At 43.6% G+C, this 109,430-nt stretch overlaps 9 protein-coding genes and 1 long non-coding RNA gene across 17 annotated transcripts; 8 read left to right on the forward strand and 2 right to left on the reverse strand.

Moving 5' to 3' along the window:
• Nucleotides 1-4,341: 4,341 nt before the first annotated feature.
• nobox (NOBOX oogenesis homeobox) lies at nucleotides 4,342-19,158 on the forward strand. Its single transcript, XM_085148617.1, has 9 exons — nucleotides 4,342-5,758; nucleotides 9,630-10,357; nucleotides 13,450-13,612; nucleotides 13,712-13,818; nucleotides 14,015-14,148; nucleotides 15,411-15,547; nucleotides 16,611-16,872; nucleotides 17,364-17,668; nucleotides 18,225-19,158. The coding sequence occupies exons 1-9, from the start codon at nucleotides 5,725-5,727 to the stop codon at nucleotides 18,677-18,679; spliced, it is 2,325 nt and encodes a 774-aa protein (XP_085004743.1). The 5' UTR covers nucleotides 4,342-5,724; the 3' UTR covers nucleotides 18,680-19,158.
• Nucleotides 19,159-25,532: 6,374 nt separating this feature from the next.
• LOC146493354 (uncharacterized) lies at nucleotides 25,533-32,978 on the reverse strand. Its single transcript, XR_014871941.1, has 3 exons — nucleotides 32,819-32,978; nucleotides 28,143-29,579; nucleotides 25,533-28,036 (listed from the first exon to the last, which is right to left on the reverse strand). It is a non-coding gene; the product is annotated as an uncharacterized LOC146493354 (long non-coding RNA).
• matn1 (matrilin 1) lies at nucleotides 25,782-30,838 on the forward strand. Its single transcript, XM_085148636.1, has 9 exons — nucleotides 25,782-25,898; nucleotides 27,284-27,468; nucleotides 27,560-27,724; nucleotides 27,822-28,044; nucleotides 28,864-28,995; nucleotides 29,113-29,285; nucleotides 29,372-29,603; nucleotides 29,693-29,845; nucleotides 29,927-30,838. The coding sequence occupies exons 1-9, from the start codon at nucleotides 25,811-25,813 to the stop codon at nucleotides 30,022-30,024; spliced, it is 1,449 nt and encodes a 482-aa protein (XP_085004762.1). The 5' UTR covers nucleotides 25,782-25,810; the 3' UTR covers nucleotides 30,025-30,838.
• Nucleotides 31,808-41,478, forward strand: sesn2 (sestrin 2). 2 transcript variants are annotated; one of them, XM_085148630.1, is made up of 11 exons: nucleotides 31,808-32,617; nucleotides 33,499-33,564; nucleotides 34,178-34,366; nucleotides 37,810-37,992; nucleotides 38,856-39,077; nucleotides 39,254-39,389; nucleotides 39,466-39,581; nucleotides 39,712-39,795; nucleotides 40,285-40,391; nucleotides 40,484-40,628; nucleotides 40,870-41,478. In XM_085148630.1, exons 1-11 carry the CDS (start codon nucleotides 32,282-32,284, stop codon nucleotides 40,954-40,956), a joined length of 1,671 nt encoding a protein of 556 aa, XP_085004756.1. In that variant the 5' UTR covers nucleotides 31,808-32,281; the 3' UTR covers nucleotides 40,957-41,478. The 2 variants fall into 2 exon arrangements, with proteins under 2 accessions (XP_085004756.1, XP_085004757.1); XM_085148631.1 differs by lacking the exon at nucleotides 31,808-32,617 and adding an exon at nucleotides 33,085-33,105.
• A 708-nt stretch (nucleotides 41,479-42,186) lies between these two features.
• yrk (Yes-related kinase) lies at nucleotides 42,187-58,676 on the forward strand. Of its 5 annotated transcripts, none has more exons than XM_085148624.1 (14): nucleotides 42,187-42,390; nucleotides 48,717-48,760; nucleotides 50,040-50,279; nucleotides 50,448-50,550; nucleotides 52,050-52,148; nucleotides 52,289-52,392; nucleotides 52,527-52,676; nucleotides 53,582-53,746; nucleotides 54,300-54,455; nucleotides 55,102-55,281; nucleotides 56,114-56,190; nucleotides 56,281-56,434; nucleotides 56,595-56,726; nucleotides 57,404-58,676. In XM_085148624.1, exons 3-14 carry the CDS (start codon nucleotides 50,063-50,065, stop codon nucleotides 57,610-57,612), a joined length of 1,746 nt encoding a protein of 581 aa, XP_085004750.1. In that variant the 5' UTR covers nucleotides 42,187-42,390; nucleotides 48,717-48,760; nucleotides 50,040-50,062; the 3' UTR covers nucleotides 57,613-58,676. The 5 variants fall into 5 exon arrangements, with proteins under 5 accessions (XP_085004750.1, XP_085004753.1, XP_085004754.1 ...); XM_085148625.1 differs by lacking the exon at nucleotides 42,187-42,390 and adding an exon at nucleotides 42,413-47,351; XM_085148627.1 differs by lacking the exon at nucleotides 53,582-53,746 and having other exon boundaries at nucleotides 42,189-42,390.
• A 1,290-nt stretch (nucleotides 58,677-59,966) lies between these two features.
• On the forward strand, nucleotides 59,967-79,573 carry ahdc1 (AT hook, DNA binding motif, containing 1). 3 transcript variants are annotated; one of them, XM_085148608.1, is made up of 7 exons: nucleotides 59,967-60,540; nucleotides 62,141-62,225; nucleotides 71,937-72,131; nucleotides 72,433-73,765; nucleotides 73,901-75,618; nucleotides 76,088-77,834; nucleotides 78,732-79,573. In XM_085148608.1, exons 4-6 carry the CDS (start codon nucleotides 72,554-72,556, stop codon nucleotides 77,826-77,828), a joined length of 4,671 nt encoding a protein of 1,556 aa, XP_085004734.1. In that variant the 5' UTR covers nucleotides 59,967-60,540; nucleotides 62,141-62,225; nucleotides 71,937-72,131; nucleotides 72,433-72,553; the 3' UTR covers nucleotides 77,829-77,834; nucleotides 78,732-79,573. The 3 variants fall into 3 exon arrangements, with proteins under 3 accessions (XP_085004734.1, XP_085004733.1, XP_085004735.1); XM_085148607.1 differs by lacking the exon at nucleotides 62,141-62,225 and having other exon boundaries at nucleotides 59,968-60,540; XM_085148609.1 differs by lacking the exon at nucleotides 59,967-60,540 and having other exon boundaries at nucleotides 60,548-62,225; nucleotides 71,937-72,050.
• Nucleotides 79,574-79,600: 27 nt separating this feature from the next.
• On the forward strand, nucleotides 79,601-88,197 carry LOC146493359 (putative methyltransferase-like protein 24). The gene is made up of 5 exons (XM_085148643.1): nucleotides 79,601-82,113; nucleotides 82,978-83,076; nucleotides 84,657-84,793; nucleotides 84,971-85,238; nucleotides 87,082-88,197. The coding sequence occupies exons 1-5, from the start codon at nucleotides 81,790-81,792 to the stop codon at nucleotides 87,385-87,387; spliced, it is 1,134 nt and encodes a 377-aa protein (XP_085004769.1). The 5' UTR covers nucleotides 79,601-81,789; the 3' UTR covers nucleotides 87,388-88,197.
• A 1,407-nt stretch (nucleotides 88,198-89,604) lies between these two features.
• On the forward strand, nucleotides 89,605-98,683 carry wasf2 (WASP family member 2). The gene is made up of 9 exons (XM_085148635.1): nucleotides 89,605-89,746; nucleotides 90,905-91,070; nucleotides 91,276-91,410; nucleotides 91,548-91,701; nucleotides 92,869-92,986; nucleotides 93,129-93,250; nucleotides 94,239-94,394; nucleotides 94,687-95,156; nucleotides 97,244-98,683. The coding sequence occupies exons 2-9, from the start codon at nucleotides 90,938-90,940 to the stop codon at nucleotides 97,402-97,404; spliced, it is 1,449 nt and encodes a 482-aa protein (XP_085004761.1). The 5' UTR covers nucleotides 89,605-89,746; nucleotides 90,905-90,937; the 3' UTR covers nucleotides 97,405-98,683.
• On the reverse strand, nucleotides 98,310-102,105 carry gpr3 (G protein-coupled receptor 3). The gene is made up of 2 exons (XM_085148646.1): nucleotides 101,852-102,105; nucleotides 98,310-100,757 (listed from the first exon to the last, which is right to left on the reverse strand). The coding sequence occupies exon 2, from the start codon at nucleotides 100,725-100,727 to the stop codon at nucleotides 99,732-99,734; it is 996 nt and encodes a 331-aa protein (XP_085004772.1). The 5' UTR covers nucleotides 100,728-100,757; nucleotides 101,852-102,105; the 3' UTR covers nucleotides 98,310-99,731.
• Nucleotides 102,106-105,532: 3,427 nt separating this feature from the next.
• cd164l2 (CD164 sialomucin-like 2) lies at nucleotides 105,533-107,673 on the forward strand. Its single transcript, XM_085148653.1, has 6 exons — nucleotides 105,533-105,948; nucleotides 106,347-106,433; nucleotides 106,652-106,744; nucleotides 106,834-106,875; nucleotides 107,042-107,201; nucleotides 107,420-107,673. The coding sequence occupies exons 1-6, from the start codon at nucleotides 105,870-105,872 to the stop codon at nucleotides 107,433-107,435; spliced, it is 477 nt and encodes a 158-aa protein (XP_085004779.1). The 5' UTR covers nucleotides 105,533-105,869; the 3' UTR covers nucleotides 107,436-107,673.
• The last annotated feature ends 1,757 nt before the right edge of the window (nucleotides 107,674-109,430 follow it).

Raw genomic sequence — 109,430 nt, forward strand, 5'->3', positions numbered from 1 at the left:
CGTCCCTCAGTGGCTATCACACACACTGACCGTGTCTTTTCACCGTCTGTCTGACTTGTCTACCTGTCTGTCTGCCGCAGGACAGATGGACAGACAACACGCCACTTTCTCACAGGCAGGAATGATATAAACACGTACTGTCTTTTCTAAAAGTGACTGTCAAAGTGTAAACGTGTGCGTTTGTAGCCATTTAAGCCTGCGTAGCCAAATAAGACGTGTGTGCGTGTCTGAGAGAAAGAGGGTAAATTTGTATGTGTGTGTGTGAGTGTTAGTGTGCATGTTTGAGAGTGTGTGTGTGCGTGTGAGTGTGTGTGAAGCCCAGTGGAGGCTACACTACTCTATGTTTGCTGTTCCCATTCCTGTTTTTATACATTTGCATTTTTTAAGGCTGAGTTTCTGTCATTGGCTGAGTGAGCGAAAGGAGGCGGATCCTCCACGCCACCGCCCTGTCACTAATCTGCCACTCTGTTCCAAATAAAAAACCTGATTGGGTAAATCTGTCCTCTCCTGTCTTCTTTTAGACTGAAATAGATTAAAAAACTCTATTTTCCTCTCAAGAATTTGTGACTAATGACACAAACAAAGGAACTACATAACTGTGTGACATTAAAATTGTACAATTATTTCTTTGCTGTCTTTTTGGTGGCTAATGATCTATAATCTCACAACAGCAGTGGTTCTCAACCTGAGGTTTAATTAAGGTCACTGACCCATAGTCAAGAGACACAAAAATAACTTGCTATAAATGGATAAAACTATGCTGTAATAATAAAAAATGCAGATGGGACAAAACTACTACATGTATACACTCGCTGATTGATTCATGAGGTACATTTTGCTAGTACCAGGTTGGACCTCCTTCTGCCTTCAGAGATGCTTGAAGTCTTTGTGACATAGATTCTACAAAGTCATCAGCTCATACTGACAAAATAGCATCACACAGCACATCCATGATGTGTCCTGTTCCACCACTACCCAAAGGTGCTCTCTGCATTGAGATTTGGTGACTATGGAGGTCGTTTGATTATAGTCGTGTCCAAGAAACCAATTTGAGACTTGTGACATTGTGTGTTATCCTGCTGGAAGCAGATGGTACACCATGGTTATAACGTTATAAAGAACATGGTGTTGCTGTATTGTTGCTCTTTACTGTAGATAAATGTAGGTTATAGGTTATCCAATGCTCATTTAGTACTGAAGAGGTCCAAAATGTTCCAAGAAAACATCCCCCACCCCATTACACCACCTGAACCGCTAATGCAAGGCAGGATGGATTCGTGCTTTCATGTTGTTTACGTCCTTGACCCCCTGCCTTCAGATCTTATTAAAATATGCATGAGGGTCAATTTAAGATTAGGAAGAAACCACGTCAGTTAGCGGAGAAGATTGAGAACGCTCTCATACAGTAAATAGGAAACTATAGGCCACTGCTTAGCTTAACATGTGACTGGAAATGGTGAAACAGCTAGCCTTAATGTTTGCACACCAGCACCTGTAAAGTTCACAAACTATTACATTGTGTATATGTATTAAACATACAAGTTACAGAGTGTAAAAACAACCAGTAGTAGTTTCAGGGGTACTCTTCTTGGTCAGGTTTGTTAGTTTTAAAGGTGCATGTAGGTGAACTTTCTTATCTTTAGACCAAACTTCTTGACTGTATTGCAAGAAACCAATATTTCTTTAATACATACATACCAAAGCACACAGCACTGTCTCATTATTTCACCAGACACCATCACCGTCGTATATTCTGCAAATTATTACCTACCCCCCAGATATTAGTTTGATGCATACTTCCCTGCTTAAAAGGCCCGAAACACTCACAAAACAATACCACCCCCCACTTTCTTACGTATTGTACTTTAGCTGTGCTAATTTGCTAACAAATGCGCCATTAATCAAATCAGCAAAACTAATTAACATTCAATGAACCAGGGAATTTCCGAGTCCCTCGGGGTCAAGGTAATCCAGCCTTGGTTTTATATGTAATAATGCATCTTCCCTCATAAGCAAACACTGCACATTCTACAATCAGCAAGTCTGCTTTCAGTTAATGAAGTATTTTAAATGCACATCACAGTAAAATGTGATCGGCTCTTCCAGGAAGGGTTGAATCGGCTCTTCCAGTGAAGCGTTTGTGACACTTTGGGGCAGTTTGTGACTGTATGGCTTCCCTCCATTCGTCCAGTTTTCTTTCACCACCTGTAAAAGTGGCCGCAGGTTTGTTGATGGGCGTGCCACGCCTCTCGCTCATTGTAGGCTAGGACAGGCTGGATGAAGGGGTGCCATCAAATGTACCTGCTACTTGGAAAAGTCTTTCAGAAGATGTAATTATAAACTTTAACTGTTCGGCACACCTAATTTTGATTCTACCGGAGTAATGTTTAAGTGTTTTGACCTCATTATTAGTGCCCTCTCCTCCTCCTAATCAAAGCTGCAGTTTGTAAAATTTCTTCAAGGATAAACAGGACTTCACTCAGACTACAAAAACCTGATGTTGCTATGCAGACCATTTTTTTTCTTTCTTTTTGTCTAGGTTTATAGATTTCTCAACCCTTCACTTCCATCTTAATGCAGTCTGCAGCTTGTAGCGCTCACAGCGGTTATAAACTGCCTTTTCTTCTGGTTACAGTGAACACTGTCACTGTAGTCCCACCAAGACAATGTTGCTCGAAAGACAGGCTACCGTTGAATTATTTAGATGTAATTCTTTTCTACATTGTGGGCAGGGCACATGAAGTTCCATTTGTATCCGTTTTGCTGCAGGAGATGCATAAAAATCCCAAATAATCCCCTCAAACTGGGAAGCTTAAATGAGTTTATTGTGATCACATGCAGTGTTGTAATGTGGGTGAACTTTTCCTTTAATATCTCGGTCTTAAATGTGACTCAGCTCCCTTGGCGGCGGAAGATTGTTCAAACTTGAGGTCCAGGCTTTATTCTTGGGTCCACTCATGACTCACCAGCGAAGCACTTGAAACAGGAGATGAATACATTTCAGTAACATGCATTTAAAGGCGCTTGCGTGCAGACACAAAGTCTGCCTCCATGTTCTCACACACCAACCAGCATTAGCTCGGCCTGCGTGCCATTCTGTTCGACCCGCTGACACTAGAGGCAGCTCTCCTCTCTTCTGTGCTTCATCTAAGAGAGATGCTGTATTTGTATTTGCGTGATCACAGCTTCTTAGCACCTCATTTACACTTGTTTAACTCTGTGGCCCTCGAGGGAGAAACGGACAGAAATGTTATTTTTCTTAAGTCAACAAAAATATCTTTTTTTCCCTCTTCCCTCCTCACTGAAAGTTAGATAAACTGTCTGTGGGGATTTGTGAGTACAAACACAGACACACAGGAAAGGAGATTATTCCTGCTCTTCAAGCATGAGACCAGATGAGACCAAGGTCACCCGAGTAGTGGGTTTGCAGCTGGCCATCATCCAGCAAAGCTAACAAGCTGTCCTGGCCTTGGAGAGCGGGCTGCTGATGAGGAAATATGCCTCTGCACAGAGGCTGAGTGCTCCTTGTGTGTGAGCCTCCTGTGGGAGGGGTGGAACAGCCGAGCCAAAGCTGCACAGTAGAGTTGGGATAGAATGAAGCAGGCCTGGGGTCCAACCAGTACCCCATCTGCTGGGTAACAGAGGAACAACCGTGGCAGAGACAACCTGATTTACTACCCAGTTTTAACCTGGTTATTTTCAGCTGTAATTTTACATACTACAAAAATACCAATAGCAGGCTGTGGTGCGTTTGTGTCTGATTTTACAATGGCTTATTTTTTTAGACCTTTGTGGAATAAGAAGCTCAAGGGATCAGCGCTGTTTATCCTCAGCTGACAGTCTGTAGGGTTGGGTTAACCATGAGGAGTCCCAGCGTAGATTTCACGGATTACATGATTATTAATTTAAGCTGAAAGAAAATAAAACATCTTTCAGATACATTTGCAAATGCCGACAATGTGTAGCAGCGACACGTGTCTTTATTTCACGGGATCTCAAACTAAAAACTACATGTAGTTCCCCCGCAAAGCCATGGCTTTAGTTTTCCTGCATTTAGAGTTTAGTATGTTAAGAGATGTAACAAATCTGCATCTAAACTACAGCGCCTTGGTGATTATATTAAAACATTCATTTTGTCTTTATGATCTAGTTTAAATAAGCTACACGATTCACAGAATGATTTTGTTTTAGACGTCCCATCTCACCTACTACAGCAAAAATGCTTCAAGTAATCCCAGAATCCACGTTTATCAACATACTATACATATAATAATAATTACCTATTTCATATTGAGGGTTATACATTTTAAATATTCGCATTCATTTTTTCCAACAAACAGTTTTGTTTTAAATATAAAAAAAGTCATTTAAACACCTATGAGCAAGTTAGAAACCAACAATAAAGGCATAGTTTGTGATCTGAGGAATTAGGTTCATAAAAAAGAAAATGGGAAAAACATTGTACAGCTGTTAGCTGTGCAGTAACCTCAAGCTGCTTAAGGTGCAGTGATTTATTTAGATGCAATACAGTATATAAGGGAAAAACAGAGTTTGTACGATACTAATGAGCTTGAAAGTCGGTATTTGCTCAGACCGCTATCATTCTTCAACACAACCTGAACTCCTGATAGTGTTGCATTGTGTGTTTTTCTATCCAGGTTTGATTTTACAGCATTGACAGTGTGTTTGGCATCATTGTCACGGTGAAAAATGAAGCTGCTGCCATTCAGATGCTTTTCAGATGGTATTGCACGGTGGATCAAATTCTGACAGCACTTTTCTGTGTTCATAATTACATTAATTTTGAAAAGAGCTCCTACACCACTCGCCTGATTCATCATTCATCGTTAGAGTAGCACAACGGAGCTGGTTAGCAAGAAAGTCCTGATTTCTGATTGCTTGAGAACTTGACTTTCAGATACTGTTCATTTTTTGTATAGTTGCTTTAGGTATGTCACTTCTTCTTTTGTCCTCCACTTTTCCAGTTTCCTTAAATTTCTTTAAGTATACGCTGCACCCGATGCTGACATATGCCAGGTTTTCCATGAGCAGCTCTTCGGGATCATCTTGATGATGCAGAAACAGAATGTTATGCCTGTCAAACTGTGTTATCTTTGACATTTTTCATATTTTAAAATAAAGAAATGGGACCAAACGATTTGTTTTATCGACAGGCTGCTAGTAACAAAGTGCCTAAATTGGTTATTCACTAAGTTCAATGGCACATGCCTTGAGTTAGATGCCTTTTTTATGCTTTAATGATTCACAAGTAAATTCCCTGTACTGTAAAATAAAAAAGTATAAACATAAAACTTGTCCCAGAAAGAAATGAATAAATGGGATAAAATCGATAGATGGCAATATCTTAACCTTCTCAGACCCGAGCCCTCAGAGGCCATTTTTATTTAAGCATTTTTTTTTAGCTGTTTGCGATGAGCGAGACTAGATAAGGATAAAACTCAGGCTTCTTGTTTGAACAGGAAGTTGTTACCTGGTTTTGAGACACCTTTTTTCCTTGTAAAAGCAGAGTTATGGTGCATCTGTTCTGTTCTGTGATTGGCTGCTTCTGTTTCACCCTTCACGTGATAATTCTCCGTCACACAGCAGAGAGAGGTAATCAATCAATCAAGGCCATTAACCTGCGGTCATGAAGACATTCGCTTCGTTGTCTGCTCGACTTAATTGATTATTAGCACAAGTTTATTGGTTTTGACGGTGGCGTTCATGGACGAAGACGGTGACGCAGGTGAAGACTTGGGTAAGGATACTCAGGCTGCCCTTTAATTGTTTTATTGGCTTGTTTTAGCCTTTTCAATTGATGCACGCGGACAAACTTTTAACGCCATTTTTTAACAAACTTTTGAAAGACGTCTTATTTAAAGCTTTTATCCCCCCCCCGTGAGTGAAGCTCCCAGTGCAGCTCTGCTCCGCGGAGACGACTTAAGACACGGTTATTAACATTCACGACCCGGTGTTTGGAGATGGGGACAGCTTGGCTAGTTTAGCAGCACCTAGCCGCTCAGAGTTAATTAACGGTCAGGTGAGGTGGTGGCACGAGGCGGCGCACGGCTGGGACACTAATTAAGCCACCGCAGGCTGCTGCTCCTCCCGAGACCAACGCGCGTTTTATTTGACCTGCAGGTCACCACGTGACCCCGGAGATGTGAAAGAAATCCTCAAACATCATCGGGTTATTTCTCCAAATACTGGTACCTTATCTGACTCCAGCTCAGTGAGTGACAGAGGAAAATGCACCAATGTAGCTGAGCGGCGTGAGAGTACACCATGAATGCATATACACCTGCTTTCTGGCATTTTCAGAGTTGAGATGTGCTTTTCATTAATATAGGTTGCTTCAGTTTGAATAACTTAAAAAGAGAAAAGAAAAGAAGCTGGACTGAATCAAAATTACCCAAATAAAGATGGAAATTATTGAGTTTAGTGATTCCAATATTGATCAATAGGTGATTGATTTGATTCCTTATCACCACCATGACTAAGCAGATCACATTCAATCCAGTTCTCTTTATACAGCGCCAAATCACAATAACAGTCGCCTCAAGGCACTTTATATTGTAAGGTAGACCCTACAATAATACCTACACACAAAAATCCAACAATTATATGACCTCTATGAGCAAGCACTTTGGCGACAGTGGGAAGGAAAAACTCCTGAAGACATTACATTCATGCAAATTAATTGCATGTTGTGTGGTCAAATGTTTGTGTATGTTGGAGGCATTTTCCCTCTTTTTTTTGTGATCAGTGTGTGTTACTTTCTCTTTGGAGTAATTAAGTAATTTGTTACACTGCTCATTGCACTATCATGTTACTCTATAAAATAGCTGAAACGCATTGTCTCAAAACTACCATTTAACAATATAAACATGAGGTTACAGTCTTACACACAGCACAAATCCCTATCCTAACGAGGGTGACACAAATGATCTTTCTCTTAGTATTTAGTTGTGAACACAAAGTAAAGATGAAAACCAGCACGAAAACACTTAAAAGTGATTCTACTTTAGAAACATTAAGGGGTAGAAATGGAGGCTGCAACCCAACTGCTTATGTTTGTTACCTGTTAAAGTTCAGGGTCTGGCTGCTGGGCTGGGGCCCGCATTCACTCAGCTTTCACTCTGGGTTCTTGGCTAGCTTGGTTTTAGCATGCTGTGTGTGTGAAGAGTCAAAGTAGTGTTAGCAGCATAATGCAGTTGTTTCTGAGCTGGATGTAGTTTCCACTTTACCATCACGTGCTCGTCCTTTTGTGAAATAAGAGTAACATCCATATCCACGCTGCAGACTGTGCCACTGTTTTAACACGGGACCACAAGTGCAACTGAAACAGAAACAGGATGATAGGCAGGCTGACTAACAACAAGGAATTGGACTACTGGGAACCGATTCCACACAAGAACTGGTTCTCGATTCCTATCCCTATTACCAAAGGCAGAAATATAGTTTGGTTAACTACAGCAATTTTAAAACCTAGCAATGACCCACTTGACAGTGGACATGTAATGAAATTATTGCACAGTGTCATAAGAAATTAAGTCAACCCAGCAAAAGTGCCACTCAGTTAAGTTTATATTATAAGCGTAAACTCAAAAGCCAACAACAATAAATAAAATATAGGGAACGCGTCACCTGTCTGGTCAGATGCCAAGCAGTGGAGCTAGGCTGTGAGCCACTAACGACTCAATTATTCATAGTACTGATACCATCACTGGTATTGGTATCGGATTGATACTAGCACAATAGGATCAATATGTTAACCCTATTAAAATGTGTTCAGATTTTGCAGATTGGTGATGATTCATCTCATAAGTCATGAAACGCTGATCTCCCCCACATAAGCTGCCTTTATAAGTTAAAAGTATCACTATTGGTTTTGGTATCAGTAATACTGGCCCTGTGTTTACTTGGTATGGTATTAAATAATAATAAATGGCAGGAATCACCCGCATATGCAGAAAGGTTGCATCTCACCTTTCTCTTTAAGGTCTTCCTTTTTTCCCTCCCATCTTCAACATCCTTTGTCCAGTATATCCACTACTTCCCCTACAGATGTCCAAACCGTCTCAGCCTTCCTGCTCTAACTTTGTCTGCAGAGTGCTCAACCTGGGAACTGGTTGGGAAATAAAAAGAATGACATTGAACAACAACTTTCCTTTTGGTGAAGGAAGCATTTGTAGTTTTACTAGTTAACACACAAAAAAAGGTGTTAGTTCACTTTTCCCAACACTGCAGAGGCCTGATGATGGAGTGGGATTTCATCTTGTTTGGTTATCAGGGTTTTTCTGTGCTATTAAGATGGTTCACTTCTTACCAGGGTGCTTCACCATGATAACTTGTTCCCTAGATTAGAGATCATTAGGTCTGAAATCAGCGTCTACTGACCTGTCAGTTCTCGGGGAAATGATGACACCATTTCTGGAAGATTCCTCTGACTTCCTGTGTGAATAGTAGGAGAGTCTAGTGTCTTCACACTTCCCAGATGATCAATAAGAGAGATATATTTTTAGATAAACATTTTTTTTCCCTTATTTTTTCCCTTCCACTGTTGGCTGGTTTGTATTTAATTTGCACATAGACTAAGCCTGTCTTTGAATTCTGTTTGTTGCATTTACTCTTCACTTGCTCTCAGATCATCAACCAACAGTGAAGCTGCAGCTGAAAGAATGAGAACTAACATTGCTTTCTAAACATTAATTTAGTCATTTACTCATTATAATCCATGAGATTCTGATAAACAGTGGGCATTTTTGCTGTCTTTCTCTCCTGGCTTTAAATAGGCTAAACTTTATTACCCTCTATTTTCCTGTCTTACAAAGCGCTGAGTGTCCATGCATTCACTCAGTGCTTTCAGTATTTATCTACTTTTCCTTCACCACCGCTGCTTTGTCTGGAGCAGCTGTGTTTCTCTCAGTCTGTATTATGTATTCAACCATTTCGTGGTTTTCTAATATTATAGATTCATCTTTTGAACAATCAGCTGCTCTGTTACTAACATCTGTTTTCTGTTGATAATGCCACAGATGCCACCCAGTTTAATGTGAATGTGCAGGTTAAAATCTAGGTTAACTTAGTGAGTTGATAAAAGCTTGATGTGTTCCTGACTAAATATGTTCGGATAAGGGAATCCAGATAACACAAAGACAACCTGGGTATGTTGAACTCGCTTTATAATACTTAGCTCCAGCTTATAATGACTTGAGGTGAGAAACCTTCAGTTTTCAGGAGCTTGTTAGGAAAAACATGCATATTTGGGCATATTTTTGCAATATCTGACCAAATAAACTGGGTAAAATGATCCATAATGAAAACATAGTGCAGTAGGCTGGAACTTAAAGATCAAAGACTTCTCCTAACTGCCACAAAATGATTTCTGGCTTTGAAGTTCTTGAGCTTGTAATCATTTTTCAGACTGGCCTGATCCAAAAATGTATTTCTGTTATTATTGTATTCTTGTAGAAGTCAAGATGTAATATGTTGATGATAATTATGAACTCATTAATGTCCAGAGTACTATATTACCAGAAGGTAGGATGCTGAAGTAAAACCAGATGAGTGATTTTTAGTCTAAGTTTTTAAGTTAAAAAACAAATTCTTGCTTTACTCTGTTGCAGACTGTCCAAGCCTTCTGTGTGAGGAACTGGAGGATTTGTCAAAAAACAGCAACCGAGGGAACATGAGCAGGAGGAGAAGGAGGAGGAGGAGGAAGAGGAGGGAAATGGAGGAGGAAGTGTTTAGTCAGTGGGAGGATGAAGAGGCAGCAGAGGAGACATGGCGAGAAGAGAAGGATGGGGAGGGGGGAAAAGAAGAGAAAGTTGTGACAGAGGAAGAAGAGGAGGAGCAGGTGAAGCCTGAGAGTGGGCTGAAAGTGGGGGCGGCACAGGAGGTGCAGATGGAAGACAACAAGATTGAGAAGGCCAAGGAAACAATTGCTGATGAACAAGAGAGTACAGTGACAAAGCGCTTGGCACAAAAAGATGAGCAGAAGAAGAGTAAGAAGAAGCGAGGGAGGAAGCAAAGTGAGCAGGTGAGAAGTAAGAGAGGAGTAAAGGATGTTGGTGAGAGGTCTGAGGAGGAGAAGAAAAGTGCGACACAGGAGGTGCCAGCGATGAGCTCAGAGGAGACCTCAGCTCTGACGAACAGCTGTGACCTCTCTGACCCACTCTACTTGGGGTTTGGGGGGACGGGGCTGTGTTGTCCCCCAGTTCCCATCCCCCTGCTGTACTCCTCGCAGCCTCCTGTCTCCATCCAGCCCACGTGTCCTCAGCCACAGGGTAACAAAAGACCTCATAGCCCCCTTCTGCCTCACAGTGTCCCCCAGCAGGGCCCACAACCACTTGAGGTGAGAGGAGACCATTCATGTGCTCATACCTGATGATTTGTGAACTACTTGAAATGTATTTTCCCTTTCATTTCTTCTTGAGTGCTCAAGATTCATTGCACGCTGAACCTGAGTGACACATTCACACCAAACTCTGTTTGTATGCTGCTGTATTTCAGACACACAGATTTAAGATCTTTCTCAAACTTAAGCCAGTTTCACACATGAACCCCAACAATGTTAGGAAATCATGTCAGTACATTCCCTCGGATGGTTCTTTTTCACATGTAAGAACTTTGGATGCATTCTCCCCACTAATATTTTGCTGGGTTTTGTCAAGGATGCTCTCTGAGTGTCCTTGAAAGGTTCTCGCCTACCCACGTCAAAATAGCCCTAATTACTTGAACTGAAGGTAACTGGACTTACATTTTTTGGGGTTTATAAAGGTGTGTCTCCACTCACCCAAGAAGCTTCTTTACTTCTTAAATGTCTTAAGGCCCAGGTATTTAACCTCTGATGGGGTTGTCACTTTAAATGTGGTCCTAAAAGATGTGGACAAGCCTGTTCTGTCCAATTTAGACTTCTGCTGGGAATCTTTGTAGTGCCTGCAATGTAACCTATGTAAATGGTCAACGTCATTGCTGGCATTTATGGTGCATTGTGTTAATTACAATGTGCTAATGTCCTGGTCTTTTATATGTAGTGCCAGCCAATAGAAAAAAAAAAAAAATTTTGGGACTAGGGATTGAAATCTGCCCCTCAAGATTTTTCACTTGTTTATACATTCCCTTACATCCATTCCAATAGTTTACACAGTCTCCCTCCAGAAATTTGCTGACATTTGTGAGTACTTATATTGATACTACGTTCCTTATATTGAAGAGATGATCGTTACTTTCACTGATAAATTTTAAAACTGCAGTGAAAAAGGTGGGGAAGAAAAAAAGAAGCACAAAACTGCAATCGATGGTGCTGAAATGGCCAATCACAACAATCGCGGGCTACGTTGAGCTAACATGTAGTCGCATTGCTAGGGTGATGCACAAGAGGTTTCCCCATAGGTTTTCAGAGGGGTTTGAGGTTAAGACCTATATGTTTATATTTATATAAACATTTGCAGACACGTTGGAAGTTGGTGCGTTCCAGAAACAGTGAGGAAAAACTGGATTTGTTTTGGTTATTAGCGATAAAAACACATTCATGGATGGAACCTGACCAGTGCTCTGTGTATAGCTTATTTAGCGAGTCAAAAATACACAACAGTGGCAGTACAGTTTAAAAACACTTATTCTATTTATTCAGGTACACACTAATAGCTACAGCATAGATTTCTTGCTGAAGCATAGTCAGTCTTTAAGGGTCATATGAGTCAAGATGTGACTCCTCTGTGAGACATTGCCCTGCCATATTGTTGTGAGCTATTAAGGTCACATGGGTCAAGCTGTGGGGGTTGGGAAGAGGATTTCAGGACTGCATTATAGGTGGCTGATAGTTAGCGTCACTACCTCCACTCAGTGGTGGTTGTTCACAGTGCCTATAGATGTCTGTATTCTTGATCGAAGATCTCTGCTCTCCTATGTAAAGGTCCGAGCACTCCTCACTGCATTGCATGGTGAACTATGCATTCTTTAGCATGTGTCAGAGTATTTTGATGGGGTAGTTTTTTGCGAGGGTGTTGCTGTGTCTGAAGTGCACTGGGATGTTGTGCTTGGAGAAATTTCTCCAACAAACTTGCCAGATGCTGTCTGAGTAAAACATGGAGGATGCAGGATACATAACGCCCACTCGCTTGTTGTGAATACTCTCGATAATTACCTGTAGCATCCTCATAGGGGTTCAGGTGGAAATGATTCTGTATTAAGCAGCGCAAAGACAGTTTATCTGAATGATTTGGACATTTGTGTCGGGAGAATTTCAGGGTTACAGTGTGTGAAAAGACAAAAATAAACACATTATACTTGGCTGCTGATCATGAAGTTTAACCTTTAACCCAACAGTTTTGCATTTTCGAGTAAATCTCAACAGGTTTCTAATAATGGCTCATTCAGTGTGTAATTACAGTCTAATGTGTATGAAATATGCACACCTACAGTCCTCTGAATTATTAATGATGCAGCTGTGAAAATGGCATCCTGGATTTGAATGTTTGGCTCAGTGTGTAATGTAGTGTGATATCTGTAGGTGACAGATTCTTTGAAGCCATTAACAAGCTCATTCAGCGTGTGGAGAAAGATCTCATCCCACTGAAAAGCTATGTAAGGTGATAATAGTAAATTAGTTGTTCTTTACTGTTATTTGCCAGGATGACACTCTTGGACCCACAGCATGCACTGTGCTAGTAATCGGTACTTTAATGTTTACCACTCAGACGTAGATCTCAGATAATGTCACGGGTTCTACAACAGCAAGACGTTTCAGACCAGATCAAATCAGAAATGATTGTTTGTTTTTGAACTACGCTAACCTGAAGACAAATTTTTACAGAGACTGACAACTGAAATGTGAGTTTGGTAGAGCTGGAACAGCCAGTTACCAGTTTGGCAGGAGAAGAACTGTTTATTTTCATAACTGATCAATCTTTAAGACTACTTTACTTGTTCTTGTCTCTGGACAGTTTTGATATGTTTGGTTATTGTCTGTCATCAGAAAAAGTAAGCAGTTTGAAGACATTACATCAGGTCCTGGATAACTGCGGTGGGCATTTTTATATTCACTAGATTTAATGAACCAAGCAATTAACAGAAAATGAGAAAAATCATTACCTGCTGGCTGCAGCCCTGGAACAGACGTGTTAATATCACATATGGGAAAGAACAATGGAAATTAATTACTTGGTCGTGGAAGTCCTAAATGAACTTTTATTTTTGGGAAATGATTGCTGCATTGCTTTGTGTGGGCTGAAACATTCAGCTCTGCACTGCACTCAAAGGTCCCCCCCCCCCCCCCCCCCAAAAAAAAAAAAAAAACAACTCTCCGAAATTATATTTAGCTTTTAAAAATGTGGTAATTGATACCTGACTAAATCCTTGTTTTAAAGGGGGGAAAAAACATTGGGACATTTTACAGAATTTGACTGAAAACATCTGTGCTGAGGTAGTGTTTCTTCATGGCAGATGGAGATAACGCAGGTATACTCCACCCGACGCTCCATCCGCTACAGCACCAGGGGCCGAGGTCGAGCCCTCAGCTTCCCACTGCTGCCAGGGATAGAGTCTGTGGACAGCTGCCTGCTGCCACCTGCACCGAAGAAGAAAACACGGACGCTCTACAGCACAGGTGAGGGGAAACGTCTCTGTGTGTGCTCACATTTGACTGCTGTGCAAATTATTGCCCTGTAATTTGTGTGTGTGTACACTAACGTACTCTTGCGTACAGATCAGTTAGAGCATCTAGAGGCCCTTTTCCAAGAGGATCACTATCCGGACGCGGAAAAAAGGAAAGTGATTGCTGCTTCAGTCGGCGTCACACCTCAGAGAATTATGGTTAGACTCTTACTCTGTTCATCTTCTGTGAAATTTTACTGAAGACTTGTGATGTTTTCCTTATGAAGATGTGTTACTGGCATTTTTTTCTTTGTGTTCCTGAAAATCCCATCTCATCGTCTGTAAAGCAGTTTCTACATTTTGTTGGCCTCCTCAGTCTTTTATTTGTTTCCCCCTGAATGTTTCTGGGTCCCAGGTCTGGTTTCAGAACCGGAGGGCAAAGTGGAGGAAAGTACGTGCTGTTACAGCAAAGGTGGAACATGGACAGAGTAGAGCCGAATACAGTCCACATCACCAAATCAATCCCATCCCCACACTGGCTCACAACAGGTATTTCTGTTTCTTTTATTTCTGTGTGTCTGTGTAGGTTTGCAGTCATCCAGGTCATGGTAGTCTAGAGAGACTGAAGAAAATAAGGTAGATGAACTTCTTTAGGTTTGAAGGCTGTACACTTAAAGAATAAAGGTCACTCTTTTGAGGATGCCAGTGCTCACAATTTAGACTAAGAAGACAAGATGGTTTGAGAGAGAAGTAAAGGAGGTCATTTGTTCTTGCAAAGGTTTCTTCGGTTAAAAGGGAGTTTTTTTGTTTTTTTTCCTTCTTGCTGTTTCTCACTCCTAGGGTGTCGTCTGATTGCTTTCTCTGCATTATTGTAGGGCCTTTACCTTACAATGCAAAGTGCCTTGAGGCAACTGCTGTGATTTGGCACTATATAAATAAACCAGAATTGAATCCACATCCACTGTGAACGACCATCGTTGATGTGACGTCATTTGTATGCGACACAACAATGGAGAACGTCGAGACGATGGTGTACCTGCTGCTCTGTGTGGCTTTTTTTTTTTTTAAGGGGGGGGGGGGCGAGAAATTTCCCTCGTTGTCGGCTTTCAGAAATGGTAGTTTTGTTTTTTGTGATTAAGTCGCTCTCATGAATGAGTTACATCTGTTGAAATCACATTTTTGGATAGGCTAGATCACTTCGAACCGGAGCCAAGTAGGTACTGAAAGTGTTATTGCGGTGTCTTTACTCAGTGTAGTCTGGTACTTTAGTGCTGATTCAAACCCTGCCTCAACTGAACTATTAAGGTCACATGATGAGGTTGGGCAAGCCCTCACAGTGACTTTACCCTTAACCCACCCCCCCCCCCCCACCCCCCCGGTGATAGTAATACAGTCTTTTTTTTTTCTTTCTCACACCTTGGCTCATGTGAAGAAGCTCTGGGTTAATAATGGGTCAATGACCCTCAGGACCACTTCCAAAGCCCCCCACTAGGCGTTAAATACCTGGGACACTCCGTCTTTTGTTTTTAGAACTGAAGAAGACTCTTGGATAAGAGGTGAATTATCTTCACAAAACGCTACGTCCAGATGAACAGAATCAACTTTTGGACATTTACTTACCTGGATGATTGAGCATGCATCAAGATATCTTCACAAACCTAAAGAAGTCCAGTTGACCCCCCCCCCCCCCCCCCACACACACACACACCTCTCTAGATTTTTTTTTTTTTTTTTTTTTTTTTTTTTTTTTATCTCTGTACTTTGATTTGATTCATGCTTAAGTGCATTTTTGTTCTTTGTCTTTGTTTTAGCAAGGGAGCCGCTTCTTTGTCTCGTTATTATGCTCCCAAGCTACCCCAGCTTGCCCCTGTGCCACCTTCATTCCCCACCATAACCACTCAGAGCCCACCCTCCCACAGCAGCCTGTTGTCCAGCCTCAGCAGCCCAGGTGTGAAAATCCACACATGCACATTTTATGACACTCTGCTTTTAATGCATTAGCTTGATGAGCATTCAGTCTGTCTGTGAGGAATTCTGTTTATCTTATTAAAATAAACGACTCAACCTAAATTGCATACAAAGGTGTTAAAGATCGCATCACCCTTCAGCTGAGCTATGATGTTAGCAAGCTCTGTGCCCTTTTGTTTTGCACATTACACATTTGCCTAATAAGCGACATCCAGTGCAAAAATAAATATACATAATCATTAAAAAGAAATCAAACATGCAGACCTTCCCACTGTGGTGAGCCCTTGTGTATAAGTGAACAGCTGAAAGTAGCATTGGAAAGAAAATAGGTCCTACATAAAACTGCTCATAACAAGGTTTTTGAATTTTTATTTTAGTTTTGTTTGATTAAACAGACAAAGCTGTTAAGTTTTTTTTGCAACGTGAAGACCATCTCGTTCCATTGATGAAAAGGGAAACATCACAACAAAACAATCTAGATGGATACATAAGTCTAAAGGTCAGAGGAAAATATGTAAACTTGGATTTGGGATTAAGTTTCCCTTCAACCTGAATTATCATTCCTTTGTGAGGTGCTGATGAATGATTACAATCAGAATACTTTATTAATCCCAAAGGAAATGATCTCAAACCGGACCAGCTTAAATTCTTTGATGTCTGGATGATCAAGCAGCGATGCAGTCACCCCACCTCCACCATGGCTGAAAATTTTTTACATTTTCTTAGGACCCTCTGTTAACATTAGTTATTTTTACTGGAAGAAAAGACAAAGCTTGTCCACCAAAACTCTTTCAGTTGTAGGGTCGGTTATGTAAAGTAGCAGCAAATTTGACCTCGATAAAATTTGTGGCTTTTATGGCATTACAAACATAGCTTTTTAACGGATTTTCCTACATATGAGGAAGTGTTTATAGAAGAATGACATCTTTGTTCAGCTCAGCGAACCTTCACACTACAGGGTGAGATAGTAAAATTACACAGAAACCAAACTACAGTATCTCTGTCTAATCTTACTTTGTAATTGCTTGGTTTTTATCTGTTAGGTGAAAGCAGAGTGAGGGATACAGGCCAGCAACAGCTTTCATCTCAGGAGGGTTTGGTGGAGTATCTCCCCCGTCCCATGCAGAGCCCTCCCCCTCTGCGGCGAGCCAGCCTTCCTCTTTTCACCTCGACCTTTAACTCTGCAAACCCCACTCCCCCTCTCCTCAACACACCAGCCCACACCCCACCCCTCTTCCTGGATGCTCTGGAGGGTGGCTCTACCTTGGCCCACCGTGAGACCCAGTCTCTGCCGACTGACACCAGGTCAGCTCCACTCACAGCAAACTGTGACATGAATACTAGAGGATGCTTCAAATATGGATGAGTATAAGAGCTGACAGCAGGACAGAGTAGGCAGAGAGGGAATCTGTGAAATACTGATGTAGTGATGGCTCACACAGTGTCTGTAGTAGCAGGGAGTCAGTTTTAGCTAAAATATGCTGTGAGAGATTGCACTTAGTCACTTTGTTCTTATGCAATTATGGTTGTATGACTATAGATGTGTGACAGCACTAAAACTTCTACTTTGGAGATACGGTTGGCAGTATCTGTGCATGTTCAGTAACGCAGATGCACTGCATAGAGATAGTGGCAGAAACCTCATAAATAATGTGACACCTGAGAATAAAACTCTGATTGTGTCTGTCTGGTTCGATATCACTAGAAGTAATCATAAGTGCAACCACAACCTACAGAGGAGCAATAATCAAAGATGTTCATGTTTGTCACTAAATTCTTGTTTGTGTTGTCCTCAGTTTGCTCTTTGACTTGGACTACCTGACGTCTAGCCAGCAGAGCAACACTCTGTCTTACCAGCTCCAGACCTCCTACCCCACCAGCCAGCCTCAGCTCCAACCTCAAGCATCTCTGCCCCGCATGACCTACCTCACACCATCCCCCTACCTCACCCCTAACCCTCCAGAGTCTAATCCTACTTCCTACCTGACTTTTGGCCCTGGAGGAAACTCGACAGGAGTGGTGACCTATTCCACCACGGGTCATGCCTACTTTCAGTCCCAGAGTTCAGGTCAAATCCTACTGCAGTCATCTGGTCACCACGGTGAGTCACTGGGGTAAAATGAGATTGCATTAATTTATGTATTGGAAAAAATATGAAATTTTACTCTGACAAAAGATCCTATAGGATCAAATGGAAAGTAAAAACTATACACCCTACATCAGTGTAAACTAACCCAGAAGTCAAAAGAAAGTTTGACTTGCTGCTTTCTATGTAAACTGATGTTTGCACCATCATTGAACAAGGATTCAGTTTTTCAATAATTATTTTTAATCTTGTATTATACATTGCTCTCATCACTGTCATATCATCAGCTTTAGTCACCATTCAGTCGGTGGTGCAAATTAGAAAGATCAGAAGCTTTGTAGTTGGATGTTTAAATTACATGGTGATTTAATAAGGAAATGTATAGGTCAGCATTGATTAATAAGACAAAAGGGAGTCATGTTGAGGGCACAGGAAAAACATTAGAATTAAATGGTATGCAGATACTCTTGGCATTCTTAGTCTTATGACGGGTGAAGTGTTTGAGGTTTCAATTACTGCCACTGAAGCTGAATTTTCAGTCTGTTTGGATCTGTGTGTGTTTTCCATCCAGCTGGGATTACAGCGTACCAGTCTTACCCATGGGGCAACATGTGCAGTCAGCCAGCCATGCACCAGCGTACTCAGTGCCCTCCTGCTTACCCTGGCAGCTTGGGACCCGGTCGAGAGCACCAGCCTACCTCTTCCACCACCCTCCCTCTTCCTTCGTTCTTCCCTGGGGAGGACCAGGAGTCGTTGCATGCAAATTCCCAGAATCCTTCACTCAACCAGACTTTCACAAGCAGCACCACCAGCACCACCACCGTCCTGCCACCTGTGTCAACGCTGCGGCACTCTTGCCTCAGGGTGGAGGATACTCCAGCCAGGGAGTCATTGCTAATGCCCTCGCAGGTCAACACGGCCTCTCCAGAAAGCCCTGCAGTGCCCTCTTGTGTCAAACTTGAGTATGACAGTCCTAGAGAGATCCACAGCCACTTCCACTGCGACTTTTCTCCCATACATTTTTGACTTTAAGTGTGTGTGAGCGTGTGTGCATGTGTTTCAACTGTCTATGTAAATATAATATGTGTGAATTTCTAAATTTCCTGTTTTTGTTACTATTAGGATGTTCTCAGCTGAAATGTGAAAGCCACCAGGCTTTAGTTTGCTGGCTGCAATAAATGCTCATTGCGCTGTTAATAATTTATTTCTGCCTTTAACTTGCTTTTATAATATAAAACAACAATTGAAGCATATTTTGTTTTTGTCTTAGGACAGTTTGTTTTTGCTCAAATTGTAGCTTATTTCAGGCACCTCAGAAAAGATATCTTGGTACCAGTTTAGAAATCAGAACGAGATGTAAAGAAACACTACACTGAAAAATAACATCACTGAGTCTGTATTTTTTAAATTGGCTAAAGAATTAATCAGGGACATTCAAGTCTGGCTTCAGTCACATGTTCTGCTAAAATATGGTGATAGAAATGTTGCACAAATGTAACCTGCTACATTTCAGAGGAACAACCCCCCCCCCACCCCACTGTTCAATAAAGACACAAATATACTATAATATCCTTAGAAGAAGTTATAAATATATATGTAGTCCTGTTGCTTTTTTGTTTTTGAATGTTAGGGCTTTAAAATGTTTCTGGTTCCAATGTCTCTGTGATTCGGTTAAACTGGATAAAGAATTTGTTAACATTTGTCAGTCCTGCTGTGGTCACCCATAAGTAGAAGCTGATTTATAAACTGATAATATGAGGTGTGATCATAATGATCCACAACTCTGGCCATCAAGATGAAGGTCATGGCCTTTTTTTTTTTTTTTTTAAGACTGGTGGATCTCCCCTTCAAGGTTTTCTTCCTGTGCACTTCTAAACTGTTCCCAGTGTTGCTGCTAATTTTAGATCAATCCTGCTTTGCACGCTGGATTTTATCCACTGTGTCAAAGCTGTGAGATTTTGATCTAAAGTTTCATATCAGAAGAGGACTGGTGGTGAAAGCAGATTCTGTCCGTGTGGTCCAGGTAGTTCACATCCCTCGTTTTGGGATCCTCTGATTTAAATGAGGGGTTTTTGTCCGGTTTGATTCATGCTTGATTTAATCCCATGTTGGTGGTTTTTAGTGTGAGACAACCATGTGCCAGTATCTGTAGCATTAAAGATGCAGTTTTTCAAATGTTCCTCTGCTGGGGAGGAGAGTGGGTTTGACTGACAGTCTGTAATCTGATGGAGGAAGATCACGACAGTGGATTTTAGAGCAGAGTTACTCCAGACAATTACTAATACAGCCCAAAGCCTTAATCTGTGTTGCCATCTGCTGTGTTCTCACACTTACTGCACTCGCACACCGTTTATCTTTAGTATGCAAGTGAGTAACCGAGGCTTGTGGAAACCAAATCCCTATATGAAATCACACCTCTGAAAGAGCTGAAGGCTTTTTCCTAAGACTAAAAAAGACGTTTGGGAGCAATGTGACATTTTCTTGTTCTCTGTAAAATCAAAGGTTTCCTGTTTTAACTCTAGTTAATATTCCTGGTTCGTACTCCTGCTGTTTGTAAAGTTTGAAGTACAGCTTGGAATGGTGTGGGAGTAAGAGAAGGAGATATGATGAGAGCAAAGAGGAGGTGGCAGGGACTGAGGGAGCAGATAAAGGACGGGGGAGATGGAGGGACTGAGGCAATCTGCTGGTCTGGGAACAAGGGAGGAGAGCTGAGATGAGCTGTTGCTATGGGAGGAGAAGAGGATGATGGGTGGGCTCTGCCAGTAGACGTGGGAGGGAAAGAAGATGGGGATGAAGGAGAAGTGTGTTTGTAGCACGGGGAGGGGGTTCTGGGATGAACAGAACTGTTGGTTATGTAAGCTCTGTATTTGGTTTTTAATGAACCTCTCTCTTCCTGCTCACTGGCTACTGAGCTGTTACTGTTGGCAGGAGACAAGCAGCATAAACACACACGCACTCGCGCACATACACAAAAACTTCATTTGCAGTGCAGAAATTTCTTGCATAAGAAGGCACGCACAGAACTTTATTTTGTGAAGAAGTGAGGGCTCTCTTCAAACTGAAGAAGTCTGATACTGATTGGCTCTTTTTTTGAATAGTACTCGTGCTATTTACATAATTTCAGAGTCCTTCATGTATCACTGAGCTTACACATGTGACTGAGGAGCGCTTCATGTCGGGTTACTCTGTAGTTATTTTTTCCAGGACTTCCCTCGTGTGAACAGAGAGCGCTCAGAGCACAGCTGGAGGGGCACGACTGTGTGTGTGTGTGTGTGTGCAGATATGTGCATACGTGTGTGAGCACAGGTTTGGGATGCTTCTCTCCAGCCCGATCCCACCGTGTCAATATTTACTCAGTATTCTGAGATTTGAAGAAAGGCAACTTGTTTCAATATTTATGGATGTGGTCAAACATTAAATCCTCCCACTCTTTCCAAAAGCCGTGACAGTATGCGTGCACACGCACCGACTGACGGTTAAAAGTAAAAGAAAACCCCACACTGCTCGGTCAGATCAAGTAATGGAGTTTATTGATATTGGTGGATAAAGTTTATTGATATAACAGATTGAAAGTAATGATGTTGGTTGTAGAACAAAACCGAGACACAGTTTGGAGTTCCTCCAGTCGCCTGGTTCAAATAGCATTAAACTGTTGATTTTTTCGTTTGTTTTTAGAAGATATGACAAACAGACTTTGTTGGGATTGGAAGAAGATGGGACACGAGGGAGAGTTGCTCAGGAAAACAACACCCTATTGGATAAAATAAATGGATTTGTGTGTTCAAGCGTGGCTTTAAAAACGAGGACAAACAGTGGAAGGTCCAGATTTGACAGCGATAAAATATCTCAGCTAACCTTGTTGATAGTAAATATTTCCACTAAAAGTGGCATTATTTGTATGCTGCCTTATGAAAACGTTTAATGGCACGCAGTGAGGCTGAGACGGAGGAATGTGTTTGTTTTACACTTCTTTCCATGCACTCCCCGGGTCTGGCAGTACTATTGTGATGATAGTTTTCTAAACCGAGCACCTTGAAATGGTTGGCAGAGAAAAAAATAAACTTACAGGAACGTTTCCCTTTTTGGGAAAAAAGCAAATACATCGTGTCTTAATATTAGATTTCTATTTTGCTACAAGAAGGTAAACGGATGGGTTGGAAAAAGGAAAACCTTATATAACTGTGTAGTTTGAGCTGATTGTGGGTGTCCAATGAATGAATACTGATCATTATTATTTTTATTTTTTTATGGATTAGTGCTTAAAAAGACTATTTTTCCAAAGGTTTCATAATCTCATAGAGCAGCTTTGACTTGGGTGGTAAAGGGGAACTTCTACTAATCGGAAGGTGAGTGGTTGATCCCGGCTTTTCCTGTCCACATCCCGAAATGTCCTTGTGCAAGACACTGAACCCGAACACCTCTGTAATGCCAACAAAACCAGGCTGTTTACCATAAATATCAGGCAATAACTCCAGGACTCCAGGGCTCATTCGGCTGAAGGACTGATGAGCTCATGCCATGGTGAGGCATCAGACATCCATCTGTCTTTCTGCAGTTTTTCCTGCAGTATTGGTCAGAATCAAACTTACCAACAATGATTGACCAATGGGTCTTCACCCAAATGAAGCTCAAGGTCACATGTCACACACTTTCCCAGTATTGGTTTGCTTGTGTCCCCCTTTGATGGCATTTTTACCATAATTAATGACTTTAGGGTTGGTCGAGAGCTAAGGCTAAGGTGTAGGTGTAGTATTGAGTCCTGGCAATACTGACTGTAACAGGGCAACGAGCTGGTTTGTCAATCCGTTATGACCAGTGTAACTTCAGGTTTCAGTGTTCACAGTATGATGGTGACAGATTTTCCCCACCCTCTGCATTTTAGATGATAAACCTACTAAATAATCAGGCAGTCCTTGTGTTTTGTACACAGGTCATTAAATAACACTGAACAATCCAGCAGCCAATGAAATTAAATGTGCTGGTGGAGCTGTACCATAATTTCCAGTTCTAATGATGGTTAATGGCCTAATTGCAGGTATCTGGCATAGATGCTCACTGCTGACTGGATCTTCTGTAATTGTACTAAAGTGGAAAGTACAGTGTTTAAATGCATAGCAACTACTACACATGCTTCAAACCCCTCCATTCTCTCTAATTCAATAAGATCTAAAGGCCTCTATATACCGGATGTGTTAAAAACTTTTGCCGTTCACTCCCTGATTCACACCTCAGGGAGTACATCTGTACACTCAATTAAGACTCCTGACCTCAAAACACTCTGATTCACTTGATAAACCAGATTAACTGTGTTGTTGCTTAATAAGAAGGACCCACAGGTAGAGTGCTCAGCTCTAAACCAAAAAAGGTGTGTGATTAAAAAAAACAACAACTGATAACTCAGCTCAGTCTCAATCTTTTGCTGGGGTGTTTTCCTCCAGTAGGCCGGCAGCGAATGACACAGGCAGGTAAGTTTTCTAGGATAAAGAAGGAGAAGGCAGGTGAGTATAGATGCAAGGATTGGTAACACCTAAGCACCTCTACCACACTATATTACTTCTACCACAGTATGTTAACAATCTGATGACAAGTGCAGAGAAGAGCCAGGAGGAGGAAGCGCAGTTAGTGAAACAATCACACACCCACACGATAAAGAGAAGCTAGACCAAAGGGCGGAGAACAGACAGAAATCAGGCCAACACCTAAAGGCACAGGAGACCACAACAAATTTGCCCTGGATATAAAATTGGATTAAAATATGTATCCTAAATTGTTGTTGAACGACTTTTTTCTCAGTCAAGCAAACCACCTTTTTAAAGGTGGCACTTAAAATTTTTCTAAACTAATGATTAGCCAAAGATTAGGGAAAAAGTAACCTAGTTAACTGGTATTCACAGTCCCTCTCTACTGTCATTAAGTAAGATATGCTCTGCAGTCTTTTAAATCAATTTTCCGTATTTGAGCTGTTCTGCTCGATATCTGTGTGACTAAAGCCATGCGTCAACACAGGATGATAAGGGTTACACAAGGATAACTGAACAGCGCTGTTGAAGGACATCAACCCAGCAGCAGGACTACTATCTGCTCCTTTGTTTGTGGAGCAACAGGAGGAGAAGCACTGCCTGAGCCCTGCAAAATGACCTCCAGCAGGGTACCCGTGCATGTCTCTGACCAAACCTAAGCTAACCTAGTCAGGTTAACTTTGATGGATCTCTCTGTAGAACGTCTGTGGGATATGTCTCCTCAGATGATCATTGAGCCACTCCCAAACTGGTCATGATGTTGCAGATTTGTTCACACCTGTCACAGGTGCTCAGTGTAAACATGTGAAGAGAACAGGGTGCCAGTGGTGGACCTGCCAGTTCAATTGCACAGTGCTGGGATGCGAGCAACATAATCGTTGTGCCCTTGTGACACCTTCATGGACTCTTTCAGAATGGTTTCTTTCAGTGCTCCTCCAGTTTATTGCTCAAAGGAGCAGACACTGGTGCTACTGCTGGGTTTATATCCTTCTACCCTCCCTGTCCATTTCTTCTCCTCTATCTGTCTTATTCTTACCCCTGTTAGCACTTTAATTTGCACCAAAACAAGCGAAATAGATTCACAGTGGTTTTCACTTCCTTAAATGAACAGACTGATATCCCTGAAGTTTCGCTGACTTTGTGTTTTACTGCGATGACTGAATATTCCTGTAATGTTTTTGAGCAGAGTAGTTCTCAAATGCAGGTCCGGTTCTTTCAGCTACCTGCTTATGTTTGCCCAGCCTGCCGGTAGACAGTGTTACATAACCTGTGTGTGTGTGTGTGTGTGTGTGTGTTAGTACATAATGCTATGCATGTGTGATGTATCTTCTCTTATGAGCCAAACTGACCATTTCCAGAGATGACACACTGTCCAGGAATAACATCTCTTCTCTTTTTAATCGCTAACGTTTCACCACCATTACACACACACACACACACACACACACCCTGTTCAGTTGGTTTTGCAGCATGTTCACTTGGAAATCTGACTAACTGGTTACTGTACAGCCAGAGCCCCGACTCCTCTTCCTCTCACAGACTGCCTCCTCAATTGCGGCTTGTTCAGTGAGTTTGTGTGGAGGAGGAAGGGGGTGGGTGGGGGTTCAGAGGAATGTCTGCTTGTGTGTGGGGAAAAGAGGGGTCTCTGTTGAGTGTGTTTGTGTGGACTCTATAGCAAGATTAAAGATGTGTACGTGAACTTATTGATGAAAGTGTGTTTTGCTGCTGTGTTTACACCAATGGGGCCCTGCTGCCTGTCATACAGTGGAGAGTATATACCAGAGAAGTTCAGGAGAAGATGATGAAAAAAGGAAATCTGATTTACCTTTACTTTCATTGTGTGTTTGTGTGTGTGTGTGTGTGTTTGATCTGTCTTATTATAAAACTGATTTTAAGGTAAAAAAAAGCTTCAGAAGGTTTTTTTTTAAATGTGAAGCAAGGAGATTGAGAATGACACTGAATACTGAAACTCAGAAACCAGAAAATGGATTGTATACCTACAATTTAAAATTTATAGACAAATGCGCACACACACGCAGCTCAACGTGTAGAGCAGCAGGAACACTGTAGGCTGTGTATGGCGGCTCTGCTTCACTTCCGCACCATAAATGTGTGTTTGCTATACGAGGGAACACGGATAGAAAAGAGGAATTCATGTCGGTGTTTATTTGAGCTTTGGCCAAATCCAACCTGGGGCAGCAGCACTGGCACGAGCTCTGCACCAAACCCCAGCCGCTCCTGTACCCCCAGCCAGACACGTACATACTGTAACCCACTGGGGGACCGGTGCGCACACACAACAAAAATTTACCACCTTCACATACACACTTACCTGTCCATCCTAACCATATCAAGGTGTGTTTGTCTTTCCCTGCCCACCGTTTTAGGTCCTCCCAGAGCAGGTATTTCCTTCTCTTTCCCACAGACGCACACTCATCCGTGCACACACTGCAGCTTTAGAGGGGGGTTGTCTGTGGGCTGAGTGTGTGAAGCTCGTGCATTGATAACCTGCAGCTCAGAGTCGCTTGGTCTCACTTTGTGGCGGTGCCCATCGTTTGGAGCTGCGCTTCGCTTTCTTTTCTGCTTCCCAACTCTAGGACCGTCTGCGGCCGCGCTCGGACCCCCCGCCTTTGTCACCATGACGCCCATCCAGCCGTTGTTCCTCCTGTTGCTTGGCCTAATAGGAGCCCAAGCTAACTTAGACCTTCGCACAGCCGCCGCCATGGGTAAGAATAATGACCTTTAACCCCTAAAGCCTGAGTCTTAACTCCTGTTGATTGCGTGATGCTTTGCTTCTAACACCCGTTTGCCTTTTATCATCATAAAAGTGAACTCATAGAGCAGAAAAACCTCACACAGCTTTTAAAAAGCGAGCATTAGTCTGGTCTCAACAGGTGAGAAATATTGCTCTGATCATCAGTTTGCCTTTTAGGTGAAGGACATAACTTTTTATCTTTGAGTGGTTAGAATCTTTTTGTGTGTTGTGTGTGAATAGGTTGGATGAGATGCTGTACCATCATATATTTTTTGGGGAAAAAGATTCATATTTTCTTTGTGGACACTAACTTTCTGTATATATCAGAGCCATTTAAGAATGATAAGTAAGGGACTGGGAGAAAAGGTAAATGGACTGGTTCTTATAGCACTTCTTTTTTACATGCTTCCTATTCAACGTTCACACACATTCACACTCTGATGGATACATCGGAGAGCAACTTGGGGTTGGTATTGTGCCCATTGACATTTGGCATGCAGACTGGAGCAGTCTAGGATCAAAAGACCAACCTCACAAGTAGAAGATGACCTGCTCTACCTCCTGATTAGTAGATGACGTGCTCTGCCACCTAAAAAAAAAGGGGTTATGATGTTCTTTCAAGTCGTTAATTTGTATAAGCACATTTTGGATGATTGTTTTGTTTAGGATGGAGTGTGGCCGTTGCTGTTTCTTGCATGTCAAAGATTGAGAGGAGGTGTACAGAAGGAGAAGGGGGAGGAGGGAGGGAGAGAGGTGAAGGGTGAGGAGGGAGATCAGTGATATGCAGTAGACGCTGGCTGCAGTTTGCTTAATGATGCCAAAATGCCCGCGTTTACACTGAAAATGCTACGGGTCACCAGCCGTATCACTGTAGCAAAGCTTAATTTCATCACACCTTTTCTAAAAAAAATCTGTCAAAGTCCATGTTTTTTTTGTGAAAATGTAACCACATCTCACGCCTTTTCTTGGTGGAATCTAATTATGGATTAATTATTGATATATTCATGCAAGAGATACCCAACAAGCTTTCTGAAAATACTCAAAGCGGGTCAGTGGCTCTTTTTGTGTCCTCTCTCCATCGCAGTACTTTCACCTTTCCCTCTCTCCACCCTTGCTGCCTCTGTGCGTCCTGTTTCCAGCCCTTCCTCTCATATACATCTCACCACTTTCCATCACCTCTGCCCTCCCCTTTTCCTCTCAACAGCCCTTCTCTCCATGCTCCACCCACATCTCCTCTGACTTTCATGATCTCCATCCATCATCATGAGGAATGATGGAATAAGGAAAAATTTATAACTCTATGAAATGAATATGAGATTATGGTGACATCTGAGTTGTTTTTCTCTTCACGTGTAGCGGCAGGTTTGTGCAAAGCCCGTCCCACCGACCTCGTGTTCATCATCGACAGCAGTCGCAGTGTTCGCCCCTCAGAGTTTGAGCAAGTTAAAGTCTTCCTGGCAAAAGTCATCGAGGGGCTGAATGTTGGACCCAGCGCCACTCGTGTGGGAGTTGTCAACTATGCCAGCCGCGTTAAGAATGAGGTTTGGATGAAGTTCAAAAAACGATTTCCGACATTTCTGATTTGTTTTCTCTCATTTCGATCTCACTCACTGCGCTGTTGTGGAACTGTAGGTGTCTCTGAAGACCCACCGCACCAAAGCCGGGCTGATCAAGGCTGTGACCAAAATTGAGCCGCTGTCCACCGGAACCATGACTGGCCTGGCTATCCAGTTTGCAATGAATGTTGCCTTCAGTGAGGCCGAGGGCGCTCGTGCAAAATCTTCTGACGTAGGCAAGGTCTGCCACACGTTTAGATGCGTTTGCACGTGAAATTCACCTCTTCCATAACCGCAATGGTAACTTTATAATCTATTTTGAACCCTCACTGTCACAGGTTGCCATTATTGTGACAGATGGGCGTCCCCAGGACAATGTAAAGGATATAGCTCAACGTGCACGAGACGCCGGCATTGAGATTTTTGCCATCGGTGTGGGACGCGTGGACATGAACACTCTGAGGCAGATGGCCAGCGATCCTCTGGATGACCATGTGGACTATGTGGAGAGCTACAGCGTTATCGAGAAGCTCACCAAGAAGTTCCAGGAGGCCTTTTGTGGTAAGAGGGGGAGAAGGAAGAGATGAGAGAAGGATTAGAGATGTACTGTAGGAGGTATAGATACAGCAGCAAGACAGAGGGATTCATTATATGCACACCTTCATTCCTGTGGAGAGAGCTGTCTGCTGCTCCCCTGTACTGAGGGTAAGGTGTCTGGACTGTCATCCTTTTCATTCCAATTTATTCTTCTCTCCCTTTTGTCCTCTGCTCGTCCTCGACAAGATTACAATGTATTCATTCAGTCCTTCAAACTCATTTAAAATTCCCCACAGCACGAGGGCATTAGGGTAGAAACAACCTTTTGGAATGAGATTTAGTCCTGTTCTTCAGTCAACTCTCACATAACCGAGAGGCGAGACTGATCTATCTGTAATTACCAATCCATTAGTGCCAATCATTAAGCCTCTAATTAGTGATGCCCTTCGGCGCTCCCAGTCTGCGGCAGCTTCGACTGCTGTTTGCTTCTCGCTTTGCGGCAGCCAGCATCGCTGCACGTGCAGATGATGAGAGCAGCATTATCATAGTGTTGAGGAGGAGCCTGTGCATCACGTTGAAAATCCTCCAGAAAACTGGATTTTATTAGCTTAAGGCTGCTCCGATCTTTTCCTCCTTTTGCTTTAAGGCTCCACTGGATTTTTGCATCATCTACATATATTCAAACCTGTTCAGGTCAACTGCAGGTCACAGTGGATCATTAAAAAAAAATCAATGCTAGAATTTCCCATTTTCAAACTGACATAGTTTTATTTCCCCCTCTAACCCTACCTGCCTGCCCCCTCTTATGTGTGTGTGTGTGTGTGTGTGTGTTGTGCATGTAAGAAGACCTAGTGTCTGACCTGTGTGCCACTGGGGATCATGACTGTGAGCAGGTATGCATCAGCACCCCAGGATCATACAAGTGTGCCTGCAGAGAAGGTTTTACCCTCATGGACAATGGTCGTAGCTGCAGTGGTGAGTGGGTGTTTGTCTCTGAAGGTATGTGTCCAATTATGATAAATATCCTCTGACATTAACATGCCCTCTGTGTGTCCGTGTGTGTCCGTGTGTGTATGTTTTGTTTTTCACCAGCTTGCAGCAACTCCGCAACAGACGTTGTGTTTCTGATCGATGGCTCTAAGAGCGTGCGTCCCGAGAACTTTGAGCTGGTCAAGAAATGGATCAACCAGATCATCGACAAACTGGACGTCAGTGAAACCAAGGCTCATGTTGGACTGGTGCAGTACTCCAGCACAGTCAAACCGGTATGAGTCAGTTTTTTCTTTTTTTATATTAGAGTAAGCATTTTCACTTCCACCCTCATCATCATCCTAATTCTGCTCCACCGCAGGAGTTTCCCTTGGGCCGCTACAACAACAAGAAGGACCTCAAAGAAGCTGTGAAAAAGATGGACTACCTGGAGAGGGGAACCATGACAGGCCAGGCTCTCCGTTATCTGGTAGAAAACAGTTTCAGCTTTGGTCAGGGTGCCCGGCCTGGAGTCACAAAGGTGGGAATCGTCTTCACCGATGGGCGTAGTCAGGACTACATTGGAGAGGCTGCCAAGAAGGCCAAGGAAAATGGTTAGAGGGAGTGGGAAGGTTACGTCTAAAGCAGACTAAAAATATATACTTATGTGAATCAGATGAAGGAACGAGCGCGTTCATTGCAGGCTTTAAGATGTATGCTGTCGGAGTGGGCAATGCAGTTGAGGACGAGCTGAAAGAGATTGCCTCTGAGCCAACCGGAGAGCACTACTTCTACACCGCCGATTTCAAGGCCATGAGCCAGATTGCCAAGAAGCTACAGATTAACGTCTGTGATGGTGAGAAGTTTAAAACAAATGTGTTGTTATACTTCACAAATCACACAAATCTTTAACCTGTCTGTGTTCTCGGCTCCACAGATGACCCTTGTGAATGCGACTCCCTTGTAAAGTTCCAAAAGAAAGTTGAAGCTGCCCTACAGGCACTAACAAAAAAACATATCCTTTATGACAGGTGACACTGTCTGAGGATATTATTTTGGGAGGGAGTGTGTTAAAGTTGTTTTCGCACTGTGTGATTTATTGACTGCCTTCACAGTTTCTCTCCTTGACAGAATCTTACTAGAGAGCATGTCGAAGAGGATCGCTTTGCTGGAGAACAAAATCGTCTAAGGACTCGTATCCCATTACTCACATGCACCCATGTACAAATACAAACACACACACACAAAATTTACTTCCTGTAAAATATTGAAGACACACCCCTCTCCATATCAATGTGTGTGCGTGTGATAATCCAGACCTTGGCTCTCTCCTACCCCTCCAAACCACCTCTTGTTTTTCTACACTTCTGCTCTTGTCTCTTCTACCCTTGGGACACAAACGTTGGTTACCACATGAACATGCCTCTGTGTGTGTGTTTGTGTGTCTGTTTGTGTGTGTATGTGCCCTGAAGGTCATCCTCCAAAGCCAGCCTGTGTGTTTGCTAATAAAAGTCTTCCCTCATAGGGAAACGGTGATGGAACGCTGAAGGGTTTTTCTTTGTTGCTGCCACAGTGTTGACATTCCTGAAACCCCAGAGAGTGTGTGTCTTGTCATGTCAAACGAAGCAGCACATCACCTTCACTTGTTTGTCTGTTTATATGTCACTGTCATATTTCCCTATTCCTTCATCTTCTTCATTTTTTTCTCCTATCATCCTCACAAAAGTTATCTTGCATTGTATGTGATATATACAGGTAAATTAATATAAGATATGTCTGATACTAAGGACACATCATTGATTTCTTTTTATTTTCCTAAATAAAGGTGATTCAGGAAGTAAACAGAAAATTGTGAAACCATTATATCCCACTTTAGAATTACACATGCACATGTGGAAAAACCCAGAGGTTCCACAACATGGTTTCCAGAGGACCAGAATGACTGGGTTGATATTTCCAGCAGGTCTTCCACACATTAGCTCAGTGACCTGATTCAGCACACAGACATTTTAGGTACTTCCCAGGTGGCAATGTCCAATACAAAGTCTGAGCTGTTTGCGGTAAAGTGCTGGGTTCTTGTATAATTAAAGGATTGCTGCAGTTGTGAAGGTAACAGAATGACATCAGTTAATCTACTATCTAATTTCAGTGATTTTGACTAAATGATAAAAGTAATTATATCATCATCATGCATATTAACACTGACTGGTGTCTGTTTCACATTAAATATTAAACTTAAGCTTTTTCATTTTTGTAATATCAGTAATTTTATGACCTTGCTCAAGGCTTTGGTAATTGATGGGAAATGTGTAAGTTTACAGCTTGCATAATTACTAAACACAAAATACTATCCAGGTAAAAAGACTAATTGGGATCAATAATGTCTTTTTCAAGAGAGATCTAGCCAAGAAGCCAGCAGAAATTGCAGAAAAGTATAATATAATAGTTCTACAGATATACTATGTGTCCAAAAAAAGACTGGAGTGATTACAGTGTAGAACACAGAGTGGGTACAATAAAGCAGAGTTATAAGAATACTTTCAAAACAGGTTATTTCTTTATTTTATATATATCCCTTCATGTATCATCTTGACTACAACCTGTTTATCAGTATGAGCAAAGGCATTAGGAATAAAATTAAAAAAAACCCAAAAACGCCTAAAACGAACACATGCTCACTTTGTAAAGAAAAGAGAAAACGGACACTTATGGATACACTGTTACTGTTGGTAACATTTAAAGAGACAACAGCCGCCTGCTGTTTATCACAGGAAAGTTGCGCATACGTCACGATGACGTTGCACGGGGGAAGCTCGCCAAGATCTGAGCTGAAGGAGCGTGTGAAAACTCTACATTATTCCCGGTGCCTTACGCAAGATAGTTTTAAGTTTAACTCGGCATTGTGTCCACGATGCCCAGTCCAAATATAAATCAGCGGCTCGCGTTGTTTTCATTACCGGAAATCGTCATAGCTGCGGCTGAAAGAGTCTGCAGCATCTGCTAACAGCAGTGAGCTAGCTTAGCGAGCTAACCGCCGGCGTTCACGGTCAGGAAGCCGAGTGGGGAAAAAAGGTGGCGCTCTCTGAAGGTGGTTCGTCGGTGTTAATGATTTGCGAAGCAGACGATTACGCAGTAAAAATAAGAAGACCGGCGGCAGATACCTCGAGGTTGTGTCAGTGAAGAAGAATAAATGTTTTCAGCTAACGTTAAGGGTTAGCGTTAAGTTAATACTTTAGGCTAACTGCTGCTCGGTAACGACAGGCAGCTCAGCTCTACCAAGGTGCTCCGGGACATGGCCAGTAATCCCGCGGCTACCTGCCAGGCTAATGGAGACAGCAAGCCGGGAGGAGTGCCCGCCGCTCGGCGTTCGTGTGGCCACCGGTCCGAGTCTGAATCCGATGCTGGACCGACTTCGAAGAGCTTAGCGCGACTGTGCAGCAGGGATGACGGGGAGCGGAGAGCGGCTCTGGAGGAGTTAAGCCAGGGGGTTCTCCAGTGTTTAGACCTGGACCGGCACGGCTCGGAGCGACTGCGTAAACAAACTCTTCTGCATCTGCTCCGGCTGTCCAGGTCGTGTCCGCTGCAGGAAGTACGGGAGAGAGCCGTCGAGCTCCTGCGGACCGCACAGGTAATGCATGCACAATTCACCGACAGGCTTCCCCTTCTTCTGTGAGGTTTGCAGGCCGCATTAACTGACAGATAGGGGAAAAATCTTACTCCAATAGCGCTCAGGCACCGTTTGTACCATTAAAGGACTTTTAGGTACTCTCAGGAGGACTGCTTTTGCTTTGCATGATGACGTTATAAGGTTAGGTAAGGGTAGGTTTACCTCTCTCATCAGCTGATGGTGATTTTTATTGCTACTGGGCTACTGCTGGTTTCATCAGACTGTAGGTGATGCAAGACTCTGCAGCAGTGTGCACAAACAACCGGACCGGACACGCCCCCTCCCGGTGCCTGAAAAACACACCACCAGCAGACACACCCCCGACTGCTTTCACGGCCCAGTGTAGCTTCTAGAAATTAAAAAGGCAGGCTGCTTTAGACGCCTTTCATTTGTGTTTGTGTTGAAAATAACAAACAGGGCAACGTTTAGCGTCCGAGCTTCCGATGTCAGTGAGTTTTAACGCGTGTTTTGCTTAAACGTGGAAGTTTGAAGCGTGCTAGTTACGAAACGGGTGTCCTGTTACGGTTCAAAGAAGGTCTAGGCAAGCTAAATGAGGCTGAGGCGTTGTTAAGCTGAACATATTTCATATAACCATATCAGCGATTTGGATAAATGTAAATATTTAAAATGGTAAACTTTTTTTGTGCATGGAAAAAGTCTGAAAAGGTATTTTTTCGCGTGTCAGTCACAGAAATGAACTGCGTTTGAGGTTGATTTCCGTAGACAAGATGAATCCTTTAGGGTTGATTGGAATCTTGACTGAAATTTTGACAAACCAGAGCAATAATCAAGTACAAACTGAATGATAATTACGTGTTGTTTTTGTCTTCTTTTGTTGCCAGGAGCAAGGAGTCCAGGTACCTCGGGCTCTGGCCTCAGGTCCAAGTGCCTTTATCCCTGCAAAAGAGGTGTGTATGCAACTTAATAAAAAAGAATGTGTTTCCGAAATACTAAAGTATGTTTTTGCTATTCCCATTGTTTGTGTGTCAGACTTGCACCCTGTCCAGATGCCAGATTGCTTTTTCCCCCCTCAGGTTGATGTCAGAGTGGCACACAGCTGGCCTTCATGTCTAATCCTGTGATTTTACAGGGCTTGTTTCAGGCTGCTAACATAATGAACTAACAGCTGTTACTTTGAACTTAATCTTTTCATATAAATATAATTGAAATGTTCTAAACTTAAATATATTTGATTCTCCATTGGCCTACATTTTTTTCCCACAGGGTTTTTTATGTAAGTTTATTTTTAAATTATTTTCCGTTTTAGAAACGGACATATGTAATGACTTAACAAACATGCTCATTAAAATGATGCTATTTATTCTGCTGCAATACTACACTGCCTGTTGCATTCAACAGATGCAACACCCGAGCTGAGTTGCCAAAGCTAGTGGCTAATAATGTCTTAGCTCATAATGTGACTCATTCAGATTTCTTTTTCTTTTCTTTTTCATAAAGAAGAAGAAACCTTAATTAAGTTTACTCAGGATTCAGTTATGTTTTGTTTTCTTTCCTCTTTAGATTTTAAAAGAAGGGCCAAACCAGGATGTCCTGATTGAGTCTTTTCTTTCACTGGGGCGTGTGGATCACATCTCCATGGTCATGGCGATGCACCCAGCCTACCTCTGCTGCTTCCTAAAGACCCAGCATGCTTTGTTGGAGATGGATGGCCCCTTGCCCCGTCACTGGAGACACTATATTGCTGTCATGGTAAGAAAAATGTTTTTTAGCCGGTGACATCCTGATCCTGATGTATCCTCCAACTTTAATTACCTTTCAGCAGAAAGCTGACAAATTGCTTCGAATAGGGTTTTGTCATAATTTGAACTGTTTGTAAAACACTATTCAGCCTCCTTTAAGGTCTTTTGTAGGAGAAATGTGAAATAGTATATGTAGTTCCGTAAAAAGAAATCATATGTAGTGTGTGCTGCAGCCATGTGCATGGTGAACCAAATAAAGAAATAACAATTGTGAACATCAAAGTAAATTCTCACTCTCAAACAGACGAGATTGCTGTTTTAGATTTTTTTTCCCGTCGGAGTAGTTCTGACACTTGAGGTTAAATCGTTTTGTCAAAGACGATTATTGATACAAAATGATTATAGTTCTTTGGTCTCCATTTAATCTTTTCTACTGTTCAAACAAAATCTTAGAGTAGATATTATTTGAGTAACATCCCAACTGTTCAAGTAACAGACTGTGGGTGAGTTTGGGTTTGTTTTTTGTTTTTTTTGGGGGGGGGGGGGGGTTGTGCTTAAATTTAAGGGGGTACTTGTGTCTATTCTTCTGTCGTCCGTGGTCTTAAGTATTGCTGTAATAAAGTTATATATATATAGTTTTTAAACACCAGAACCTTTAATTGGCCTGATGTACTAGTTAGACAGAGCAGTGGGTAATATTGGTGGACTTGATGTGTGATGTTTGGTACGAGTTCTGAGCATTGATGAGTGCAAATGCTATGGAAACACACTTATGTGTTGTCTGACGGCAATGCCTGTGTGTGCAGGTAGAAGGCTCAGGTCCTTTGTTGTCCTCTGTCTTCTCGCCGGGACCTTAGAAGTCTGACTTAGAGCATTACAATAGCAAGCACTGATGTTAATGGTCCGTTTTCAGTAGGGATCGAATGAAATATAAACACAGCAATAAAAACTGTATTGTTCCTCCTGCTACAGCAATAAACTGGTGCTAAATACTGACATTGTTATTAAATGCTGCAGGCGTTCTAAACAGTTCTAAACCACCACATGTTTGACTTTCCAGAATTCCTGCTTCATGGCTTCTTGTCGTGACACGTAGTAATGTGTAGAGAAAAGCGAAACAAAAACAAATGAGAATGTTAACTAAGTCAAAATACCAGATTAAAGTGGATTATCACATAATTCCTGCTTTTTTGCTTTTTACCCCTCAGTCATAAAAGGCTGATGGGGGTATTGTCGTCACCCCACTGAACGGGCAGCTATGTGGACACCCAAGATTGTAAACGTTAAGAACGAAGTGACGAAGGAGTTTCAAATTGATACCATAGGTGTGTCTAAACATCTCTGAAGAGTTTGAATCTGTGACCTCCACCTCGAGGTCAAGGTCGGAGCTCAGGTTTTCTGAAAGTCTTGTGAATGTGAAAACTTGAGAAGGAAGACGCCAAGGATTTTGAAGTTGATACCGTACGTGCTTCTATTAACAATCTCCGAAGAGTTTGACTCTCAGTGACTTTGACCTCAAGGTGAGAGGTCAGGTTTTCTGAAAATCTTGTAAATGACTAAACAACTTGAGAATAAGGCGACATAGGAGTTTGAAATTGATACCATAGGTGTGTCTGCTAGGACGCTGAGGGGTAGCACCGGCTGTTGCCAGTATTTTCCAGCATTTTTCATTGTTATGTATTTACGTATTTTGGATGCTTGTCTTGCCTATGATCAGAATGTTGTGAATATGTTTTTCTCATATTAGCTTCTAACTGGCTCCATGTTAACGCCAGAACTGAATTTAAAATTCTTCTCCTCAACATAAAATTTGGATTAATCGAACTCCGTCATATTTGAAGCCCTTCTGGTGTCATGCTATCTCAACAGAGCACTGTTCTGTCAGACTACGGGCTTACTTGTGACTCCTAGTTCTACTTTTAGAAATTCTAAAATTGGAATAAAGATATGGGGCTCATCCCTAACACCAGCTCCCAGTTTGGATCCTGGAGACAGACCCCCTCTCTTCTTTTAAGATTAGTCTGAAACTTTCTTTTTTGATAAAACTTATTTGTAGTTTTCACCTGATGTCAGAGCTACTGGGACACAGCCACCTGGAGGGCAAAACAGAACTCTGGTCCATTGTCCTCCAGTCCGTACTTTGAAAGCTTTCATCCTGGTAGCAGTATAAGCTGAGGGATTCTTTACAAGATATAGGTAGATGTCACAAAACTGGAGCCCTGGGAGAGACGTCACCACTATCAGGGACTTTTTGAAAAAGCTGCAGAGGCAGAATATGCATCACAAGTCCCCAAAATTCACAATTCTCTTTATATCTTAGTTTTTCCGCCATGGATGGATGATCAAAGTGGTCTTAGCTTGAGACAGGTGAAGAAAAAAAACAACACTTTTGTCCTGCAGTACTACTAACTGTCTCTTATTGGTTGTGATGGCAAGGGTAGTGAGTTGGCTAGTTGTTGACTAAAAACTATGAATAGTTATGGCTGGATTATGACCCCGAAGATTCCTTATTAATGCAGCTGTAGGCTCAGGCTGCTCTGGACTTCATTTCCCACTCTCCTCTTTTCACTCCTGATGCAATCTCACCAACTTTTGTCCCAGCTGGTCATGGTAGATTGCTCCCCTGGCCTTAGCTTGGTGCTAGAGGAGATTTCTTCCTGTTAAAAGGAAGTTCTTTTTTCCCCCACTGTTGCTGAGTGTAGATCTTTATATTGTAAAATAAAGCACTTTGGAGCAGCTGTTGTTGTGAATTGCAGTTGTATTAAATTGCAGTTCCCTTTATTACTGATGGAAATGCATTATTATAATATTACGAGAGAGAGAAAATATGCTTGTTTATAGAATTTTGAATTAATGTTAAGACATTTTGTAGTATAACCTGGTAATGTAGCTTCAGTTAATGTTAATACTGTAATATTATGATGCTGTGCCTTGGACTTCTGTTTTTTCAATTTGAAAAATGTTTATACAGTTTTTTGCTATACTGACTGAACTCAGATTTGAGATGTGGTCATATATTTGTATAATAGAGTATTTAGAAGGTCGCATTCTTAATGCTTAAACATCTGCATTCAGTTGGCAAATAACACACATTTTGGTAATGGCCACTGAACAGTAATGGCAATGAAACCTTCAGGGACATTCAGAAATTGTTTCATAGCGAAACAGTAGGACATCCAAAGACTGTTAGTGCCTTTCTGCTAATGCGATCTATGCGTCTTCAATATTGCTTCACGTTAGCAGCCCGTAACACTTTAGAAATACCACTCACTGCACTCACCTGTGCAAGTTCAGCTGTGTTGTTTTAACCTCTGACACTTCCTCTGCATTATGCATTTGTTACACACAGATATGTGAACAGAGATGTGTAATGTGTGAAGTGTTGTTTTCAGTGGTCAGGGTTAGAGTTTCTCTTCCCTGCTGTTAACTTGGACCGTTCTTTGCGCCTGGCAGGCTGCAGCTCGGCACCACTGCTCATACCTGGTGCAGCAGCACAGCGCAGGCTACTTGGAGGCCGGAGGGGAGGAGAGCTGGCTAAGCGGCCTGGAGCACGCTCCCGCCAAACTCCGCAGCCTGCAAACACTCAACAAGCTGCTGGCACACAGACCCTGGCTCATTACGCAGCAGCACATCCAGGTCAGACACATCTCCCGCTCGCCCACTCACTCCCTGTGTCTTACTCCAACTCTAATTTCTGACTTGAATCCAAACTCACTCCTTCAGTGACTCAGCCGCTATTCCCTGTGTGGTAAACACCTAATTGTCTTCCATATAAAGAGTAGTAGATTGATTTCTCAGACACTATCATTTTGCATCAGCACAGACAGGTGTAGTTCCGCCTCTTTAAATCTGATACCTATGACTGTGAGAGTGAAGTATCTGATTTTCATTATCATAGTCAAAAGAATTGACAATGACAATATTAGTGTGATATCTTTTTTTTTTTGGGGGGGGGGGGTTCCCTTCTTTGGCACAGTCACCCCAGATGTGTATCTCAACGGAGGTCAACTGAACCGTGCCTGGATTCACTACTTAAGCACTTGAGTGTGCTTAACTGTGCACGCTGATCACCTGAGTCAGACAAGCACTGGGTGACTAGTTTGAGCAAACCCTAAACAAAGCCTTCTTCATGTGTTGTTTCTCTCTACAAGGTACCACATTGTTGGCATGCACAAAAATCTATCTGCAACTGCTTTTAAAAGATTAACTTGAGAACCATCTAACATCTAACAGGATCAAACATAACACTGTTATCTTCTTAAAGTTTAAGTGTATCAAAATGCTTCCAGTAGAATTTTCTACTGTATAAAATTGCAGTTAAGGGAAATTGCTAAATTAGATAATGCTGCTTATCTTTAGTGCAGACAGGCAAATCAAACCACCAACAAATGCCAAACCGGTAACACCCCCAGCAAACTGGTCAACAGCCTGGCATTAATTTCCAGCAAACGCACAATCTGAAACTACATGAGCCCAACATCTGCCTATCTGTCCCGCAGGAACTGGTGTGCCCCGGAGCAGAGCCTCGCTGGTCACTGGCTGAACTGATACACGCCGTGGTGCTCATGGCGCACGCTCACTCGTTGTGCTCGTTCGTTTGGAGCTGTGGTTTAAACCCAGAACCTGACCACATTGGGGGCTACAGCTTTCAGCCTCCATCACTTTCTCACAGTCCTCACAGCCCCGCACACAGCCCCGCTCACGAGGACGGCAGGCACGAGGTGGGTCAAATAGATGTTCTGATCTCAGGCCTAACAGGCTTAAAATGACAGGAGGGTGGAGGTAGTTGATTTAAAGTTTAGTAACGGCCAAAAGATACCCACTCACTTAGGAAAGAAAACTGTGAACACACACTGAAACAACAAAGCACCGACTTCATTTATCTGATCTTCTCTAGCTGGCTGATGGAGCCGTGGAGGTGGAGGTGCTGATGAAGAGGATGGTGGAGCTGCAGCAGCAGCAGGAAGAGGAGTGCACACAGGAGGAGATGGTTACTCGCTTTGAAAGGGAGAGGAGCGAAAGCATACCTACGGGTACAGATCTGACTGTTTACCCTTGCATCACTCTGTCACCTGTTGACTCACCACTTCCTCTCTGTTGTTGGTTTAGCGGTGGTGAGGGGCGCTCCACCTGACCTGGTGTTGCGTCTTGTGGAGGAACCAGAATTCAGATATGAAGACTTTGCTCCCAGAGGAGAGCAGGCACCACCCACCATGCGAGCACAGGTAGTTTGTTAAGGCATATTTTTCCTTTTTAAAATCTATGTCAAACTTATTATAGTGAGCAACACCCCTTGATTTTTTGTGCCTTGTGTTGTAGACGGTAACGTTGTTAATGTTTGTGTCTCATGTGTAGGACTATTCATGGGAGGACCATGGATTCTCTCTGCTCAACAGGCTCCTGCCAGACATGGGCCAGCTATTGGATGAAAAATTTCAGGTACCATCACCAAAGGCTGATGTGTGGGTGATATAAAAGGTCTATCTGTTGAAGTGCATGTTACACTACTTCACCTAGCTGAGACTAAGAATGGGAGGAGATATTGTTGACCTCCTTATTTGTTTATACACTTGAAATAAAACTGCTTAGTGTCAGGAAAAAGAAGTGGGTGGTGAATACATGTGTATTGTAGAAAAGGGTTTTCCTGGCTTAGAGTAGACTGCAAATAAACAGAAATCTTTTTATTTGCACTTATTCCAGATCATTCGGTAAATAAATGACTGACACCAATCCCAGCTCATTTTTCTTTTGTGAATTTTACAAGCATCACCCGGTTTTGTTAGACTGTATATAAAGGATGGAGGTTTGAAAAGTGAAGCCACTTTTGGAAGTGTTTAAATCTGTATTCTGTATAATGGCCTACATGAGGTGATCTTCTATAAAGTTATCAAATGAATGAACTGAGCAAACACTAATGTGAATTTGCAGATTGTGTGCAACTTGACCTACCACAGGATGGCCATGCATGAAGGCGTGGATACTCACACTCTAAGAAAAGCTCTGTGGAACTACATCCACTGTCTTTATGGAATACGGTGGGTGTAAAGGTGCCACCCATGCAAAGGTTCAGCCACCGTTAACATTTCTCTACTGTAGCATTAACATTTATGTCACTCCGCATGTCCAGATACGATGATTACGACTACGGCAGTGTGAACGTGTTGCTGGAACGCTCTCTGAAGGTGTTTGTAAAAACCATGGCCTGTCACCCCGAGCAGACTACAGCACGCATTTACCACTCCTTCTGGAGACACTTCAGACACTCTGAAAAGGTATGACAAGTTCAAACAGGCACTTAACCTGGCCTCCTCAGTCACGTATCATTTGACATTTTAACACGTCATCTCTCTTTGGTACCCTCAGAATCAACTAATGTATCATTTGGCATTTTAGCACGTCCTTCCTTTTTTAAATGTCATCAGAGAAGGAAGTGTTACAGCATGTCACCTTGTGAACTGAAGGAAATGACATGTTTCTTTTCATTTCTTTTTTTTCTTATTTTTTTGGGTGCAGGTTCATGCCAACCTAATAGTGATGGAAGCCCGGCTACAGGCGGCACTTCTTTACATCCTACGAGCTATTACACACTACATGAGATGACAGCCTCGTTTCACTTGCACACATTTTTGCAGATGCTGAGCCAGCTGTGATTTACACCACAGTCCAATCCTTGTACACACACACACACACTACAGTGAATGTTTGCTCATTCATATCGTATGTTTCAGTGTTAATGTTTTGATGCTGCTTTGCGCCTGGAATGTCATGTATTTAAATTGCGTTACCATTTTTTGTCTTTATTTTGTTCCTTTTCTTCTTTTTTGCACTGAAGTCTATCATTAGGTTTTAATTTCACACTTGAACCTCAAGTGGTGCTGTCTTGCAAACGTTCCTGTCACACAGACGCCAGGTGCGGTGGTGCAATTGGGTCTGGCATATCAAAATCAGTGTGGTGATTCAGATTGTTTTCCTTGCTGAATGTTTGCTTGTCAGACAAACGCCATTGATCACACCAGTACTACTGATGACTCAGTCCTCTCTGTCTGCTGCACACTGAGGCTGAGATGAGACAAACAGCTTGTATTTTTATATACAATAAAAGTTACTTTGTTATCAAGTCAACAGTGTTGTTGTTTTTTTTGTTTTGCTTTTCTGAGTCTTTCATTCTTATACTGGGGAAATATGGGCAGTTTGGGCTAATTAAGTTACATTAACAAACCGCAAGATGGCGACAAAGGCTTAAAAAACTTTTTGAAGGTAAGGTTTTTCTTGTGCAACTCTAATTATAACGATGTGCCAATAACATCTGTCCGATTTCTGTTGAAATGTGCAGATCACAGATAGAAAGGTGCCGGCACAATGAGCCGCCGCACTCCCGAAAGCATCTGCTGCACTTCTGCCTTCTTGCACGCGGATGTCACACATCTTATTCAGTCTTCCTGTCGTTCACACGAGTTTGCTAAACGTGTAGCTCACCACCTCATCTGCGCATCGTCCGCACGAAGAGACTGCAAACACTCCCCCAGCTGTGTGTAGGATACACTGTTGAAGAACCGGAGCGTTTTATAATCGCTTTTTTTTTTTATCGCATTCTTTCGAGATTACAAAACAAAAAACTTAAAACTTTCTTATCGGTTTGCTTTATCGTGAGCTCAATTGCGCGCGCATTCCTTTAACGTTTTAACCAAGCTGAGCTCGTGACCGTAAGCTCAGTCTGACGCTGTAGTTACCGAGAACACGCTCCTATGTGTCGTTTCTGTTAAGCGTAACGACACTGTTGAACTGTCCGCTGCACGCGCTCTCTTCCTATGTGGGGTGGACCTCGCTGTGGGCGTGAAGTTCATTCCCCGAGCCTTCCGGCCGAGGCGCGCGCTTGCCTTATCCTCTCGCTCTCAGGCAGCAGCAGCAGCAGCGCGCGGCTCTTTCACTCCTGTGTCCCCTTCGAGTCTCCCACGGACAGCGCTCTCGCTTCACCCACGTCCGTCCCCGAGCATCCCGACTCGAGGATTGTCCGGAGTGATTTCTTTTTGTCAGGTAAGTTTCTGCTCTCTGTTCCAAAGTAAATATCAGAGCGGTGTAACACATCTGGCTCACTGTGTTTGAGCCTAAAAAACAAAAAGCGAACAAAAAAAAAAAAAGAAAAGAAATCAACCAGGTGCTTTACCATCAAACTGTGGGGTCATTCAACAGGTGGGCTGTGCGTCCTATTTAAACTTCAGCTCTATTTGTGAGTAAATTCGCTTGACTCGAGACAAAGTTCAGCTGTAACGACTTAAAAGGATGCGAGCTGAATGCCTAAATAAGTAGAATATTTTCCACTTTTCTAATGCCACAGGGCGCTGTCGTTGATTTTGAGCTTCTGGTGAAACTTGAGAAACGTCGGTATCTGTTTGAAATAAAAGGAAGTTTGTCTGCTTGCTATGAGAAGTTAATCAAGTGTGGGTTTACCAGTAGCCTACTTCCACTCTTCATGATAGACAGATGTCACAGAGGGTGATATTTAGAAATCAGACTTGCTAATAGTGCAGTTTTTCTTTCTTTTTTTGCAACAGCGGAATTTACCAGAGAAGTTGGTCTTCTCAAATGGGATCATTTCCAGTATAAGACCTTAGTTACTGCCCTTTTAGCTTCTTCTTTTTCTTTAATAACGGCTTAATAAATCATACAGGCTCTGGATTTATGGTAAAACGTGCCTGGATAGGGTTCATCATTTAGGCCTAAACCCAGAAGAGACTGTTAAACATTCCTTCACTAAATGTGACTAATTGGCCACATGCCTACAGGAAACCACCTTGAGGAAAAGGTATAAAAGGTTTCTGTGGCTTTATCATAGCCTCATTGTTGGAGGTATATGCCTTTTTTTTTCACCCCCAATCACTGATCGGGAAGCTACAGATAGGTAACAGATTATAAATTAAAACGTTGAAATATCAGCAAGGGAGTTGGCCAGAAAATTTTTAGGGGCTGGACAGGGAGAAACAGGATTAGGCTGTCCAAGGCTGGACTTCATCACTTCCTGTTTCTTTACCAGGTCAGTTCCCGTCTTTAGCCGTGGAGCAAGGCAGGAAGGAAAGGGGCGTGGATATGGTTTTTAGTGAGAAGGTTAGAAAAAGACATAGTCACATCGCACAGCTTTCTTAAGGACCGGAGAAGGGCTGCGACAGGTGAATACTCATACAAGATGAGGCCTGCAGCCTGATAGTCACCCCTGCGGCGGTGTGGTCGAGTTGACAAGTTTCTGTACGTTTTCATTCATGCCGTCATCCGAGGGAGAGTCTTCATGATGAACTCAAAGGACCAGACAGTGATGCTCTATTTCTTAAGAAGCAGGCTGAAAGTGTTCAGCCTCAGTACACGCAAACACTCATTTATGCCTCCAGCCGAGCCAGCTCGGGGCCTCTGTATCTGGAGGATATGATGACATCATGTGGAAACAGGACATCCCGATAACCGAGGCACCTTACTTTTCCACTGCTGCCTTCCAGCTATGTCTCCCTGTGTTTAAGAGTGTGTGTGTACTATCGTGCGTGTACGTGTGAGGGTTCAGTGACAGCTTGTTTCCCATTGTCCTATCATTCCTGCCCCACTCACACTCTGCATCCTGTGGAGTTTCCTGCCCATGGGTGAGAGAGTCGGGGGGGGGGGGGGGGGAAGGTGAAGTGCAAGGAGAGATGAGGGAGAAGGGAGAAGAAGGGTGGAGGCAGTCTAAGATTGGTGCAGAATTGGTGTAAGAATACGAAACACTGTGCGTATGTATGTGTGTGTGTGTGTTGCTACAGTGAGTTTTCCCGCTGGGAGCAGCTTATCTACAGTCCACTGTTCAGGAAAGGGTGTGTCCTTCAGATTTTAGATGTTTGTGAGAGTGACGATGGTGGTGGAGGGTGATGTTATTGTGATTCTGTAAGAATGCAATGAATGTGGTTTTATTTGCTTCCTTTAATTGTTCCGAGTGAACACACAGCAGATCTCCATTTATCAAAAGTAAAGGTGACCGTACTCAATGAAGTGTGACTTAGTTTTTCCAGGTGCTTGCACTTCGACTACATTATATCCACTGATTCTCAGATTAACATTTGTAACTTAATCTCGAAGAAGAGGCATTTTGCACATAAAGTTTACAGAGTGCTCAGTCTGTCACATTTGGTATTTATTTTGCTGCATGTATTTTTAGATGCCTACGCGTCTTTGCTTTTACTCGCCTGTCACGTAGACAAAGAAAATTCAGAAGTCTGAGAAAAAAAAGACAGAGAGAGAAAAAAAAAGCAAAAGTAACTTTTGGGAAAGAACTCTAACCACCATCTCTGGCAAATACCATGTATTGCTCATAGCGTGGCTGATCTCATCCCATCGGTGAAGCGCGGTGGTTTATTTTCAGAGGCAGGAACAGGGAAACAGAATTGAGGGAAGAGTGAACATAGCCAAATGCATAGAGGTCAGTGGAGAAACACCATGAGACTGGGCCACACCTTTCAAAAAGGCGACGATCTGTATGTCTTACAAAATAGTGGAAATACCCCTTTTTCTTTAGTTTGTGGCATCATGACGTATGTTTGTGTAGCATGCAGGTCTGTGGAGCCACACAGATTTTGACTAGCACGAAGCTGAATGGAATATAATGGACAAGTAAGAGCATTTTATTTGATTTAAGCAAGGCCTCTTAAAATAAAATAAGAAACTCAGAAGATTTATTACACCATATTATGTTGAGAGCTGAGTATACCTGCTCAGTAGTGGCAATAAAGAATGCGAATACAGGCATCTGTCTCTGTCCTTGGTTGGTCGAACTAAGCTCAGATCTAAACCCGCTGAACAGCTGCAGAGAAAGGTGAAGATGCTGGTTTGTGGATGCAGCTCACTCTGCTTGCAGAGGTCTCCCAGGAAAAGCCTGGAGAGACTTACCCTGAGGACTGAAAGCTGTAATTTGAATACATTTGCAAGAATTTCTAAAAAGATGCCATTGACGTCTTTTACATCGTATAATGTCGAATGCAGGAGTATTTTTACAGTCTGGTTTCTCCCACTCTGTTTACCTGAAGGTTAGTTTAAGCTAAAACAACAAAAGCAAGACCCAGAAATGCAGGTACGCAGGTTTTGAAGTCCTATTTCCAAGATTTATGTCTCCTGTCTGAGACAATGGAGATGAATGAAATTTAATCAGCAGTGCTCACTGCAGTTAGAGCTGGCATTAAAAAGTCATCAGGGATTCCTCTTCTTGTTGTTTTTAAAAATTTTTTTATTGTTGACCTTTTTTTTTTAAATGAAAGTGTGTCCGGCAATGACATCAAGTGAAAACCGTGTGTAACGAAACTGTACCGTTCCAATGATCGAGAGGGGAAATGCGGGTGTTTGGGCGAAGTAGCACATGAAGTGAGTGAAAAGAACTCGAGGATTTTAATATCTGAAACAGATATCAGCGATTAGCACATGGTGTAAAAGGCCCCGCTATTGTAGACAAACGTATCACAAACCAACATCGCGCTTCTCCCCACCAGAGGAAGCAGCTTCTCTTTCACAGAATTTTATTATAGTGTCTTCTGTATGTTTGTCAGCTGCTATTAAAAAAAATCTGCTTTGACATGCAGCACCCAGTCAGATGTTTAGTTTTGACACCTGCGTTTTTTAAAAAGAAGATGCAAAGAGTAAGTGCACTTATAGGATGGTCAAATGTGATGTGCTATGTGATATCAGAGTGTGTCATTTTGTTAAGCATAAGGTGAAATGTTTTGTGTCTGCACATATGACTGACGTGCTGATAATAATCTTGACACACATCTGGTAAAAACTGCAAGCCGTTCATTTTACAGCTGTTTCTTGCGTCCGCCGTCTCATTTTCATTATGGTGTCAAAGAGGAACTGGATTGTTTGCTGGATCGTTACGCATGCTGGTGTTTAGTGCACTTTCTGCTTCTTTTTACACAAGTCACAACATATATGCAGGGTATCAGTTTGACTCTGCAACCCCCACCTCACCACTCATTGCCGATACCACCAAACACCCACACTCATAGTCTGCTCTAGTACCGTCATCTACCTAATGGTAGACTGAAACCAAAACCCTGAATGTTATCACAAGGCAAAAACAAAAAAAACAACAACGAGGAGGAAATACACTCGCATATGGGTTTGCATTTAAATCTGTATTTGACTGTGTCACTTACTTGTATGTAGGTGCACACTTGTGTGCCTTGCACCTCACTTTAGGCTGTGCTTTGTGCTGTGTGACCTTCACAAGTGTGTGCATGTATTCATTTTTTGTTTTTGTTTTTTAAATTAAGGTGTAAAGATGTACAGTCCTGTTAATAATCAGATGTTATTCTATGTGCAGAGAAAATGGCGGATGAGAGAGTGATTATCTAGTTGAGAACAATGGGTTTTGCAGCCACCCTGCAAACACTTCCAGTATGTGAAAACCTATCTGTTACTGTATCAGTTCAACCTGTGGTCATCTGTCAGTCTTAGACATGCAGAAGAAGATGAGGTGAGGGAGAGGGCGAAATGGAGATAAAGATGAAAGGGAGAAGGGTCCTTTTGCATCCTCTGCCACTTCTACTTTCTGTGGACTGTCACAAAGAAAGGAGAAGCTGAAGGGAGGATGAAGGGAATAAGAATGAACGACTGCTGTCGGAGGGGTGTGGGCATGGAGTAGACAACAGCAGCAACACAGAGGAAAGTGTGGGTGTGTGCACTGGGGGTGGGTGGGTGTTTGTGTATGTGTGTGTGTGTGTGGACTCTGTCCTCATTTTCCAGGAAAAGGGGGGAGCGATCACAGGGGTGGACAGGAAACTCAAACAGGGCTAACTTCCTGCAGCTCTCATGATGGCCAGCCTGATAGTGAATAAGTGTTTGTGTGTGCGTGCAGGATTGTGCACACATAGAGGCTTTGCGCGCTTTCGCTTTGAGCGCGGTCGTCTCGATGTAGGTTAGAACAGCTTTTGCTGCTTTAAAGATCGAGAGGTTTGCTGGGACAAACTTGACGCTGCTCACTTGGACCTCTGGTGTGTTTTCTGTAATGAAAGTAAATCACCTTTTTTTTCTGCTGATGCTGCTATAACTTGTATTGTTCTCCCTTTGTGTGACTTCCCCCACATTCCTCAGTAGGTGGGGTGGCTGGAGCCTGTAGCTTTTTTCTCCAAAGGTTGCCAGTTTGGATCCCGTGGCCATTGTGTACGCAGTTATCAGTCTGATAGCTACACCTAGCCGAAACTAATGAAGAGGTCTACAACCGCTCTCAGAGAAAGCTAGTTGATGTGAATTATTTCATAGTCTTTTGAAGGCAACTTTGGGCACCACTGTTTAATCTTTTGACCACCGCATAATAACCAAGAAGGGTAAATCAAACAGAAAATTGCCATCTGAAGGGACTTTGCATTATAGGACATTACAAAGATAAAACTCTCTTATTAGTGCGCTTTTATTGAGAACAAGAAATCGTGAGAAACTCAAAGTTGAGTACCAGCAGACTAGAACAGCCAAGGATGGAACCACCAACCCTCTCTGATTAGGAGGTGACTTGTCCTACGTCCTGAGCTGCCACCCCAAAAGGAAACTGAATCTGGGACAGTTTTTCTGTCTTCTTTTAGTTATTTTGTGGCATTTAATGTGTTCTTTGTTCATTGACCTCCGCTACCGCTTCAATTCGGCAGAGGTTTCATATTTGGAAAAAATAATGACCTCTCGATAATCTCTGCTTACTCTCTAAAAAGGGAATAAGCATATTTCCCAACTTTTGAACCAAGCTAAGCAAAACTAATAAACTGTTGAGTGGTGCATTTAGGTTTTCCTGAAGAAATGATCTTGGAAAAAACCTAATTTTTCACGTTTACATTCCTTTCTATGATGTTTTTGCTTTGGCAATGCCTGACAGTTAGCTGGAAACTGGAAGTCAAGGTTGCGTACATTCGTGCTAATCAACACAAAGGCATTTCGCACTGTTACAGACGGTCACTTTGTGTCAGTTACTCTGCTGTAATCCTGACATTTATGGGCTTATTTCATCACATGCTCGAACAGAGAACGCAGGCGTGTTAATGCGCATGCATACACTCACACTCACAGCTGTTGACCAGAGAGAATGGCTGAATGCCCTCTCTCGAAACAAGCAAAAAGGGAAGTGGCTAACCTCACATCTCTCACTGTCTATCCTTATCTCGAGCTGTCTCTGACTCTTCTTTTTCTAACCTCTCTGCCTCCTCACTTCTGCCTTCACACATCTCTTTATTCATGCTTTACCGCTCTCGAGGCTTTCGCTCACATTCTCCACCACCTTTTCCTTTTCCGCTTCTCTGCCACTCATCCTCCCTTTGCCCCGCTCTCTCATTCCAGCCCTTGTCACTCACCTTTTCCCTCTTTTTTTTTTCCAGCGGCGATGGTGATTGACAGATGATCTGACAGAGGAAGACATCAGGTGAGAATAAGTTAACTTCTCCTTCCCGCCCTACCTCCACCCCTTTTTCGCTTTCTTCCTCCTCTTCCTTGTTCAGGGAAGTTAAGTTTTATATTTAAATTTTTTTACTTCTCTCTTTACAGTTCTCCATATTTTTTTTAACCCCCTGTATGCTGATTTGTGTTGGTTTCACTTTCTACTTTTTTGAAGTCTTAGCTTGTATAAAAAGATTGTGGAAATTATGTAGGCGGACTTAAATGTGGTCTGTCTCTTTGAAGGCTTTTCAACGTATCGCTGGTATTAGAGATTGGTGAAAGTTTAAACAGGATTTGTGTGCAAAATCGTCACAGACGCACGTATCTACCCGACATGCACTGACAGTCGTGTAATGCAACAAGAAAGTAGATGCTTGTGGTACGCGTCATATATCAATATGGCGTTGCTAGCTTCAAAGTTATCATCGTTATTAGCGCTGCCTGCAGTGCAGGCATCAGCGTAAGCAAGATGGTGCTATGAAGTTAAATAGTCTAAAGTGTTAAGTAGTGCAAAGGCAGTAAATATAACACCAGGTTTTTCCCTTTTTAATATAGCGTCATCGTAACGAGGTCAGAACAAGCATTTTGAGTGTAAGAGCATGTAGAGGTGCATGAGTAGACGACTCTGAAGGGGAGATGAGCCACATTTTAAATCGGGTAGAGTTTTTGCTTTTTTATGGGCACTGTTTGGGAAATTTAGGATCGCACCTCTTGGGTGTGCTTGCTTAAACAGTATAAGCTGTCTTGATGCACGCCCAGTCATCTATGTAAAGCAAATCCAAGAAAGTTGATTCTGTTCATCTAGATGTGGCATTTTCAGTGGGATAAAAATGTTTCGGCACTCATTCAGGTGACTTTATAATCTGCTGTATCTGAATTTTTTTTTATTCCATAAAAATCAGTATCCTTTAACAGCCAAGCTTTAGCAAACTTTACCAACAACGAAAAAAGCAAAATGTTGAATATTCTGAGGGGATCAAACACTTTGGCCATGAAAACCACAGTTAAGGTCCCAGTCCTCCTAAAGGCAGCGAGAGTCTGCAATGCCCACTTCCCAGGGCATCTGTCCTCAAAACGCAAAAATCTCTGGTCTAGCCTTAGCAAACCTTTTCTCTTGCACATATTCACAAGAATGCAAGATTTTTTTTAAAAGAAATGAAAAATAATGAAAAACAAAATGAAAAAAGAAGATTTTGACTTCTCACATTCAAAAAAAAAGGGAAAAAAAGTTGTCTTGTTACTGTAACGCTGCGTTGCTTTCACAGACGCCGTCTCCGTGCTGGTTATCATGGGGTGTGCCTGTTGCAAGCAGAAGAAGTCTGCCAAAGGAGCAGCAGACATAGCAGATCTGTCTCCTAGCAACGCAGGTGGGAGCTCCGTGGTCTTGAATCAGGGCCGATACTGTCCTGACCCGACTCAGACCATCCCGGACTTCAACAAGGGCTTCTTGTCCAACAGCGCATTCCCCAACACCAAAATCAACCAGCGGTCAGGAGCCATAACAGGTAGAGCCTGTGTGTGTTTGTTTGTGAGAAAGATGAATTTACAGTCCCTCTAAACAATTAACATCGTATTAGCCCTCCTGCTGTTTTTCAGTCACTGACACTGACATATTCAAAAGACCTTGGCGATACCGGCCAATCATTCTCTTTCTTGTTTGAACACATGTGCAGGTGGTGGAGTAACTCTCTTTATAGCGCTGTACGACTATGACGCCCGCACTGAGGACGACCTCACTTTCCAGAAAGGAGAAAAATTCCAAATTATTAATAACACGTGAGTATACTTTTTTTTTTTTTTTACACATTGTTTTAATGAAAAACAAAGCGGAAAAAACCCACATAAATATATCTCCATCATTAAGAAACACGACAATCTGTGTCAGGAGCTCATGAAACAATGTTAATGTGATCTGTGTTAAAGGCGTTAAATTAAATCACTAAGGACTTCTGAGAGGTAATTAATTTTGTTTGCATACATTAAATACCACAGGCTGCAATTAAATACCACCCATTAACACTGTGAACTGCCAGAGGTCTCAGCTGCTGCTGGCAATGCTGACAAGCTTTTGTTCTTGAAAAAAAACAAAACACTTTGTCCTGCTCAGAAATCCCGAATCCCATTTATATGATGATTTACATTCAGACGGGAGGTTTTTGGGGTTTCTTTTACCTAAGTTCACACCTAAGCTGCTAATCTTCTTTCCGATCTATGCTTTTAGTTTTGCTTTTAGTTACATGAAGATCATTTGGTTTGCTAAAAAAGGCTAATTTATCTTCCCTCAAGAGGTTATTTGCATTTTTCACTTCATCAAACATAACCACAGCTGCTCCCAGCAGGCATTCACTACAGCTCAAAAGTTTGGGGTAATTTAGAATCGTACATTTTTTTTTCAAAAGTAACATTGATGAAAAATGTTTTAAATGACAATAAATGATTAATAGAGTCACTATTCATAAATGAATTTCTGCTTTTGAACCTACTTCACCACCACTTCTGTGTTCAAGTGTTTGTGCTTGTGTTAAAAAGCCTGTTTCGGTACTTTTAGCACAGCCCAAAATAACTAGAAATGCTAATCCGCTTCCGCGGTCGTGTGTTTGATTAGTATCACAAAGGGAAGTTTCTTTCTGACACATTTCTGTATTGTTGATCTAAGAGAAAAAAAAAATCAATGATGTGTAACACACTGCTTCCTTCAAAGAACAGGGCAAACTACCTTTGACCAGAGTGTTAACAAATGAAAGAAATGTGAGACTGCAGCGCATAACTGAACAAGAAGTAAAGTACGTCAGGGTCTCTAGTTTGAGAAAACGATGCCTCGTATGATCTTGGCTGGCAATATTATTACACAGTACCTGTAAGAGCCATATTGTGGTGTTCTGTAGAGGCAGTCGTACACACTGGGGTATAAAAAACTTGAATTCTTGGTGTTTCCTGCTTGGAATCACCTTTGTTTCTCAGCATTGCGCTCTGAGAGAGTTTTTTTAAGGGTTATATATACATATGGCAACTGAATTGAACCCACAAAGGTCGCTGTTTTAGACACTTAGCTACTGAGGTTATATAGGTTCTTTCACCAGCACAACATAATTAGAAGGTTTCTGTAGTGGCTTTCTTATTAACTGCCATTTATTTCTGTTTATTTTTATGTTATTTTGCATAAAAGCTACAGAGCTTTCTTTCAAAAACAGTGACATTGCTCAGTAACCGAAAACTTTTGAGCACTGGTGTTTTGCAAACAATGAATTTTACTTGTGCGTGTGTGTCTTTTGTAGAGAGGGCGACTGGTGGGAAGCTCGCTCTCTGGACACCGGCAACTCGGGTTACATCCCCTCCAACTACGTAGCTCCAGTGGACTCCATACAAGCCGAGGAGTGAGTTCACAAGCAGTAGCACATGCTCTGTTTGAAGCGAGCGATTATGCTGTGTGATTGACATGTAGTCTGAAGGCAGAGGTCAAGCGAGGGTTTGCCATTTTCTGCCGGTGACCTGTGTGATGTTGTCGTGGTGACAGGTGGTATTTTGGGAAGATGGGAAGGAAGGATGCGGAGAGACAGCTGCTGGGTCACGGCAACCCAAGGGGAACTTTCCTCATACGAGAGAGCGAGACCACCAAGGGTGAGATGGCTACACACACACACACACACACACACACACACACACACACACACACACACACACACACACACACACACACACACACACACACACAGAGAGATCTGAATCCTCTCCCTTCTCCCGCCTCTCTGCAGGTGCTTACTCTCTTTCCATCCGTGACTGGGACGACAACAAGGGAGACCACGTGAAGCATTACAAGATTCGTAAGCTAGACAATGGCGGCTACTACATCACCACCAGATCACAGTTTGATACCGTGCAGCAGTTGGTCGTGCACTACCAAGGTAACAGAAATGCAGGAAATGTGCACTCCTCTCTGCCTTTCCTTCGGAGTGTGAAAGCATTCTTTTGCTTCTGCCTCTTCGGCTTTAAACCTGCATCAGCAACATTTACAATCTCATTCTGTTCATGTTGCTCATAATTAGAGTATTTGAGTGGCACAGAAAGTAGGTGCAGTAACCAAAATACTGCACACATGCAGCACTGTGGTGCCTCCATTTTCCCGCTGTGTTTAAGTGTCATCTTGCGTTGCTTCACTCTGCAGATTCGTGTTTTGAATAAAAATTAATGATGGATATTAAGCTTTTAATATGATTGTTTTACCAACTTCCTTATCAAGTTATCAAACTGAGGTAAACCTCAACTTAAAAAACACATAAAAATGACGTAGTATGTTTAAAAAACATTTTGATATGCCTCACAGTTAGGAAACTTGTAATGATGTGTTTGTGAGACATGGTTAATCATATTTACTTTGTAAAATGTATCTGAGTGCTTTAACCACTGATCACTGCAGACTTTTTAACCTTTATTTAGAGTTTGTGTAACAAGAAGGGCTCACACCCTGTACTTCCTCTGTCAGTATAAATCTGCCCCCTAGTGGCTGCTACTGAAATTTTCTTTGCAGTTTGTGATCATCAGAAGCCACCTGACAGTTTTATCAGCATAACTCAAGTGTCCCTGTTTTGCCTTTTTGTATCTACACATGCTGCTGCTGTTCAGAGTGTCTGTTTATGTCTGTTGTGCTGAATTTCTCCTTGCGCCTTTAGTTTTCGGTTAACTTGTCAATTGCATAAGCGCATAAGCAACCTGTCTTGTTCTTCCTTTATCTCTGCACCTGCTGTTTTCTTTTCCTCCTGTTTCCTTTTTTTTTTTTGCCTGCCTGTTTGTCTCTCCCTCTCGCTCTCAGAGAGAGCAGCGGGACTGTGCTGCCGTTTGATTGGCAGCTGTAAGCGGGGCATGCCTAAGCTGGCTGACTTATCAGTGAAGACCAAGGATATGTGGGAGATTCCCCGCGAATCTCTCCAGCTGATTAAGAAACTGGGCAACGGCCAGTTCGGAGAAGTCTGGATGGGTAGGGCCAAAGGGGAGGGGATGCGTGTGGGGGAGAGGAGGCGAGATAACAACAGACGCACACCAGAATGAAAACACATTAAAACTGCAGCAGTCACATATAACACGTAAGTGTTTGAGTTCGAAGAACATCAGTAAACATTTCTGGTGTGAGGAACAAACACGGTAAAGCCCTGTGATCTGTGTTTCTTGCTCTCTTCCTGTATCTTCAACAAATACACCTGAGGATCAGACCACACAGACGTAGGAACGCACACATCATTGTCAGATGTAGTCTGCACCTGTTTTTACATTTTCTGAGGCAAATACTTAATAAAAAATTTCAAAAAGTGTGTTTTACATCCAGGTGTGTAAAGTTGTTCCCCTCGTCCCCCGTGACTGCATGTGCATGTTTCATCATCTCACTTCACCTCTTTGTCACCTCCCCCACCCTCACCCTTCTTCCTTCCATCTTTCCACCCACCACTTCACCCCCTTTTTCTTCATCCATTCTTAACCCCCCCCCCATCTCCACCCTCTTGCCACCTACCTCCTCCTCTTCCTTCCTTCCTTAGGCTCTAATGACGGGCTGTGTTATTACCTGACAAAGGCCTGTCCCAACTCCACCCCGCTCACCATGGGTCTCGGGCGGGACGCCTGGGAGGTACCGAGGGACACGCTGGCCCTGCAACAGAAGCTGGGGCAGGGCTGCTTTGGGGACGTGTGGATGGGTGAGACCGACGCCACAAACCTCTGACACCCTCTAGAGGCACAGAGGGAAAGCTGTCTGTCATTGTCCTTTGTAGTGTCTGCTGCTGTCCTGTGGCAAACATTGTTGGTAGCACTCATTGTCTGCCCTGTTGATGGCCATTTATGTCAGTGTATGTGAGATAGTATGTGTTCCAGTTGAATTACCTGGCATTGCCAAAAAGATGTTTTTGCATTTACACTTACGGACAATTTCTGTCAAATCCCAGCGTTTTGGCTTTCTGAGCCGTGCAGAGAGGCCCGGCCGAGCTCTGTGTCTGTCCATGTAGCTCAAGTGCTGCTGGTTTTGACGTAAGACCAGAACCTCCCCCTTCCCTCCCTCTTCATCTCTCTCACACATCATGCATGCTCTGTGAAATACCAGTCATATGCATGCAATAAAACAACAACAAAAAATAGCCTGCATGTTGTGTAACTGTTGTCCCACATACAGATATTTATATCAGGCAGATATCTACATCTGTATGTGTTGGTGTTTGTGTTGTCATATTTGTTGGGTACAGTGGATGTACAGTATATGCACCCATCCCCGTGTCACACTGACATAAAGACAGGTGCATTCGTCCAGGTTCTGGGGTGTGCGCTAACACACGCTTTTCTGTATGCTAGGCATGTGGAACGGCACCACCAAGGTAGCGGTGAAGACTCTGAAGCCAGGAACCATGTCCCCCGAGGCCTTTTTGGAGGAGGCTCAGATCATGAAGAGACTCCGTCATGACAAGCTGGTTCAGCTCTACGCCGTTGTGTCTGAGGAGCCCATTTACATTATCACTGAGTTCATGAGCCAAGGTATCAGGAAAAGTAAAACTGCCACGTGTGGTTGACACACTGTAGATATGAAATGCTACCCTTACAGCAGGTAGAAACCTCAATGAACATTTGAACGCCCCATAAATTGGACTGGCTTTTACTTCCCTAAATGAGGTGACAAACCTCTGAATTTGTCATCACAATACACCTACAGAGCAAAATAATATACAGATATTACCAGGATAAACGTATAAACAAATAACAATGGGTAGATTTCTTTAATTAAGTGCAGTAGTTCTTGGGGAATTAAAACTGGTTCTCAGAAACTCCCTATCTAGTAATGAAATCTTTCTAGTAAATAAATAAATAAATAAGTAGACCACACTTCCAGACCTGCACTAATAATTATTTTTAATTGGCTGCCACTCTAACTTTCATCCATCTTTCAAAAGGACATTTTTCAGATATCCTGCTTGCTTAGCATCAAACAAACTACCAAGAAAAAAAACCTAAGCAGTCACCAGCGAAGGCTTTCACGCCACACAATAATGAATTGGCAGAAGGGATGGTGACTTAAGGTGGCACTGTGTGAAGTGGAAGGTCAGAGTTAAGCCCTGCCCCCCCCCCCCCCCCCCCGCCTCCTTGATTCCCTGCTAAACAAAACGCCGAATCCCTACCAAAACCAGATTCTCTTTATTTTTCTGGGCGTGTTCTGAGACTTTCTTATGGAGGTGGCAGGTTAAATATTGCTTCAGAATTAACTAAAAGCTGAAAAGACATTAAAAACGTTATGCAAAGGAAATATGCACATAGTAGGTATAAGAGTCTGTCATGATCCCACCTGTACCTCACCTGTAACTTTTTAATTTAGGAAGTTTGCTGGACTTCTTGAAAGATGGAGAGGGGCAGAGTCTGAAGCTGCCTCAGCTGGTCGACATGGCTGCACAGGTGAGTTATAGTCAGGCACACTGGAAAAAGGAAAGAAAACAGCTTATACTCTACCACAGGTCTGAGCACCGAGTCTGTGTGGGTGTGCAGATTGCAGCTGGAATGGCGTACATCGAAAGGATGAACTACATCCATCGTGACCTGCGAGCAGCCAACATCCTCGTTGGAGACAACCTGGTGTGCAAGATCGCCGACTTCGGCCTGGCTAGACTCATCGAGGACAACGAGTACACAGCCAGACAAGGTAGCACGATGTCACATTAACTGCGTGCACCTAAGAAAAAGAGCCACACTCGCACAATGCTGTGATTAACAGTTTCCTTCTGCCTCCATGTCTATATTTTTATACACAACCTATCCTAATTATATGATTATGCATCTCCACTGTGTTGCCATGGTTTCAGGGGCGAAGTTCCCCATCAAGTGGACGGCTCCAGAAGCTGCGCTATATGGACGCTTTACTATCAAGTCAGATGTCTGGAGCTTTGGCATCCTACTAACCGAACTCATCACTAAGGGACGTGTGCCATATCCAGGTACTGCTCTGTTTCTTAATTCACATGCAGCAACAGGTTTTTCCTTATCCACAGTGAAATTCCCAGGGGTTATTTTTTATCTACATTCTTAAAATTTTTTATACACTATCAACCATCTGGAAAAGCAGTCTCAAAGAAACCTAATCGCAGCAGGTGAATGGAGAATATCTCTAAAGAACCTGCTAACCTCCTGTGTAAACTAACATGCAGCTCATGTGCTTCCCTGGTACGGTATGTACCACATGGAAAAACCAAACGGACAAAACATTTATATTAAAAAAAAAAGAAAGAAAGAAAAAAAAGAGAGAAACCAGAAAATTATTGCCCGTCTCGCTGTGATTACAAACCTCTTATAGAGGGCTGTCAAAAAGAATAATTTGAGACTAATTGAAGAGCACTAATGTGAGGGGATCATAAAGTTCTGTGACTCCACTCGTAAAAATTTAAAACCATTCCTGATTGAAATAACAGGTCCGTAATGCTCACTGGATGCCCATCAGTGTGCCTTTAAACTGAATTTTGCGTTGATGAAAAAGCTGAAGTTGCCGGGGGACCACAAAGATTGTTTTGGCACGTGCCATGGTTCAAATTCAGAGGGCTATAAAAGACCTGAAATACTGGGGTTTATACAGTTTTCCAAAATATACAGACTATCAACCATCTATGTCTCTTTTTAGGAATGAACAACCGCGAAGTGCTGGAGCAGGTGGAGCGGGGCTACCGGATGCCTTGTGCCCCGGGCTGCCCCACCTCGCTCCATGAACTGATGCTGCAGTGCTGGAGGCGGGAGCCTGATGAGAGGCATACCTTTGAGTACCTCCAGTCCTTCCTGGAGGATTACTTCACCGCCACAGAGCCACAGTATCAGCCCGGAGAAAACCTGTGACCGGCACACGTGTAGGGCAGGCGTGACAGCAATACACTGACGGGCACGCTGTAGTACTCATACTCATGCTCTCAGGGTATTTGACGTGCATGTACCATACAGGACACACACACGCACACACACATATAAAAGATTCATATTATTATTACTTTGTTGTAACTGTTTAAAGACAGTTTCCCATCTTCTGTCTTTGTTCACTGCAGTCTGTTCAGGACAGATCAGTTAGGCGTGTTGAAGAGTTGGAGCTCTTCTGGTCAGGCCTTGCAGTAATGTTGCTTCACTGTGTAACCATGACAACAAGGAACTGAAAGAAGATGTAGATGGCTGTGTTGGGGTTGGGGGGGTGGGGGAGTCGAGTGGATACATGATCTGTTCAGCTGCCATATACGTTCAGGTCCTTTGATTTCTCTTTTTGAGAGGAGCTAGATTGTACTTTTCGCCTGAGATAAATATGTTGTAAGAGAAAGAACCGCAGGTGCAACAGGTGATTATCACGCATTGCTTTAAACAGTCTCCAAAAGCAGTCGAAAATGAACCTCGTGCCCCTATGTGGTCACTGAATAGATTATGTACATTGTGTACTAGGTTCTGTGTTAACTGAACAGAGATCAGTTTTTATCTCTTTCTGATAAAAAGAGCTGCTGAACTGATATCAGAGTCATGCCTGTCTCCTGCTTTCCACCCTATCGCCAATGTGTGCCTTTAAACTGGTCAAATGACTGTTTTCAAATAAGTACCTTTAAAACTGTGCTATGAAACTTTGAGGGATGGTCAGGAATGCGCTTTATTTGTCTGATATTTTGTATGGCAATTTTGTATGGATTGTCTCTTTTGTTTGTTTTAATTTAACTTGGATATATCTGTGCATCACAAAGATTTCTATATCTAGTTAACATGTATACAATTTTCATCCTTTTGGGAGGGCAGGGCAATATGGTATCCATAACAGGGGAAAAAATATATCAGAGGACTGTGGAAGGATGGTGTCTGAAATGAATGTAAGCTTCATGATGAGATTCCCCTGTCATGTCGTTGTAATAAAGATCAGATATCTTTTTTTTGAACATGTCTCTGATTATGTGTGTGCTTGGACACTTACACCGTCATGTCGTCACACTATGTCTTTTTTTATATGCATATATAAAATGACATGATTAAAAGCAAATTTCGAGTTACTGTCAAACTTCTGATTGAGTTGAAAGGCAAATTTAGTTCTTTTAACTATTTAACTTTATTAATTTGGTAACTTCTAGATTCAAATTAAAAACAAACACTACACTGAGACATTTTTCTTTCACTTTATTATGATTTTAAACACACGCCGAGAGATTTCGTTTTTACTAAATGGGCTACCAGTTTATATTATTTCCACAAACTGCTTTGTAAAGGTCTACAATCACAGGTGAAAGACACAAACATAACTGTGTAAATAAATATATCCATGTGATCTGCAAAACCATTGTTTGATATGTGAATACAGGACTAGAACAAATAGTTATAGTTATAGACTTAATGGGTATTAAACAAAATATTTGTAATGTGCACATTTTATTGAGCAAGGTTAATATGAATGTAGAGTAAATGCATGGCAGTCTTTTGCAGCGTGTTCATTGTGGATGTTATCACTATGACAATGAAAATACCAACCATCAGTCAGCCTCACCGGCTGTGTAATTGTTTCATCAGCAATTTCCCTAAATTTACCAAAGATTGTTAACAATTTCCAACAAGAGACACAAAAATGTTTGAATAGTTTCTAGAAAAGTGATGAAGGAATGAAGAAAGAAACCTGATACTTGCTATGAGTCATTCAATGGATAACCCTTGATCCAGGAACGTATAGTGGATCTGGAAGACACTATGATCAGTAAATCTTTATTCATTTCTTCATTTGTTTCAGTAAATCAATTTAATTTCACACTAATCCATTACTGATTATTATAATATTAGTTATTTACTCTTTACTTTGGGATTCCTTTACCAGTGCCTAACGTTTATGCATCACCTGAGTATGATGCTTTACTTTACTTCATGTTACTTGAAGCATTATCTACCACAGAGCCCTGAATAAGCTGTTATTAGAAAGTTATTAATAACGAATGTTTCATTAACCATCGGGTCTTTATTTTTCTTTAATCATCCATTTTTGGTCATTTATTTTAACGTGTTACCAACCCCCCACCCCCACCCGACATCTTTCTGGAGTCTATAACATATTAATGTAATGTATATATAGCTGCTGTTTGCGCTTTCTTTAACGTCACCGTGACTCGCTTTCTTTCTTCAGAAGACTACTGTTCCCATAGTTCTAGAGGTGTAAAGTAAAGGCAGCTACGGGTGCCCGGATGGCTTTGACAGTCAGGCACGTTGGAGAGGCACAGCCGAGACCGGAGCGCACGAGAGACAGAGAGCTGGAATTGCAGAGGCAGAGACGCACGGGCGCACGGTCGATTTTCGCCTCCCGCATAGTGGGGAGTCCCGCGCCTGTCACCCCAAACCGAAACACAGTGTTCGCAAGCGGCTGTGTCAACACCTGAATTAGAAAGAAGACGGTGAAGCAGCACCCCTGCTCCTTATTTTTTACATTTTCTCCCCTTTCTGTTTTTTTGCTTTCCCGTCTTTTGTGGTGCAGATATTGATGTGAGCCAGAGGAGCGGTTTTTCTGTTGAGCCGCTCGAGACGGTGGCGCGCGGCGGGAGAATACAGCATTTACATTGATGTGGGAGGACTATCTCCTTCCGACACGGGGAGCTGAGATGAAGGGGGAATGCTGCTCGCTGACGGCTGCAGCCGTCAAGGCAACGGCTCCGTGACCCGGGCGGGAAGAGGAGTGAGCGCCGCCGCCGACAGCTGCGCGAGCCCCTAGCCAGCGTTGACACCGCGACAGCTCCAGCGGGCAGCGCGAGCCCCCAGACTCTGTGTCCCTTGGTGAGTGCGCGACTTATGTACAAAACATTCAAATTTTGCTCGCCGTCCACTCAGCCAGCTGTGCTGCGCACCTCTGGCTTTCTTTCTGAGTTTTAAAAAAAATGTTTTTCTTACACTAACCTCATCGGCGCAGTCACCTGGACGGAGCTCTGCATGCGTGCCGCTCGTGCTGCTGGGTCATCTGGGCTTTACTGTGGGCATGCAGCGTGTGTGTGGTTAGACCTTAAATGATGATGTTCAGACACACACGCGTGCGCTCACACACACATACACACGCGCGTGCGCGCAGTGTAGTTTCGTGCGTGAACCCAGTGTACCCTCACCTGTTTTTCCTCACTATTTACAAGATTCTCACCTCTTAGCCTCATTATCACTGAATATATATGTACAGTGAAGGTAGGGCAGCGGTGTACAGTAGCACCCCGGGTACTGTCACACTGCTGACACACAAACACAGACCCACACACACACACATGTTCTCTTCTGTTCATTTAATGTCTGCACAGATTTTTACCTGTGGGTCAGCTTGATTGGACTTTTCTAATATCTATATATTTACATATCAGTGTGCATGTAGTGCAGATGTAGCTGTGAGCACAACTCCTGCTGGCGGACAGATGTTTTTCTGAAGCAGAGCATCCATCCAGCCTTCTGGTTTCCTTCTCGGCAGCCCCCCAGATCTGTCACGGCAATAAGGCAGGACGCAGCAGCAGCACATCCTGCAGTGGCAACAGAGGCAGTGTGTTGGAGACAAGGCATACTCATGGTGGTGATTATCAGCTCTTGTCTGTGGTTTAGTAGAAAAGGAGGGAGGGGGTGCAAAGAAAAAAAGGAGAGAGAGAGGGTGCAGAGGAAGTGCAAGAAAGGAGAAGAAGAGGGGATGAGAGAAGTCAATGTCAGTGTCTGGGCAGTGACAGTTCGTTATTTAAGGGCCCCTCAGAGACGTGCACAGGCTGCCCTAGTGCAGGTGCTGTTAGTATGCAGAGTGATGCTCTGTCTGTCTGTCTGTCTGTCCGTTTCTCACTCACACAGTCTCACTCTCTCAGTGGCTGGTTGAAGAGTGAGTTCTCTTTTTGGCAGGTCCACTTGGACATAATGAATAATTTCAACCCTCTGAATGCTGGAATGAAAAGGAAATGGCCTTACCTTGGCATTCAGCCGCTGTCTGTCAGACTTGTCTTGAGTGCATGGTAGTGTGTGTGTGTGTGTGTGTGTTTGAGAGAGTGAGTGACAAACAGAGGGAATGTGAACATATAACAGCTTAGGCCCATTGTGCTTCCTACCTGTGTGAGCGGGGCTAGTTGTCATAGCAACGGCCTTGTAGCTCCGTTGATGTTCCTCCTGTCCTCATTGGCAGGGTCAGCGCACCTAACACACCACATCTCGTCTCAAATCTGAGTGTGTGTGTGCTTTGGAGGTACCTTTTGTTTGTGCCTTGCTGCAGTTTGTAGGCGTATAGGTTGATGGCACAGACAAGTCAGTGTGTGTGTGTGCGTGTTTTGAATGTGTGTGTCTGTGTGCGTGTAGCAAAGATACACCCTGCTGATATGACAGCCGACAGCTCAACCAATCACCTGTTTCCTCTCTCTCTGCCTATCAGCATGTGAGGTTGCCATAGTCAGACGTCCCCTTGATATGGAGGTCGTCATGGAGATGGAGAAGACAGAATGGACGCACATATTCACGTATAAGCGCACGCACACACACACGCACATAAACACACACACACAGGGCATGGAATGGTACAGTATAGACACTGACTTCCACTGATTTCTCAGTGTCTTGGGAAGTTTTGAGCTAAGCAGGATGGTGCAACCTGTTGAATGGAGGTTTTGATGCATCAACTCTGCACACAGGGGTTTTCACGTCAGAGCCAGGATCATTGAGTAAAACTCTCTGTGGTCTTGTGACAAATCATCTGCTTAAGTTGAGCTGCACACGCAAATCGGGATGCAGCTTTATATTGGCCAAATATCTAACATAAAATAATGTTTACCAATTTTGTGCTGGCTAAACCTTCAAAGATATTGTGAGGATGATTTGAAAGACTTTGAAACAGTTTAGCTATTTTTGTCATACTGGAGATTTCCGTTTCTTTGTTGTCAAGGTGTAATAAATAACTACAAAAAACAAAAGAGAAAAAAACCCCAGAAAAATGCCGCCATTCTGGCAAATTTTTATAAAAATCTGCACTGGCTTCATAATTGGTGCATTTTTACATGCAAACAGTGGAGTTTAAATCTGAAAGGATATCCTATAGGAGATTGGATCTGTTCAAATGCTTATTCTCCAAAAAAAAAGGACTCTCCTTAGTTCTGCAAAGCATCTGCTTTCTAGCTATGTGCAAAACTGTCTGAATGCAACAAAGTGAAGGTTTTTTTTCTTTTCTTTTTGAAACAACAGCTGAAGATCATTGTGGCTCTCAACTCTGAACCCTTCACAACAGCACTCAGGGAAAAGGGAATTTAAACCATTATCTTAAATGAGTCCAGCAATTAATAACACTTTGTACTTGAAATGCCTCCCAAAATACAGAAGTAACTGATTGCAGAGCACAGATTAACCAACACACCACAAATAAGCTATTCACTGTCCTCAAAGCAACAGAAGTTGGTTGGATAGAGTTCAGAGTTGTTAGCGGTTCTCTCTAAATCTGGGATTTTCACCTCGATTTGCCCAGAGGCCATCTTTATGCAATGACAGGAGGCCAGAGGCCAGTTAATAAACAAACAATAATATTTCTAGTATAAAACAAATAAACATTAAAAAGACCCAACCTTTTTTTAAGACCTATGTAACATATCATACTGCATCCAGTTGTTCCACTGCGCTTTAGCTCCAAACGGTTACATGTAAACCACTCAAACACAACCTGAACCTCTTCAGTCAGTTTTATTAAAGGAGTTAGCCAGCTGGCACCCTGTGGTGGGTCTGATTTGTTGTTGAGTATCGCCACACAAACAAAATTAATGCTTATTTTGCTGTTGTTTCTAAATCATTGGTGGAAAAAAAGGAGGAAAAAAACTGACATCATGTACTAAAAGACCTCTAAATGAAATGTAGAGTGAAAGGACATTTTTTGGGCATATTTAAAAACTTTTTCTCTGCAACAAGCCACTATTGGCAAAAAATAATAATTAGTCACTACTTTGTCCTTGGGGTGAAGGGTCCTGTCTTTTATGACTCTTTTTAATCTAATGGTTACCTGAAGTGAAATAGCTTTTGCCACAGGCAGGTAAATGTGGTTCAACTCCCACACACACACACACACACACACGCACGGATGCACCCACACACACAGTAACCATTTAGCATTAGTGTAAGCAGTGTTTGTATGCTCCATTCTGTCACCTCCCACACGATACATTCATAAAACAGCTCCTCCGCGCCAAAAGCGGTGACTCAAGAGGAGACATCTACCCTTCTCTTTTTCTCTCGCCTCCTTCCTTCCTTTAACCCCACTGCTCTCCATACACCTGTCCTCCAGTCAGTGCCACCCTCCTCCCCCAACACACCTTTCTTTTTTCCTCCTTTCACTTGTCTTTTTCACTCCTTCAGCCTTTCCTTTCCTATATGTCCTTCCTCATCCCAAGTCCTCATTCTCTTCATCCCCCTTACCCCTACCTCCCGTACCCCCCCTCCAACGGGTCTGGTTGCAGCCGGTTTGAGTCTGACAGTGGAGAGGAAGCACCGACCTCTCACCTCCGGAGGATGGAGCGAGGTGCGGCGGGGTGTGGGGATAGGCAAGAGGAGAGGGATGATGGAGGGCAGGTGGGTGGAGGGGGAGGCTTGGGTGGGGGGGGGGCTGCTGAGGGAGAAGGCGAGAGAGAGGTCAAAGAACAGGAGGGATTTGTGAGGGAAGAGAGCTGGGGGAAGGGACGGAGGGAGGAAGAGCACATGAGACAGAGAGAGGACAGAGGGGTCAGGAAGGAGAAAGGGTGATAAATGAAGGGAGAGCTGCAAAGATGGAAGTATGGGGAGGGAAGGATTGACCGGCGCAGAAGGGATGAGAAGGAAAGAAAGACAGAGTGTGAAGCTGCTGTGTACCTCCCTAACAAGCTGGACAGAATCAGCTCAATTATTAAAGAGGAGCGAGAGATGGGGAAAACACGCAGACACAGACGTACACGCACGCACAAGAAGCATCTCTCCGTGTCTGGGCTCACAACACGATCGCATCATCATCATCGCAGACACACACACACACCTATCTGCACATGTGCAGCTTTGTGTTTCTTAGAGTTTCTCTCTTTTTTTTTTTACAGCTGTGTGTGAGTATACATGTGTCTGGGTATGTGTGTTTAAAAACAGTGAGTCAGAGGATAAGCAGAGACTTGTTAGTGATTCTCCTCAACACGCACCCCCCACGCACCCCCCTCCTCACCCCCCCACTACCCAATTTGGCTTCAGCGCCGTCTCAACGTTCCACCAGCGTGGCTTCAATGTCGTCCCATCAATATGAACAGATAATCAGAGCACTAAGGGGTCTGTCTATAAATCCCCACTGTGAGTATAGTTCTCACCCTCTTCCCTTCCTTTCTTCTCTACCCTTCTTGTCTGTCTTCCTCCCTCCTCCTCCTCATCTTCCTCTCTCTTGCCCGTTCCACCCTTGTTTCTAGTTCTCTTTCTTCTTTCCCTTTTCCCTCCTTCTCTGAGGAAGTGTATGCCCCCAAGGGACGAAAAGATTCGCTACCTTCCAAGAGAGAAAGAGATTGTGAGCGGCTCTCTCTCTATATATGTGTGTGTGTGTGTCTATGTGTGAATGTGTGTCCTCCACATATGTGCGTGCCAGGATGATAGTGTGTGCGTGCGTGAGAGTGAGAACACACACTTCCTGAGACGGAAAGGGAGACGGCGAGAGAGAGAGAGAGAGAGGCAGGGGATGAGCAAGTGAGAGACTGAAAGCAGGAGGCTGTGGAGGGGGGAGGAGAGAGAAAGAGATAAGAAAGAAAGACAGAGACTAGTCGGGGAGAAGGGGGAAGATGGATGAATGCACTGCGCACCAATTGTGTGTGTGTGTGTGTGAGAGAGAGAGAGAGAGAGAGAGAGAGAGAGAGCGATGGTAAAGAGATGCAGGTAGACAGAGAGGGACGGAAGGGTTTCTTATCCTCTCAGCAGAAGTCATAATTTCTTAGAGCGTGCACAGATGTGTGTATGTGTGTTTCGTGTGCATGCCTCATTGTGTTTGTGTCTGAAAGTGTTACCTCGCACAGGCTTGAGGCCAAGAACCACAGCACAGAGAGGTACAGTGGTGTAGCGCTGGTGTGTAGTGTCAGCCGTACACGTGTGTGTGTGTGTGTGTGTGTGTGTGTGTGCGTGCGCGCTTTCTGAGAAATGTGTATGTTGAGGCTGTGGCTGATGAGCTGTCAGTACCTACAGTTGGAATGTTCACAAGGCGGCCATTGTTGTTCAAACAGCCAGCAGCCTTCTCCTTGGCAACGGGCGCTGCAGCAGCGTCTCCCACAGCAACTGTGGAACAGGAGTATGGAGGGAGGAGGAGGAGGAGTCAGGAAGTCAGGGCCGCAGCACGGAGGCCCCTCTCCAAAACACTGGCCTCAAGGTCTGAGTGTGTGTCGGGGTCCAAGCATCTGGTTTGTGTGTCCTCGATGTGTGCGCTGGATGTGCGTGACTGTTTTCACGTGTGCCGGTATGTGTGGCTGTTAAGTGTGGGTTTTCATCAGTGTCAGCGTGTAGCGTGCTTCAGCGTGTGTGTCTGCGTGTGTGCGCACCTGTGTGAACTGTAAGTGGGAGTGTTTCTGTATTTGCACCTAAGTGGTTGGTTTCATCTTCCTGTATTTGCATGTGTTTGTGTGTGTGTGTGTTTTTCCAGACATATCCCTGTGTATGTGTGTCCTTGTTCATGTGTTTCAATGCGTGCGCACATGTGCACACTCCTCGCTGTTCCCAGCTGGCGCAGTTGATCACATGACCCGAATGAGGGGCGGCCATCAGCAGCGCCAGTAAACTGCCTGCAGGAGAGTGAGAGAGAGAGAGAGGAGAGAGTGTCAGGCTGAGTTGAAGATGAGGAAGGGGGTGTTGGGGAGTGGGAGCTGTGGGAGAGAAACTAGGGGCAGGAGGTAGGTGGTGGTGGTGGTGCGAAAGTGGGGGGTACTGGGGAGATGAGAGAAGGAACAGTGAGAAAGAGGAGTGAGGAGGGGCTAAGGAAGGAAGGGGTAATACGGTCCTGCTCGTCTTAAAATAACTACAGCATGTAGGTTCCTGCAGAAACAACAGGAGAGAGACAGGCAGACAGTGAGACAGTCAAATGGGGGGTGTTGTTGGTGGTGGTGGTGGAGGGTCCTGGTTTTGTGTTGTCTAGTGTTTGGAGCTACTTCTCCAATCCCCTGTGTGCATCCTTGGCTGAGCTGCCACTGTATCTGCTCTGTGTGAAGTCTGTTTACGTTAGATGCGTTTCTGTCTGTCTGCCTCTTTTTGTTTGTCTGCACATATGGTTTATGTGTTGGTCTCTGCTCATTGATATGCTTTGTGTGCATCCTTGGTGTGTGTACGTGCGTGTCTTCGTGCGTGCGCGCACACGCCTACTCTTGGCAGGAGATACAGCGCGCGCACTGATGATGGAGATCATTAGGAATTTCCTGCAGCTGGGAAGGTGGTTGCAGTGGGGGGGCGGGGCAGCAGGACGGGTGGGATGTGAGTGGGTGAGAAAGAGAGGAGAGGTCAGAGTGAAAGAGAGTGTGGGTGGGTGGGTGTATGCGTGTTTGGGGGGGGGGGGTCTGTATGTAAAGTGTGTTCCTTGGACTGTCTGTGTTTGACTGACGTGTGTGGATGGAGCTGCAGCTCACCAGGGTTCGGTGTTGTTCTGAGGGGATGTTGATGGTAATTTGTGTGCGGGCATGTCGGCGGTCTGTACGTAACACTGCTTTGGCACACTTACCAGCACCTCGAGCTCTCAGACAACGCAGATCTGCTGATCAGAAGAGTTTGCATATGGCTAAAGCTTAGCTGCTCACTGTTTTTGCCTGTTGGGCTGCAGTGCACTGCAGTCGAGACAGGACCTTATAACTTGAGTTTTACTCTTTGTTTATTGAGTTAAATTAAAACTTTTGAGAAATTGGCTAAACTAATAAAGATTCAATACTGAAAACTTTTTTTGGAAGGGAAAAAATACCTATTATCCAAATGTCAGACAGCTATTTTAAAGCTGATGTCTAAGTTCTGTTTAGGTTAAGTTTAAATGAGGATATTCTTGTGTATTGTAATGCAGCTCAGAATGAACAAAGTTAAGTCTTCCTTCAGACTAATGGAAAGAAACTGCTCACATTTAGTACTTTTACTCTTCCAGACTTTCTCCACTGGGCATTTATGCAAATTAGCGCATATTTAACAGGATAATACCTCATTAACATAAGTTAACATAAAACTTGTATTGTCTTGCTACAAGGAATCGACTGATAAGAGTTTCACGGTGACTTACTACTAATGCTCCAACTTTTTGCCTGTAAATACTACTTTCCAATAAAAATGTGTTGACATTTTTACAATTCGTAGCTTTGGAGTCTCTCACACTCTGAGCCGGAGCTCTCCACTTTACATACACCAGACTCTTCAGTTTTATTCCCGTCTATATTCTGTAGAGAGATTTGTCCCTATATTGTTCAGAGGTTGATTTATAGTATGATTTAATCATAAAAATGTTTTCCTTTTCTGGTTGTGAACAGCATTGTCCAATTTATAAAGTGCTAAACAACATTCCCTTTGACTCTGCAGATAAATATTATAATGTAACAAGAATCGTGATCCTGGCTTTATCTGGAGTTCAGTTTTCCCTTCTGGAAAAGTAGGCAAATTAGTTCATATTTAGATAGATAATGCCTTATTTGCTTACGTAAACCTGAAACCTCAGCAGAACCTCCAGTACGTACAAAAACACCTTCATGTAAGTAATCAAGTGTGGCATATCGATTTACCTGTATTGTCTTTCCTTAACCCTTGAAAACCTACTAGGAGTAACCCTTGAAGGTCTTTTCTGAACTGAGCAGTTTCTGTCATATTTCAGGCCTGCTTACACAACAAAATGACTGGATCTGAAGTTAATGAGGGTGGACTTCGCTTTTCTTACTAACCTCGTCTTCATTGATATTTACTAAGGTGTCAAAACTCATCATACAGGGTAGATCATCAAATGTTGCATTTATGGGCCAAAGTGTTAAAGTGCAACATCATGTAATGCTACTATATGGTACTGACACTACGTAATGTGTAATGTGTGAAGCTGGAGCGACAGCGCCAGTCAACGACTCAACAAGTTGCTTGGTCACAGTGTCTCATTGAGAAGTGTTGGATAACCGAACGTTATATTCTGGATATCAAACCAATCACAAACAAGCAAACAATAAAGCCTCGCATCCATAAAGACTTAAAATTATGATCGAATAGCCAAATTTGAGCGATATCAGCTTTGCATTCACCTATGGTCAGGGGTAAATACCCCAAAACCGCTGCCTGCACGCGTGTCTGCTACATTTTTAGAAAGTACACACAGTGTTGCTGTGTTTTTCTCATGTTTCCGTTCACCGATGATTTCCGTGGAAGGATTTTATTGTTGTGTGTATGTTTGTTGGAGCCGAAGGTTGGGGTTGCGTCAGGGTTGAGGTGATGGAGCGACAAGAGCCCGACGGTATAGTCGAGCCGCTGCGCGGTGTCACTCAGCCTCTGCGGACCCCTTGACCCACTTCCCCCTCCCCACCTCTCATGCTTCTCTGCTGGCCTCACATACACTTTTTCCATCTTGCTCCCTCTGTTTCATCCCCCCTTCTTCTTCTTATCTGTCTAAACCTCTCGGTGGAGCCCCCTCCTCCCCTCACCACCTCTCTCTCTCTCTCTCTCTCTCACTCACTCTCTTCTCTATGTCCCCCCCCTCCCTTACACCCCCCCATGCTGTTTCGGTGCTGCTGCCTGTCTCTTAGCAACAACTGCACACCCGTTAGAGCTCAGTGAGTGCTTTTACAAACACACCCAGGAAGACACACTTATACACGAGCACACTGGTGCGTGCGCGCACAAACACAACCATACACACTGGGTCTAGTTCCTCATTGAGGGTTTCTGCTGGCAGGCCTGTGAGTCTGCAAGCCTTTGTGGCAGTGAGATAGATGGGAACAGAATAGATATGCTTTACAGCTACCATGTACAGAGTCATTGCACCTCTTAGACTACGCACCAACAGGCCAGTGGCCCAAACTGGAAATTGAGAGGTTCGAGTCTCTCTCTCTCTGTGTCACTCCCTCTGTTTCTTTTCCCCCGCGTGTGCACAATTAGACCTAAAAGTTTTCCGAGAAAAAAAAAGAAAATGTGCAAGATGAAAACTGTTCAAACAGTATCATTCATACGAGAGCTGCTCTTTGTGAAACAGATTCAACAGATCATCATGTGGGAGCAGCGCGCACCCTCGGCTGTTTTCACAGAGACAATACTACGCAACTGTGTGTTCCAAAGCCCCAGAGCCATTCACAGCAAAAAATGCACCAAAACGCATTCGCTACGTATGACGGTGATTACATTGGAATGGCGGCTGATGGATGCCAGGAGTGTTTGCTTAAAACAATGAATCACAGTGGGAGCATTTGATTGGCTGGCATCTAAAACCCTGTCAGAAAACCCCCCGCAGAGCACAGTAGAGGGATATTTGCATGTTTGTCTTTGTTTGGCGTGTGATCGTGCATGGGTTCACATGTGTGCGTGATATGTCTGTCTTTATGTGTAAATCGATGTGCGAGTGTGTGGGAGGATGGAGCTGTGGGGGCATGTTTTGCATGCGCGTTTGCGTGCTGGCATGTGTCGCTGGTGCGTGTGCGCCTCTGAGTGACAGCGCGTGCACGCATGTGTGTGCGTGTGCGCAGCGAGCGCATGTGACGCAATGCTTAATTAAAGCATGTGCTCTTCTCGTTCTCTCACAAACTGGTCAGATGAAGCCTTAATTAATGAGCACTGTTAATTAGAAGAGAGAGAAAGTGAGAATGAAAGTGGGAGAGGCGGAGGGGGGTGGGGGAGTCTGAGGTAGCGCTGGGAATGGGGGGGCTGTGTGGGTGAGAGGGGGGTTAAAGAAAGTATGTTTAGCGTGTTTGTGTTCATCTCCATGTTCGTCTGTCCCAGTTGTGTCATTTCTCAGAGCAGCAGAGCACCGAGGTTTGCTCTGCTCCATGTGTGCAGCCACAAAACTCTGCTACAGCGAAACTCCCACTTCTTCTCCTCTACTCCCTCTACTCTTTTGTCTTCCTCTCGCCTCCTCTTCACCAACTTTTGCTCCCTCATTTTGCCAAAAATCTGTCTGCCTGTCTCTGCCCCGCTACCGACTCAATCATATCTTTCACCTTCCTGTTCTTCTTCTTTTTTCTCTCACTCTTTTCATATGTTCTCACCCATTCACTCTCCCATTCTCCCATGTCTCACACTCCCCCTTTCTCCATCCCCGCCTTTTTCTCTCTCTCTGTCCTTCACCCTCCCTCCTAATCAGAGCCATATGTTGGAGAAGGAGGCAGGGAGATCTGACAATGGACATAATTGTGTTGAATGTAGACCGTGCGGTACAGTGTTGGGAGTCAGCCGTGTGCGTATGTATAAATTAAGTTTGCAAATGTTGCGTTTACTTGTGATTGGATGCAGTCACATGTGAGTCTCACACCACACGGGACTGAGATTTCACAGCACTTCTGCCTGCACTTCTCCCCATGCTTTGGGTTTCTATAATCCCTCCATCGCTCCTGTATTTCTGTCACCTTCATCTCTCCATCCTCTTAACACCTCTCCATTCACCACCTCTCTGCTTCCCCCTGGTGGATGTGATTATTCACACATTCTCATTCTTGTTGCACCCTCAGAGTCTAGAGCTTTGTAATGCATTTGGAATAGTTTTGGTGAAACGTGGCATGAGCAGTGACAGTGTGTGTGTATGTGTGTAGGCGCGCGCAACCATGTCTGCTGTGCGACAGGATTCAACAGTTGAATTTCTTTGCATTTTTCAACAACATATACATCCTCTCACTCAAATATCGCACATGCGGCAAAAACATTACTGTCGCGTATTGATGATCCTCTGAGTATTTATACCAGCATAGACTTGTACCCACACTCTGCTGGAACACATCAGAATGAACTACAATGAACTACAATTAGACTTTAAAAATTTATACTGCAAGTCATCCTCCAAAATAATTGCATGAGATAGTGCAGCCCACACCAAAATACTGATTCTAGTCTGGCCTGATGCATGCTGTGACATCATGTACTAATCTCTTTTTCTCTTGTTCTTTCTGCTCCACCCTCCTCCTTTCTTTTTTCTCCTTTCATTTCCCCCCACTCCGCATTTTCCTCCACCTTCTTCAACTCTTTGTCCCTTCCCCCTGTCTGTATCTCTATCTTTCTTTCTCTCACTCCAGCAACCATGGGCAAAAGACAGGAGCAGAGGGGAGAGGGAGAAGTATGTGAGCTCTCCACTGCAGTATTGATGACCCAATGATCCCCTGCAGAACAGAGCCAGTCAGGCAGACAGAGTGAGGCTCAACTCAGAATCAAAATCAGAATCAGTGCCATGATCGTTTGGTAAAAGCAACAAATTGAACAGGATATGAATGGTAAATGTAATCTAATGTTGTAATGCTGCTGTGTGGGTGGCACAGTTAATAGAGGAGAGTGCATCATGGATTAGGTTTATGGCCCATTGCCAAAAATGTTGACGATTCTATTTCACAATCGCAATTACATCTCTGCAAATTTTTCTACGTGTTCCATAATTTATGGTTAGCAAAAGCCATTTTTGGGGGGTGGGGAGACTCATGGGGTTTGGATTAAATGGCTTAAATTCAAGGAGGAGGTTTTAACATATTTATGGGCTTACTTTTAGGTTGGTGATATTGTTTTCGTATCTGTCTTTAGGTTTTTGAGTCTTCTTGCCAGCTGTTAGAGGACGACAGCTACAAAGAAGAAATACCCATTTACATAAATCTGAAAACATCCATCTTTTCCCTGCCTCAGTGCCAGCAAAACTGTGTCCTGAATGAGTAGCTTATCAGATCACCTGCATTCAGGCCAAACTGGGGCTCCAGTGGGCTGTGGTGAGGCTCGGGTTGAAGAAAAGGGGTGTGTGCCGGGGCTCGAGGAGCTCGAAGCGCTCGAAGGAGCGGAGTTCTGGACCAGGGAGCTCACGCTCCAGGGGGGTTTCCAGGATCCTTCTCATGATGGACTGGCGCTGGTAACATCCGACCACATTCCCTCCTCCTCTCCGTCTGCCCTGGCCAACGGCCTCCATCTTCAGAGGAGGCTGGGGCACAGCAGTTGCCGGCGGCGGCAGACAGAGACTCACACGACTGCTGAGACACATACGTTTGCAGAGACGTTTCGCAACATGCAAACACACATAGACCCAGATGTGCATGCACAGGCATTTTCTCATGCAAATATGGAGAACTGTGGACTCACGGATGTGAACTCACACGCAGCTTCTGTAGGGCCAGAACTCTCCAAATCTCTTACACCAGAGGCCATACACTCACCGCAGCCCTTGTCTTTGGCACTAGGCAATCATCCTGCCTCCACCAATCAGCTGGCAGCCCCGGTCCGAACTGCAGAGACAGACGTGCCCTCAACATTTTGTCCAGTCCCTGCTGGTCCAAACTCAAACACTGACTCCTCCCCACTTCCCATAGAGACAGAAAAAAAGTATGCACTCCGTAGCTCTGGACGTCCCCGCTTTCCCTGTCACCTGCGCAAATCCTCACGCCTCCGCAGAAGCATTGAGGATGGAGAAAAAAGAGCAGGGAGGGAAAAGGGAGGAGAGGAGGATGAGGAAGTATTAGAGGAAAAGATCTGGAGGGTAAAAGAGGAGGAGGTGGCAGTTGGTGATAAAGAAGAGCATTCATCTGTGGAGGCTGTTCTCCCTGCAGTTACCAGTCACACAGACACTGCTCTTGCTCTAACTGTACCTAAACCTGTTCCTAAAGCTATACCTAAACCTGGGCCCAGACTCGGCTATAGACCTGGACCTAAATCCAGGTCCAGGCCCTCAACGAAACCTGTTCATAAAGCAGGCCCTAAAAGCGTAATGAAACAGCGTCAGGCAGCCCAGGCTATCCACGATCATGCTACCCCTCATCTCTCATTTGGGAACACGCCCACAATCCCTGGATCTCTGCTAACGATGAAGGAGGAACCCGTTGCGGAGTTGAGGGTATGTCCTCCCAGTAATGGCAGACGCAGGCGTTTTGTTGGTGTAAGTTTATATTTTAGTCACATATCGCTGCATCACCACTTCTTTTTGACATTACATATAATGTTATATTATTCACTAATGAACATTGAGTCAATTTGCTGTCGCAGCTGTTTTACCTTTGTGTCTGCTTTACAGGTGAGGAGGATTGTTGTCAAAGTGGCACGCATTCCAGTCAGCCTTAGCCGGCGACAGAAGAGCTACAAAATTTCTAATCTGGAAACGATCACGGGGACGGAAAAGAGTAATGATGGCAACGTGGAGGGCTCAGAGGCAGCCCGAGAGCCAACTGCACTCCTCCGAATGAAAAACAACGGAAAGAGTGTGATGGTGATGTTCCCTCCCGGAGAGCTCCCTGTTATCCTCAAACGCAGGCGGGGACGACCACCTAAACAGCCCCTGCCAGGAATACAGGGGGAGCCTCCAAATGCTGGGAACCCTGGTGGTAATGGAGACCAGCCCAAGAAGCCCCGGAGGCGGCGACGGACTAAACTCCCTTATCCTTATCCATCCTATGTTAATGACACGAATGATGTGAAAACCGAATATGGGGATGTTCTCTCCAAACTGGCCTTTTTAAACCGCCAGCCTCCTGCCACTGGCCGTTGCTCCCCCCCTCGTTGCTGGACACCTAGTGAGCCAGAAAGTTTTCATACCCCCTCAGAAAACCCCGGAATATCCACCCTGCTCCACCGGCTCACTGGGTTTAGACGCCCACGGGGTGGCAGAGGAGGAGGTGTTGGACGGGGAGGAGGAGCAGCAGGGGGGATCGGAGGCAGAGAGTGTAATAAGAGCACCTTCAGTGACTTCTTTGAATCTATCGGAAAAAAGCGGAAACTGAGCCCCCTGTCTGAGCATGGATTACCTAGGAAAAGAGGGAAGGGTGTGGGTGGAGGTGGGGTGGGCAGAGGAGGCGGTGTAGTAGGAACAGTGCCTGGGGGTGAGAAAATAGTCAGGAGGAGACGTATGAAAAAAAATGGTGCATTCAAAGGGAGTGGGGTGTCCATGGGGCAAGACTGGCCCAATGGGGCAGGTGGCTGGGGTGAAGAGGGACCTATGGATAAACAGAAAGGCTTGGGTGGGTATCAGCTCTGTGGAACTCCAAGGGGGGGCTTCCCCTCCTGTGAGCTTGGACGGGGAGGTGCCTACAGCAGCCCAGGTGGGAGCAGAGGGGTTGGGCCAGCTGGGGAGGACTCACAAGGCCTCTTCGCTGGTTATTTCCGATCACTGCTCGACTCTGATGATTCCTCGGACCTGCTGGACATCTCCTCCGCACAGTCTGACCCCCGCAAAGCTTCATCTACCCCTGGATACGAGCCATCCAGCCCAGCTACCAGTCACAGCTGGTCTACCGCATTCTCTAAGTGGAGCACTAAGGGTGCAAGTTCTGGGGCGGAGGGTTCAGGCCAGACACCTGGCTCCTCAAGCAGGCCTCCATATAGCTATGTCAGCCTGGCCCAAACATCCCCCACCACTTCTACCTATCCTAAATCCACTCCCCCATCTCTCTCACACTCTCCTAGCTCTCCCCATCCCGCCTCTTACGGCCACTACTCTTCTGGCTACTCCTGCTCCTCTCCTGTGGTGCCACAGAGATCCTCAGACTGCAGCTGGTCTGGTAACAACATTGGCAAGGCCAACCCTGTCGGTCCAATGGGTTATTCTAGCTATCAAGCCACAGCCAAGCGGGGCTACGGTGGATATCCAAGTGCAAGTCATTCCTCTGCAATGCGGGGGGACTCAACAGGGCCAACGTCACCTGGAGGAGGATACATGTCTGTGGCCAAAAGTAGCCCCTTCAGCTCCTCCTCCCTAGAGGGTTACAAACAATACAACGCCAATCAGTGGAACTTCAGGTAAATCACTTCTACCACTCAGGTGTCATTAAAAGAAATCCTACATTAACTAATAGAAGTAAATCTTAAATTATCACACAAACATTTGACTTGGTCTTAATGAAACTTAAATGTAAATGTAGGTAATTAAATATTTTCTTTGACAATAAACAAAACAAAAAAGGTGCAAATCAGGCTGTTACATATCTGAAAAACCCGATCACGTCTGATGATTATATTTCTCAGTATGAATGATTCACTCCAGCATGCAATATCAATATCACCATGCCTGCCTTGTGAAAATTAAAATTTTGGCTAAATATTCCTCATCCTTACCCAGCTTACAAGTGCCTGCCACTGAGATTTCTCCTGTTACTAATTTGTGAAACTGCAACAAAGAGCAGTGAAAACTCTTTTGCACAAATACTGCGTAAGTGTTTTTATTTATTGTATAATATATGTTGGTATTCTTATTATTTATTTTTTTCAGACAAGGTTACAGTGGCTGGTCAACAGACAGCTTTGGACCTCAGTACCATGGCTATAGTGAATATGGATCCAATGAGTCCAAAGACATCTTGGATATCTCAAACTACACCCCCCAGAAGGCCAAGCGACAACCTTTCCCTGAAAGTTTGTCAGAATCTTCTTCTGACTCTTCACATCTTGGCTCCGCAGCCACTAATAGTGGCCCTAGTTCCACATGTGGCACGTACAAACAGAATGAGGTTGTTTCTGTTAGTGGAGAAGGGGGCCAGTCAAGTCTGTCCAGCCTGGAGAAGCTGATGATGGACTGGCATGAGAGTGCCTCGGGACCTTCTTATAACTGGAGCCAGAACGTCCTCTTCCAGGGCGGGGGGACCAACAAACCCGGCCGTGGTCGCAGGAAACGGACTGAGCCACATTTAGAAAAAGAAGGAGTTTCTGCTTTGCACTCTGATTCCCCATCCAGTCCCTCACCAACACCTGCTCCTGGACCTAAGCGCGGAGGGGTCGGAGGACGGGGCAGGGGGTCGAGAGGAGGCAGAGGAGGTCTGTCTCCCTGTCAGAGAGAGAGGCCAGCGGGATCCAAAGGGAGGGGCAAGGCTGCGTCTACGTCAGCGGTGGGACCAGCAGTGGGACCAGCGGTGTCTGCTGTAGGTCCAGAGGGGTCCGGGCTGTTTCAGGAAGGGCTGGATTATTACAGTGGAGACAGTAGCAGCCTTTCTCCCTTGGCCACTCCTAATCCTGCACCACCTTCCAGCTACCTCCAGGACCCCTGTGAGTACCCCTCCCCCTATTCTGCCCACCCCTCCACACCATCCTCTGAGGAGCGATATCCGGCCTTATACCCTGGAGAATCCTCCTCTTCCCTCTCACCCAGTGTTTCCTCTCCCCCTTATCCACCCAAGCCCACCCCTCCTCCACACCAGTCCTACCACCTTGTCCCCTCCAGGACCTTCTCTCCCTCTTGCTCCCCCTCACCACGGCTAACACCCCACTGCGGCACTGCACTCAGTCCCTCGCACCGCCCCCCTCCGAAAGACCCCCAGTTTTCGCAGTACGACTCGCCGAGCTACTGCAGCTCCCCCTACTGGTACGGACAGACATCGCACAGCGGCAGCCCAAGCCCACACGCTCACTCAAATACAGCTGTGCATGCACACAGCAACCCGCACGCAAGTCCGCATGGGAGTACACCGGCTAATTCGCTCTCTAGCCCAAATGCAAACACGCACACACATCTGACTCCAACTCCGCATGACGCACATCATCCCAGCACACAGCCCCACCTGAGCTCACACACAAACACGCATCCAACATCGCACCTACAGAGCAGCCCTCTCTCGCACTCCAACAATCAACCCCACCTCAATGCACACACCAACCTCAACACCCACCTCCCTTCGCATACACACTCCAACCCCAGCCCCGGCCTCCATTGCCATGCAACACCTATGCTTTATGAGGAGCGCAGCCCTCCCGCCGCCATTACCCCACACAAGCGGGATATGACCTCCCACGCCATGAGCACGGGCCATCGGCAGGGGCCCATGCCTCACTCCCCGTACCCCAAACCTCCCCTGGACTCCTCGCCCCATCAGGAGGACACTACTGGCTACTCTGTGCCCCAGCAGTCCTACCAAGGCATGGGACACCGCTACCCCTCCCAGGCGGCTCAGGGTGGCGGGGTGCTGTGCCAGCTCCTGGACCCAGCCGGTGATGACAGCTTCAGCGTCACAAGCCTGTAACGGCAGGTGAGTGTTTGACTATCGAGGACAACGTAGGTATGGAAAAGGGTGGAAATGCATAAATAGATCCATAAACTGTTAAGCAATGAATATTACATAATATTCAACTGGATGTAGAAGCAAAATCATTTTTTATTAATTTTTTTGTTATTATTAGACTTACCCCATAAACATGATCATAAAAGGCCAATTCATATCTTCAGTGTATCTAGAACACCAACAGTAAAGGCAGCCTAAAAGACGATGTGTGCTGATAGCACTTATTTGCAGAGCAACACTAACAACAGTATTTTTGTCCAATGATAAATGGAACAGGTCACCTTTTAGTAATAACCCATCAAAAACAATTTAAGCCTTGTCGTGCGAAGCTTATATCTGTGTGCATGAGCAATTTTGTGCCAAGAAACTTTTACAGTAAAAGATGCTACCTTTAATCTGTTTTTGAGCTAATGGGGGGAAAGGACATCAATAATAAAATTGTTTTTCTTTTTTTTTAGATCTAAGATACAAAATACTTTAAAAAGGGTGTAGGATGGTCTCCACCAACCCTGTAAAACCAAACAATGCTAAAGACATGGGTTCAAAGTTGCATGTTTGAGCCCTGCTCTGCACACTCTCTAGGACCACATTTGCACATTCTTTTTGCCAATTTAATGGAGGTTACAGGTGAATTTGAATGTGTTTTGCTACAGTTTGTATTTCAAAACCTCTCTAGCTTGTTAAACCCCATATATTTATCTTTAGGCTGAAATGCAAAACTGCAATTTTCATCAAAATGGACACATCGCTCTGACTAAAATATCCCAAAAATGTTTGTTTTTTTAATAGAAAGTGTGTCTCATATTACTTTTATTGTCTTTTCTGATCTCTTGTTGTCTCTCCCTCTCTCCGTTTTCCTTTCAGGTGCATTCAATTCAAGCTTTTACAGATTTGCAAACATTTTTTCTTTTTCTTTTCTTTCTTTTCCTTTTTTTAAGGGGACTTCTTTGTGAGGGACTGCGAAATGAAGGGTGAGAATTTAGCTGCCAGCTTTTGGACAGTTAAAGCTTTAATTCTCCAGCACTGACAATCAAGATCAACTCACGTACTCGAGCATGCACATACACAAACGCACACGCGCGCGCAAACACGAGACACGCATGCGCGGATTTGTTCACTACCTAAACATGACCACATGAAGTCGTACGTGTGCGCACTCACACGCTGGAATGAGGGAACGGCCAGGAGGAGCTGACAGATGAATACCAGACGCTGACGGACAAAGACAAACCTATCTCCTCATCCCTTGGAGTCCTGCTGTGATACATGGAGGACTCTGTTTCCCTTAGAAGTCTAACTCACCAAATCTTTGCGTTATTTATTTTATTTTTTCTCTGTATCTGCAATGTGGGCAAACTAGGATCACACTACTCGCTCTTTCTCTCTGTGTTTTTTCCCGTTTTCTCTCCTCCTCTGCTAAACCAGCAACTGTGTTCTGCTCTCAGCTCTGCATTTCTGTCTTGTGCCCAAACTCGAACCGCATCTGAGCCCGAACTTCTGAAATGCCATAAGCCTAGCAAATGTCCCTCTCTGTGCACTCCTTGTGTTGTGTCCCATAAGAGAAAAAGTGGACTCAATCAGTTTCTGCTCTTGAAATACCAGCATCTGTACATATGACTCCAGCTCCAAGCCAGGGGGCCTCTGTTTCGCTGTGAAGGCCCATCATCAACTTGCCCTCCTCTGCGTTCTGCCATGGTTTCTCTGCTCTGTGGGGTGGGTGGGAGGGAGGGGTGGGGGGTTGGGGATACTGCAGCATGGAGACTTAACATCCTGTGTTTTGCTGTTTTAACTACAAGGGAAAGAGACATTGAAATTACACAACGGCCCCAAAGAGACTCTTGTTTTCTGTGTGTGAGTTTGAGACGGAGCGGCTGCGTTCGTGTGACATGCATGTTTTTGTGTGTACATGTGCCTACATGTGCGTGTATGGGCGTGTGCGTGTGTGTGCCTGTGGGGTCAAAAGGAGTGAAGCTTCCCAGACACCAAAGTCTTGGCGGGGCCTAATTCTTTCTTTCACTCTCTCCCTTCTTTTTTCTGTGGTCTTGTGTTGTTTGGTGGTTTTTGTGATGAAAAAAAATAAATAAATTGTATATCTGTCTGTTACATATCATGTATGTATCTGAGGTGCAAAATATTTAAATACACATTCTGTTCTTGCCATTGGTAATCTCGTCTATAGCATTGAGCTTCTTTGCCGGATTAAGGGGGGAGGTGTGAGTGTGTTTGTGTGTGGCTGTGTTTTAGAGCCTCCCTGAGTATTGGGCTTTGCCCAGGCTGTCTGGGACTGTGAGCGAGTGTGCGAGCGAGCGAGTTCACTCAAGGACACAATTCGACAGGGAGTGAAAGGGAGGGGAGGAGAGGAATAGATGGTGGGGAGAGAGCAGGGGAGGATACGTTGGAGGGAAAAGAAAGAAACCAGACTGAGGAAATCAGAAAAAGGTGTTGAATTGGTTCTTAAAGCCATTAAAAAAAAAAAAAAAAAAAAAAAGCGCAAAACTGTAGTTTCACAATTCATCCAAATAAGGAAATGTTTTAAAGCAAGCAACCAAAGAGTGCTGGTACGGGAGAGAGCTGACAGGAAAGGAACCCATGCCTATTTCATGCCCTCGCAGGGAAACTTGCTACTATACGGCAAATACTGTACATCTGCAGCTTGTGTATATGCATGTGCATGCCAGACAGAGAATTAGAGAGAAAGAAAGCAGATGGGCTAAGTTTACTGGCTGCATATTGTGTACAGTTTGTCAACAGACTGACTAAATAGATTCAGACATGGCCGGAGGAAATGTGTTTGCTGTGACATTCCACTGTATGGTGGATGGGTGCACGAACTGTCAACAACATTACATGACAGACCGAGAGGGGGATGGTGCAGAGCGACAGCTCTCTTTCAGACTTTTCTTTTGTGTGGCATTTCTATAAAACACTGCAATTTCATTTACATGCAACTGCTTCGTTTGTGTGTGTGTTTAATTTAGGGAAAATCGCAGCCAAATTCATCCCACACCAGAAGCAAATCGAATAACAATAATCTGTCATTATCGGTACAATAATTTCTCAAGTTAAGGAGAGGTAACACTAGAAGCCATCCATTTGTATTATCTAGCATATTTGTGGACACTTTAGGGGTTTATTAATGAAAATCTCCTAAACTATATCATGGAAACACATTTATATAATTGCATCATTTTACTCAGATGCCGTTCATTTTGTATTTATACTCCAGCATACAAGAAAGAACCTAAAATTACTTAAAACTGGGTTAACATACCAATAAGTATGGTTTGTAATAAATAGATGTATAGAATATGAAGATTTCTGATGCCAAGTAGCCTAGGACATTAATGTGGAGCAAAATGAGCATTTAGAGTTCTAGTATAAACTTTCCAAACTTCAATAAAAGTACAGAGCACAGGCAGTGACTGTGCATCTTAAATATGACAGCCTGGAGTTTTATTTATTCACATTCAATATTTTTTAATACCCTAATAATAAATTTATATGACTCACACTAGTGTGGTGGAAGAATATCAGTAGTTGGTCATCTTTTTTGATAAATAAAGCATTTATTTTTACGGTAGAGATGGCCTGTTTGCCCAATATAAAAACGAAATGGTGTTTTTCTTTAATCCTACATGCCTGTTAACTATAACGTAGTTAGTTATAAGTTAAATAAAGCGGGGGTCACTGTGTCAATAAGGCCACCGCTGACCGAGGAATGCGCTTCGTCATCAACAACTTTCCCCTGGGGATAACGAGAAGGAGGAGGTCGCGGAGGAAAGTGGAGGAGGGGAGTTCTCAGCTGGGACTTTCCTCTGCCCTGCAGGAAAACCGAAAAAAAAGGGTAAAAAAAAAAAAAAAAAGTTAAATCACAGGGCACCGCGCCGGAGATGTTCGCCGGAGCCGTCGCGGAAGTGGAGGTATGCGGACCTGTGCGCCGTGGAGGGGCCGCTGCGGTGTCTCCCTCCGCTCGGGAGTACTACTACTCTTAATCCCACCGTTTCTCCTCGCGCTCCAGCTTCTCGTCGTCGGGTCACTTTTACCTGGAGTCGCGCGGGTGTGGATGGGGTTAGAGGAGCGGGACGGAGGGGTCGCCTTTTCCGTTATCAGCATTGAACCGAAGCGGAGCTCAAGGCATCGGGGGACACCCGGTGTGGCTGAGGAGGAGGCAGAGGTGGACGACGGGCAGAGGAGGGGGGAGGGGGCACGAGCGTACGAGGACGAGAACGAGATGCACTCGCGCCAGGTTCGTAAAGAAGTACGGAAATAAGTTTATGCGTGGAATGTTTTATTATAGTACACGTGTAAATGTTTTGGGATGACTTGGATTTTTAATTTTAACTTTTAATATATTAAATTTCTGAATGAAGTTTATAAATAATTTAAAAAATGAACTAAGTGGGAGACAGATACTGGGATCACTGGGATTCAACAGGACTGCCACCCTGCTGCTGCTGCTGTGGCGTCCTCATCCAGTTCATTTATTATGCTGGGCCAGTTTGTGCACGACTCCCTGCATGATTACAGGCATGATGGGACAGGTGAGGGCAGGGGGCGCAGCTCAGCGCTGACCCCACATCAGAGAGAGATGACAGCTGTTCCCGTCTTTCTGTCTTTGCCCTTCAGCTGCAGAGTGCTACAGCCTCCATCTGTGTTTGTGTGTAGGTGCATCTGTCCCCTCTTCACCTCTCACTCCTCTCGCCCTCTTGCTTTCACTCTGCTCTTCTCTCACTGTCTCTTTATCTGCCCAAGGCTAAACTCTGACTCATTCTAGTGAATCATCACCTACCCCCCCCCCCCCCACACACACACACACTCCCCACAGAGGTTGCCATGGTGACCAAAAGGTTCATTCTGAGTTAGGTGGGGTGGAGATTGATGGTGGGGTTGTGTGTGCAAACGTGTGTTTGTATGTTACACCGCCTTAGGCAAATACCAGCAGGACGGAGGTCAGTACCTGTGACCTAGCTTCTCTGCACTCCTACCTGGGCGCTCGCACACTTTACTGCCATTCCTATACATTATTTAACCACATTCAGAATTCTCTTGGATGTGTTGGTATTCCTTGCACTGGAGTATATATAAATATACACGTCATGCATGTTCCCAGGTGGGACCCAGAGCATTGGAAGTGCAGCTGTGGGCAGCAGGCGAGCCATCCTTCACAGCAGAGCTCAATCGAATCATCTCATATATCACAAGGCCACAGGTAGGCTGCGCAGAGCACCATCCAAAATGCTGCAGTGAAAAATGTTTCCTTCACAAAGTTATCCGAAACTGACAGAGCAAAAATAATCAGAGGGTTTGAAATGTTTGAGAGTGATTTCAAAACTCCCTAACATCATTTACTTTATGTAACACAACCTGAAGTCTGGTAATTTTTTAAACCGTTTATGGGACTGTAGAACAATGAGACTATAGTAAGCCTACAGCATAACACGCATTTCACAAGATTACAGATAAGCAATGAGAAATAACAGGATGAATACAACTTGAAGTTATAAAGGACTTGTATGTGCAGTAATACACATCGAATGTCGAATGCACAAACTTTTGGCTTGTGACCCTTTAAAAAGTGTCTGCTATATTTCACGAGGAAAGTCACGGAAGAAAAATCAGGTTTTTATTTGCAGACGGTTTTCTTCATCTTTCCTGTCTGTTTATAAATCTGGTCTCATGACACCCCCCCCCCCCCCCCCCCCCCCCCCAGATTTATCTTCTGACCCCTTGGAGAGGTCCCAGCCCTTAGGTTGGAAACCACTGGTCCAATAAATAACGAACTCCCTAAAGGCTGCACTCCAGCTCAGTGGGGGCTTCACATTTATGTAGCCAGGAGTTAGACCTTGCCAAGCCTTAACAGAAATCAATAAAAAAAAAGCAACTTCACTTTTTTTAACTACTACACTTCTTTGACTGCAGTCGAGTGTGGGGGGTTAACATAGCAGTAATATGATCAGTCAGGCACTGTCAATATGCTGCCAGCAGAAATCTACCATATCTGGAGCCAGTAAGGACTTTTTGTTCCAGACAGGAAACTCCCAAACAAGAGTAAAAACCTACGCAACACCAAGTGCTGGAGAAGTGGGAAGGAAAGTTATATATGTAAGAATTTAAAAAACTGCTCCTAGTGTGCTGATTTAGTTTGGTATTATTTAAAGCGGCTTGATATTGCTCCATGTTTTTATTCTCAGACTTAAATGAATTCTTATTTCTTTCATACTAGACCTCAGGGAAGCATGTTAGTTCACCTTCTGTGTCTCACTTAGAGCCAGCTTTCTTGTGATTGGCTGCCCCTCACAAAGTGTTTTGAATTGCAGATGGGTGGGGCATCAGTGTTTGAGATGACCGTATAAGGATAGCCAGTCGGTGACATTACAACAGAGCTGTTTGAAACCTTAAACTTTCCCTGACTGCATGACTTGAAACTTTCACCGTGCTTAATGTGAGCACAAAGTAGGAGCAGCATATGTGACAGAAAACAAGAAAAAAGCAGAAACAGTCCCCGTTAATTATTCAGTGCAACAAATTAAAGCATCTCACGTGTGGCCTTTTTAAACAGCCGCTATCAAATTATGAGTTTATCGTTAAACAATTCTGTTTTATTCAAAGATATTTCAAGCCATGACTCTGCAATGTTCTCACAAATTACACAATTCTGGCCACTTTTCTGAACAACTTCTCCTTCCTTAGCTTCCCGTCTTCTCATTTGAATGCTAATTCTGTGTCGCGCTGTTTCCAGACCTCCATCCAGCCCGTCTTATGTGACTCTTTCCTCTTGTCTGTCCCCAGATGAACTGCTCCAAGGTTTTATCTCCAGGGCGGGCTCAGCCAGCACAGAGCCCTGCAGCGCCAGCCCATTGGCTGCTGTGTGCTGAGGACTGGCTCCTTCCAGCTACACACAAAACGTGTGTCGCATATTCCTTCAGGTGTGCCACTTGTCTGAGCCTTATGTCAATGCACGTGCTGCTATGCATTCTTATCACCGGTTCAGTTGGAATAAACAATGCAATGCATATTTAATCATGCATGCAATAATGTTCAAACGGCCTTTGCGCTCTCCTGCCTTCCTTCCTGTCTTTTTATGTCTGTCTTTGTCTCTCTAGCATGGATGGGGGAGATGCAGACTTTCTGAAGACTGTGTCGGGGCTGGGATGTGAAATACACTGTTTTGATCCCAGCAACTCTAATGCATCTGGTGGTCACCTTGGAAACAGTTTGGCTAGTAACCATGGCAATGGAGGCGTGGTCAGCCAGCACAAGATGTGGCTTGAGTGGCGAGCTCCAAAGAAGCGCACGCACAAGAGGAGAGGAAACCCGGGTGGTGTTTCTCAGACACTGGCAGACATCATGGCAGCTCTGGGACATCACACAGTAAGACACGCATGCACACACACTGAAATGTAGAGAAACAGTGCCAAACAAACATACCTTAGAGTCTTTTCACCCCAAAAGCTCTTTTACTCAGATGTTCCCATAGCAACAGGGCTCTGCGCCATCTCTGGCTACCATGGCAACAGTTTAAGTGAATGAATCACCCAATTGCTTCCTGCAGCCACAAGAGGGAACTGCATACCTGGAGTTTGATTATATGCATGGTGACAGAATAGCAAGTAGCCCAATACGTTCATCTATAACTACTTAGTGCCATAGCATGGAGTTAAAATATACAATAGCTTCATGTAAGCAATAGCGCCACCATAGGTGGAGAAATGATCAAATGAGTGGTTTAAATTTTAGGGGGGGGGGGGGCTAAACTTTCTCGCTGTTTGATGGACAAGGAAAATTCGAGCACAGCTGTCTGGATTCAGTGGATGACGCAGAGGAGATTGATACAGACCGTGCACATTTGTTGCATTTGTTAACACTTTTGACTTTCTGTTATTCAGATTTGATCCAAAAATAACCAAACGTGGTGCACAAGATGTTTGGACAACTCAGGACACTGCTCATGTGTTTAATTAGAGGTTTCATGTATTGTTTCCCCCTGATTGGACAAGCAAATCAATTCTGACTGCTTCAGTGTCTGATTGCCTCCAGTTTGATCCAAATTTGGTTCAAGTATGCAGAGCCCATGACGTAGACTACACAAGTGGCTGCCATTGCCAGCTTTTAAACCTGTGTGGCTCAGTTGTTCCAACATTTATGACCGACAGTGCTGTTAATTAAATCTACTGTGATTAACCAGATTTTTTGTGAAAGCTGAGTTCAATTTTACTCGTCACACTCAGTTCTGATTACTGTCAGACCCGTTGAATCAAGAAATCACTTAAATACAGCCTGTCTAACAAAGTGAATTGAACATGACATGTTCACTTCACAATCTAAGGAAGCAACTGAGAAACAAAGTCATTGACGCATATCAAAGCCATTTCTAAAGTTTTGGGTCTCCAGTGAACCATGATGAGAGTCATTATTCACAAATGGAGAAAACTTGGAGCAGTGGTGAACCTTCCTAGGATCGGCCGGTCTACCAAAATTACCCCTAGATGGCATCACCGACTCATCCAGGAGGTCACAAAAGAACCCAGAACAGCATCTTAAGAACTACAAACCCCTCCAATGTGACTGAATTAAAACTATTCTTCAAAGAAGAGTGGGCTAAAATTCCTAGTACTAATTTCTGCTGCATGCAAAAGGGGGAGGGCAACAGACTCAACATTTTAAGTATTGTTCTATTTTGTGACTTTTTAGCTCGTAAGGATGTATTTTCAACAGCAATCGATTTCTCCAAGAACTGCAGCTAATAATTCTAATAATTTGATCTTCAATATTTGACTGTATATGATTGTATGATTACAAAGCAGCAGGTCCACTATGGAAAGCAGTAAAATGGTAAATGAACTGATACTTTGAACATTCAGAGCACTTTCTCATTACAAGCCTGGTCACCCATTCACATATACGTTCACACTCCAACGGATGCATTGGGCGAAACTCTGGGTTCAGTTTGACATGCAGACTAGGGGATGCAGGGATTGGCAGAAGACCTGTTCTATCTGCTGAGCCACAGCCACCCTCATAGCATGAATATATCCTAATAAACTACCATTAAACATATAGACGGTGCTGGGAATTGTTCTTAGTAAAGCTGAGCTGAGCCTGCTTTGTTCTGTATCTGGTGTTTTGCTAACTTAGGCTGCCTATGTATATGCTTGGGAGGGTGGGGAGGTGCTAGACCAGAGCCGTACTTTCCTCTGTTCTTTTTTCTCTTTAGGTTCACTTCCTGTATGCTGACCTGCTAAGCGGCGAGTGGCGCGTTTTTCAGAATTGGATCGAGGCAGGAACTCTACAGAATGTCCACCATCTTGTTGCCAAGGTGCACCTGCAGTGGGCAGGGTTTGAGGTGGGCGGAAGGGATGAGGAAGTGCTCCGCTATTGGTTCAATGTCCTTCAAGGTCTTCAAGCTTGTGGACTCAAGCTGGTTCACAGCTCTGCAGGAGAGGGTCACAGTGTCCTTAAACAGACAGTAGCAAATGCTCACAGCTCCTACACACTCAGCTGGGTAAACACACAACACTGAGACTCACACACTGCTGGATGAAGCTGCGCACACATTATCCAAAGAGGGGGAAGCAGCTAGTGAAGTTTCCTGTTTTTCCTGGGATTTCAGGCATACACAGTTCTTCACATGACAACTCCCTCTAGTGGACATGAAGAAATCTGCAGCTAAAGCCAACTCTGAAAGAAAAAACTGTATTTATATTTAAAACAGCATTTTATTGTATCCAAATATTGAGCAGAAGAAGGGCTTGTTATTTTAACCAAGTTACAGGCCAAATAATAACAACTATTTTCAACTCATATAGACTGTACTGTGTCACAAAGGACGTATGTATGTTCCAACTATTTCTGAATGCAAAACAGCTGTCTGACAGGCTATTCTTTATTTTACAGTTGTACCATAAAGCTGTGTTTTGTTTTGTTTTTACCAATGAATCCCAAAATGCAACCCTTTGACTTGAGTCTGATCCAACAGGTTAACTTCTTTGAGTACATCACTGTAAGCCTTAATTACTTATACGTGCAATAAAACTTTACATCGAGGAAGAGCTTTTATCGTAAACTGGGTGTGTATACTGTGATAATGTATTAGAAGAAAACAATCAAGTTGCAGTTTAAAACCTGAATTTACACCACATTAAATTCCAAATAAGGGTTACTGTGTTAGTGACTGGTTGTAATGCAATGGGTCAGGTGTGTCAGAGCACCTATAATTTGTGTCCTGTGGAAGATAAACACCTTGAGGCAACTGTTGTTTCAATGTTGCACTATATAAATAAAACTAAATTTAGTTAAAAATAATTATCTCACAATTTGTTTTATATATTCATCCATATTTTCCTATATTTATTATAGCTTTATCCATTCCAAAAACCGTTATGTGTTTGATATGATTTTTCCTGTTGAGACATCCAATATTGTCCACGTTTCAACCATTTAGCTGTTGATTTGAGGTGAAGTTGAAGAATTTGATGGTACCACTGGCAACAAACAGCCCGAAGCATGACGCTGCCACCATCATCCGTAACCGCTGGTACAAGTACAGTGTTGTTTGGTTTGAGAGCCTCAACTTTACTCTTTACAACTTTACCAAATAGCTTAAACTTTATCTTGTCCACTGACCATCTAAACCATCAAACCTTTCTTCTGAAGGTATTTGGTTTGTCCATGTGGGCAGTTGCAAATTTAAGTTGAGCTTGAAGATTTTGGAGCAGGGGCTTCTTTCTTGGTAAGCACCTTCTCAGTCCATGGTGATGCTTCACTGTGGACAGTGACACTGGTGTTTCTGCAGTTTCCAGTTCGCAGTAGACTTGAGCCTCGGTGGTTCTTGGATTATTCCTGAACATCCTAACCAGTTTCCTGTCACTGAGGGTGACAGTTCGGGGCTTCTTCCAGGCCTTGGCAAAGTAGTGACACATCTCAATAACTTGTACTCACATATAATTGTTTGTACTGATGATCTTGGAATCTGCGGTTGTTTACAAATGACAAGCTTTAATGTCTCTATGAGTGTATTCGAAAGGTTGTGTTTAATAATTTGAGATAAGCACACATCCACCTAGGTACTGTATTCACATGGACTTGATGGTGGGAACAGCACAAAAAAGTAAAAAGAAAAAAAAGTCTACAAGCGTGCAACAATTAAATTACTTTGATAGTCTATTTCCTCCAACCACATTGTATGGACACTTGATCTGTGAAGGAAAACAAAAGCAGCTGGGTGTAACAGTGTTAACTTTATATGCCAAAACAAATGTTGCACTGTACCGCAAGATGAAGCCCATTGCAACATTAAAATAACCACATTGTCTCAAATGTATTCACCACATATTCACAGGCGTGACGCCAACTTCTATGTGATTGAGTCTTCACTGGATGCACGTTAACTTGAAGCTCTGCAGTTTGCTCGGGCTGAGCTGAGGTTAAGCAGGCACTTAACACTCACCGAGGCTTACTGGACAACCTGCTTGTCGGTATGAGCTTTTCTCCACAGCACATTTTATCCATGGAAGATAATGCCAGTCATTCCTCGGACGCGTTCCAACTCGCTTGAGCGCACGCTGGAATGTGCCGCTGCCTCCACCCTCTCTTACGTAAATTGCGGACAGATGTTTGCCACTAGTTTGGGTGGAGTTGCGCTTTTTACGTTGCAATTTCCACATCCTGTTCTCGGTTATAGTAGGTGACAGGGCCAGCAGCCAATCAGCTTCAAAGAACTCCGCCGCTCGACCAATCAGAAGTTCGCAACCCCGGGACTTGGGCGATCTGTTTAGCTCGGTCCCGCATACAGTACCGAACAACATTTCTTAAGAAAAATCTTGAGACAATAACAATTGTAGGGCTGAATAAAGAGACGCCTAAGGTTACCAGGTTTGACGGTAAGTGAAATGTCTTTGTTGTGTGTTGTTTTGCGAGTGGCGTAAATGTACGTTTGTTTGGCTTTTCCTTCGATATAAGAGACGCCTAGAAGTTACTTCCTGCTCTGACAAGGCCGAGATCCCAAGTTACATTTAATCCATTTAAGTTAAGTTAGTGGCGCAAAAAAAGTGTAACCCGTCTTTTTTTTCTTTTTTTTTTTTTGTACCACGTATTTACTCACGTCAGAGGAAGTTAGGTGCTCGGTGTAAAGTTGGGGGGAAAAGTGCAGTAAAGCTAGCTAATAACACTTTGTCAAAGGCAGAGTGGGCGACCTGTCAGTGACGAACAAGCCTCTAAGCCTGAAATGGACGCATTCCTTCATTCACGATTAATCACTAAATCTTCCAAGTAGCTTGGTAATAATATACACATCCCGAGGTACGAAGGTAGCGACCCTCCATTTTTCCCGCTTTCTTTTTCTTTCATTTTCTACACACAGTAACATTTATGCCATGATTCACCACCAACAGGAAAAAACTTGTAATTAGGCAGCTGCAATGGGCAACAGCAGTCAAAACAGGGTGTACTTAGAGAGTAAACCAAAATCAAGGCCGCACTGTGTTGAAAGCAGGGAGAGACTGCAGTCACTGCAAATCTCTGACCCCTTAATAGGAACTGTCGTTTGCTTATCTTATTCAGTCTGGACACTGTGGAGTTACTGCACTGCGTGAGCTCACACGGCTGCCCTGACTGTAATCTGTTTAAAATAACGTGATGTGTTTCCACTGCTGTAAGCAGTGCGGAAATCACAAATCCACCTAGTTCTGCTCTTTGCTATTTTGGATATTTTAGATTTGTCCACTCTAAACCGGGTGGGTGGTGCATGTTCGATGGGTGGAGCAAAGGCATAGTTTTGCTTCTGCTTTAGCTCTGTCTGGGTCAGTGTATTTTTGTAGGCGTCTGTCTCATGTGACTTATTTAGGAATGGAAGGACCGTGTTTTTGTTTTAACCTCAGTTTGATTAGTCTGTGAATTGTTAGGATCAGTTCACAGTCGTGTCATAATGAAAATAGGTGCTCATTGGGCGCAAAAGTATAGTAAAATTGAATATTAATTTGATTACATTTATACATTTATACGTTATACACTCCCCTGACCTACCTCTCCTTTTTCAACAGGGTTGGGCTGCCCTACCCCCAGCACACCCCACCATGCCTCTGGTGACGAGGAATATAGAGCCGCGGCATATTTGTCGCCATCCCATTCCTTCTAACATCCGCAGTGAGCTGGAATGTGTCACCAACATAAGCCTGGCCAACATCATCCGCCAGCTTGGCAGCCTCAGTAAGCTTCTGTTATGCTCGGATGTCAGTGTGTGTATGAATGGTTAATGAGCAGTGATGAATATGTATTACATGGATGTTTATTGTTTTTAAAAAAAGGTTATTGCATTTTTATGTAGATGTGAATTTTCATTGGCTATGCATGCGTGAGATAAATCCTTTAATTGGTGCAAGTGAGAAACTTGTGTGTGTGTGCACGCGTGCAGGCAAATATGCAGAGGACGTGTTCGGGGAGCTGTTTGTTCAGGCTGGAGAATTTGCCGGCAGGGTGAGCTCGCTTGGAGAAAGAGTGGATCGCCTGCAGGTTAAAGTCACCCAGCTGGACCCCAAAGAAGAGGAGGGTATGTACTTGCACATTTTACTGTTAACGTTACTACTTATACTGGTATCAGTGTAGAGTATTGGTTTGAAACCTCCTTTGCAAAGAATCTAATGAACACAATACATGTTTAAAACATTGCCGGTCTGTTTCTCTCAGTTTCTTTGCATGGAATCACTGCAAAGAAGGCTTTCAAAAGCAGTCTGACCCAGGACCAGCAGCTCTTCACCAGGCCGTCTCTGCCAATGCCTGTACAAGACACTTACACGACCTGCGATCCTCCTCCACCGCTCAACCAGCTCAGCGTATACCGGTAAGATGCTGCACAGGCCAAGCTCATATTTATCCACTGCAGCAGCTCCAGCAGTGAATAACAAGAACACGTGCAAGCGCATGTGCCCATATGGAAACACACATGCATGGGAGATTCTTGTAATGACTGTGCATTATTTAAGCTTACCCCTGTTATACGTGCTTCTTATCAAGAACAGGGTCTCGGAGGTGTCTGGGAAGTATTAGGTTTGATTTAAGGAGGCTCAGTCTAACATGAATGGCAGTTTTACACTAGAAAACGCATAGTACGCCGTTACAAAATCCTAGAGAATTATGGTGTCGACGCCATAGTTTTCCGTGTTGTTTTGTTTTTAGTGTGTAACCTCTTTAAGTCCAGGCAGTTTTGGGGTTTTAATACTGGCAGCTGTTTGACAAGCCACACTTGTTGCTTTTGCTGTTAAATAACCCACCAATCAATTGATTGTGGGAAATAACCCCAGAGGGCAGTATGGTGGTGTCGTGGTTAGCACCATTGCCTGGGTTCTCTCCAGCTGCTCCGGCTTCCGCCCACAGTCAAAAGACATGCATTTCATGTTAATTGTTGATTACGAATCAACTGTGGGTGTGAATGTGACTGTGAATTGTTGTCTCTCTGCGGGTGCCCTGATTGGCAACCTGTCCAGGGTGTACACTGCCTTTTGCTGTGTAGTAGGTGGGATAGGCTCCAGCCTAGATAAGTGGGAAAAAAAAGGGACGGATGGATGCATGTAAAGTGTCTTTAGTCACAAGCTAAGATATCTGTGAGTGTAGATCATTTACAAGGCACGATATGTCATCTGAAGTGTGAATAATCAGAAGGCAGATGAGAGTGAGAGGGTGATCTCTGCGTAATTACCCCAGCAATGTTAAATGTAATGTGTAGAGCTGTTCCTGGTTTGAATGTAAATGTGGTGATAATTTGACTCGGATCATTCTTTACGGACAATGATTTATCCGTGCGGTGTGATGCGGATGTGACTAAAGACATTAATGTATTTTTAGTGAAGTTTTCTTTTAAAAGGGGAAGTTTACTGGCATCTTAAGACTAACACAAATGGCAGATAACCATCTTTTAACTAACACTGTTTTTTTTCATACTTGTAAGATGGCACATTGTGCAACTGATACCTAGAAATAATTATTAATGTCTGTAAATTGTTGTTTACAGAGACGACGGGAAGGAGGCCCTAAAGTTTTACACCGATTCCTCCTACTTCTTTGACCTGTGGAAGGAGAAGATGCTGCAGGACACCAAGGACATCATGAAGGAGAAACGCAAGCACAGAGTGAGACTCATAAACACCCTCATATGCGCAAAGACATGAGTCATTACATAAGTAAAAGCAATCTACAATTAGTCACATCACACGAAATTGTTCGAACCCAGTGCTAATCTTGCACTTTTTAAACCGTCTCCCTAATGAGCAGAAGGAGAAGAAAGACCATCTGAACCAACGGACCCTCAATCCTCGAAAGATCAAGACCAGGAAGGATGAATGGGAACGGCGTAAGATGGGAGAGGAGTTTGTTGTACCAAAGTCTGACTTGATGTAAGTTTTCTGAGATGCCTCCTTTTTGTTTATCAGTCATTAACACTGACCAGGAATCAAAAGAACAAAAAACATCAAAGTCTAATTATAGTAAAATAATATCTTCACAATAGTCCATCACAAAACATAAATCATCGTCCAGCGTCATCCACAAGGCTGCAGTGGCTCTGAGCCCTGACATACCCAGTAGGCTTTAATGTGGATTTCAAGCATATCTTATAAATCATTTAATTAATACAATAAAAATCTATTGTTTCTCTTTACAAAGTAAAAAAACAGATCAGACATTATTTTGCTCATTCTTCCCCCTTTTATCACTGGATCTGTACACAGTGGTTTGGATGGCATGTCCTGTCAGAAAATGTTCTCGGGGGGGTTGGGTGTAGAGCTGGCCGTCATTGGAAAATTGCAGTAAACAAATGTGTGAGTCACACTGGGCCCTGTTCTTTAGGGTACTAATATTGTTGCATATATATATATATATATATATATATATATATATATATATATATATGTGTGTGCATATGTATATGTGTTTGTTTTTTAATTTTAATATATATTATAATTAAAACAATGAATACAACAAGTATATGTGCACAAATTAGTTAATAGTACCCATTATAACTCAATAACATCAAAGAGTCCTAAATTCCTCGTTTTGGATTATATTCTTTTTACCAAAATGGGAAGTTTTGCTGATTCAGCTCCTGCAGTGTTTCATCGGCCTCACAGAAGGCCTGATAAGGAGAAAAAACAGTCTGATTTCCTGACAAGCTGTATAGGTATTCTCTCTCAACACTTTGTGTAACGATCTGTTTCTGCTGCTTTAAAATGCGTTTGGCACGTCTATGAAATTGTTATAAATGTGCATAAACAGATGCTGCCTGAGCACCAAATGCTAATCACGTCCGTGTTTCTTATTATTTGTTATTTGTACTTGTGGTCTGGTTTACTTTTGGGCTCACAGTGATGTCTCATTTCTTATAAGGAATTCTTCTGAGGGCCTGAATGGCAGTATTGGATCTGGGGAGGGCTTCAACTCTGAAAGCCTTGAGCTTAGCACAAACTCCTATGCTTATGATCCTGGCTCACCTCCTCCTCCTCCCGGTCCCGATGAATTGCCTCCTCCACCTCCGGACATGGCGTAAGTACTGTAACATCATACATACCAGCCCACACATGCTCATAGCACACCACCACCCGTGCAAAAATGTAGTGAAAGTACAGCCACACGTACAGCTGCGCTGAAATCCTATACGCGCCTTCTGAGCTGAAGGTAAATGGATTATAGTCTTTGACTTTGTGATTCTTTAATGAATAGGAGCTGCTCTAGAAGCAGCTGCACACAAATTGCAGGTTAATGGAGGGAAGTGAAGGCTCCATTATGCCGTTTATATTATCCTTTATACCTCCAACTTCCTCTCCATCACTTACAGGTATGGTAACGATGGAGCACCCACCCAGAAGCGTGTCAGCATGCTGAGTCCAAGCCACCCTCCCCCAGCTCCCCCCAATGCCTCTTCCCCAAACAACTCCCGCCCAAGTCTCTCTCCTCCCCCTGCACCTCCTCCCCCTCCTCCACCTTCTGGCTTTGGGATTCCCCCACCTCCCTCTGGCTTTGACACCCCCCCTTCTCCCCCTCCGTTCATCTCCTCTTCCGCTCCACCTGCTCCCCCTCCTCCCCCATCTATGTCCGCCATCCCTCCTCCACCACCTATGCCTGCAGGCGGGGGTCCACCGCCACCACCTCCTCCACCGCCTCCCCCCGGTCCTCCTCCACCACCTTTCGAAAGTTCTGCTCCTCGTCTGCCACCTTCTGGCGGGGTAACAGCCAGTTCTGCTCCCAAACCTCAGCCAGAGCCCGTCAGTGACGCTCGCAGCGACCTGCTGCAGGCCATCCGACAAGGTAATGCACCGCAGGAACACCTCGGGCCTCATGGGCTGGACCAAAGTCTCAAACATGGGAAACAAATAAAACCTGCAACACATAACAAACATACATATATAACGAACCATGAAGAATGAACTCGTAGGCGTTCTTGTGTCGCAAACTTTAATTTGTGTTAGAATCAAGATATAAAAGATCAGACTTATCTTTTATCACGGGAGAACGGGGCCCCTTCACCAAAGTAATGAAAACATGAAGAGACAAAAGCAGTGGCATCTAAATAAAGCATCATCTGTTCCTCCTCACATCAAGCCTCATCTCCTAAATTGAAGTCAGGGCTGTAAATCAGAAAAAAGTGCAAAAACATGCTTATTTATTCCTGGTATTTTCAAAATTACTTCTTGGCAGGTGATAAGACATGCGGCCCTCTCATCTTCAAACAGCTGACATGGTTAAAGAGTCTTAAAAAGCACACTTTCCCTCTGAACAAAACACTCCAGAGTTGTTGTTTTTTGTCCTACAACAGCCACCGTAGCTTAATTTATGCACTTGAATTGGGAAATGTGAGAAAATAGATATCAGTTGACTGCAATCCACTGACATCTAGCAGTGAGATATGCACACCCTCTTCTTTTAACACCACTGTTGTTCTAAAACGTGATTATCAGTGCTAGTTTCTCAGATAAAGATTTAAGCACTAACACAATACTTGAACTACCAAAGAGTAAAGAAGATATCTGCTCTGCGTTTGTGCACACTGACATGTCACCATTTACTTTGTCTGTGCATTCCCTTACTTGCGAAACATTTACAAAGCAGATTAGAGGAAAAAATATATTGAATCCTGCAATGTTTACTACTTAATTTGGTCCCTGCTGCCTGCCGCTGTTTTTTGACACATTTTTTTACTCCCAGCTGTCAGTGAGTGAAACAGTGTGATACGTTTGAGCAGGAGTATAAACAAATTGGCATGCATAAAAAAACGTGGACCTACAAACGGTGAACTCATGTTCAAGAAGCCAGTTTGAGATGATTTGAGCTTTGTGACATGATGTGTTACACTCTGGACATGGACATGGTCAGCAACAGTACTAGACTGTGCTGTATAACGATCGGCTGGTACTTATGGGCCCAAAGTCTGCCAAAAAAAATATCCTCCTACTATTACACCAGCATCCATTCTGACCCTACAATCTGAAATCAAAACTCAGACCAGGAAACATTTCTTCAGTGTTTTAAGCCCTAGAGATGGTTGTTTGGGGAAATCCCAGTAGATCAGCAGTTTCTGAAGTACTCTGGCATCAACAACTGTGCCACGTAAATGTTTTTTGGTTACGGTCATGTGATTGGCTAATGAGACATTTGCATTAACAGCAGGTGAATAAAGTGGCTATTAAGTTTATTTTGATCGTTTTAACCATTAATTTGAATCAAGGCTGCTGACAAGAAAAGTCCTTCAAAACCCTGAATGGTTTGTTTTTGTTTTCTCCACTCGGCAGTGAGTGTTTTCTCCACAACATGTTGTGGCTTACATAAATAAGTGTGATGTCCTTGACTCCTCCAGCTCTGCAGTCAAACTGATACTCCCTCTTCACAGCCATACGGTTCTCATCATCCTGTGATACATACAGAATGATATACTAATCGTGTGTTATTGTTGAGCTTTATGAGCTCAAACTTAGTTGATTTGTTGTAGACTTTAACGCTGCAACTCCCACTCGCCTCAAACCATTATCTGGAAAGCAGTATGTCTCTGTATCAGCACAGCAGGGAAGAGGGCAGAGGAGGAAATGAATTATGCCACTGAGCTGTAATTTATCAAGTCAAGGACCTTAGGTAACACGTTCAGCTTTTAAAAAGACAGTGTGTGGTGGTCTCGAATGATATTAAATACTTAAAAACTGCATTTTAAGTATTGAGTATGTGGACTCTTTCCTTCAAGTGTCATACATGATTTGTGACTAGTATCTGCCAGCTCCCTGATTACCCTGATAGTCCGTGATGACAACGTTTTTCTATGAATGACCTAAATAATGACAGAGTTAAGCTGGATAAAGATTACTCAGATGTTGAACACGCCTTTAAACCGTTTAACACGCTTTCAGGTTTCAACCTGCGGAAGGTGGAGGAACAGCGGGAGCAGGAGAAGAGGGATCACTTTGGCAACGATGTGGCCGCCATCCTGTCGCGCCGTATCGCCGTGGAGTGCAGCGACAGCGAGGACGACTCTTCCGAGTTCGGAGAGGACGATGACTGGTCCGATTGATCGCCATCCCTTTTCCTCTCACTACCGTGTGCGTGTTTGTGTCTGTCTGTGTATGTGGTTGTTTGTTTGTTTGTTTGTCTTCTTCCTCAGTCTTAGAAAACACCTGTGCATTCCCATTCAGATTCCAGCCTTCAAGTACAAACAGCACAGAAGTCTGTGTATTTTTTGTGTGAAAGCTGGTCACTTTGAGAGGACGTGTGCTTGTTGTATTTGCTTGTGACCAATTTCAAATCACATTCCTCGATCCGGTCACGTATATATTCAAAATAATTTATGTCAGAATTATAAATGGAGCGAGCGTATCTGGTTTTGTCCTAGTTTGCCATTAATTCTCATTGGATGACACATGGCTGTTATTGATGCAAGAGCGCTATGTGATGTGACGCACGTCTCTCCTGAGCGCGTGCCTAAATGCATCACCTCCGTCTCTCTCTGCGTGTCTGTTACAGTCAGGTATCCTTTGCTGAGGGCTTAAAGCCTGGTTTTTAGTGGCTGTGGTGCATTATGGCAACAGATAATAGAGAGTAAAGTCGAACACAAACACACACACACACATGCAACAGCTTCAGTTCACAGTAGTTATATGTATCGATGGAAAGACAAGCTTCTTCATAGATTATGTGATACAGATGTAAAGTTTATATCTATGGATTATTAATTCAATCACTTTAAATCCCTACAAAGCACAGTTTTTATTACATTTTGTATTTTGTCTTCTCACTTTTTCTTTGTTTTTTAAGTGGTTTCATGAGAACCTTTGTCTTGTGGTTGTAGCTCATAAACAAACTCAGTAGTTAATTATTCAGTGAGATAAGGAGAGAGGTATTGGCTGATGTCAGACACCAGGAGTGTTGGATAAGTTTGCCATACTTAACATATGCAGAAATTAACATTAATAACTTGATTTTTATTTTTAATGTTATTTTTTTGGCTAATGTATTTTACTTTTCTTATGTTTTTCTTCCTGCAATTGTATTCTGAGATTTTCTGGGGATCAACTAGAATCTGTTGCTTTAATCATAGTGCCCTTTTATACTGAATTTCATTGTCTGTGCCTTCATTTGGTTAGCAATACAGGTTCCTGTCAGCTTTCTCCAAAACTATGATGATGAGTCCAATGAACTGACTGTTTAATGTGGACCACTTTTTTCTTAAGTGCCTTTTCTTTTAAGTCTGTCTGTGTTAATGCACCATGACACGGCATGCTTAGCCAAAGATCTGCTTCTCCTGCCTTAAATTTCCAAATGATTAGTTCTTTCAATAAAGAGAGTGAATTTCACTGACTGTTCAGATTCTTGGTGTGTGTGCTATGATGTCTTAAGTAAGAGGTTAAACCTTGAAGGAGGAAAAAAAAAAGCTCTGCTCAGGCTTTCCGTGACTCATCCTCTTTATGTCTTTGCTGGACACCTTTCATAGCCCTCGGTGCCGCGTGTGTAGAGAGTGTGAAAACGAACTGACTGCAGAAATTTTCAGAAAACTGGTAGGAGGAGAGAGAAACCTCTTGCATAATCGCCGCATTCTCATGCCACGGCTGCTTCAAGGATGCAGTGGGTGCTCCAGGACGGTAATAACATCGCCCATTGCTTCGAACACGAAATAATTTAAGATACAGGAACAGCAACAGCGGTCCGAGTTAAAGAGTGAGAGATGGAAAGCGACAAGCACTAAAAGCCCTGCTAGCAGTGAAGAAGGATGACGTCACTTGGTAGAAAAAAATCATTTATTATTCATCAGTATAAAATATTCTTTTTTTTTTTTTTTTTAAAAATGGTTGTGCAACTCAAACATACTGTCAGTATGTTTCAAAGTGCCTTTAACAACATGTGCAAAATATACTCTCAACATTATAGAACATGTTGCTTTGCAGACATTCAAGTAAATGAACTCAGGCTTTGGATCACATGTCATTACACTGTGAAAGGCTTCCATTTATAATCTCTCCAATCCTGTTGTAAAGTGCCGATACTCATCAAGTCTGTTTTATATATATATATATATGTATAATACACATTATAGTATTTCTGTGATTGTTTTCTTCTGGGAATCCAGTGAAGCTACAGTTGACTGAGGATGAGGTACACAGCACAAACAGTATCTTTTGTCCCAAGATGGCCACCAGCCAGGACAGCTCAGTACATTCTGATTTGTAGAAACACTTTTATCTCTGAAAAGTGCTGCCTGCGTGTGTGGGAGTATGCATGTGTCAGAGACTCCTCGTTCTGGATCCGAGTGACAGTCAGTGCAGCAATGAGTGTATTTTGGCACACAAACGGTGATATGTCTGGCATAGATCTTATGTTGGGTTGAGTCTGCTGAGGTTTGGCAGTTTACACATCAACAGGGTAGTGTATGTGTGTGCTGTGTGAGTATCTGTGTGGGCAGCAGGCGTGGAGCAGCACCTTGCGAATGTCTTTGTGTCTCAGACTGTAGAGAATGGGGTTTAGTAGGGAGCTGCCTGCAGCTGGCACCAAGGTGGCATATGTGTACAGAGGAGGGCTGGACGCATCTCCCAGCAGCCCCCAGAGGGAGAAGGGCATCCAGCAGCCCACAAACACACTGAGGACCAGGAGCAACCTAGAGAAACCTCTCCCACTGCCGTGCTTGCTTGCATATGACTGATTGGAAGGGAGGAAATGCCTTTGGGTAGCGATGGCATGGGCATGCCGCCTAGCGACACGGCAGATCCCAGCGTACAATTGCAGGGTTACCATTACAACCACTAGGAAGCCCCCACACAGCAGCGATAGATATGTCCGGGTCAGAGGTCGTGCTACAGAACAGGAATTTGGGTCTTCAAGACAGTGCCATCCCATTGCTGGCCCCGCCCCAATCATACATGCACCCAACCAGACCAGCAGCAGGAGGATGGCGGCTCTCCGCCGCGACTGGCCTGAGCCATAGGTGAGGGCGTGGCTCAGAGACAGGTACCTGTCCAGGGCAACACCCATTAGGCTACAGAGGGAGGCAGTCAGTGATGTCACCAGTAGTCCTGAGGTCAGCAGTTCTGACCAATCACTGGGCTCCACACAGAACATGAAGAGGAAGTGCAGAATCAGCGCCACCCCAGCCAGAAGATCAGCCATACCAAGGCTAGCAAGCAGCAGAAAGACAGGGGCACGAAGAGACGAGGTGGCCAGGATGGTGGTGACTACGATGGCATTCTCAGTCGCAATGAGGGTCCCTGAAACACAGAGGGCCACGCCCCACGCTGTGAGAGGTGGGAGTTCATAAGCAGATGACCTTCCCAGTTGGTCTGATGGGATGATGGGCTCTGCACCTGAGGATTCAGAATCCCAGCCCAAGTCTGTGGCGTTCAGGATCATTGTTTGGTTCAGCAGTCACACCAATAAAACCTAAAGGAGAGAGAAAAAATTGAGAAATACGTTACTATCAGAAAGATGAGTCACTACCACAGCTCCCACATGTTCATCGAACAGCATTTCCAGAAACAGAAGCTGGTGTGGTTTGAGCCACAGGATGCGGGCTGTAGCATCACACAGAGCAGAAGAGCACTTGATGTGTTAATGCACTGCTTCAAATGCTATAATCTTGTAATCCAACACGGCTGAGCTATTGAGAAACCATCCTACCACTATAAGACCTTCAGATATTGTGTTCTCCTGCTCTTTGTGATATCATTACCTACTCCATTTTGGGAAAACAACACAAAAAACTACTTTCCAATAGCTATGTAGAAAAAAACTAGTCTTGAAAGCCAATATAAGGTTTGTTTGTTTTTAAATGATCACTTTTTTTCAAATGTTTTTTTTCAAATGTTTTTTTTTTGTTTTGTTTTTTAACAGTTAACAAAATCTATGTGTTTGTATTTTGGGACGTCACGTCCTTGCGGGAAGGAGCGAAACTTCCAGTCAACCAATAGGCTATGTATTTTGAATGGTTTGGGATAGATATATAATATTTAATTAATCACCAGGCTAACACGTGACTGTAAAAGGTGGGCTCTCATTTGCTGCCCACTGAAAAGATTGAATGAACTGCATTATTTTAAAATAGGATTACATCTTAAGGCATATGTGCGCGTGGCTATATGTAAACTCGATTTATTATGTAAGCCACAGTCTGGGTTTTCCTCGTGATGCCGCACAGCAGAGGCACAGAACCTCGAATAAATTCTACGTGCAACATGCGTCCATGAGAAAATCTGCGAATCTAAGGATCTTATCAGTTATCTGCTCGCACACATGAAAACAAACTGGACGTCCTGCAGGAACGTTATTAGCGCATTATTTCTGCGCTCCTAGGGCACCGAGTCCCCCCCCACCCGGCGCTCTTTCTCCGTTCCCACAGTGAGGAGGTATATCCCACCTCCTAACGCAGGGGACCCTTTAGTATCATACAAATGCGGGTTCACTGCACCGTAGAGCGTGTCCCCCAACACATGCACGTACCGAGACACGTTAACAAGCATGTACTAAATTCCTCTCACCTTATTTAAACGAGTCAGTCCTCTGCGGGAGTCACACTGATTTTTTTTCTCTCTTTCTCCTGTAAGATCCAGCACAGGTGATGGAGCCGAGGTGAGGCTGTTCGCCGTAAGGCTCGACAGCAGGTTTAAATACCGACGGTTCCCGTGTAGACACAGCTCCGCGTTCCCGTCTTCACCAAAGTTGCGCCAAACTCTCACCTGGCGTCGCTTGCATCTCTCCTTCTTCAAGCTCCCCGAATCGCTCACTGGAGGCAGAATGAATGTTCTTGCGCGCGGGATCATCCACAAGAGTCTGTCTGACGTCAGTGACTGGGAGCCTCGACCAATCAAGGGACGACGCCAGGGATGCGGGGGGAAGTGGGAGGGGACGTCCATGGAGTAATTTCATTCAGAAAAATGCGGCAGAGCCCCGTCGCCCCTCCCACTGCGGCTCGCTAATGCTCTCATTTCTTGTAAATAACGACCATCGACGGACACACACGTTTTGTCAATAAGACCCAGACCCATTGCTGAAGGTGAGGATACGAGTTTGTGTTGGGCAGGGCTGGAACTTGGCAGCTGACAGCGCACAACGCAAAGCGCTGGCGCTGTCCACGGTGCTGAATCTCAGAGTATGACTCATGGGGAGATGTCGTACAGGGAGACAGAGAGCCTGCTGAATGAACGAATGATGGGGAGCAGCTTTAGCACACACTGAACTCTTTTTAAACACAATTTAAATTTATGTAAAGCACATAGGTGAACTATTCTTGAGGGTGAAGTGGTGAAAAACTGGCCTGTGCGCGCATGGTTGCACTAACAGAGATATGGGTATACTAATATGGAGTGCTGGGTAAAATTCAAGAAGTATTATACACTAAAACTGTTTTCAAAATAACATCAGCATACATATATATTATATATGTAGAAAGATAAATAGATATATAGATATAACTTGTCTTTATGAGCCTTGCACAGCCTCACAATCATTTAGAAATCTTCTAAGAGGATTGAGCATTTGTGTTTAGGCTGTGGGTGGTGAGGGCTTTCCTACAATCCAGCAAAGACAGGAATCAATCGTACATTTTGCTTATTGTCCACCGTATTTGTCTCGTCTTTTTTGATTTTTTAGTATCGCTTCACAGAAACACACGCCCCCACCTCCCCTACAGTAATACAGCAGCAGGGGATTCGTGGCTTCCCCCGGTTTGACACGGAGCGTAGGACGCTACAGGCTGGGCTCAACAGCTGTCTGCGTGGTGGCGCACGGCGCTGAGCTAACTGGGGGAATCTCGTCTTGTTCGAGCCATATTAGGACACGCTTCCTGTCGATACACCCCTCCTACGTCACCGAGCTGAGTTGAGGCTCAACACTTGTCACCTTCGTAAATGTCGCCGGTATTAAGCAGCTTCTACAAATTTCTGCAGAATCACGGCTGCTCTGCTCAAGTTACCCACTTCTTTTTACACAGCATTAAACAATTTTGTTAAAATATTAACTGTGCTTTACATTAATGTAAAACACTTAATAATTATAGATTATTTGTGTGTGCGTGTGCCACCCTGTCCTTTATGTTATTATGTCATGTATATCTTTTCTAATACTAGCAGTGCTCCGTGGAGTGTAAACTAGTCTGTGGCCGGTGTTGTAGATTGCTTGCCCACAGCGGAGGAGGAAATCGTGTGGAACAGGATTGCGGAATATCCCTTTGTGTGTGTGTTTTGTTTGCTTCCTAACACACACGAGCCACTCTGAAGAAAGATCTACCCAGACAATAGGTGCCAGAGCATATGAGATGTGGGAGTTAAAGGAGCCACGTCGGTGTGAGAGGAGGAGGTGGTGATCATTGCATAAAGCTGCAAAGTTTTGTCGTGATCCTGGACTCGGTGCACGTTTTTTTCCCCTGCGGCCTGATTGGGGGCTGTGACTCAGTGCATCTGCATCACAAAGCGACACTTTAAAAGGTCGGAAGCACTTGTGCAGCTTGTGCTGATGCATTTGCCCAGCTGCACGTTGTGGAGCCTCTTAGAAATAGCAAAACCTGAGCACCTTTGTACTCTGAGCTAACCCCATGCGCCACAGGTTTTTAGAAATGACGCATTTTTTTTGTTGCCTTTCTGTACATCAACACAGTCGCTTTAAAATCAAACAACCAGGATGTGATTCAGATGCAGAGCCTGAGCTTTACATCAAATGGTTTAACAAACATGAAACAGTCTGAAGTCTAGAACACCTGGGCATCATGGATAGATTCTCTGTGCCTTGTTTAGATGATGTGAGGGGTTTTTCTTAATCAGATGAGGGTTTGTTTTTTTTTTGCTTTTCAGGCCTTTTTGTGTAGCTGAGAAGGTCAGTTGTTGATTTGTCCTGTCCTATAAGGATTTTGCTATTTCTCTAACAGGACTATTTGGTTTTTCAGCCTTACCTCCATCATCTACATCTATGTCTCTTTGGACCTCATGCTGAAAATCTACAGAGTTCAACACTTGGAATCAACTCCAGGTCTCTCACCAGCCTGATTTGTCATGGAATAACCAGGAAACATTGCTTAATTGCTGTTGAAACTGCTCATATCATGCAATACTTTTGTTAAACCACTTGAAGTAAAGCTCAAAGTCTGCCCCTCATTTACATCTGGATTGTTGGATCAAAAAACAAAACATACTGCCGTGATTTGTAGTCAAACAAAAATAATGTGTCATTGTCCAAAATCCCATATGGACTTAACTGTAGTTTCAAACATTAATGCTCAATACTCACGTCTGGTCCTTTACATCCAGATCCAGCTTTACCAATAGGAATGTGCGATTTAACTGTAACCTCTTCAGCTTTCACAACTAATCACACATTAAGAGTAACATTACTACAAACATCTCGATCTAGGCTAGTGTCACAGAGTGTTACCATGGTTTTCTTTGTCTCTTTGCTTACATTTATCTGGGATATTTTATATTTATTTGCACAGATAATGTACAAGAAACATATTCTATCAATATGTGGGTGGTGATGCTTAAAAGGTATACAGTAAAAAAGTTTTTAAAAATCTTAATTTCATCACTGAGGTAAAAATGTGAGTACAGAATAGATGAAAAGCCAATGCTTTTTTAGCAGAAACCTGTTGGAAATCTTTAAAGGGATACGAAGACCTTATTAGCTCTTGTTAGATCCAGCTCAAGGTCTATTAAACCTTCCTCCTCTTTGACTTGTATTACTGTAAGTATGAATAACATGAATTAGCATGAATTTATTTTTGAAGCTGTTCATATTTTGGATGTTTTGGGGGATCTGGGTAGATAAAAGAATCCCAATAAGTCACAAAAGACATTGAAGGAATGAATTTTAGCTACAATAGCAACATAAACCTCAGGTTTAAAAGGTCAACAGCATTTTTCAGCTATTTTATTCTTGATATCTTCATGGGCATCACATGACATTTGGTGCCGATGAAGCTGACTGCAAGTGACTTTGATGATCACCCTTTTCATGCCGTAAAATATCAACATCTGTTTAAATGAAGCGTAGACATTCAAGGTCCCCACAACATGGATTTTAGAAAATTTAACAAAGCAGGCAACCACATCACTAAATCCAGAGTTCCAACAGGGAAAACAAAGAACCTTGTCATGCGTTTAAGTGCAGGTAACATCAAAATGAACACTAATTTAGCTCAGTTTATTCCCATTAGTCCTTCTTTAATTTATAGACTTCACAAGGACATATGTGTGAATGAAGGTGTGTGTATACGTTCACCGCCTGCTTAGGTAAACAGGTGTCAGTCCGTTCCAACTGGCATGCATTTCAGGTGACTTGAGGTGGGCCAGTTGGTTGCCAGGGAACCAAGTTTAGTGGCGCTCATGTTACACAGATCTCCTCACTCCTATCTGTCATTGTGTCCTGGTTATCATCACCTCCAGAAACCCTTTCGAGGACAAGCTGAGGAGACTTAAATTCAAAGCCATTTTTTTAGTTTTTAAAATCAACTCACTTTTAAGTGCCAACGTTTCCAGGTGTTGCTCGCAGGTGTCTGTTGCAGTCAGGATGCAGCTGGTGGCATTTACTGTTCTCTCCTCCACTCTGCTGCTTCTAGCAGTGATCCATTCTGTGTATCTACAGCCAGGTATGGGTCTATCTGTATGTTTTATTTTCTTACAGGGTGTCCATTTCAGTATATTTTGCACTGAACCGGCTTGTGTGTCTTCCTAAGCTTGCCATCTGCTGTCTATTTTCGTGCTTTAATCTGTTGTCTTTCCTCATTAATGTCTCACTTCTTATTTACTGGTAAGATGGCTTCTTGTCTATTATTACTAACACACCGAGAAGCAGCACAAATAAGAGAGTTTAACAGGAAGCAATTATCTTTTTCTTATCATCATAAACTTCTGCATTCTCAGATACTGTCCAAACTAACAGGATATCATATAATAATGAAGCTGCTTCAGAATAAATGGGCACTGGCCAGCCAGCTGGGTTTTGATTGACACTGCTAATTAACTGCCAGTGTTGTCCCTCCTACAGATTGTTCTCAAGCCGAGTCATGTGACCTGTGTGTCGGCGATTCCATGCTCAACCTGACAGGCTGTGTCTGGAGGCTTTGTCCAAATGGTGACACACATGTGCACACACACACACACACACACACACACACACACACACACACACACACACACACACACACACACACACACACACACACACACACACACACACACACACGTGACCTCTGATAGTAATTCAATCACCGATGCTGCTGTAACACTAGCTCCCCTGGTTTGTAGAAGATCACTGAATTATTGAGTGATGCCAGGGTCTGTCTCCCTCAGGCAATGATACAGGCATGTGTGTGACCGATGAAGGGGATTCGGCAGACAACGGCATGAACTGCAGCTGGACCAGAGTGTCTGAATTGTGCACAGGTATTAAAAAATGAACATAATTGGGTGGGGGGTGATATCAAGTGTTTTTCTGCCAACTTCATAACCCTGTTACATAATTCATTCCCCAGTTGTTGAGTCTGTCGCTGCGGGAGGTGGTAAAACCGTTTCAGGTAAACTGAATCAACTCTACTTCAGACGTCATCTCCTAGTCCCATAACAGCTGACTAAAAGATTCCTTAAAGGCAATCCAGTCATCTCCACCCGCTAAAAACCCTGTCAGCACTTTATATATATATATATAAAACAACCAGTGAATTCTGTGTCCTTTCCCTCAAGGTGATGACAGCAACACCAACTCCTCCCCCGAGTTCTCCCAGGCCAAGTTCGACATGTCCAGCTTCATAGGCGGCATCATACTCGTGCTGTGTCTGCAGGCAGGCGGATTCTTCGCCATGCGCTTCCTCAAATCCAAAGAGCAGAGCAGCTACGACCCCATGTGAGTTTATGCGCGGAGGTGTTGGAGAGCACAGAATCTCACGCGTTTGTGCGAAACGTGTTACGTGCAACAGCAGCCTCTGGTGGCAGGAATCGTCAACAACACACGATGCACAGCGCAAACGGTTCACCTTCAGCATCTCTGCCTGTCTTGTTTTGATTCTGATCACACACGCTTTCCATCTGTCTATACACACTCTTCTGTCTGTCTTCATGCAGAGAGCAGCCACAGTGAAGACAAGATAAATGACGGACAAGCAGACGGTGCAGAGAAGGACAGCAGAACGGTGACTCATCTGGTTATGACGACAAGAATCTTTTTTCCTCTCCCTTTTTCCTCCTGTCGTTTTTTTGGTCTGGTCCCTGTGTGTACCCCCTGGGGGATGGGTGTGTTTGTACGAGGACATATTCCCAAAATACTGCATTGTGTAACAAGTGTCTGTGCATGAGCTCACTGCAGTATTTACAGTTCACGATCAGTGTGTTAGATGCACGATCAAGCAAGACTTTGATTTCTGCAGAATTTTATGCAACTACTTTGTGATCATACAATTCACCTTACACCTTAAATTACAGTAATTTAGGTGTTTATACTGTTATAAATAGTGTGGTGCAGTTATATTATTAAATCTAGGCTGTAGTTTAGACAAGGTCACAACAAACATTTTATCCATCGTCTTTGAGTACATTTCTGTTCATGTGCATTTTGATAACTTTCTAGAGTTTTTTTTAAACAAAAATAACCAAATGTTAACCTGTAATGTATGAAATTATTGATTAATATAATATAAATGTAGTAACCAAGGTCCTAAAGTCCACTCACAGGCTGTTATACCTCTTTCCGTCAAGTTGCAGTGAGTGTTGGTGCTGCTGCGGATGCAGGGAGACGTCTTCCTTTAGTGCCTTTTGAAGAAAAAAAAAGTAATGCTACATTTTAAATGGTTTGAGGAGTGATTAGGAGCTTTACTAGCAGTGATGCTTCTTCTATTTCCATGAGAAGAAAATCATGCAGGCTGCTTCATTCACCAGTTATTGTTTAAATGTTTTCAGCAGGTCCTTGTATAGCCACTGACATCACTGCTTCCAGCTTTGGGGTCGTCTGTTTTATGGTGGCCTGCTGCTGCCAGTCTTATTTTAGTGGGGGAAAAAATAAGCTACAGCTCGGACACCTGCACCTCACTGATGGAAAGGAAGTGTTAGAGATAACAACTGTGATAACAACCTGTGAACCACTGAGAAAGACGCACCATAACCTAAAACCTGAGCCCTAATAGTAGAGTCAGGATTTCAATCTTTATAAAAACCTCCAGTAATGTCCCTAGTGGTGCATTACTTTTATTTTGATGCTCTTACTGTCAGTAGTTCAGACAATTTCTATCTAAAAAAAAAAACCCCAACGTGGTAGTCATGGAGAAGAACTCTGACTTGATTTCTCAGATTTATAATAAAGTTTGAACCATTTGATTGCTGTTATAAAACAGGTGACATAGACGTGATCCTGTTTAAATAATACTAATGTTGGTTAAACTCATTAATATGAGCTGTTTGATTTTTTTGTGATGACACTGGATTTCCTGAATAAACTAGGAATAAGAAGAGGTGTCTCTCAGTGTGTTTGGTATGTCTTTGCTTTCTTGCATTTAAATATGCAAACACAACTTGTGGTTCCTGAGTACTTAAAGGTAGAACAGGAGGCAGAGTCTGCAGCTTCATGCCCCTCTTCTGTAGAACCAGCTCATAGTTTGGATTCAGGGCACAGACAGCCCCCATAGTTTTTAAATCAGGCTTAAAACGACCCTTTTTGATAAAGCATATAATCAGGGTTGGATCGGGTGACCCTGAAACCTCCCATAGTTAGGTCTAGACTGCTGAGGACTTCCTATTATTCACTCACCTTAACACCACTTTGCATTTAATCATTAGTTATTAATCATTATTTTCTCCATGTCCTCCCCTCATAACCCCCAACTGGTCACTGCAGATGTCTGCCCCTCCCTGAGCCTGGTTCCCCTGGAGGTTTCTTCCTGTTAAAAGGGATTTCTTTCCTTCCCACTGTTACCATGTTCTCACAAGGGTCATGTGATTGTTTGGGTTTTCACATTAAATATGAAGCAGCTTGAGGCGTCTGTTGTTGTGATTTAGCACTACATAAATAAAATAGAACTGGGCAGAGGAACTGAACTATGATCTGCTTAAGACCAAGGACCTGTTAATAAAAATGACCTGTCCA

Source organism: Neolamprologus multifasciatus, chromosome 22, assembly GCF_963576455.1.
Source record: "Neolamprologus multifasciatus chromosome 22, fNeoMul1.2, whole genome shotgun sequence".
NCBI classification, from domain to species: Eukaryota; Metazoa; Chordata; class Actinopteri; order Cichliformes; family Cichlidae; genus Neolamprologus; species Neolamprologus multifasciatus.

Coding starts and splice junctions, on each gene's coding strand:
- nobox (XM_085148617.1), top strand. CDS start 5,725: ATGGACGAAGACGGTGACGCAGGTGAAGACTTGG. Junction 5,759..9,629: donor TGACGCAGGTGAAGACTTGG/GTAAGGATACTC, acceptor ACTCTGTTGCAG/ACTGTCCAAGCCTTCTGTGT. Junction 14,149..15,410: donor CCCACACTGGCTCACAACAG/GTATTTCTGTTT, acceptor TCTTTGTTTTAG/CAAGGGAGCCGCTTCTTTGT.
- matn1 (XM_085148636.1), top strand. CDS start 25,811: ATGACGCCCATCCAGCCGTTGTTCCTCCTGTTGCTTGGCCTAATAGGA. Junction 27,725..27,821: donor AATCTTCTGACGTAGGCAAG/GTCTGCCACACG, acceptor TCACTGTCACAG/GTTGCCATTATTGTGACAGA. Junction 28,045..28,863: donor GTTCCAGGAGGCCTTTTGTG/GTAAGAGGGGGA, acceptor TGTGCATGTAAG/AAGACCTAGTGTCTGACCTG.
- sesn2 (XM_085148630.1), top strand. CDS start 32,282: ATGGCCAGTAATCCCGCGGCTACCTGCCAGGCTAATGGAGACAGCAAG. Junction 34,367..37,809: donor GACACTATATTGCTGTCATG/GTAAGAAAAATG, acceptor TGCGCCTGGCAG/GCTGCAGCTCGGCACCACTG. Junction 39,582..39,711: donor CACCCACCATGCGAGCACAG/GTAGTTTGTTAA, acceptor TCTCATGTGTAG/GACTATTCATGGGAGGACCA.
- yrk (XM_085148624.1), top strand. CDS start 50,063: ATGGGGTGTGCCTGTTGCAAGCAGAAGAAGTCTGCCAAAGGAGCAGCA. Junction 53,747..54,299: donor GTTCGGAGAAGTCTGGATGG/GTAGGGCCAAAG, acceptor TTCCTTCCTTAG/GCTCTAATGACGGGCTGTGT. Junction 56,727..57,403: donor GGGACGTGTGCCATATCCAG/GTACTGCTCTGT, acceptor GTCTCTTTTTAG/GAATGAACAACCGCGAAGTG.
- ahdc1 (XM_085148608.1), top strand. CDS start 72,554: ATGAGTAGCTTATCAGATCACCTGCATTCAGGCCAAACTGGGGCTCCA. Junction 73,766..73,900: donor GACGCAGGCGTTTTGTTGGT/GTAAGTTTATAT, acceptor TCTGCTTTACAG/GTGAGGAGGATTGTTGTCAA. Junction 75,619..76,087: donor GCCAATCAGTGGAACTTCAG/GTAAATCACTTC, acceptor TATTTTTTTCAG/ACAAGGTTACAGTGGCTGGT.
- LOC146493359 (XM_085148643.1), top strand. CDS start 81,790: ATGCGGACCTGTGCGCCGTGGAGGGGCCGCTGCGGTGTCTCCCTCCGC. Junction 82,114..82,977: donor ACGAGATGCACTCGCGCCAG/GTTCGTAAAGAA, acceptor GCATGTTCCCAG/GTGGGACCCAGAGCATTGGA. Junction 85,239..87,081: donor CAGCTCTGGGACATCACACA/GTAAGACACGCA, acceptor TTTTCTCTTTAG/GTTCACTTCCTGTATGCTGA.
- wasf2 (XM_085148635.1), top strand. CDS start 90,938: ATGCCTCTGGTGACGAGGAATATAGAGCCGCGGCATATTTGTCGCCAT. Junction 91,702..92,868: donor AACCAGCTCAGCGTATACCG/GTAAGATGCTGC, acceptor TGTTGTTTACAG/AGACGACGGGAAGGAGGCCC. Junction 95,157..97,243: donor GCTGCAGGCCATCCGACAAG/GTAATGCACCGC, acceptor ACACGCTTTCAG/GTTTCAACCTGCGGAAGGTG.
- gpr3 (XM_085148646.1), bottom strand. CDS start 100,727: ATGATCCTGAACGCCACAGACTTGGGCTGGGATTCTGAATCCTCAGGT.
- cd164l2 (XM_085148653.1), top strand. CDS start 105,870: ATGCAGCTGGTGGCATTTACTGTTCTCTCCTCCACTCTGCTGCTTCTA. Junction 105,949..106,346: donor TTCTGTGTATCTACAGCCAG/GTATGGGTCTAT, acceptor TCCCTCCTACAG/ATTGTTCTCAAGCCGAGTCA. Junction 106,434..106,651: donor CTGGAGGCTTTGTCCAAATG/GTGACACACATG, acceptor TGTCTCCCTCAG/GCAATGATACAGGCATGTGT.